Source organism: Pimephales promelas, chromosome 8 (genome assembly GCF_988280905.1).
Source record: "Pimephales promelas chromosome 8, fPimPro1.hap1.1, whole genome shotgun sequence".
NCBI lineage: Eukaryota > Metazoa > Chordata > Actinopteri > Cypriniformes > Leuciscidae > Pimephales > Pimephales promelas.
Genome location: NC_142776.1, coordinates 1,262,509 through 1,385,830, shown reverse-complemented (window position 1 = coordinate 1,385,830; position 123,322 = coordinate 1,262,509). Strand labels below are relative to the sequence as shown.

At 39.1% G+C, this 123,322-nt stretch overlaps 5 protein-coding genes and 1 long non-coding RNA gene across 8 annotated transcripts in view; 4 read left to right on the top strand and 2 right to left on the bottom strand.

The window, feature by feature from the left end:
• Positions 1-3,272: 3,272 nt before the first annotated feature.
• Positions 3,273-45,834, bottom strand: marf1 (meiosis regulator and mRNA stability factor 1). Of its 2 annotated transcripts, XM_039656628.2 has the most exons (25): positions 45,729-45,834; positions 45,263-45,346; positions 43,153-43,527; positions 40,651-40,786; positions 34,320-34,534; positions 33,078-33,195; positions 31,615-31,787; positions 26,901-26,998; positions 25,560-25,673; positions 25,297-25,471; positions 24,253-24,431; positions 22,013-22,093; positions 21,442-21,675; positions 19,847-19,966; positions 19,573-19,754; positions 18,918-19,138; positions 18,032-18,174; positions 15,618-15,751; positions 13,597-13,823; positions 10,854-11,081; positions 9,025-9,258; positions 7,171-7,395; positions 6,999-7,059; positions 6,113-6,190; positions 3,273-4,722 (listed from the first exon to the last, which is right to left on the bottom strand). In XM_039656628.2, the coding sequence occupies exons 3-25, from the start codon at positions 43,516-43,518 to the stop codon at positions 4,433-4,435; spliced, it is 4,032 nt and encodes a 1,343-aa protein (XP_039512562.2). In that variant the 5' UTR covers positions 43,519-43,527; positions 45,263-45,346; positions 45,729-45,834; the 3' UTR covers positions 3,273-4,432. The 2 variants fall into 2 exon arrangements, with proteins under 2 accessions (XP_039512562.2, XP_088989822.1); XM_089133696.1 differs by lacking the exons at positions 31,615-31,787; positions 33,078-33,195; positions 34,320-34,534; ... (2 more) ...; positions 45,263-45,346; positions 45,729-45,834 and adding an exon at positions 28,314-28,814.
• On the top strand, positions 19,896-24,262 carry LOC148977618 (uncharacterized). The gene is made up of 3 exons (XR_016169420.1): positions 19,896-20,035; positions 21,403-22,133; positions 24,111-24,262. It is a non-coding gene; the product is annotated as an uncharacterized LOC148977618 (long non-coding RNA).
• A 2,630-nt stretch (positions 45,835-48,464) lies between the features above and the next one.
• LOC120467880 (uncharacterized) lies at positions 48,465-51,292 on the bottom strand. Its single transcript, XM_039656437.2, has 3 exons — positions 51,138-51,292; positions 50,695-50,863; positions 48,465-49,451 (listed from the first exon to the last, which is right to left on the bottom strand). Exons 1-3 carry the CDS (start codon positions 51,183-51,185, stop codon positions 48,574-48,576), a joined length of 1,095 nt encoding a protein of 364 aa, XP_039512371.1. The 5' UTR covers positions 51,186-51,292; the 3' UTR covers positions 48,465-48,573.
• Positions 51,293-53,817: 2,525 nt separating this feature from the next.
• Positions 53,818-87,531, top strand: smarca4b (SWI/SNF related BAF chromatin remodeling complex subunit ATPase 4b). 2 transcript variants are annotated; one of them, XM_089133695.1, is made up of 34 exons: positions 53,818-53,961; positions 56,290-56,525; positions 56,609-56,711; positions 57,009-57,407; positions 58,469-58,567; positions 59,589-59,856; positions 60,071-60,197; positions 61,526-61,699; positions 62,150-62,323; positions 63,447-63,671; positions 64,483-64,613; positions 65,555-65,609; positions 65,690-65,808; positions 66,951-67,098; positions 67,868-68,031; positions 68,118-68,184; positions 69,457-69,567; positions 69,700-69,942; positions 71,573-71,686; positions 72,881-72,988; positions 73,071-73,157; positions 74,575-74,621; positions 74,704-74,870; positions 76,145-76,308; positions 77,213-77,440; positions 78,335-78,412; positions 78,512-78,730; positions 81,042-81,298; positions 81,522-81,627; positions 81,716-81,817; positions 81,930-82,056; positions 83,557-83,693; positions 83,809-86,025; positions 87,109-87,531. In XM_089133695.1, the coding sequence occupies exons 2-33, from the start codon at positions 56,304-56,306 to the stop codon at positions 83,845-83,847; spliced, it is 4,809 nt and encodes a 1,602-aa protein (XP_088989821.1). In that variant the 5' UTR covers positions 53,818-53,961; positions 56,290-56,303; the 3' UTR covers positions 83,848-86,025; positions 87,109-87,531. The 2 variants fall into 2 exon arrangements, with proteins under 2 accessions (XP_088989821.1, XP_088989820.1); XM_089133694.1 differs by having other exon boundaries at positions 77,213-77,482.
• A 5,492-nt stretch (positions 87,532-93,023) lies between these two features.
• On the top strand, positions 93,024-109,716 carry ldlrb (low density lipoprotein receptor b). The gene is made up of 18 exons (XM_039656502.2): positions 93,024-93,220; positions 95,328-95,450; positions 96,093-96,215; positions 97,149-97,526; positions 98,784-98,906; positions 99,468-99,590; positions 100,149-100,268; positions 100,347-100,475; positions 100,555-100,726; positions 102,873-103,091; positions 103,252-103,370; positions 103,951-104,090; positions 104,192-104,333; positions 105,145-105,297; positions 106,054-106,161; positions 107,570-107,644; positions 107,735-107,898; positions 109,535-109,716. Exons 1-18 carry the CDS (start codon positions 93,148-93,150, stop codon positions 109,571-109,573), a joined length of 2,523 nt encoding a protein of 840 aa, XP_039512436.2. The 5' UTR covers positions 93,024-93,147; the 3' UTR covers positions 109,574-109,716.
• Positions 109,717-114,000: 4,284 nt separating this feature from the next.
• ap1m2 (adaptor related protein complex 1 subunit mu 2) overlaps positions 114,001-123,322 on the top strand; it is a 9,750-nt gene continuing 428 nt past the window's right edge. The window contains exons 1-11 of the mRNA XM_039656565.2: positions 114,001-114,168; positions 114,577-114,733; positions 116,267-116,334; positions 116,417-116,547; positions 116,625-116,772; positions 118,382-118,508; positions 118,604-118,746; positions 120,242-120,313; positions 120,433-120,591; positions 121,316-121,441; positions 123,170-123,245. Of these exons, the coding sequence (XP_039512499.1) occupies positions 114,127-114,168; positions 114,577-114,733; positions 116,267-116,334; positions 116,417-116,547; positions 116,625-116,772; positions 118,382-118,508; positions 118,604-118,746; positions 120,242-120,313; positions 120,433-120,591; positions 121,316-121,441; positions 123,170-123,245 (1,249 nt within the window). The 5' untranslated portion in view covers positions 114,001-114,126. The remainder of the gene's footprint in view (positions 114,169-114,576; positions 114,734-116,266; positions 116,335-116,416; positions 116,548-116,624; positions 116,773-118,381; positions 118,509-118,603; positions 118,747-120,241; positions 120,314-120,432; positions 120,592-121,315; positions 121,442-123,169; positions 123,246-123,322) is intronic.

Genomic DNA, 123,322 nt, shown 5'->3' with positions numbered 1-123,322 from the left:
AATTAATTTGTATATATAAATACCCACACATGCATGTATATATTTAAGAAAAATGTGTTATTAATATATCAAATTTATATATAATATTAATTGTAAATAAATATATATAAAATATATACATGCACATATTTATTAAGTATATACATGCATGTGTGCGTATTTATATATACAAATTAATTATACACACTACACACACATATATTATGTAAACACAAACTTTTATTTTGGATGCGATTAATCGCGATTAATCGTTGCCCATCCCTATCGTGCAAAAGTTCCTTTATTTCAGTAATTCAACTTAAAAGGTGAAACTGATATATTATATAGACTCATTACATGCAAAGTGAGATATTTCAAACCTTTATTTGTTATAATTTTGATGATTATGTCTTACAGATATGAAAACCTTTTCACAATATTCTAATTTTGAATTTGTTGTTTTCATAAGCTGTAAACCATAATCATCACATTATAACAATAAAGGTTTGAAATATCTCACTTTGCATGTAATGAGTCTATATAATATATTAGTTTCACTTTTTAAGTTGAATTACTGAAATAAACAAACTTTTGCACTGTATTCACATTTTTCGAGCGTCAACCTGTATTAGATCCATGGCTTCGCTCTTAAAGTGACAGGAACCTAATATTCCTGGTGTCGTCTGTGTTTTAATGTTAAACAAATAAAATAAAATAAAAACTCATTGCCTTTGACTGAATAACTTTTGAAACTTTAAGTAATCAAATTTCAATTGAAATCCTTCAACTAAAAACTAACTAATTACTTGCCTTTAATAGAGACGATGTTAGTTAGGCTACTAGTTTTAGCTGTGGATGTGGTTTCTCTGTATCACCCCACAGCTAGAACCATATTATTTATATTTAGAACCGTCTTCATCGTTATAGTTATTGTTGTTGGTGTGAACAAACATTAAGAGTTACGAATAATCGGTCGCAAGCACAACAGAATCTCACCACAGTATCACACGGTTTTTATTTCTTCTTAGACATACGCCCCCCTGTAAATAAACAATCACTCAATGTCAGTTTCTCATGGACTAGTTCTCCACAAACAGTACTTCCCTAAAGGTTTGGGGGGATTTCTGTCGTTTTCTTGCACACAGAACCGGATCAACACACCACCTCGTCAGATGTGTGCACAAATGTTGAAATGTGGTGATATTTAAGCAGGTCAGATAATCTGAATTAAACAGAAACTGAATCTGAGTAAAGCAGGATATCAGTGGCACTTGTGAATATCCTGCAAATAAAGTTTCTTTCAGCAGTGTGTGTCGCTCCTTCATTCACAGCACAGACGCATCATCTACTAGTGTTTGATTTGCAGTTTTTTGTTTGTTTTTCACTCACTGGATGTCACGCATTTAATGCAAGCTTGTTTCCGCCACGGAATAGAAAATAAATAAGGTAATTCAGCAAAAAAAAATTTTTTTAAAAAATCAATAGATGTGTGTGAACAGTGTCGGAGAAGTTTTAAAAAAAAAGTGTTACAATATTGCAATACTACCTAAAAGCGTTACAAGTTACCTTTTAATGGAAAGTAATGCATTAGTTTACTTATTCTGCTTTGTTTTTAATGAGAATAGCGAAAAAAGTTGTACTTTAAGCAGATGTTAATGCCCTTTCAGACCAAAAGTGAAATGAAAAAACCTCAGGCTGAAGGAAATGCAAGCTCACTCTTGTACAGTAGAGGGCGCCACTCAAACTAACCCTTCAGCTGAACCAGCGCTTGACTAAAGATATTTTCGCCTAGTATGGTTCAACCATAGACAGTAAAAGAAATTGGACAGAGCGATCTAATTGAAACTCCATTGAGACGAATGAAGCCCGTTTTTGGCGATTTTTAGCACTTCCGTCCCTGACGCGCAGACTCAAACAGACGTGAGTGACCCGTCTGTCTTCTAGTGCTGTGGTATGAGAAATCTGAATCATTCCCTTCTGAAACATGCAGAGGCGGAGAGTGTGAATAGGAGCTGTCCATGAGCGAGGAGAAGGAGACAATTCTGCTAGGTATTCTGATTGATTATTTTGTCATTTTGCCTCCACGTTTCGCCGATTGCGCGCGAGCTTCTTCTCATGTCCATACGGTAATCTCTCTCTGCGACAGAGAGTCGCGTGGGTATGACGCAATCGTTAGCCTACTTTCACTAAAACTGCTTCTACGGGGCCATAACATAAGCTACAAGGTAATGGAGCTATTTATACATTGTCGTGTTTCTTTAGAAATAAATAAAGGACAAATGGGGTCTTCAAACGACTCAGATGTAAAGTTATCCGCTGTCAAAGTGACGCCAAAATGAATGGGAGTCAATGGGAATGCTAACGCAAGTGAAGTTCTGCTACAAGATGTCAGCTCCCGGTCGATGGATTACCCCCTTGGGTTCAACTGGATCATTGAAGGTCAGACATTGCTTAATACATTCAAGAAAAGTTCATTTACTCGCTACTTTAAAAAGTAATCCGATTACATAACTTGCTTTACCCTCCAACACAACAGATTCTTCATATAATGTTTGATCACCAATAAAACATTTAAGCATTTGTTCACTGAAAAAAAAATATTCATGCCCTAAAATATCTTGAATGTAACTCGACACCCTTGCCTCATTTAGTATGCACGGTTCTATGAATATGCAAATGAGCCCCACCTCCACTCACTCATCCACTGGTTGACGATCATACGTTGATCTGATTGGTTACAAGGTGGATTGTGAGCGTGTTTTTGAGACTGTCTTTGGTTCACTGCAGTTTTAAGGAGGAAATGCTCAGCAATGCTGTCCACTTATCAACTTACACATGTGTGTCTTAAAGCGTATTAAAAACACACACACATAACATTAAAAGCTGGATTTACACCACAGGGGGACTTTATATTGTGTGCTCGATTTTACTCATTAATTCATTCCCTCATTTCAGTTAAATCAAAACAAGAGAACAAATTATTTACTAAGACGAGGGGAACAAATTTGTGGGCATGATATAAAATGTATAGACACTTTAAAAATGACACAACGAAATAAATAAACTAACTTGCAACAAATAACTTGATCATAAGTGTTCTTTCGATTGTCTGTTGTACACTTTCAAAAAAAAAAATTCAAAACATGGAAACGGAATATAAAAAAGATGCTAATTCAAAATGTTAAAACATCGATGATCTACTAAAACACTTGTTTGAAGCAAAAGTTCATACGGTCGGACGGACGACTGAACGTGAGAAACGCGTCAGGAAGGCAGGAAACCTCGACAACAAATGATGCTTGTGATATTTATTATACATGGCAGAAAATATTTGGTCATTACATAAAAATAAAAAATAAACAAGTTTCTGGTGGAGACTAAAATCATACAAGACCTTCCATTTCACACGAACCGGACGATGATCAGCTGACGTCGCAAACCCGAGAGGATAAACACAAATACTAAAACTGCACTTGACGAACGGAGAGGCGCACACACACACACACAAACCAAATCTCCATCTATCCAACAACGACACGAGAGGCGAACGTTATGCAAACATGCATATTCTCTTCTGTACGTCTTCAGCTTCCAGAAACACTCCAGGACCCGAGAGAGACACCCTTAAAAGAAGACGTGCCGTCGAACATCAACACAGCGATGCGTTCGGCGGTCACGAGAACACTTGAGCGTTCGGTTCGTTGGTTTTATGTGACACAGATCAAACTCGCCGTGACCGAGGGCGTCCGATACAAACCATTGTAAGAGCCGGGCTCGAATCACCGAGAGCGAAGACGCAAACTCAAGGTTCACCAAAACAACCTTGGCATTTCCAGAGGAACATCGTCTGATTAGCACCATTATGCCAAAACACATAAAACAGGAAACTGCAGCTAACTGACTAAACAAGGGTTTATGCACGATGTGCATATAACTTACAAAGCAACTTCTGGACCAAAATAAACGACAAACTGCAGATATACACGATGACGAGAGTGCCCGCTGGAGCTCGTCCGGACGCCCGTGAATCTGAAACGAGGCGGATTAAACTAAACATTCCTTTAAGAATTTCAATTCAACAACATGAACTTAAGCGATTCGGCTTCTGTGAGTCATGTGACGAGGGCGATGCGTTTAAAAGAGAGGAACACGGCTAACCTTCGATTTCATTCAACGAAGCCCACGTGCTTCAAACAACACAAATAACGTCTCAAACTAAAGGCACAGATTCACCGTAATGAAGGTTTGGATGAAAGCGTCATGATTTCACAGTTCCGATCGGCGCGTTTCAGGCTCACACGAGACGTTTGTAGTAACGAAAGCTGGTTTTGAGTTCATAACAGTTTGGAAAACAGAAATTCCCCACACAGAACGACTGTTTCCTCTCACGTGATGCTTCTGTACAGGGAAGGACACGGAGATGCTAACGATGACACCGTGATGTCGTTTGCCGTTAGCCTGACGTGAAGGAGAAGTTAGCCGCTAGTTTGACCTTGTTTCGTGTCGTCCGTCGACCGGGGCTGTCCGTAATGCAAGCGTTCGCTCGGCTCGACTCGTTCTCTGGCGCGGCGAGGAGGCCGTTGGCCGGTCGAGGCTGCCGATCGTGAACCGGATCGAAGCGCATCAGATCTCCGGGATGAACCGGGTCGGGTCGCAGCTGAGGAGACGGCAGGCACGACGGGACCGGGCCACACAGGAGATCCACGGGAGATCCCGAACCCAGACACAGCAGCTCCAGCTCACCTGACAAACAGAATCATCAACGAACGCGGATTAGCGAAGCGTGCGCGTGTTCGTGACGTTTTATTAACCATTAGTATTTGAGTTTCAGCACCGGCTATTAGATACATATTAAACATTTAACCACATGTTATAATATGTATAACATAATTAAAACAAACTTAGACAAAAAATAATTCTTTAAAATGTACTTGTGCTAAAAATAGCAATCCCTGGATCCATAAATCAATCCTTAAAGGGATAGTTCACTTTGAAATTAATTTTTGATATGTTTTATCTTACCTCAAGGGCATCCAAGATGTAGGTGTCTTTGTTTCCACAGTATTTTCAATTTTGACATTTTTCAGTCAAACCGTTGTTGTCTATCAGTCATACACTGGAGGCTAAGGGGGTCCACCAAAGAGAAGTCCAAATTAAACATGATTTAATGACTCGTACATGTAAGTACACATTGATGGCCTATGACACGAAACGAAAACCAACAGTATTTATATCGTTCTGACCTCGTGTAATCACAGTGATCTGAATCAGTTGTTCAATGTCCAACTGAACCGAACTGAATCAGTTCAATGTTACACCGGAAGTGATCGCTTGCGTGTGACGTCACTCAATATTTACACGGAGATTTCGGAAGTTTTACCTTTTACTAAACATATTTAGATATCCCGAAATCGTCTTCCATTGCGGTTTCCCGTATATCTAAATATGTTTAGTGAAAGGTAAAACTTACGAAATCTCTGTAAACAAAGAGTGACGTCGGCGCGCAAGCGATCACTTCCAGACCGAAGCGCCCGTGCCGTCAGATCATTTTGTCATGGCTGTGATTACACGAGGTAAAACGATATAAATCCTGTTGGTTTTCTCACACAAACCGCTCGTTTCGTGTCTTAGGCCATCAGTGTGTACTTACATTTATGAGTCATTAAATCATGTTTAATTTGGACTTCTCTGTGCTGCTCTTTGGTGGACCCCCTTAGCCTCCAGTGTATGACTGATAGACAACAACGGTTTGACTGAAAAATGTCAAAATTGAAAATACTGTGGAAACAAAGACACCTACATCTTGGATGCCCTTGAGGTAAGATAAAACATATCAAAAATTAATTTCAAAGTCAACTATCCCTTTAAAACTGTCCTGATAAAAAAAACGCAGTCTCATAATATTAAAGAACTGGCAAACCCAAAGAATGCGTTTCTCATTTGTTAACAAAGAAGTTTTTAATTACTTCAATGAGGTCATCATTTCTGCATTAAAATATTAAATTAAACCCTTTTTGGCTGTGATTTTGTACATGTTCTGAAATGCATAACTCAGAGTTTCCTCTGATAAACACATCACAGTGAGTTGTAATATGGAGTGTATTGTGAAAAGCGCTGTATAAATAAAAGTTACCGTTGGCGGGGCTGTCGGTGGACCGGCTCTCTTCATCGGGACGAGGACCGTCTAAAGTGGCCGCTGGACTGCCTCGAGCTACAGACACACACACACACACACACACACATTCAGCTCGACTTAACACACACCCTCACAAACAGCTCGGGCTGTCGCGAGACCCTCATGCCACGATTCGACACATCACGATACTCCAAGAAATATGGTAAAAGGTTAACAAATGTTTTACTGTTGATTAAAATGCTAAATTCCATTTCACAAGATGTAAACAACACTGGTCCAGAAGCACTTCCTGTTTCAGTTTGTAACCGTTTTCTTTATTTCACATGTAAAGAAAAATCTTAAAGACGTTTGTTTAACTTTTTGACTCAGTTTTAAATGTTCTGTTGGTTGTATTTTATTTTTATCCCAGCTTATATGTAGTGTTATAAACTGAAACAGGAAGTGCTTCTGGGCCAGTGTTGTTTACATCTCGTGAAATGGTCTATATCTGTTGCTCTGTTTGTTTGAATGGATGTTATTTCGTTATATCCATCTGGCATGAGTACAAACACCGTTTTTGTTGGTTAATCACAATGGCTGAAAACTAAACAACAGTGCTCACATGTATAGTCTATTACTAATACTTTCTGATTCTGATACTTGCTGTTTTTATTTTTTATTTATTTATTTTTTCTCCCTTGTTTCTGTATTTTATTTTATTTTCAAAAGGACAGGTGTTGAAAATTAGCATGTATGCTATGATCACTAAAAACAAATGCATATGGCTCGTCCAATGTAATTGTATGTCCATGTCAAATAAAGATATAAATAAATAAAATAAATTATCTGGGTTACACTGAATCACGTGTTCATTAATGTGCAGGGAAATAAAGCGTTCTGATACCTCTCATATCGTTCTTCAGGACTATGATCTTTTTGTGACCGTGACCTTTGATCCAGACAACCTGTTGAAAACACAGATGAGAGAGAATGGGTTCATTGAGGTGTGTATGTGAGCATGCTGAATCGAAGCAGAGATAGGTGTGTGTGTGTGTGTGTGTGTGTGTGTGTGAGACCTGAGGTATGGCAGCCAGCAGCTCGTCCAGCGTCTTGTATCCGTACGCCAGCGGCTGAAACTCTCGGCCGGTGTATTTGCTGAAGGCGCCGCAGAACTCCGACAGGAAGATCTGGTTATAATGATAGGTGTGCAGAAGCGCACGGACACTGCGGGCGAACTGGTAGAGTCTCGTCAAACTCACACGCTCCTCAGCGTCTCCGTCATCCTCATCATCCTCAGAGAGCTGGAGACAAACAAGACACACCAGACTTCACACCACAAGACACACGATACCATTCATTTCAATGGAGAGCGGCCGATTTCCAGACACGCAACAAAGCTGAGATACGTTTAAAGGAGAACAATGAACCTTTGGTCTAATAAAACATCGGTACATAGTCGACCGTTCTCTGAGATTTGTTTTCATGATAATCGATTGTAAAGAGTTTTATCTCTAAAAACTGTTTAGCGTATAATGCTAGTAATGACTAAGTAAAAAGAAATCGCTAGTTTATACCACTAACACAGAAACATAATGAGGCTCCATACATGCAAAACGAAGCATTGAGAACTTTGTAAGAGTACATATCGTTAAATAAGACACTTCACTTCGTGAATACAGACAGGAGCCATCTTAGAAAACAGTCATGATAAGTCAAACCACGAACGCCGTGCTGAGTGATCTGAACTGTATGAACGGCGTTCGGGGATCGACTTATCAAGACTATTTTCTACTGTGAACTGTCTTCATAAAATATGTTCTTATTAACCCTCAGGTGCTCTTCGTTTCTGAGTCACACTTGTTATCTTCCCGGACACCTAAAAATTTAATTTCCTCCATCCTAGTAAAACCAATGCAATTTATTTTTGTTCTATAATATTTATTCTTTGTAATTTAGTACTTTGAGGCAATTTGATTGAATTTATTAATATTTATGCAATATTTATGGTCTATTTTTGGCATGTAAAAAAAATATATATATATATATATTATTTTTCAAAAAATTATTAATGCAGTATTTTAGTTTAATATAGAGTCTACGCCCTCAGAAAAAAAAAAAAATTTTTTGAATAAAATTAGCACCATCTGGTTACAGTATGGAGAAAAAGCATAGAGTCATGGTGTAACCACTAGATGGCGTGTACAGCTCTCTATGGAGAGGCATGTGAATTCCCCAGATGTTTATGAACACATTTTTTTTTTTTTGGTGGATTTGAATATATAGTTGAAACGATGTCAAAAACGTTTTTTTATAAAAAATAAAAAAAAGTAAAAAATAAATAAACAAATAAAAATTTGTGAATTTTTGTGTTTTTGTCCATTTCCCATTCATTTCCTATGGGGGTCATTTTTGACCAAAGACCACAAGTGTGACTTAGCATGCTCAGATCATGACCTCAATTTTTTTGTGTATTCACATCCCTAATGCCATAAAAGTCACCAAGTTTCATAACATTCAGATGAAGCTGTGATTTAAAAAATTTCAAAACAGAACATTTTTTGGTCAGAAATGACCAAAGAGCACCTGAGGGTTAAACGGTCTGTACTCTTACAAAGTTCTCAATGCTTCGTTTTGCATGTATGGATCCTCATTATGTTTCTGTGTGAGTGTGGCGCTATTTTGAGCCTTGTTAGTGGTATAAACCAGCGATTTCTTTTTACTTAGTAAATGCCCCCAGTACTAGCATTATACGCTAAACAGTTTTTAGAGATAAAACTCTTTACATACATGTGGATTTACGCCACAGGGGGACTTTAAAGAAGTTTAAGGTCTAAGTTTAAGTTTAACGTCTCTTCTGCTGCACATTAAAAGTATCGTACACACATTGGCTAGGCTAAAGCTCGTCGCTAAAGCTCTTGTGGCGCTCGCACCTGCAGCAGGTACGGCAGACTCTTGAGCAGCTCGGTGAGCGAGATGAAGCCATACTCGCAGGGGTTGAGCGGCGTGGAGTAAGCGAACTCATACTGCTGCCTCAGCTCCTCCACTCCGAGATGATCACGATCCTCAGGAAGTGACATCATCAGCGCCAGCAGCTGAGACGTCAAGGCACGCAGGGACTTCCTGTTAATGAGCTGCACCTCCTTCCCTTCGGGAGCATCGACCACCTGGAGGAGAGAAAGACGGAGAAATCTGAGGTGTACACTTACAGACTGGCGAAAGACAGAAGCAAACGATCGCGCAAATTCATAAAAACATCTGCTGAATACTTAGGCCGTGTGTCCGCCAAAGCGTTTTTCCACGCGCCTGGCGTATGTTTTCAATTGTTTTCAATGGGAGCGCCACGTTTTTTAAACGCCATGAGCGTCCCGAGGCGCTGAGCGTTTTTTTTTTCATGCTGAAGCGCCGAGCGGTCGGCGTTTTTACTGGTCGCTGGGAGTTGAAAAATGTTCAACTTTGGATAAAATGCAGAAAACCCAGAGTTAAACAGTTGGGTTTTACCGTTTTCTAATCCATTCAGCTGATTTTCTGATATTTAGAAGAATATCAGTAACTTATAACTAAATATAAGTTTAGAATTTCTTCTAAATATCAGAAAATCAGCTGAATGGATTCGAAAACGGTAAAACTAAACTGTTTAACTCTGGGGGAGTGGTAAAATGAGCCTATTTCCTAAAAAAAGTGGAGTATCCCATTAACCCTTGTGCATCAATTAAAAAAAGTTACACATATGTAAAAAGAGGACAAAAATGTCCATGCCAAAAAACGGTCATAAAAATGTGACGCTTTGGAGAACAGACTTAAGTTTGCTATCATTTTAAAGAAGATTATTGCTGAAGTAAAAAAATAATAATAATAATAATAAGTAAATCAAAAAAAAAGTTATATAGGTATAAGTTTATGAAAATTATTCATAAAAAATATTTTATATAAAATATATATATTTTAAATCAGGTTGAACTAAAAACTGCAATAAAATCAAAGCCATGAATCTAAATAGGTTGTGTTCCAAATTTGAGGAGGATATCTCAAAAAATGAGCTTTGGGTAACAGTTTGTTTGGGTGTAGTAACATATTTTCCCCATTGGGTGGCAGCAAAACCCCACTGGAGCTCACAGTGATTGAGTTTGAATTTGCAGTTTTTCTCTCTCAGTATTACAAACACACACATGCACACACACGCATATTTTTTTTATAACACACATACTAACCACACTCTGACATCCATACCAACACACCCACACAAATATTGTTGCATAATTTATCCAGTTGGCTCTATAATATGCCGAAGCAGAAAACAGGAATAAAGCGATATTTGTTTTATAGGCCAAACTTTAAAAAAAAAGGCACCATCTGATAAAAAAAATAGTAAAAAATAAAATGTTGAAGCCTTGCCATCAGAATGAAAGCCTCTGAACAAAGATTGCATAATTTTATAGTTAACTGAACCGGGGATTAAAAATGGCAGTTTCAATGGGGACATTTTTGTCCAAAAGGCGCTGAGAGGGAGGATTTTTTGTACCTAATGCAAACAAATATTTTTTTAAGAAAATGACAGTGAAATAGTAAAATTCCAATAAAAATACACACCTGTGGCAATTTTTTTGCAGTTAGCTTCAACACAGGCAAAGTGATCAAAAAAACAAAACTGAAAAGGACAAAAATGTCCATAAGGATGCACAAGGGTTAAAGTTCACACGATACCCAACCCTCCTGCTAAACACAGAACTTTGCCTTGAGTTTAGAGACCTTGCCCGTGTACCTTCACTACATGGCAGAGCTTGCCGAGCAGGACGGGCAGCGTGTCGGAGTCGTAGTCCTGCAGGCGGAGGCTGTAGCCGAACGTCTTGTTGTATTCGCACAGCAGCTGATTGACAGGAAGTCCTGAGTCTCTCTGAGCTCGAAGCAGCTTCACCAGCTGAGCCGCTAGTGCTTTCACACACTCCACCTCCGTCAGCGCTAGCAGACGCTCCTCTCCGCACTCCAACACCTGAGAGAGAGAGAGAGATAAAGACTCCCGCCGACTGCTCCATCACTAAGACTGTACAATAAAACCGCACGCGATTTGCCAGTCTGCGATTATTTTATGCGCAGTTTGTCAGTGCAGCGGCTGATTGGTAGTGAGTGAACACAAGAGGGCGCTCACACACCACACCAGGGTTTATACAGCAACAGGGTATATACAGTAATCCTTAAGTTAAATTTATCAGTAATTGTTTTATATATAATTAATTATTATATATATTTTATTAGTTTTAAATTTATCACTTTTTAAAACCCCCGCGGACACCCTGAGCAGTCCATAAGTTAAATTTACTACTTTTTAATACCTTTTTTTACTACCTTCAGAATTTTTTTTAAACCATCACGACACTGAATTGCAAGTGTTAATCAGCGACCTTTCTATTATTTACACAGATTTTGACATTTTATAATTTATAACATACAAAAATTTATAGATTTAGAGCACGCATTCCATTTTTATGTTTAGAGGATTGCATATGGTCAGTGTTTATTAAAAAACATCCAATAATGCAGAATATGCAATGATAAATATTTAATTGATGAGTTGTTAATATACACTGCTCAAAAAAATAAAGGGAACACTAAAATAACACATCATAGATCTGAATGAATGAAATAATCTTATTAAATACTTTTTTCTTGTTTTACTTTAAGTGTTGTTTAAGTGTTCCCTTTATTTTTTTGAGCAATATATAACAATACAAAATATATGGGTATGGATTTACCCTTAAATTCAGCATATTTACACAAAATGTTAACTGCAAATCCACCTTTCGCTGACTGGAGTCCAGTTGTTTCTATGATATGCAGCGATCCATTTGCTCCTCTTTCTATCGCAGTCGGTAAAAATATACCTCAGATTTTTTGTCAAATCTAGAGCTCTATCAATCGCAAAGCTGTTTCCCACTTTACATATTTAAACGGACTAACGCGAACACAGGATTGTTCACAGGAGTTTCAATCAGAATAGGACACCTGATAGTCTGAAAAAAACAATAGCTAATTTAAAAAAAATAATACCTCTCAGACTACATTTAACACTTTTAATGGCCTTAAATTTGACCATTTTGATTAAAACCCCGCGGACACCCTGCACACATCCATATAAACACTAGAGGGCATCACACACCCCAAACATGACCCGCAGAAGACAACACACATCATTCCAGGAAACCTCTATCACTGTCTCTGAATAAACAGAAGATTGAAACGCCTTGATTAAACATGACTGATAAACGTGTCAGAAGCACATCATCTCCCAGAAGGATGAGCTCGACTGTCCTGATGAAGTGAGTTTGGAGTAAAAGCATGTTATCTAATGTTGTCTTTTGTTGGACAAGAGGTTCATAAATGCTCCTCATGTTTGCCTTTTCAAATCCCCTTTATCTCACAGTGCTTTCAGATGGAGCAGCGTTTATGGAGCCGTACAATGACAAACTACGCATTTGAACTGGGTAAAAAAATCTCGATATTAATCGATTCTAATTTTTACGAACCGATATCGATTCTTAAATCTCAAGAATCGATTAGTCATCCTGTTTCATTTGAATGAATGGGACATTGTATCGCGGATCCGCGCGCATCCAAAAAAAAAAAAAAAAAAAATCGCAATAATCTTTGTCCTTTGTTACTATTGATATGAAACAAAGTCTCGATTTTCAAATTACGTCCATTTTCTTTAGAAATTCAAAAACATAAATAGCGTTTTGTCGCTGTGGCGTGAGATCGCTCTGGAGAAGCAGCAGCGCTGATCTCTCGTCCGGCTTAATAATACCAGTCACAGCGCCAAATAAACATGAATGAGCATCTGAAAGTGTGTTAAAGATAGAGTACAACTTATCCAAATCCGGATCATGTCACATTGATTCGCTCAATCAGCGTTTCAACCGTGGAAAGACGTCAGTTAAACAGCTCGTAATCAATGTATCGTCATATTTACCTCAGAAAACCCACATAAACTCGTTAGTCAGCTAGAAAAAATAACTCTAAATATATACACCATATTACATATGCATTATAATCTTAATGTTCTTCAATATTTAATGCATATTTGAATAAATCTGGCAAGTTTTTATGACAGCCACCATTTAAATGTTTATATTTCATATAATCTTCTTATTATAAAAATAAATAAAAGTGTCATTTAAGTGTTTGTATAGCTACAAAACAGTTCATTATTACCTTCATATTAGGCTAATGAAGCCCAACTAGACTCCCATAGTTTACAGCATTAGTTCAGAGATTTGATTTCCTTGAGAAAAATGGCCATTTATTGTAACTGATATCCAAAATAATCGATATTGAGTCGAAATCGAATCGAATTGTAAGCTTGTGAATTGAAATCGAATTCTGAAATCTGCGCCAATACCCAGCCCTACTACGCATACAAATTAAATAAATAAACCGCAGCCTTTGCGATTTCATAATCGTGGTAAGCCAAACGTAAAATGCGATTAATCGTGCAGCCCTATATCGAGCACCTTCACGTCTGCGTTTGTACTGACCAGAAGAATGTCAGGAATGGCCTCGAACAGCTCCATGAGTTTGGTGAAGCCGTAGTAGGAGAGTTTGCACTGGCGTCCGAAGTGGTGGTGATACGTGGGGATGAACTTGCTGAAGGGCATCCGGAAGTGAGGCTGGTGTCTCAGAAGGTCCACAACCTCCTTCCCAAACTGCCGTGTGCGTTCCACCTCCTCGGGCGTGCGTTCTGAGGGACCAGACGACAGCACTGTTACACGAACCGTCATGATGCAATTACAATGACATTGTGATTAAAGTTTCCCTTATGTAAACAATACGTTGAGTAATTGATGCGATTGAGCTCGTAATTAGTATTTATTTTGAATCCAACACTGAGTGAGTTAACTCGCAGTTCCTCCACTGGCCACTAGAGGCGCTGCAGAAGAGACTCACTCCCATAGACCCGCATGTTAAAATGGCCAACTTTACAGCAGGATAAAACATGTTTCCAGTCTGGTGCGAAAAGTGGTTTGTCTATATCGCTAATTTTGCCCTTCATGACGGGGTGTGACTGTGACGGGGTGAATATTTCTATAACTCATCCGTTTAAATTATATTAAGCCTTCAAGTTCTGCATAATTAAGTGACAGGTGGATTGCCACTGATGCTAACACTAGCAGACAAACGGCTAGCAGTGACGTCACCTCAGCTAATCCGCCTCTTTGCCCATTTTCGTTTATCCGGGAGTGGCGCGCTGCCAAGATGGCGACGGCCGGCTCCGCCCACTTTGGGCTTCAAAAACGCTCTTCAGAAACATTACTGAAGTCACGGACACTACGCCTATTTTTTTTGGGCGTAGTCGCAATGTTTGTAATTGACAATTTCACTGAACATAGTCCCAAACCTAACACTTAATTTTCTTAAAGTTTCGTGGTTGAGCAGAAATAAACCATGCTAATTAGAAATCGATGTTTTAATCAATTAAAATATTATCGACAATCAATCGATTAATCGTTAGCCTCCCTACTTGATTTCACCCTGAGGTGAAAATTAAGCTTTTAATGATATGTCTTATGTTATGTCTTTTAATAAGTCTATGTGGTGTTTTATGCTCGTGTTAGTGAGTGGAGGCGGGGCTCATTTGCATATTTATAGAACCGTGTATACTAAATGACAGCGTTTATTGTGTTTCGTCTGACACTCTGACACAATTATTTATCTCTCCAGAAACTTACTTTTATTACCGATTATTTGCACCAATTTCCCAGGAAGTGATTTTGTTCTCTTGAACACATGGTATGGAAACGGTGCTTTATTCGCAAACGTTTTATGCGATATTCCACTTTTGTGCCTAAAGGGGTGGTATAATGCCCTTTTCACAAGATGTAAAATAAGCCTCTGATGTCCCAAACGTGTGTGTGTGAAGTTTTAACTCGAAATACCCCACAGATATTTTTATAAAGCATGTTTAAGTTGTCACTTTTTGAGAGTGAGCAAAAACGCACTGTCTTTGTCTGTCCCTTTAAATGCAAATGAGCTGCTGCCGCTCCGGGATAGGGGGCGGAGCTCTTGTCGTTTTACCTCACACACGCACTAAAAATTCCCAAAACTTTTAGCCTTTTATGTTCAGACCAAAGTCAGAAAGATGGAGAATGGTTAGTTGATGAATTTATGTAGCTTTTGTGTAGTTATCTTCTAGTCACTGATTAGCATATTCTGTCTTGATAATCTATAAATCGTTTCCCGGGGGCGGGGTTTATGTAAATTTTAGGGTTCATGATGTCACTAATCCGTTGTCCCTACCAGCCTTTTGTTGTAGTCCTTAAAAAGCAATTTCTTTAAAAGTAAATTTCTCCCTTTGCTTTGAACATTGTAAATTTGCAGATGCTGTTGATGCTCAAAAAGCAACACTAACTAGAGTTAGAAAAGTGAAATCATATTCAACCACCCCTTTAAGTTAAATTCACAACTGGAATATTGGAAACACAACACCGTAATCTTGCATCTGTGTCAGGGGTTCATGCATTCGAGGCAGTTTCACCTCTTTTGGGAACAGAGATGAGCGTGTCGCAGTCCTGCTGAGTGACAGTGATGGTCGTGTCTGGAATCTCAGCTAACAGGTCCATCAGATCACACATCCCATAATCCATCACCTGCCAGTTCCTGGAGAAACACCTGACACACACACAGAGATCAGGAGGAAGAGGTTACACCTAATGCTTAAAGGAATAGTTCACCCAAAAATTACTTACTCACCTTCAAGTCATCCTAGATGTATATGACATGCTTCTTTCAGACGAATATAATCAGAGTTATATTAAAAAATATAATATATATAAATAAAAGTCTGTCTGTAGAGACTGTGTTTGGCCATAAGCTAGAATTTTACTTTACAACATGTTAAATATAGATTTTTTCATACAAAAACTCGTCGCTTCAGAAGCTCTCTATTAACCACCAGAGTCATGTGGAGCACTTTTATGATTGACAGATGCACTTTTATGATGGACGGGTGCACTTTTATGATGGACGGATGCACTTTTATGATGGACAGATGCACTTTTATGATGGACGGATGCACTTTTATGATGGACGGATGCACTTTTATGATGGACGGATGCACTTTTATGATGGACGGATGCACTTATATGATGGATAGATGCACTTTTATGATGGACAGATGCACTTTTATGATGGACGGATGCACTTTTATGATGGACGGATGCACTTTTATGATGGACGGATGCACTTTTATGATGGACGGATGCACTTTTATGATGGACGGATGCACTTTTATGATGGACGGATGCACTTTTATGATGGACGGATCCACTTTTATGATGGACGGATGCACTTTTATGATGGACGGATGCACTTTTATCATGGACGGATGCACTTTTATGATGGACGGATGCACTTTTATGATGGATGGATGCACTTTTATCATGGACGGATGCACTTTTATGATGGACGGATGCACTTTTATGATGGACGGATGCACTTTTATCATGGACGGATGCACTTTTATCATGGACGGATGCACTTTTATGATGGACGGACGCACTTTTATGATGGACGGACGCACTTTTATGATGGACGGATGCACTTTTATGATGGACGGATGCACTTTTATGATGGACGGATGCACTTTTATGATGGACGGATGCACTTTTATGATGGACGGATGCACTTTTATGATGGACGGATGCACTTATGATGGACAGATGCACTTTTATGATGGACGGATGCACTTTTATGATGGACGGATGCACTTTTATGATGGACGGGTGCACTTTTATGATGGATAGATGCACTTTTATGATGGATAGATGCACTTTTATGATGGACAGATGCACTTTTATGATGGACAGATGCACTTTTATGATGGACGGATGCACTTTTATGATGGACGGATGCACTTTTATGATGGACGGATGCACTTTTATGATGGACGGATGCACTTTTATGATGGACGGATGCACTTTTATGATGGACGGATGCACTTTTATGATGGACGGATGCACTTTTATGATGGACGGATGCACTTATATGATGGACAGATGCACTTTTATGATGGACAGATGCACTTTTATGATGGACGGATGCACTTTTATGATGGACGGATGCACTTTTATGATGGACGGATGCACTTTTATGATGGACGGATGCACTTTTATGATGGACGGATCCACTTTTATGATGGACGGATGCACTTTTATGATGGATGGATGCACTTTTATCATGGACGGATGCACTTTTATGATGGACGGATGCACTTTTATGATGGATGGATGCACTTTTATCATGGACGGATGCACTTTTATGATGGACGGATGCACTTTTATGATGGACGGATGCACTTTTATCATGGACGGATGCACTTTTATCATGGACGGATGCACTTTTATGATGGACGGACGCACTTTTATGATGGACGGATGCACTTTTATGATGGACGGATGCACTTTTATGATGGACGGATGCACTTTTATGATGGACGGATGCACTTTTATGATGGACGGATGCACTTTTATGATGGATGGATGCACTTATGATGGACAGATGCACTTTTATGATGGACGGATGCACTTTTATGATGGACGGATGCACTTTTATGATGGACGGGTGCACTTTTATGATGGATAGATGCACTTTTATGATGGATAGATGCACTTTTATGATGGAAAGATGCAGTTTTATGATGGATAGATGTACTTTTATGATGAATAGGTGCACTTTATGATGGACGGATGCACTTATGGACTTCAAAACAGAAATGGCCAATGACTGCCATTATAAAGCTTGGAAGAGCCAGGACATTTAATATAACTCCGATTGTATTCGTCTGAAAGAAGAGTGTCATACACACCTAGGATGATTTGAAGTGGAGTAAATTATGGGCTAATTTTCATTTCATGGTGAACTATCCCTTTAAGAAGCAAAGAGAGATCTCACCAGTGATAGGCCTGAGCGAAGTCCCCGATCACCACCTGTTTACTGGCCTGAAACTTCAGCAGCTTCAGCAGGTCTTGAGTGAAGCGCTTGATCTGCGCGCGATGAGTCAACGTCAACAAACGCTTGGAGCCTAAACCCAGAATCTACACACACACACAAAAGCATTAAAGTCAGCATGAAATCAATATGCACAATTCTATTTTAAAGGTGCAGTCTGTAAGATTGACAGCTAGTGGTCGAAATAGGTACTGCAGTTTAAATTCAAAATATCTGAGATCGTGTTTTAATATGCTCTCGTTCAAAGATATTTATAAGGCCGACTGCAATACACTGTTTCCTCTGCCAACTGGAATCCCAAAAATACCATCGGTGGCAAAATACTATTGGGTGAATTGGCAGTGGGCGGAGTCACAGACTAAAACAAAAACAGACATTCCAACACGGACACATTTCAGTGAGATAAAATAACTGGCAGTAGAAGTGTTTTTCAGGTGAACTTAGAATGTTTCCTAAATATCTACCAACATATAATGGTATTTTTATGCTTTAGTAAGAGTGAAAAAGTTACATACAGCACCTTTAAATGGAATTTATTATAAATGATTCATTCATGCACATTGTTTCTAAATTTATCTTGCGGCTCATTCTCTTCTCCGATGACGAGGGCGGGGCTATAACCCGTCACTCACATGAGATCAGCCAATGGCAAACCACAACCATCCAATCAATTCCTCACAGACACAATCAAGCCCCGTCCACATTTGTTCTTGTTCCAGAAGCGATTCACTCGACACAATAGAGAAGAAAAGACTAGCGCAACTTCCATTTCATGACGACTTTAAATTCACAATTTGACATTGCTACACGTGAGCTTGTGTTCACAGACCTGCAGCACGTGAGGAACGGCCTCCAGCAGCTCCAGCAGTTTGGAGTACCCGTAGTCCGACACGCGGCACTGCTTGGCGAAATGGTGGTGATACGCTGGAATGAACTTGGTGACGGGCATCAAACAGGACGGCTGGTTCTTCATGAGATCCACCATCTCTCGGCTGAACTGGATCAGCTGTGGATTCCCAACCGGACTCTTACTGCGCTGCAGCCACGGATCTGAGCACACACACACACACACACACAGGCTTTTCCCCTTATGCACTTCATTAACTTCAGATGAGTATGTGACTAATGCTACGGCAAGACAATTAACCCTCTGGGGTTGTTCGTTTCAGAGTCACACTCGGGGTGTTCGGGTCCAAATGGACCCAAAGGCCAGGATTCATATAAACAAAACAAAAAAAAGATTTATTTTTTTTTACTCGTTTTTTATAATATTTGTTCTTTTCTTTTTTGGTGTTTTGAGAAAATTTCAAAAATAATAAAAAAAAATGTATAATTAGTATAAATGCAATAATTATGACAAAATTTTTTTTATGCAATAGTGCAGTGTTTATTGTAAATTATTTATTGGTGCACATCATTATTTTAATATTATAAAGTGAATTTTGCATAATTGGTACCCTTTCAATTCACACACACACACTCACCTGCATTGTGCGGTGGGGGTTTGTTGTGAATCCACTTGATGACTTTGAAGCCGTTCTGTGCCGTTACTATGGTGACTCCTGGGATGCAGGTGATGAGATGCTCCAGCGGGACGCTTCCCTCCAGCCCGCCCTCCTCCACAACGCTCAACGCACCGAACTCTGCAGCGTAGCATTCTGGGAAACTGTGTGCAGACAGGAAACAGTCACACATGCAAAAGACACCAGACCAGACCAACGAGATAACAGCAGGAGTGTGTGTGTGTGTGTGTGTCACCTGAGAAGAGGCACAGTGCCCTCGTGACTCTGCAGTAACCCGTGGACGTGAGCCGCCAGGACCTTCAGGGACACCAGAACAAACGGGATCATGTACGAATCCGGATCGAAGTCAGATTCACTGAAACCAGAGGAGAAACGGTCCGGTTCGTCACTGCTAAACCCGGATGAAGACGCGAGCACACACGAGGTTCGTACACACACTTTAAGCACTACTTTTTGGTTTAAGGAATTCAATCAGAGATCTCACTAAAGTAATCAAACAATATCTTTATTACCTTCAAATTCTGAAGAAAGTGAACAGATAAAAATAAACCAATAAAAACAAAATGGTACAAATAAAGCGCAGCAGATGCAATGACTGTGGATACTTTATCGATATTTAGAAAAAATTGCAAAAATTTTGTGCCGATCTGTATTGGTAAATTACTGCAAAATGACGGCGTTTCCATTATCCGATGTTATGCGACTAAAACAGCATTCATTCCTCTCGCGATAAGTCATTTCAAACATCACGGACGCTGGTAGGTTTATATATCTCAGAGCCATCGCACTACACATTATTACTATTAATGGAAGGAGACGTGTATGAGTGTGTGTGTGTGTTATCCAAGCATTAATGGCAAGAAAAGTTCCTCATTTCTGCTCGAGCTCGTGACTCAGAAGCTCTCGCCTTCTGTTTAAACACACCGCGTCTAAGTCAGGTGACTGTAAATGCGCAAAAACTATTTCCATCGCAGTTTTGCACAATATTTCTTTTCGAATTGCCTGAAAAAGTGTTGCAATAAAAAGGAGTTTTTGCGAAATTGACATGTTTCCGTTGTGCGCATTTTCAGTTTTGCGCAAATTAATGGGGATATGGAAACACGGCTACAGATAAACTAACTGACTTTTTTCTCAATATATGATTGACCTGACAAATGAAATCTGTATACTTGGATAGTTGAGCAATATCACACTCATAGTCATGAGAAATGCCTCTATATGTGTATCAGACGGGTTGCAGCGTCATTTTGCGATTGTTTTGTCAATAAAATTAAGCACGAAAATCACTTAAATGATTGTACATTTTCATAAATATGGCTGTTCAAAGGTTTTTCAGGACTTAAATTTCAGTCAAACTCATATCTAGGGATGGGCAACGATTAATCGCATCCAAAATAAAAGTTTGTGTTTACATAATATATGTGTGTGTAGTGTGTATAATTAATTTGTATATATAAATACACACACATGCATGCGTATATTTGCATGTATATACATTTACACATAATTAATATTATATATAAATATAAATATTTGATATATTAATAACACATTTTTCTTAAATATACACATGCATGTGTGGGTATTTATATATATAAATTAATTATACACACTACACACACATATATTATGTAAAAACAAACTTTTATTTTGGATGCGATTAATCATTGCCCATCCCTACGTGAAAACACTAATAATAATTAGGTTGGCATTAGCAAGCAATCTTTATTTAAACTATCTTTATTTTTGTTTTTAATTTTGACTTAAACCTATCAATGTTTGCCTCTGTAGGAGCCCTGCACACGTGTGTGTGTGTGTGTGTGTGTTCACCTGAAGTCCTGCTGAGCGCAGTGGCGTCTGCACACGGGCTCGTGGTACTCCAGCTCCTCGAACAGGACCGGGCTGGCCGTGTTGGAGCTGTCGTGAGAGTGTGCGGATCCGAGCGGACTCTGCCGGGCCTGAGTGCTGGACAGCAAACACACCAGCCGCCCGCCGCCCTGCTCGCGCACACACACCAGCTCCGGCAAGCGGTACAAGTCACTCACCACCAGCTTATGACCAAACCTGCAGTCACACACACACAGGCAAGTTAACAAACATTCATTACTCGCTGTTTCTGCCTTAAATTATTACATTTTTGGCTAAATGTTATATGTACTTTTCTGAAATGCATAACCAAAGCCGGGACACACTCAACGATCAGCTTAAACTGAACACACTCACAGACTGTGAACACGACCTGAACGCAATGAGCCGTAAGCATCAAATTACATTCATAATCGTTAGGGTTTTTCCTCTGAATAGTAATGAGGACTCGTGCATTTTCTGTAAAGCTGCTTTGAAACGATGTGTATCGTGTGAAGTGCAATATAAATAAATGTGAATTGAATAGGTCACTCACTTCCTCTCGTAGGTCTCGGTGAACTTGTAGAGATGCAGGCAGTTTGCTGGAGCGTCCTGGAGGATACTGATGATCTCAGAGCTGAGAAACAAACACAACACCGAGGTTAGACAGATATACGGTACATTGTGATATGAACATGCATGAAATTCAGGCGCGGAGTTTGCGGGGGGGGGCAGGGGGAGCGTTGCCCCCCGGTGGCTGAAACGGGTAATCGCATTCTCTTAAAAAAGCTGTAAGAAACTACCAACCCCAATCTCTTTAAGTTATCGCTCACTCGGTCGATTGTGTCATCTAACTCTGAGAGAAGCTTTTCTGCGATAAATGGGCGTCAATTTGAAATGTGCTGGGGACAGAGACGTACTCGAAAGGGCATTTTCACAAGTGCTGGGTACGCATTCATTCTTTTTCTCTCTTTCGAGTAGGTCATGTTTTGAAAGACGATGTTCTGTAGCTCCTGATGTACATAAATAAAAATGAGCACAATGTCCGAGTATAGCGAGTATATTAAGTATATACGCCCTTTATTGCATAAATAAAAATGAGCACAATGTCAGAGTATAGCACTTTTTTCATGTGTATAGTGAGTATATAAAGCATATACTCCCTTTTTCGTGTATACATGGTCCAGATCCAGGACTCGGGAGGTTCGAGGTTCTAATCTGCACTCGTAAAGTTTTTTTTTTTTCCCCTCATCAAAACCAATAGGTAGCCTAATCCCGTGTCTTAAAATTTTTTCAATGATTCATGAAGTATAAATGCGAAATTTAACTAGTTTTTTAATCATTATCATTGCCAGAATGTGTTTTGAAAAAAGGAAAGAAAACTTTAAGGTTGAAGATAATATTTTAACAGTGCAAAAGTGGTCCACATTTCATGATCCTATAAGGAAGATGCGACGCGAAGTGGCTGTTAATGCGAAGTTCTAGCTGTTTACAATGACATAAAGGCAATAAAATATCAGTGTATTGTTTTACTGTTTTTTCTTGGGATAAAAATAAATATGTGTTTATTTAGCATGTTTTTTTTTTTTTGCCCCCCCTGGCTCGAATGTCAAACTCCGCCTATGATGAAATTGCACTTAAAAAAGTGATTTAAAAAAAAAAAATTATAATTTATTAACCAGATAAAATGTCCAACACTGCATCAAAGAGACTGAATGAAAATGCACACTCACTCTCTGACAGGAGACAACGTAACAACAGACTAGAGCCAGACCGATTTATCGGCCGATATTAGGCATTTTTCAAACTATCGGTATCGGCAGTTATAATGGCCCATAAATGAATATTTCAAAAATAAAATAAAAACGGATGAAACATGCTTCAACCATGTCATGAGTGTTGTATAGTTTGTCCACCAGAGGGCGCTCTACACCGTCCCTGTTGGCAACACTCGTGTAGAACAAAGGTAGCTTATAAGGCAATGTACTAATAAGTGCCATTTGAAATTTTCTTCTAGAATGATCATTTTTATCAAGCTGGTATATTTAAATTCAGTAATTTCACTTAAATGACAATTCATAGGTAATCTTCATCCCCATTTAAGTAAAAGTAATTAACTAAAATATACAAGCTTGATAAAAATGATCATTCTAGAAGAAAATTTCAAATGGCACTTAGAGGCTTTTGCATCTGAACTCTTCAATTATTATTTTATTTCTCAGAACTTCCTCTGTTGTGACAATAAAAGAAATGCATTATCATATTATGTTAGTTAAAACTCATAAATAACTACAAATAACTAATGTTAGGGAAATCTGTGCATGTTTCTGGAAAAAAAAAAAAAAAAATCTGCCGATATATGGAAATATCGGATTTTAAAACCAACAAATATTTGTATCGGTATCGGCCTTCAAAATCCTTCATCGGTCGGGCTCTACAACAGAAATGCATCTGCTACCCCAGTAAACAAAGCAGACGGCACTACTTCCTGTTTCTGAACATTAAATGTTTCACACCGTTCAGATGTGTGTATTTGCTTCAACACAGCAACAAATATTTGTTTACATATTCTTGACTAAAACGTGCCCTAGATATTGACTGAAAATGTTCTGACTCTTTAATTGTCTGTGTACTTTATATTCTTTTTGTTTTAGAGCTCTACTAGAACAGGTTTTCCCGCTTGAATATTGATATACTGCTAGGGGGACAAGACTTTAAATCCAATGCAGTGAGAACACCATGATAAAAGCTTCTGGGATTGTTGTGATATGAGAGTTTGACCCGTCACATGCGCACCTGAGGGAGGCGAGAGATTTGTTACTGGCTCCAGTGACGAGCGACACATGAATCCTCTTGCTGCCGATCTTATAGCGGTGCAGAAGAGAGACGGCGCCGATGGCCTGCTGGAGGGAGCTCATGTGGACCCGCGCCTTCAGCTGATAGTCCGTGTGAGGACTCAGATCAACGCTCTTCACCTACACACACACACACACACACACAGGTTTGATGTACGTGAAGAAATTCCGTAGCTGTATTGGTTTTTATTTTTGGTTTTATTTTTTATTAATAATTGATTAAATAAATAATAAAAATACTTGGGTTTTATTTTTTACTGTACAAACTGTATATTCTATTCCCCTACTCTAACCCGACCCCTGAACCTAACAAACACACACACACACAACCCCTTAACCTTCCCATCACACACACAACCCCTTAACCAAATCAAAAATGTAATCATTTAGTATAAAGGTTGAATTTGATAGGTAGATTTATTTTAGATATTTATAATAAGCATCTTAGAATGATGTTTAGGAGTTTTTGTAATGGGCACTACAATACATTCTCTATAAGATAGGAGATACTTTTATGATTATTACTATTCTTAATTTATTTATATACATCTATATTTTTTAATTTCACATGTGTTTTGTTGATATGTATATTGTGTGTCTGTTTTTGTTTTAGGATTGTATTTGTCTGTGTTAGGGGAAAACGGATGGAAATTAGCATTGTGCTAAATCCGGCGTAATTACGTTCGCCTATGCTTGTACGTTCATTAATATGAATTTTCCCATCTAAATAAATAAAATAAAATAAACCTAAACCACACACTACCCCTACCAATCACACACACCCTAAACCTACCCTTAAACCAACCCATCTCACACTCACACACACACACACTAACCCTACCCATCACAGAAAACTATGCATTTTTAAATCAATAAAACACTTTGTTTTTAAAGGCATTTGAAATATGAGGATTCATATGTCCTCATAAATCAAATATAAACACACACACACTCTCGTTTTGAATGTGTGTGAGATGCGACTCACTCTGCCGTGTTTAGCAAAAGCGTCTCGCAGGATTTGCTGGAGGTCCTTGCGTGACATTCTGTAGTCGAGGTTCGTGACCTGAACGTCCGCTCCGTCAGAGAAGGGCTCTGATTGGCCGTCGGGGGACGGTGCGCTCAGCGGAGACGAGCGGTTGGACAGGCAGGGGGACACACTCCTAAAAAGACCAGAGACCAACACACACACATGTGACGAGAACGCAAGAGTGTTTTATGAAGCCTTTGATAATCTTGCAGTTCGCTTACCGTGACGACCACGAACTCTGAGAGAGCATCATGGGACTGAAGCTCCGCTGTAAACTCAGTTTGCTGAATGCTGAGGGAGTGCTGACCTGAAACGGCTGCCCGGGAGAATCTCGCCTTCACACACACACACACACACAAATATCATATCACTCAAAACTCATAAGAACAAAACACAATTGAACATAATCTGATATTTGAACGCACCCTCCATTGTAGACTTCTCAGATTTAACCCTCTGATGCTCTTCCTTTATGAGTCATGTCCTGGGCCTTCCCGGTCAGAAGTGACCGGAGGCCTAAAAATTAAACTTCTTCCATCCCAGTAAAACCTATGCAATTTATTTTTGCTCTATAATATTTATTCTTTTTAATTTAGTATTTTGAGACCATTTGATTGAATTTATTCATATTTATGCAATATTTATGGTCTATTTTTTCAATGGAAATATATATATATATTTTTCAATATATATATATATATATATATATATATATATATTATTTTAAAAAATATATATTAATGCAGTATTTTAGTTTAATATAGAGTCTAGGCCTTCAGAAAAAAAATATTTTTTGAAGAAAATTAGCACCATCTGGTTACAGTATAGAGAAAAAGCGTAGTGTCATGGTGTAACCACTAGATGGCATGTACAGCTCTCTATGGAGAAGCATGTGAATTCCCCAGATGTTTATGAACACATTTTTTTTTTTTTGAATTTTGAATATATTATTGAAACAATCTCAAAAACTTTCTTATTAAAAAAAAAAAAAAAAAAAAAAAAAATTGTGAATTTTTGTGTTTGTCAATTTCCCATTCATATCCTATGGGGGTCATTTTTAACCAAAGACCAAAATCGTGACTAACTTTTTTTTACGACCACATAGCATGCTCGGATCATGAACTCAATTTTTTTTGTGTGTTCACATACCTAATGCCAAAAATGTCACCAAGTTTCGTAACATTCGTAACATTTCGTAACATTATGTGTGTGTGTGTGTGGGTGGGTGTAAATTTTTTGCACTCTTGATGTAGAGTGTCACCCCTTTACTGCGGGGTGGGATTTATTACCCCTTTAATAACCTTCTGATGAAGCTGTGATTTTTAATAATTCAAAACAGAAAATTATTCGGAGGGTTAATTGAGAATAGATTTAATTTGTTTCAACAATAAACGAAAGTCTTATGGGTTTGGAATGAGAATTTTCATTTTTGGTGAACTATCCCTTTAAAAACATCAATGATTTGTCTAAATCAAACCCTGCAAATATAAAGCTTTCCCAATCACATGATGAACACTAGTGAAGTGTGTGTGTGTGTGTGTGTGTGTGTGTGTGGGGGGTACCTCCGGCTGCGCTGCTGCTCTGCAGGTTTTCCGGCTGCCGGCAGGAGTGTGTGACTCTGAGGCGAGGCGCTCACAGGTCGGGCTGCTCCGCACACAATCTGCAGCAAACACACACACACACACACAGCACTAACTTCACAACATGCGAACACACAGCCGATTCCCAATGAGGCGGAAGACAGGAAAGTGACGGGGAGGACAGACGAGGACAGAGGAAGATGGAGTCTCACGTAAAGCATCCCGGCGTCACAGAGCAGCGGCACACGAGCAGCACAAGCAGGTCAAGCGCAGCACAGGCACAATGAGAATGAGGGGAAGCGTGCGATTGGAGGATGATGAGGAGGAGGCGGGAACACAGCCGACCTGGGGCCGGGGCTTCGTCACAGAGCTGCACGAGGAGGCGTGGCCAGCTTTCCTCAGGGGGCGTGGCTGTGAGTGTATGCAAATGTGTGTGAGTGTACGCGAGAGTGCGCGGAAAGTATTTGCGTAGATGAGAGATTGTGTTTGTGAACGGTTGAGAAAGTGTGTGGCAGTGTGTGTGTGTGTGTGTGTGAATATGAGAGCACGTGTGTTGGTGTGTGCGCTAGGGCTGGGTAATAAATATCGATTTCTCGATATTAATCGATTCTCATTTTTACGAACCGATATCGATTCTTAAATCTCAAGAATCGATTAGTCATCCTGTTTCATTTGAATGAATGGGACATTGTATCGCGGCTGCGCGCATCCAAAAAAAAAAAAAAAAAATGCTTGTAATCAATGTCATCGTCATATTTACCTCAGAAAACCCACATAAACTCGTTAGTCAGCTAGAAAAAATAACTCTAAATATATACACCATATTACATATGCATTATAATCTTAATGTTCTGCAATATTTAATGCATATTTGAATAAATCTGGCAAGTTTTTATGACAGCCACCATTTAAATGTTTATATTTCATATAATCTTCTTATTATAAAAATAAATAAAAGTGTAATTTAAGTGTTTGTATAGCTACAGTTCATTATTACCTTCATATTAGGCTAATGAAGCCCAACTAGACTCCTATAGTTTACAGCATTAGTTACGAAAAAATTTGCCATTTATTGTAACTGATATCCAAAATAATCGATATCGAATCGAAATCGAATTAAATTGTGAAATTTGTGTCAATACCCAGCCCTAGTGTGCACGTTTGTCTGAGAGAGTGTGCATGAGCGCATGTGTATGAGAGAATGTGTGTGTGCGAGAGTATTTGTGTCAGTGAGAGTGTGTGTGTGTGTGAACGAGTGAGAGGGAGTGTGAGTGTGTATGATGATGGGAGGAGCAAGCAGGTCAAGCGGAGGAACAGGCACAATGAGAACGAGAGGAAGCGTGCGATTGGAGGATGATGAGGAGGAGGCGGGGCAGAGGCGGGAACACAGCTGACCTGGGGGCGGGGCTTCGTCACAGGGCTGCACGAGGAGGCGTGGCCTGCTTTCCTGGGGCTATAGGGGCGCTCGGGGGCGTGGCTTCTCGACCGTGACGCCCGGCGACGGGGCGAGCGTTGCTTCTCCACGGGGAGGAAGAGTCGGCGCTCCTCTTCCTCCTCCGGGCCGTCGGGAGAGAACGACACCACGATGCGCTGGCCCAGGACGTCTTCGTTCTCCATGCGCTTGCGCGCGCGTTCGGCCGCACTGGCACTAGCGAACCGGAGCACGGCGCAGCCGCCGGACACTCCCAACACCTTCCCTCCACAGTTATTGGAGAGGCGCTGGAGCCGGTTGGCCACAGCTTTGGTGTCGCGGTGTGTGGGAAGGTGGTGCACAAACAGAAGGTTGAAACTGGGCTGAGGAGCAGAGACACAAACAGCACTCTGGGAGATCTGAGAGGAGGAGGGAGTTGCCGCTGGGAAGTTTAAATAACGGGATCTCATTATGAATCTGAGTCACATGATTACAACTGCAGCATCGGCCTTCACACAGAAACACCAGCTGTTTTCTGGCAAATCAGAGCTCAAAATGCAGAACCGAATGCAGTCAGGAACAGTGCTGGGGAAAGTAATGCATTACACTATCGCAATAATCTTTGTCCTTTGTTACTATTGATATGAAGCAAAGTCTCAATTTTCAAATTCCGTCCATTTTCTTTAGAAATTCAAAAACATAAATAGTGTTTTGTCGCTGTGGCGTGAGATCGCTCTGGAGAAGCAGCAGCGCTGATCTCTCTTCCGGTTTAATAATACCAGTCACAGCGCCAAATAAACATGAATGAGCATCTGAAAGTGTGTTAAAGATAGAGGACAACTTATCCAAATCTGTATCGTCACATTGATTCGCTCAATCAGCGTTTCAACCGTGGAAAGACGTCAGTTAAACAGCTTGTAATCAATGTCATCGTCATATTTACCTCAGAAAACCCACATAAACTCGTTAGTCAGCTAGAAAAAATAACTCTAAATATATACACCATATTACATATGCATTATAATCTTAATGTTCTGCAATATTTAATGCATATTTGAATAAATCTGGCAAGTTTTTATGACAGCCACCATTTAAATGTTTATATTTCATATAATCTTCTTATTATAAAAATAAATAAAAGTGTAATTTAAGTGTTTGTATAGCTACAGTTCATTATTACCTTCATATTAGGCTAATGAAGCCCAACTAGACTCCTATAGTTTACAGCATTAGTTACGAGAAAATTTGCCATTTATTGTAACTGATATCCAAAATAATCGATATCGAATCGAAATCGAATTAAATTGTGAAATTTGTGTCAATACCCAGCCCTAGTGTGCACGTTTGTCTGAGAGAGTGTGCATGAGCGCATGTGTATGAGAGAATGTGTGTGTGCGAGAGTATTTGTGTCAGTGAGAGTGTGTGTGTGTGTGAACGAGTGAGAGGGAGTGTGAGTGTGTATGATGATGGGAGGAGCAAGCAGGTCAAGCGGAGGAACAGGCACAATGAGAACGAGAGGAAGCGTGCGATTGGAGGATGATGAGGAGGAGGCGGGGCAGAGGCGGGAACACAGCTGACCTGGGGGCGGGGCTTCGTCACAGGGCTGCACGAGGAGGCGTGGCCTGCTTTCCTGGGGCTATAGGGGCGCTCGGGGGCGTGGCTTCTCGACCGTGACGCCCGGCGACGGGGCGAGCGTTGCTTCTCCACGGGGAGGAAGAGTCGGCGCTCCTCTTCCTCCTCCGGGCCGTCGGGAGAGAACGACACCACGATGCGCTGGCCCAGGACGTCTTCGTTCTCCATGCGCTTGCGCGCGCGTTCGGCCGCACTGGCACTAGCGAACCGGAGCACGGCGCAGCCGCCGGACACTCCCAACACCTTCCCTCCACAGTTATTGGAGAGGCGCTGGAGCCGGTTGGCCACAGCTTTGGTGTCGCGGTGTGTGGGAAGGTGGTGCACAAACAGAAGGTTGAAACTGGGCTGAGGAGCAGAGACACAAACAGCACTCTGGGAGATCTGAGAGGAGGAGGGAGTTGCCGCTGGGAAGTTTAAATAACGGGATCTCATTATGAATCTGAGTCACATGATTACAACTGCAGCATCGGCCTTCACACAGAAACACCAGCTGTTTTCTGGCAAATCAGAGCTCAAAATGCAGAACCGAATGCAGTCAGGAACAGTGCTGGGGAAAGTAATGCATTACACTATTGCATTTTAAAAAAAGTAATATTGCATTACTTAAGTTATGAAAAGTAATGTTACATTGCTTTTGCATTACTTTCTCACCTCGGCTGAGCTTGCTTGTTTTCTTTTATTTTACAACAAGCAAAAAAAAATACATTTTGGGCAAATGTTAAGGCCCTTTCACACCAAAAGTGAAATGAATAAGCCTCAGGCTGAGGAAAACACAGATTTCCTCATATTTGCTGTTATTCAGGATTCAAGTTCAACACTCATTTCTAAATCTAATGTGAAGTAACTTTTGTTTAGTAGTATGGTTGAATTAGATCATTTAGGGTCAGCAACAGACATTGGTTAATAAAGTGAGATTAAATACATAAAGTTAATTATAAAAGTTTTGCGTAAAATTCTGAGATTGCATTTTACTAGAGCCCGACCGATAAAGGATTTTGAAGGCCGATACCGATACAAATATTTTGGGGTTTTAAAATCCGATATATCGGCCGATATTTTATTTATTTTAAACTGGACATGATAGTCACAAATTTTGTCATGCTTATTTGAGTTAAGAGAACTGATGGTGATGATCTTTTAATTGTTATTCGAGCAATGTATGTATCGTGACCAACTCAACGAGTGTTGCCAACAGGGACGGTGTAGAGCGCCCTCTGGTGGACAAACTATACAACTACAACACTCGTGACATGGTTCAAGCGTGTTTCATCCGTTTTTATTTTATTTTTGAAATATTCATTTATCGGCCATTATAACTGCCGTTTGGAAAATGTCTAATATCGGCCGATAATATCGGTCTGGCCCTACATTTTACTGTTTTTATTCATTTTGAAGAATACTGAATATTTTCGTGGCAGTGAGATAAGCAAATGCATTTAGTCTAAACTAAAATAACACTTTATTTCTCTGAAACATGGGGACAGGCTGTCAGTCAATAAATGTGAAACACTAACTAGCGCTATTATTTGAAAAAGTAAATTGACGAATGCATTACTTTACTAGTTACTTGAAAAAGTAATCTGATTACATAACTCGAGTTACTTGGAATGAGTTTCCCCAACACTGGCCAGGAACAGAGGGAGTGAGGCTGACCTGTGCTTTGACGATCATGCCGGGCGGGAGGTCCGAGACGAACTCCTCGAAGGCGACGCGCAGGTGTGCGTGTTGCAGGAGCGCGGGCGAGGCCTGGCTCTTGTGCACCAGGATCACCTGGAAACCGTGTCGGTGCCTGAGGTCACTCAGCTCACTGGCGAAGTTCACATCCGCTGCGGGAACGACACACAGAAACTCAGTTTCGCTTTCGCATGTGAAGTGTGTGATGGGATTGTGCACGAAAGATCAGTCTCAATTCAAACACCCATTTACTTCACGGTGTTAGATTAAAGTGTCCTCTCATTGAGAGAACGAACGTGTTATCTGGATGTTTTGAGACGACTCTCATGTTTATAGTTAGAGCCAGACCAAATCCAACCTTGAAGCTATGTGTGTGTGTGTGTGTGAGAGAGAGTGTTAGTCTTGTTGGTTACAGGTTAAGGAACAATGGTATTATTAGAAATGATTAGACTAGAAAAGCAGATCTGCAACCTGGAAGGTCCCGACGTGCCTAATTTAAGGGTCAGCCGCATAATCAATGGAGATATGCTTCAGTCTATCTGTCCATGAGTGTTTATCTACTTCTTAACCAATCAGAATCATTCAACCTGAAGTATTGAAGTAGATTAGACCATGGAGAAAGGTAAAAAAATTTCAAAAAATTATAATTCTGACCCTAAATTATATTTATAATTCTAAAATCTTCAAAATATTATAATTCTGACTCGTCTTAAATTGATTGCATTTCTAACTCCTCGGGCCGGTTGCATAAACTAGTCTTAGACATAGATAGACTAGTCTTAAAAGTTAAGTTTCTTCAAGACTGGTGCTAACTTTTTGAAGTCAGGTTGATCTGTATAATGTGAATCAGAAAAGAAAGACTGATCTCCTCTTGACTAATTTCTAGCGCTCAAATTAATTCTTAACGTACATTTTTAAAGGGATACTCCACTTTTTTTGGAAATAGGCTTTACAGTAGTAATAGTTTTACAGTTTTCGAATGCATTCAGTCAAATTTTTTTGATATTTAGAAGAATATCACGAAGAATAAATAATGAGAAGAATAAACGGATAGTTTCTGGTCTCATTGACTTCCATAGTATATTTTTTTTCTACTATGAAAGTCAATGAGACCAGAAACTGTCTGGTTACTGATATTCTTCTAAATATTAGAAAAAATAAAAAAATAATAATCGACTGAATGGCTTGGAAAATGGTAAAACCCAACTGTTTAACTCTGGGGGAGTGGTAAAATGAGCCTATTTCCAATAAAAGTGGAGTATCCCTTTAACATAGTGGCTAAGTTTATGCAACCGGGCCCTAATTAATCGTATATGGTCGTTGGGTCTTTAACTGTAGTTCTATTACATCAGCACTTTTATGTACAGGGATAAATCTGATTTGTCATAATTCAATACTCTTAAATATTTAAATAACAGAGCTGTGTGTTTGTGGACACCTACATGAAACCACGATGACCGTAGCGGGAGCAGCGTGTGTGTCCGCGAATCTCCTGAGACTTTGACGCAGTTTATCGTCGGCTGCATTTTTGGCTGTAGCGTTAATGTGGGCCACCGTCACCTGAGCAGGACCAGATCGAGCCAATCAACACATGCATATGAAACAATCATGAATACAAGTGCTCTTCTGCTGGTCTAGGGATAGATTCACTCATAAGAAAAACAATCCAAGGCACTCGAGTAATTTGATTTTAGAAAATATAAAAAGTCTTTTTCATGGCTTAAAGGGTTAATTCATCCCAAAACAATAATTCTGTCAGAAATTACTCTCCCTCGTGTTGTTCAACCCCGTAAGACTTCGGAGCACAAATTACGATATTTTTGATTAGATCTAAGAATGCACCGATATGAACATTTTGTCCGATACCGATAACTCTTTATATTTGAAAGCCGATAACCGATATATCGGCCGATAAATCTAAATCCAATGTTTATATAATTTTTGAAAGCCTGATTGCAAAAACAAAAGTCTCACAATTAAAAATCCGTCCCCTAACACAATTATAATGTTCTCATTATAATTTCATGTACAGCACATTTTGCACTTAACTATATTTTCCTTTTTGATTCCAATCATATTTCAAGCAATTAAGATCATCTTAAGTGTCTCAGGTGTCAAGTGTTGAAGGAAATAATTCATTATTTATCAGCTTTTATATATCAGCCAAATTTCATTATCGGGCCGACAACGATAACATAAAAATGAGCAAATATCGGCCGATACCGATATGGTGGCCGATATATCGTACACCCCTAATTAAATCTGAGAGTTGGATCACTCCTCCATAGGAATTATTACTGAATTATTTCAGTATTTCAACTTAAAAGGTAAATCTAATATATATATAGACTCATTACATGCAAAGTGAGATATTTCAAGCCTTTATTTGTTATAATTTGATGATAATGTCTTACAGCTATAAAAAACTTTTTAATTTTCTTATTTATTCAGTGTTTTCATAATCATTACAATTATAAGAAATAAAAGCTTGAAATATCTCACTTTGCATGTAATGAGTCTATATAATATATTAGTTTCAGCCTTTAAAGTTGAATTACTGAAATAAATGAACTTTTGCACTTGCTTTAGTCGTGTTATGGGTGAGATATTTTCCTTGGATTGTTTTTTCTCATCACGAATGAAACGCCGTCATGCTGTGGTTGATGTGTGATGCTCGTGCGCACCTGGCAGTTGTTGAGCTCCTGGATGACGGCTTTGTTCTCTTTGTTGATGTCACACACGCAGATGAACTCGGCCTCGCGGTGTCCCTGAAAGAAGCGATCTCGAAGTCTGTGCACCAGCGTCGCAGCCGAGCGTCCGCTGGGAACCGCGCAGTTCTCGATGTCCCAGAACACCCCGATGGGGGGCAGCGTTTCCAGCGCGCCGCTCTCTGAAGGACCTGCAGACACACAGTCAGTGAGCAGGGCAGGGTCTCGATTCAGACGCTCCAATTCGATTCGATTCTAAATTGCAAAACACAATTAGATGGGAGAAATTCCTACACAGCTTACCTTTAACCCCTTAACGGTCACTTGCCCGTATACGGGCAACCTAACTTTACTTCACTATATTACTATTAAATCCTAATCTAGTCATGACAAACTATATATCATTGGAAAGGTCTAAGACTCCTAAATAGATATTTTAGGTCTGTTTTTTTCTTACAGATTATGAATGAACAGTAATATATGAATTTATGACAAGAGTGCGCCTTAAAAAAAAAATCAACGTCATTACAGGAGTTTCTGACCTTTGTCACAAAAAGTCGACACACACACTTTTAATAATTGAAACTTTGGTTTTTAGTGCTAAAAGTTCATTATAAAACATAATTAGTATTTTTCAATAAAAAAAGATAAAATTATATTTTAAAAAGGTAAGAAGTCTATATAATATAATTTTTTATTATTATAATATCACATATTTTTGTAGTTATCATAAATTAGGCATCATTTGAAAGCTTACGAACTCAGAATTCATCCTGTGAAAACCGTTTTGAAATTGGAAGTTGCGTTACCATAGAAACAGTATTTTTTTATTAGCCCCCTCCCCTTTTGGGCACCATCTTTCATAATTTATTATGAAAACCTTTTCTAAACTTGACAAAGCACATATTGTCAGAAAGGTCTGAGTCTCAAGGTAGTCTCAATTTAGTGACAGAAGTGATATTTGGATAGAAATTTATTAATTTGTTATGACAAAATCCATACAATTAAATTCAATGGAATTACACCCGGTGGCTATTTTTGGTACTACGCCTAAACAAAATCTCATGGGAACTTCAACTTTTGTGATATCAACTTCAAATTTGGAACACAACTTGGTTACATATATAGCTTTCATTTTATAGTAAAACATATTTTGTAAAATATTTATTTCATATTAATTAATATATTTGATTTACTGTAAATTATAACTTCCATAACTTTTTCATACTTTAATTTTTTTAAGTGCTTTCACTTTAGTAATAATCTGCTGATTGTTTTCTTTAAAACAAGACCAAACTTAGGTCTATATTCCAAAGCATTCTTGAATTACAACCATTTAAGTTTGTATAGTGCATTTTAATGTCAATTATCGAAAAGGGGGGGGGGGTGACAGGTAAAGGGTTAACGAGTAACTAAACCCTAAACCAACTTTTTTTAGTAAATGATCTGTAAGAATGGATCTTACCAGTCATTGATTCGAGTAACTTTTTTTGACACGTGTATAAAGTGTTTTATTTCTACAATATATGGTGTAAAACGTCCTAGTGCTGCCCTCTTCAGGTTGAACGGTGGCTACTGCAGTTGAATTTTCCTATTGGATGTTAGCAGTTAGCTCTGACCAGGGGTTTAATTACCCTTTAAGGACTAACTTGAAGGTTCTTTCACAAACAGCCTTCAAATGGAGGAGGTCAAAGGGCATGTTTCCTGGTATATATAATGAGCTCTCCCCCCAATGTCTGCTCATGCGGAAAGACAAACTGTCGCATCAACAAATTATAACATTTTAAAAGATTTCTTAAAAAAATTTTAATTTTATTTGGTTTTTGGATTTGTTTTTATCATCGCGTAAAAAACTACTTCAGCTCTATGAAAATGTAAGGCGTTTTTTAAATGTATACATGTAATTTAAAAAAATATATATATTCATTTAGATAAAACTAGGTTTAATTTGTATGAGAATATATTTTGGTAACATATGTTATTATTCATTGAGTTATATACGCCATTATCATTTAATTTAAAAATAGAGATGTTAATTTTATGGAATCGGCTTGTGTTTTGAGTGCAAAACAGCTTAGAAATTATATTAAATGATTTATTTTAAAAATGTAAAAATGCAGTTTTCTGTAATGGTCATGTTTTAAATGTACGAGATAGAATATGCTGTTAAAGTAGAAAAATCATTATGGCTATATTAATAAAATTATACTCTAGGGTCACTGTTAAACAAAATCATTACAGTATTCAGTTAAATAGAAGATACAAATGTATTAAAACTTTAAAAGGTTTAATATTTGCATGTTTAAAACACCGTAGCATAAATTAATTATAGAGAAAATACTCACTGTTTTGCATTTTTGATGAGGTGAGCAGAGAAGAGAGTCTGCAAAAGTTTTTGGTCCAAAAATGATGCTTGATCAAAGCCAAGGTGCATTTATACGCTCTGTTCGACTGTATGAAAACAGTGCTGTGTGTCCGCTAGTGTACATGTCTTATAACTCTGGCACACACAACGCTGTATTTCATTGATATAAATGTCAAAACTGTCAAACTTAGCACTCCTCTACCTGAGATACGATGCTTTTAATTAAAACACATTTAAAATATTAGCGCTAGGGTGAAAGTGGCACTCATTTAGCCTGACTGGTCTGTGTCTCACACACAGATCAGTGAGTTAGAGGCCAAACACCGGTGTGAAAAAAAGCCCTTAAGGAAAAAACAGACCAAACGCAGAGACCGTAAAGACTTAAAGACTGTAAGATGATTTTTATTTTATCTAAACATTGCAAATTGCTGTTGCATTGTTTCTTCATCTCTCTAAAAATGTAAGTTAGTGTGTAAAATGATTTTATTTTTGTGAACCGTTCATAACCTGTATGTTTTCTTTATGTCGCTAAAAATGTCAGATATTATTTATTTTTTTGTTTTAAAATAACTGGTTTAGTCATTTTTTTGTAAGATATTGACTTTAAAGAACTGAATGGTTTTCAACTTTAGTTAAATTAGTAAGATGTTTATTTTAAGTATCTCATTTATATATGGAATTTTTTTTCCACGTTACATAAATTAGGAAGATATTTATTTTATATTATATATATAATTTTAAATTAACAATTTTTTTCAACTTTAGCGTGAGAAACTTCCACAGTGCCCGAGCCGGCCCAATCATGCGCTCAATAATGCGGAGGGAGGATCCTATGAGACACTTCCTATAACCCTTCTTGGCACCATCTTCAAACAATCATCAAAACCATCTGTCAAAACTACATGACACATGACTAGGAAAGCCAATAGGTCAAATCTTAAAGGGATTCTCCACTTTTTTTGGATAAAGTTATTCATTAACCAGAATATCAATAACCAGACAGTTTACTGATATTCTTCTAAATATCATAAAATCGACTAAATACATTCGAAAACGGTAAAACTCAACCGCTTAACTCTGGGGGAGTTGAAAAATGAGCCTATTTCCAAAAAAAAAAAAAAGTGGAGAATCCCTTTAATGTCAAAACTATTAAATATAACCGCGAGACTCAATAGGTCAAACTAACAGTCAAAAACACATGATCAAGGGATGACAAGGTCAAAGGTTAATCCCTAACCCCTATACCGGAAGGTAAACCTGTCAATCAAATAGGCCATCAATCATTTTGACAGAAGCCGAATGATTTCACTATTATTAGCGACACTTCAGAGGTTTAAAATACTTAACTTTGAAGATATGAATTACTTTTCAATTCATTTGTAGGAAAAAAGCAGCTTGAAAAGTAGCTTTTTTTCTTGTTTTCCAGTATAATTGTCTAAATATTTTTAAATCAAGATACATTTACTAGATATACACAATTACAAAACTGCTCTCATCATTTGTAAGTCGCTTTGGATTAAAGAAACTGCTGTTTTTGTTTTGTGAAACTGATCCAAATGAAGTGAGTTTGTGCTAAAAATGAACAAAATTCTGCCAATGGGGTCAGAGTCACATTAGGGCTGTGCAAAAATTAATAGCGATTAATCGCATCCAAAATAAAAGTCTGTGTTTACATAATATATTTGTGTGTGCTGTATATAATTAATTTGTATATATAAATACCTATGCATGCATGTATGTATATATTTAAGAATTATTTGCGCTTAAATTCTGTATATATATAAATATATACACATAATCTATATTATATAAATATTTTATATATGAATAACACATTTTCTTAAATATATACATGCATGTGTGTGTATTTATATATACAAAATAATTATATACAGCACACACACATATATTATGTAAACACAGACTTTTATTTTTGATGCGATTAATCGCAATTAATTTTTGCACAGCCCTAATTCACACACAATTCAAAGGGAAGTTTTAATTACTCTTTGAAAAGATATTTGTTCTGTTTTAAGAATAAACTCTCATTTTAAAATTAAAATAAAAAATATCTGTATTGGAAAACAGGACAAAAACTTTTTTTTGCATTGCATGCATTTAATGCCATAACTTTATGAAGTCTTTCTGCTCTGTGTGATGGATTTCTTTATTCATAACTACCATTTATATTTCTTACAAGATTAGTTTTTTATGCTTTTGAAAACTAAATGTCCCCAACACTTTGGCCAAAGTCAGTGGTTTTCTGATTCACGTCTAGATATACCAAAAGGGGAAGTGAAACTAGACAGTCGTCTATGAATCAAGAATGTCACGTCACATTTGCCATTCTCCTATTCTTTAAGAACTCTTGTATTGTTTTTGCTGGTGCGCTTCTCTCTGAAACTGAGATCCTCCAGTCGTGATTAAAGCATATTCATTTTAATATAATATGCCTAAATATGCCTTAGCAATTTCTAAGGCATCGTCTGGAGTCTGTTTGATTCAGGCTGGACACTACAGATGTTACTTCTATTGTTCAAGTGCTTTAATTGAGGAGGTTAGTGTTCAAAAAAGTTGAGATGTCGACCGACTCGAAGCCAGATGTCGACTGTAGACGTGGTGCTAATATAAATATTAAGTGTTTTGACTGGAGGTAAACTTCAGTCAGGTACGGTGATGAATTTCTACCACATCTAATTTAAGACCGCTTTATTTTGCGTAAAATAAAAGACCTAGAAGGCAGAAATCCTAATGTAAGCATTATCATATATGTATAAAGGATTGCTGGGTAAAATTGATGCAAATCAGTCAATCAGCTATTTTACGAGGCTTCCAAAAATATTTAGTTTATACAGAGTTACGTGGCAACTATTTAACCCTTGTGCATCCTTTGCATCAGTTGTTTTTTTGATCACTTTGCCTGTGTTAAAGCTAACGGCAAAAAACTTGCCACAGGATTGTATTTTTATTGGAATTTTACTATTTCACCGTTATTTTCTTAAAAAAATATTTTTTTTGCATTAGGTACAAAAAATCCTCCCTCTCAGCGCCTTTTGGACAAAAATGTCCCCATTGAAACTCCCCGGTTCAGTTAACTATAAAATTATGCAATCTTTGTTAAGAGGCTTTCATTCTGATGGCAAGGCTTCAAAATTTTATTTTTTACAATTTTTTATCAGATGGTGCCTTTTTTTTTTAAAGTTTGGCCTATAAAACAAATATGGCTTTATTCCTGTTTTCTGCTTCGGCATATTATAGAGTCAACTGGATAAATTATGCAACAATATTTGTGTGGGTGTGTTGGTATGGATGTAAGACCGTGGTTAGTATGTGTGTTATAAAAAAAAATATGTGTGTGTATGCGCATGTGTGTGTTTGTAATACTGAGAGAGAAAAACTGCAAATTCAAATCCAATCACTGTGAGCTCCAGTGGGGTTTTGCTGCCACCCAATGGGGAAAATATGTTACTACACCCAAACAAACTGTTACCCAAAGCTCATTTTTTGAGAAATCATCCTCAAATTTGGAACACAACCTATTTAGATTTATGGCTTTAATTTTATTGCAGTTTTGAGTTCAACCTGATTTATAAAATATATATTTAATGTAAAATATTTTTTATAAATAATTTTCAAAAACTTATACCTATATAACTTTTTTTTGTATTTACTTATTATTATTTTTTTACTTCAGCAATAATCTTCTTTAAAATGATACCAAACTTAAGTCTGTGCTCCGACGCATCACATTTTTATGACAGTTTTTTGACGTGGACATTTTTGTCCTCTTTTTACAACTTTTTTTAATTGATGCACAAGGGTTAATGGTGCAATGCAAAAGCATTTAGTAAGCTGTGGTCCTTTTCATCAAAACTAAGTTACACAATCGGCTATTACTATCAGCAGCGAGTAAAACAATGTGCATTTGGTGTGTGTACAGACCATATTTCTGTGGGGTTTTGCCGAGGTGGACACCCAGAAGACCGTCGGAGGAAACTCCCGTCACGCCGCAGCCGTTGCACACCGGGACGGGCGGAGGAATGTTCGGCCAGACCTTCTCCGAGTCGACACGCAAACTCTACAAAGCAGAAGAGATCCAGGTCAGATTACAGCACAGAATCCACACGTTCCTGCCTCGCCTTCTCTCTGGAAGAAAAGGATGTGCTCGGATCAACAGGGGCTGAGTTTACATGCAAACAAATCGGATTGACGGCTCAACCAGACTGAAAAGCCTTCATGTGAACGCCTTAATCGATCCGAATGGAAGGGGAGGTTTATTCTTATTTTAATCCGATCGAGAGCCGAAGAGAAACCGAAACTGAAAGGACTCCACATGTGCGTTGACGTAGAAATAACATAATGACGAGTGAGCTGTTGAGTAAAGTGTTGTATAAAAATTGGTATAAAGAGTGTCCCGTTTCTCAGCGTGTGTGTGAAGGGGAGCAGGACAACGTCCACCAGTGTCGATTCAGACTCATCCACAGACGACCGGCTCTGGGTATTTTTACTGTGATCAATATAAGCGGTTCATACGCTCACTGGGTCTCATTCAGGAAACATTCGTAAATATACGAGTAAATGAGAGTGATTTGCGTGTAAAGAAACTTTCCCGAAAACTCATCTCCTGATTCACAAATACTTTGTCAGATGTGATAGAAAAATCTGTGTGTAAATGAATTCCAATTAGGGCTGTGAAACGATTAATCGCATCCAAAATAAAAGTTTGTTTACATCATAAATGTGTGTGTAGTGTATATAATTATTTTGTATATATATTTACACACATATGCATGTTTATATTTAAGAAAAATGTGATTTACATATCAAATATTTATATATAATATTAATTTTGTATTTTATATATATATTAATTTTATATATATATACATGCAAAGATTTCTTAAATATATACATGCATATGTGTGTATTTATACAAAATAATTATACACTACACACACATGATGTAAACACAAAATTTTATTTTGGATGCGATTAATCGCGATTAATCATTTCACAGCCCTAATTCCAATCAGTTGTAAATGGGACGCGCGTGCACGCTCACTCTCAATTAGCATAAATCCTGCCCATTAAATCCGACTGACAACTATATATGGGCATCATATGACACCAAACGAAGGATTTCAACATGTTTTCTCAAAAGCAAATGAAAAATTTCTCAGATGCAGGAATTGAGGTTTTATTATCAGTTCATTCAAAACACCACATTCAGGTATCGGGTCCTAAAAATGAAGCTTGGAAGCACATTACAGACGCAGTTAACGGAGTTTCATCTGTTAATCAAACAGTAGAAGTAAAAAGAAAAAAACGCATGTAATTACTACATATAATATTTTTTCAAAATGTGGTGTAAATATGTACCCGATTAAGGTGAATTAAAATGCAGCCTTAGTTAATGAGCAAAACGTTCGGATGTTAAACTCACTATTTCCGCGTAATTTCCAAACTAACATTTTGAAATGACAAACATTTTAATGAATCAGAAAATTTAAAACAACCACTTTACACAAGTTAGTTCTGCTCGTGTTTCATTAATGAGACCCAATGTCTCCAAATCATAGGGCTGTCAAACAATTAATCGCGATTAATCGCATCCAAAATAAAAGTTTGTGTTTATATAATATATGTGGGTGCACTGTGTATAATTATTTTGTTTATAAATATAAAAACACACACATGCATGTATATTTAAGAAAAAATATTATTTATATGTATAAATAATATTAATTATATATAAATCTATATACATGAAAATATTTCTTAAATATACACAAGCATGTGTGTGGATTTATTTTATAAAATTATTTATATATACAATAATTATACACAGTGCACCCACATATGAAGAGTTCAGATGCAAAAGCCTCTAAGTGCGATTTGAAATTTTCTTCTTGAATGATGATTTTTATCAAACTTGTATATTTAAGTTCAGTAATTTCACTTAAATAACAATTAATATGTAATTATCATTGCCATTTAAGTGACATCACTGAACTTAAATATACAAGCTTGATAAAAATGATCATTAAAGAAGAAAATTTCAAATGGCACTTAGAGGCTTTTGCATCTGAACTCTTCATATATTATATAAACACAAACTTTTGTTTTGGATGCGATTAATCGTTTGACAGTCCTACCAAATCATGACCAGAAATGGATTAAATATATTTAGTCTGCTGTTTAAAACAAATAAAGAACCGATGTATATATAGTTATGTGCAAACAGCGGGAAACTCTGTATATTCCACCAGTGTGCGCATGTCAAAACATATATCCTGATTTAAAGCTGGCGACATAAACCCGATCAGGTTTAGCGTTCATGTAAACACTACATTCAGATTCATCAATCGGGACGAGTTCAGTCCGACTGAAACAGAAGTTGTGCATGTAAACGCAGCCAGTGAGCGAGCGATCGGATCCACCAACCTTTCTCCAGCAGTCCTGCACACAGTGAGCGCCCGTCACACACCGCGACGCGTGCCGGAGTGAGTTAGAGCAGGGGTGAGGGGGTGAGGACGGGTCACCGTGTGGGAAACGACACTGACAGAGTTTACACAGAGAGGAGCCGTTGTGTGTCGGCCTCAGACCGGCGCAGTGTGACGCTGGAGGAGAGTGTGTGAGTGTGTGTGAGAGATACAAAGGAAAGCCTCCACCGGTGACGCCACTCGAGCTCTTCTTCAGACGAACGCTCGCTTCACAGCAGGAACACACGCTTACGCTGAGACACGAGTGTGTGTGTGGGGGCGGCGGAGGCACGTCCTTCAGCTCCAGGACCGGCTTACGGACCTCCATGGGATCGCTCTGGAGAAACACAGATGGATAGCTTAATTGAACTCCATGTCAGCATCTAAGGCTATTTTCATGGCAAAAATACAGGTGAAACTCAATTACAATATCGTGCGAAAGTTAATTTATTTAATTCAACTTAAAAGGTGAAACTAATATTATATAGTGAAAGATTACAAACCGTATTCACTTTATAGCCCTTAATAATCCTGTAATTGTGGACAAATGTGGGGACAGAGGACTCCTAATTTTTATTTATTATCTTCGATAAAGTTTTGTCTATCCATTTATGGTGTTTCTTTTTATATTGAGGGTATTTTTGAATTTATTTACTTCAAAAAGTACCATATATTTCCATCTAAATTATGCTTATTTTTATGTTTTATTTTTTTAACTACATTAAAATATCATTCCAATAAGTTCCTAGAGCTAAAACCTAAAGATGAAGTGACTTTGCTGGCTTATTTGAGAATGCTCTAAATTACAGTTTTTCCCATTCATTTCTATGAGTGCAAGATTAAGGAGGATTTTTTTCACCCACTTAACATTAATGTGAAAATTGTGTGTGTTCAGGAGGCAAACTTAGGAGAAGTAGCCAAGTCTTGTACCGCTCAGATCAAGGGAAGTATTTTTTTTAAATAAATCAAAACTATTTTACCCACATTTGTCCAGAATACGGTTTTAGGGTTAAGAATATGTTTAATTTACCGAGAAAGTCATTTCTGTACATTGAATTTAGCATTCAAGGTGAGGAGGGGGATGAAAGATTGCTGAAACTCTTAATGGCTCTTTTCTGTCTGTCCTTGTCTCTCTATTGCAAGTTAAATGAGTGAGATTACGGAGACTCCCACCCTTTGTCTCAATGATAATGTAAGGTTTGAGCAATCTAGTCAGGCTGAATGGATTAGCATCTCAAGGCTCGAATAACTGCTATGCCGATAAACTCATGTAACCAGCTGAATCCTTAACATTTGCTTTGTTTCAAGAGTCCACTCCTCTATCTAACTACTCCCCCTTGTAAAGTATATAAAAAAGTCTGTATTTTAGTTTATGATTTGAGATGACTGCAGCGACGCAATAAATAACTTCTGCGTGAAAGGGTTACGCATCACGTTTGAGCTTTAAAAGAACCAATGAGGTTCATTCTCGTGTTACGCATCACGTTTGAGCTTCCGCGAGTGGTTTGTTCTCGCACATCACGCAGTATCTTCGCTGATCAGTTTAAATATGAATAAAAGCCAAAATTTAATCTATTCATCATATAAAGCGATCGAGTGTCTTCAGAAAGTTTGGACTTGACTGACCACTTCATATGAATTAGTTCTCCGAAATCTTTGTCAAAGTGGTAGTTGCGTAGCGGTCAATGGAGGGGCAGAAATCGCTCAGATTCCCTCAAAAATTGTATTTATTTTATGTATTTTATTTTTGTTTTGTGATGCGATGTATTTATGAGAGTTGTAAATGCTTTCTTTTGTTGTGAAGCACTTTGTGATCTTCATCTGAGAAAAGTGCTATACAAATAAATTTTACTTACTTACTCAAAAAGATCATCATTTGTGTTCTGAAGATGAACGAAAGCCTTACAGGTTTGGAAACACTAATTAATGCATGAATTTTCATTTTGGGTGAACTATCCCTTTAAGGCTTTACACAATGCTATTGTAAACTGCAATCTACCGGTATTAGTGAAGAGGTCTGATGAGCGTTTAAAAACATCAACATCTCGTATAAACCCTCATAAACATCTCACCTGTGAGTGCAAGCAGTCGGTGAGTTTGCAGAAGCTTCACAACAGCTGAACATCCCACCTGTCTGACATCATCATCACCACCACCTGCAGAAGAAACAGCACACCTGAGCCCTGACCTCTGATCAGTGCTGAACTACAGCAGCTTAACAAGGCTAACTGACTGGAAAACATCACTAAAAGCCTTTTAAATGAACGAACACGAACGCAAACGGCCGTTAATCCGTCAAATTAAAGCTAACGACGGTCACGTGAGAATCATATTCTCACTAAGGCTGCTAGTTTTCACGAGTTTCTGTGTTTTAGTGTTTGTTTTGTTTACACATGAACCGTGTTTCGCCCCTAGACTGTTCCGTCCCTGTCAAGCCCCATTCATAGTTTCGTGGAAACATTAGAAAGCACATATCTGACTAAGAAAACTAACTGTTTCGTTTATTTAATATGAGATTTCGAATCAATAACAGCTCACCGTCTCGCGCTGACCGCAGTGCCGCCAGCCGTCTCCCTGGTTACCAGACTTCCGGATCAGTGCCGTACAGCCAACCCAGATGTCGTAAAATGAGCATCGCTTCCACAAGAAAGCGGAAACGGTCTGCAGTGTTTACTTCTAGACATTAAATCGTTTAAATTAAATAATAGTAATTTACTCAGACAGATATGAAAAAAAAACATTAAACAACCCTTAATCACTCTATTCATCTGAAGTTTTATAATTTATTTAATCAGTCTATTGTGGAAATGTGAAATGTTACACAAGACCAATAAACGAATCTTGATGTGTGCTGGCATTAGTACAGGTGAAATGTTTATTAATGACACACATTATGAAGAAAACATTCATGCACATGAAGAAGCGAAACAGTTATTATAATTCACCCTTAACACTGTTCTTAAAAGCCTTTCTGATCGCATTTCAAACTGAATACACACCGACTACAAATGGTTAAATACACACAAATATAGAGAAAGTAAAAATTAGATGACAATTTGAAACAATAATAAATGTAAAGAGCTAATTTATAAAAACTTAAAAGCTAAATCTAATGTGATTTATTATGACAAAGCTCAGTTTGCTATACAATTCCCCTGGTGCTCAACATCAATTTAGTATGAGCGCATATCTATAGTTTGTAACTTATTTAAGATATTTGTGACAATAAAATGTTATAGTTATCAATAACTGTGTTTTGTGGTTAACAGCGGCTGGTAAAACTCTGCCACCATTGAAAGACTGAGACACGAACCATACGGTCACATTAAAATTAGAGGATTCAGAAGCATCGTCTCACGTTGACGGACGGCTACTGCACTGTGACAATAAAACAGTTCTCATGTTTATATATAAAATAAAAGAAAATTGAGGGGATTCATTAAATACAGGGAATGCAAGCATACACAATAATAATATCCTCCTGTACAATATACAGTTCTAATGAGTCACTTGACTATATATCTGGCAACAACACACAGACAGACAGTGTGAACAACCTGATCACATGATCAGTCTGAAGGATCGAGGAAATCTGGGGCGTTTGTAGGCGTTCATAACGGCAATCACCAACTGATGCACGTGTTTATCACAATGCTAGAGTTCAGGGTATGCTGGTTTCTAATGGGGAAATGGAAGAGAAGTCAGTGAGAATCAATTCTCTACGGTATCACAGGTGCACTAGAGTAACATACACAAACACTACCAGACAAAAGCTTTGGATCTGTACGATTTTTTATGTTTTTAAAAGAAGTATTTTCTGCTCGCCAAGGCGATTGTTAAAAATCCTCACTGTTCTCTATTTTAAAATGTAATTTATTCCTGAATTTATCATCATTACTCCAGTCTTCAGTGTCACATGATCCTTCAGAAATCACTCTAATATGATTTTTTATTTTTTTTCAGGATTCTATGATGAATAGAAAGTTAAAAGAACCGGATTTATTTGAAATAGAATATTTTGTAACATCATAAATGTATTTCCTGTCACTTTTGATCAATTTAATTCACCCTTGATGAAAAAAAGTATTGATTTATTTTATTCCTTTCCAACCAAAAAATAAAAATAAAACCCCAAACTTTTGAACGGTAGTGTTTAATGTTACAAAAGCTTTCCATTTCAGATCAATTCTGCTCTTCTGAACTTTCTATTCATCAAATAAACCTGAAATAAAAAAGTAAATAATTGTTTTCAACATTGATAATCAGAAATGTATCAAATCACAATATTAGAGCGATTTCTGAAGGATCATGTGACACTGAAGACAAAAAAAAAAAATTCAGCTTTGATCACAGGAATAAATGACACTTTACTGTATATTCACAGCTGATTCACATCATTGTATTTTTAATCAAATAGAGCCTTGGTGAGCAAAAGAGACTTCTCTTAAAAACATTAAAGGATTAGTTCACTTTTGAAAAAACTTTTGCTGATAATTTACTCGCCCCCATGTCATCCAAGATGTCCATGTCTTTCTTTCCTCAGTTGAAAAGAAATTAAGGTTTTTGATGAAAACATTCCAGGATTTTTCTCCATATAATGGACTTCAATGGGGTCCAAAAGACAGTTTCAGATGCAGCTTCAAATGTCTTTAAACGACACCAGACGATGAATAAGGGTCTTATCATGCGAAACGATCGCTTATTTCAAAACTTATTCCAAAAATGTAACTTTTCTAAGGACAAATGCTAGCCTTGCTCTATTCTGTGAGGCGCGTTTGTTACGTCACGTAATGCGTAATTACGTTCAAAAGGTCACGGCCGACGTAGCCGTAAGTACGGAGTCAGCGTTTACAAGTTGAACGCATAGGTTGAACGTGCAAACTAACTCAAACGCCGTTTACAAAAAAAGGAAATAAAAGGAAAAACAACGATGTCGGACGATTTTGATTCTGTACTTCCGGCTACGTCGCCCGTGACCTTTTGAACGTAATTACGTATTACGTGACGTTACAAACGCGCCTCACAGAATAGAGCAAGGCTAGCATTTGTCCTTAGAAAAGTTACATTTTTGGAACAAGTTTTGAAATAACCGTTCGTTTCGCATGATAAGACCCTTATTCATCGTCTGGTGTCGTTTAAAGACATTTGAAGCTGCATCTGAAACTGTCTTTTGGACCCCATTGAAGTCCATTATATGGAGAAAAATCCTGGAATGTTTTCATCAAAAACCTTAATTTCTTTTCGACTGAAGAAAGAAAGACATGGACATCTTGGATGACACGGGGGTGAGTAAATTATCAGCAAAAGTTTTTTCAAAAGTGAACTAATCCTTTAAGAACGGTACCGATGCCAAATCTCCCGCCCGGCAGTCTCGCCCTCGGCTTCACGCTTGCTCCCCGTTGTGAATCCTCTGGTGCCGCTTCAGTTCTCCGGAGCGGAAGAAGTTCTTCCCGCACTGTGTGCAGTGGAACGGCCTCTCGCCCGTGTGGATGCTCTGGTGGCCCTTCAGACGCTCCAGCCTGGAGAAGCTCTTGTCGCACTGGTTACACTGGTACGGCTTCTCGCCGGTGTGGATCCTGCGGTGCTCCTTCAGATGTCCCGACTCGGAGAAGCTCTTCCCGCACTGGAAGCACTGGTACGGCCTCTCGCCCGTGTGTGTTCTGTGATGGCGTTTCAGATCCCCGGATCTAAAGAAGCTCTTCTCGCACAGGGTGCACCGGTGCGGCCTCTCCCCGGTGTGAATGCGCTGGTGTCCGCGCAAGTGTCCCGAATCCGAGAAGGTTTTCCCGCACTGGAGGCATTTATACGGGCGCTCGCCACTGTGGATCCGCAGGTGGCGTTTGAGATCTCCGGATCTGTAGAAGCGCTTGGCGCACTGGGAACACTGGTACGGCCTCTCGCCCGTATGCATCCTTTCGTGTTGCTTGAGATGCCCGGAGTCGGAGAAGTTCTTCCCGCACTGAAGACAGTGATACGGACGCTCTCCCGTGTGGATTCTCTCGTGTCGTTTCAGGTCCCCGGATGTGGGGAAGTTCTTCCCGCACTGGAAGCACGGGAACGGGCGCTCTCCGCTGTGTATTCTCTGGTGTCTCTTGATGTCGTTGATTCGGAAGTATTTCCCGCAGTCCTGGCAGTGGTACGGCCGGTCCGCCGAGGGACGGTTGTTGGATTTGGGGGAATCGGGAAGAGACAGGCTTTTAGGATCGGAGTCGCCGCAACAAGCCGTGAGACACTCTCCGGTCTGTTGCTGCAGATGCTGAGCTGGTCAGGACAGAACAACACCATTATACTCAGGGTTAAGCCTTCCTTCAATAAATGTTAGTTAGTTAAAACTAATGTTAAGTAATGAACCTTATTGTAAAGTGTTACATCATCAGGTGTGGGTGTTTCGCAGAGTTTTTTTAGTCAATTAAAGGGATAGTTCAGGCATTTACTCTTATCTTTGAAAGACAAATACCCAAATGAAATCTGAGAGATTTCGGTCCCTCCATTGAAAGTCTAGTGTTCACGCGAAGAAATCATAAAATAAATGCATATGAATCTAACCATTTAATTCAAGAAAAGACAACCTCATTATATGACGAACAGATTTAATTAAGGCTTTTATTCACATTGATCAGCCAACAAAAAATCTCAACCATGCCATGTGACCCGTGAGAACAAACCTCATTGGTTGAGCTTCCACTTGCCAAAATTGAACGCCGTAAACATTGTTGGCTCAAGTTTATATGTGAATAAAAGCCCAAATTAAATCTGTGCATCAAAGCGATCGGGTCTCTTCAGAAGACTTGCTTAGACCAATCCGTTCAAAATTCAAATTGATTTATTAACCATCTCTTTATGAATGTTTTGGGTGAATTCAATGGAGGAACAGAAATCTCTCAGACTTCATTAAACATATCTACGTTTGTGTTTTGAAGACAAATGGGAATCTAATAGGTTTAGAACGACACGAGTGAGTAAATGACAGAATTTTTATTTTTGGGTGAACCAATATTTTAATAGTAAGTAGCTGAATAAATGCATCAGAGAAAACATAGGCTATGAGCAATGTGATATAAGATACTGTATATAGTCTGTCAGTAAATGCTGACAGAATACTATACTTTATAATAATATACTTGTTTTATTAATTAACATAAAATTGAAAAGGTGCTCATGTTTGTGAATAAAATGTCCCAACTCTGGTTTAATGTGATAAGTTGCAACAAAAACAACTTTTGAGATTGAAAATGACTCATTACCACAACTATTACTCATTATTCCCCAGACAGCATCATAGTGTCGGCCCCAAATATGGATACCACTTGTACCAGATGTGGGCCGACACCATGTTGCTTTCTGGGTCATTACATTCTGGAAAAGTTCAAATAGTACGTTACACACATCTTTAGCTGTGCTAATATTAATATGGTAATGCTGAAATCAAGGAAAGTGTGAGCGGTGTCAGGAAAAATAACACATTCACAATGCAAATATGAAATGCGTGCGTGACGTCACTCACCGAAATGAAAGAAATCTTCCACACTCTCGTCTTCCTCTTTGACTTTGACTCCCACGGGCCGCCCGTAGTGCTCAAACGGGCCTGAGGGCAGAAATTTAGCGCTAGAGGAGAGAGACTGGGGCAGTTTAGTGTTTGTCGACAGAGCCTGGGGCAGTTTGTTCCCGAAGTCCTAAAACAGAGTGAATAACATCACACACACCGCGAGCCCCGTCAACTGGTACTGTCAGAGGACAATATGCTACACAATAAACATGTCTGAGAGCAACTGAATATGAATATACCTCGAGATCGAGACACGCTCTTCACATCAGATTAAATTCATTCTGTAAACGCAGCGGCGCGTGAGAGCGCTCGACACAAAAAAACACATCGAATAGCCTTTAAACCGGCTTTAATCCACGTTAATCGAGCAGCCTGTACTATTACAACAACTGAACACTCACCAGATCCATCCTACTCGTCCATTTGTGCAAATTATCAACGAAATTCATCGGTGAGCAGAAACACTAGCAGAAATCTGATATTCACCGGAACTCGCTCCTGATGATCATAAACATCGAACAGCAGCGCCTCCTACAGCAGCGGAGGACAATCACGCACGCACGCACACCCTTTCTTTTACTGTCAAGTCAAGTCAAATATATTAGCGCTTCTCACAATACAGATTGTATCAAAGCTGATTCACAGTATAAATCAAACAACTTAACTTACTGTCTATAAAACACACACACTCACAAATACGCAGCGGTTTGGGTGAGCAGATGGAGGAAATGTCTCTGATGTCATTGTGAGTTGAAAACATACAGAGAAATATACACCCAGGGTTTGAAAATTAACTTTTTCACTCACTGGCCAATTTGGCTACTACATTTTTAAGTCACAGGCCACAAAAAAATTAAAAAAAAATAAAAAAAATAACTACGTTGCATATATATATATATATATATATATATATATATATATATATATATATATATATATATATATATATATATATATATATATATATATATATATATATGAAATACATTTTGGATTTCATACAATTTCTTATTCAAACTAAATACTGTTATCCAGCATCTCCTCCTTATTCCACTTTCATCCTCATCCTTTTCTCCAAATATGTCATTTAGGTGGACAGATCAATAATACAGTATACTGTAAAAATGAATATGCTTTATCTAATCAATAAAATTGTGGCAACCAATATTATTTATTAAATTGAACAAATAAGAATTGAGTAATAGTTAATCAAATTAACATTCTAATTAATTCTAATTTGTACAATTTAATTAATAATATTGCTTGTAATATGTTGCCACAATTTTATTGATTAGATAAAGCATATTATTTTTTTCAGTGAAAGAACATCTTGGAAAATAACAATGTCTTCCCAGATAGCACAAGTCTATTTGATGTGATGTTTACATTTAGAAGATGTATTTTTAAGAGTGTTTGCTCATCTGCAAGACGTCTATGACGTTTCCTGTCAGATGTTAAATAGACGTCAGTTTAACATCTTAAAGACATCTTCTAAACGTCTATTTGACATCTGGCAGGAAACGTCCTATAGACGTCTTGCAGATGAGCAAACACTCGTCTTAATTAAAAATACATCTTCCAGATGTAAAAATCACATCAAATAGGCTTGTTGTGATATCTGGGGAGGAATTGATTGGATTGTGGTTTGCTATTGGTGGATCTCATGATGTGAGTGACAGGTTATAGCCCCGCCCTCGTCATAGGAGAAGAGAAGAGATGCTGCAAGAGGAAGTTACTCTGATTTCTAGATTATGAGACATAAAAAAGATAGTTATAATAAACACTGCAATATTCAATAAACAAGGAATTCATAGTGACCTTTTTAGAGCATAAAGTTACAGACATTCTGAACTATAGGCTATCGGCTAGTTAAAGATTTTCGTAAACATACAAATTTTCAGTATATTTCTCTTAAATGCAAGCCTGAAGTAATGTTACATCTGTCCCGGCATGAAAAATAGGAATATATAGTTATATAGGCTATCTAGGCCTATAGTTTTTTGACATTTAATTTGTTGGTGGACATGTAAAGGCATCTTATGAGGAAAAAAGTTGAAAACATGGTTCAGTGGAGGTTAAACAGAACTCCAGGGTTCTTTACTCAATTCTAAAAAAAACGCTTTATGCCAAAAAAAGTTCTTAAAATGTATTAAATGATTGGATATTACTTCATGTTTAACACGTTTTTTTCCTAGTAATTAAATATGTTTAACTTAAGAGCTGTTTAATTCATAAAATGTAATTAACAAAAATAATTAATTAAAACTTTCTAACAAATATACTGTTGCGTAAGTTTAGTTTCGGTTCAGATGAGGTGGAGGTGTCACTTTTTAAAGCATATTGTACAACATTTTATACTGCTCATCTAGTTTACAGAAGCTGCAAGTAGCATATAATGATGCTATGAGAATCTTATTAAGGAGACCTAGATGGCATAGTGCAAGTGAAATGTTTGTCAGTGTAATCACTTTTAAAGCACTGTTACGTAATTTTATATATAGATTTATCTGCCGAATTAATGACTCTAAAAATGAAATTATTGTGAGTTTAAATGTGAGGGTTAGTACTACATGGTATCAGTCAAAGCTGTGGAGACACTGGTACTGGTCTATTCTGTGAGTCAATGTCACAAAATTGTATGGTTGTTGTAATGGATTGTATGGGTTGTGTTTTTTTTTTTTGGTTGTTTGTTTGTTTTTCTCTTTCTTTCTTTTAAAAATGGACTTTGAGTCTGTAATAAAGTTTTGATTGATTGATAAAACTATCCCATGATCTATTATATGAAGCGCCTTTTCTTTTAGATGTGAGGTCAGAATTTTTACAAAACAAAAATGCTGGGTTGTTTCCAACCCATGTTTGGGCCAAATCCGTTGGATTTCATTTAATCAAACCAACGGTTAAAAATGTAAACCAACGGTTCCATATTTGACATGGATTTAAACAATCCAAAATGATTTAATTTTTTTTGAGTGAACAGCAAAACAAAACAGACAAATACAACTTATATAATATAAAATATATTTTATATAATTTAAAAATGTATTCTCGCTCCCTCTCTCTCGCGCTCTCTCTCTCTCCCGAGCGTTGATGCTCTGTGTCCGCAGCGGCGCTCCGTACATGAACATCAACCGAATGAACTGAACGGATGTCGCGGATCGGTTAATTAAACACACCGTGGGCTCCGTCATCAGCTCGAACGCGTCCGCCTCGTTTATTATACTACGGGTAAGTCTGATTAAACTGGCAAGGAATTCTGATCGTGCTGATCTCAGTCGTGTGAACGCGACAGCTTCAGCCTGTCTGGCCACTTGACGTCATTATTTCTATCGCAGTGTTTCAATATGACTCAGTATTTCATACGAGTTTCATGATCTTAGCGGGTGATCGGTGGATGTGCAGATGTGCAGCGGAGAATCATCCAGGAGCTCGAGCTGGACGACATTTTATTTCCCTGTCAGATCCTCAAGCTTGGCTTATTTTCCTATAATGAAGCGTTGTCTGATGTTTCCAGAGGCAGGAATGAGTTCATCCTGCAGAATCATCTGCTCATGTCTAATCATCTGACACCAATAAATCCTTATCATTATTAGTATCATCATAGAATACCTGTGCAATACACTGCATTTAGAAAGAAATGTGGTTTCTAGGCCTGGAAAAGTCATATGGGAATATCCATAATGATTTTTTTCCCCTAGTGTAAAATAATTCCCAATCAACTTTAATATTGGATATAAATTATTCTTTGTGTGGAAAATCTGTATAAAATTATGGAAATTCAATGGTTGAAAGTGCAGAAACTGGTATTATAGTGTGATTTTTCTTAGGTGTGCACGATATAGCGGCCACTGTACTGATATATGTTCATTTTTGATGTTATTGATATCGGCCTGATAAGAAAATTTGGCTGATAAATAATGGATTATTTAATTTTCTTTCAGCTGTGACACTTCAGTTTCACCACGATGTTTTTCAATTGCTTGAAATATGATTGAAATCACTTCAAAAAGGAAAATACAGTTCAGTGCAACATGTACAGCACAAGTCTGTCATATCGACTACATAAAATTACAATGAGAACATTATAATTGTGTTTAGGACATGGCTAGTCTGGTTTTAGTTGCTTTTCCAACAGGGTTACTGTCTGTAATTCACTTAGATTTAGAATGTCTTTAGATCATGTTTTGAAGCATCATGGATACCAGAAGGACAAAATCAGATTCTGGAAGCCATATTACTAAGAAAATGTCTCTTAAAGTCCCCCTGTCAATCATTTAATCCCTTAAAACTCATCTTTGATGTTTTTTAAGTGAAAACTAATTTTCTTCATGTCTTAAAATATATCTTTAATGCAACTTTTGCCTCATTTAGAATATGCGGCCCCGTCTCCACTCCCTCACTCACTCAGAGATCCACTGGTTGACGATCATACATTACAAGGTCGTTTGACGTCAGAAACACCAGCGATTTCAAAGCGTGTTTTTGAGACTGTCTTTGGTTCACTGCAGTTTTAAGGAGGAAATACTCAGCAATGCTGTCCACTTATGAACTTACACATGGTGTGTGTTAAAGCGTATTAAAAACACCACATAGACACATAAACAACATTTAAGAGCTGGATTTTCATCACAGGGGGACTTTAAAGGGACAGTTCACCCAAAAAAAATAAATTCTGCCATTATTTATTCGTACCACCCAGAATAACCTAGCAACACCCTACCAACCACCGAGAATACCATAGGAACCACCCAGAACACCCTAGCAACCAACCAGAATAACCTAGCAACGCCATAGCAACCACCGATAATACCATAGCAACAACCCAGAACACCCTAGCAACCACCCAGAATAACCTAGCAACGCCCTAGAAACCACAGAGAATACCATAGCAACCACCCAGAACACCCTAGCAACCACCCAGAATAACCTAGCAACCACTGAGAATACCATAGCAACCACCCAGAACACCCTACCAACCACCCAGAATAACCTAGCAATGCCCTAGCAACCACCCAGAACACCCTAGCAACACCCTAGCAACCACCCAGAATAACCTAGCAACCACTGAGAATACCATAGCAACCACCCAGAACACCCTACCAACCACCCAGAATAACCTAGCAATGCCCTAGCAACCACCCAGAACACCCTAGCAACACCCTAGCAACCACCCAGAATAACCTAGCAATGCCCTAGCAACCACAGAGAATGCCAAAGCAACCACCCAAAACACCCTAGCAATACCATAGCAATCACCCAGAATACCCTAGCAACCACCAAAACCAGTGTTCCTCAAACTCGGTCGTGGGTTGGAGCTAAACTCAGGACAGTGGCCCTCCAGGAGTTTGAGGAACCCTGACCTAAACACATTATAAGCCAGATCTCAGCACCAGAACATCGTACAGACATCGTCTTGTATGTAATCATGTGCCACACGCTAGCAACCGACTGGCGAGTTTTGCCACTGCAAGCACCGCTTCACATTTTCTGGAACTGTAGTTTTGTGGAAATTAATTCTAGTGAAATCACATTTGACGAATGTTTTGGTTTTGTCAGGGTGAGTCTGAGGCATGTCCACCCCAGAGCCCCCGTTGGGTGGGACTCCCTGTGCGGGGCCTTCGCCGGGCCCGGGCCCGTCTCCCGGAGCCGTTCTGGGTTCAGGACTGTCCCCTGGATCATCCTCACACAACATGATGGGCCCCAGTCCCGGACCGGCCCCTTCCACGGGACACTCCTTTCCTCAGCAAACATCTGCGGGATACAGCCAGGAGACTTTGCATCAGATGCACAAGGTGGAAAGCTCAATAAGTCCAAATGTTTGACCGTGGTAGATCCGGTCCGAGGGTTAACGGTAATGTTTGTGTTTGTCCCGAAGCCGGTGGAGGAGAGCCTTTCAGAAGACGCTCGCTTCAGTCAGATGAAGGTGGTACCGATGAGGATGACCCGTCCTGGGAGCCCGATGGACCAGCACTCGCAAGGTCCCGCACTCATATTCATATTATAAACATACAATTAAATATAAAGTTGTTTTACTACTTTTTATTTCTCATTTTAATTTAGTTTAACTTGGTTAAAGTAACTAAAACTTAATAAAAATATCTAAAAACTAGTGCTGGGCATTGATTAAAAGAATCCAAAAAGAAAGTGTGTGTGTACTGTTTATAATGTGTAAATAAATACACACACGTAAGAAATATTTGCATGTATATATATTATATTTAAACATACAAACATACAACAGTGTTTTGATCGATCTGTTCCGTCTCGTCCCTCAGGATACCCGTCTCCGCTGGGCGCTTCAGAACACGTGTCCAGTCCCATGTCCACCAGCGGGCCTCCATCAGGTCCTCTCCTGTCCACCGGCTCGAGCTCGGCTTCGCTGGAGGGTGTGGACGGCCAGAACCGCCCGGGAACCCAAAGCGCCGCGTCAGTGTCCGGCACCGGCGTCTCCAGCTCCTCGGCCCCCCCGACACCCTTCAACCAGAGCCAGCTCCACCAGCTGCGCGCGCAGATCATGGCCTATAAGATGCTGGCGCGCGGGCAGCCTCTCCCAGAACACCTGCAGATGGCAGTGCAGGGCAAGCGGCCCATGCCAGGCATGCCACCGGGACCGTCCCTGACCAGCTTAACACCGGGGGGAGGAGGAGGGAGCGCCGGCTTCAGCAGAGGACATGGTGAGATTTGACATGGTTACAGTCATAGATATCTATATAAAGGCTAGATGTGTCGTCAGCGCTGCTGGCCAATGGAGGTCGACGTCTGCACCTGGCGGCCATCTTGCCACAGGCAGCTCGCTCACTCGTAACATTACATGTACTATTTAAATGACCAGAACTTGCTCAATTTTCTACCGATTTTCAAACGGTTTGTTTTGTTATAAACGTCAGGGATGTAGTTATGACACTGCATACTTATGAATAAATAATCATCCAGATAATTATAGCCACGTTAATAACGTTTGTAAGAAACCAAACCGTTTGTAAATCCGTCAGGATTTCAACGAGATAAGGGTGTTTGTGCTGACCACTCATCTTGCATCAACTTGTCTGTGACAAGATGGCCGCCGGTGATGACGATGGAAACTCCGCCGTAACACATCTAGCCTTTATATACATATCTATGGTTACAGTACCAGACATGCATCTTTTCTTTCTTTTTTTTTAGATTAAAAGTTTACAATTTTTATTTGGTGGTATCTGCTCATACTTGCTGGTACGGGTCCTCGGGTCTCGGGTGCTCTGTGCAGACGTCTAGTTTGCAGTTTCTGTACAGTGTGATGATGTCACATTCCTTAGGCCCCGCCCATGACTCGGACAGACTCCGCCCTTTTAGCATAGACCCGCCCTCAGTGAGCAGTCTGCCATGTTTATCTCCTCACCAGAGCATTTCCGAGGCACGAAAGGCTCCGCCCTCTTCTGAAAAGGGGGCGGGGCAGCAGCTCATTTGCATTTAAAGATCCATGCACAAAAACAGCATGTTTTTCCTTTTTTCTTCCACTCACAAATGGGCATTTACAACATGATCTGTGGGTATTTTGAGCTGAAACTTTCCTTGTAGGGAACCTGAGACTTACATCTTATATAGGTCACCTTTAAATTTAAAACTGTCTGTGTGTGTGCCACCTCGTTTCTGTATTTTTCTCAGTTCTCCTCTGAATGGTGGAGTGGTTCTTGAGAGCATTAAGCCGTCTGTGGTGACTTTAGTAAAGGGTTAGTTTGTGCCGGTTGCTCTGCAGGGATGGTGGGACCCAACATGCCTCCTCCTGGACCTTCAGGAATCCCGGCTGGTGTTCAGGGCCAGAACCACAACGGACCCCCCAAACCCTGGGCTGAAGGTGAGGGCGCATCCGTGAGCTTCAGCCTGTGGAGAGGAATAGGGCTGGGCACATTTTTTTTTCTTCAATTAATCGTTTTTTTAAAATGTGGTTGATTCAGAATTGATTCTCAAAGGCCACGAATTGATTTCTTTCCTCCATATTTGTTTATCTATCACCCAAAGCCAGTATTCGTTTTCCTCCACTGTTCATCGGCTTGAGCCTCCATGTTACAGCTAATGCTAAAGTCTGTTTTATCTTAAACATAAATTAATCTGATCCTGTTTGATCAAGGCATGCCTCTGTTCTGACTTGTCCAATTTTCAGCATACATTTTTCATCTTGCATCAGATCCTGTTTATTCATTGTATGCATTTAAAATATAGAGTTGGGTTCTGTTTTAATGTACCCAAAATAGAGTTTAATATGCAGGTTTAATTTCTTTAAATGTCTTAATTTATTTTATTAATTAACCACTTGTAAACTTATGTGTACTGTTCTTTAAAAAAAAAAATATATATATATATATATATATATATATTAAGTCGAATCGCAAATCTAAATCAAATTGAGAATCGAAATATTGAAAGCTTGCAAATCAAAATCGAATCGAATTGGAACATCTGGATCGATACCCTTAAATATATTTCTTTTCTCAGTATTCTTGGCTTGTTTCCAGTCCAAATATCATACATTTCTTTAATCAAGAAGCATTTACTAGATGAGTAAAATGCCGTTAGATATTTTGTTTAGGTTTCTGGGGGAAAAAATCTAAATCAAATTAGTTTTTGAATTAGTCAGTTTGAATTAACATTATTTTTCTTACCCCATTGTCACATAATTTAGCTTGTTTTAAGCAACAAAAAAAAAAAATCACTTATTTTGATCCCCCCCAGAAAACAAAACATAATATCTTTCTGCATTTCACTACTTTCACTAATCCATCTTGATTTAAGAATTTTTAGATATTTTGACTCGAGACAAGAGCACTGAGAAAGAAAAGCATTTAATGCAGTGTCGTGATGCATGTCTTGTGCGACAGGTCCGATGGTGAACGCAGCAACTCCTTCGAATGCTCCTCAGAAGCTGATGGCTCCTCAGCCCACGGGACGCCCTTCACCGGCTCCACCGTCGGTGCCACCGGCCGCCTCGCCAGTCATGCCACCGCAAACCCAATCGCCAGGTCACCTGACACACCCGTCCCAGCCCAACACCATGGTGCCGCTGCACCAGAAGCAGAACCGCATCACACCCGTCCAGAAGCCTTGCGGCCTGGACCCGGTTGAGATACTGCAGGAGAGAGAGTACAGGTGAGACTCAGCGTGAGCAACACTAACACCCTTCACACTGCAGAGCGCTTTGCTAGCAGCGCCAAGGTCATGGGTTTGATTCCCAAGAAAAAGTTGCTGTAGAGCTGCTTTGAAACAATCTGTATTGTAAAAAGCGCTGTGTAAATAAACTTGACTCGACTCTTTTGTACCAAGGACAGCTCTTCAGACGCTTTGTGTTGTTGTGTGTCTGCAGGCTTGAAGCTCGTATCACTCACCGTATTCAGGAGCTGGAGAATCTCCCGGGGTCTTTAGCTGGAGATCTGCGGACCAAAGCTACTATTGAGCTCAAAGCTCTCAGACTGCTCAACTTCCAGAGACAGGTGACCTCACAAACGCTCACTCGGAACCTCACAAACACTCACTCGGAGCCTCAAAGACACTCACTTGGGAACCTCACAAACACTCACTCAGAAGATCACGAACACACACTCAGAACCTCACAAACACTCTCTCGAAAACCTCACGAACACTCACTCCGTACACTCACTTGGAACCTCACCAACACTCACTCGGAACTTCAGAACCTCACTCGAAACCTCACGAACACTCACTCGGAACCTCGGAACCTCACAAAGACTCACTCGGAACCTTATGAACACTCACTTGGAACTTCAGAACCTCATTCGGATCCTCACAAACACTCACTCGGAACCTCACGAACAGTCATTCGGAACCTCACGAACACTCACTCCGAACACTCACTCAGAACCTCACGAACACTCACTCCGAACTTCAGAACCTCACTCGGAACCTCATGAACACTCACTCGGAACCTCAGAACCTCACTCGGAAACTCACGAACACTCACTCTGAACTTCAGAACCTCACTCGAAACCTCACGAACACTCACTCTGAACTTCAGAACCTCACTCGAAACCTCACGAACACTCACTCGGAACCTCAGAACCTCACTCGGAACCTCACAAACACTCACTCGGAACCTCACAAACACTCACTCGGAACCTCACGAACGTTCACTCGGAACCTCACGAACACTCACTCGGAACCTCACGAACGTTCACTCGGAACCTCGTGAACACTCACTCGGAACCTCATGAACACTCACTCGGAACCTTAGAACCTCACTCGGAACCTCACGAACACTCACTCGGAACCTCAGAACCTCACTCGGAACCTCAGAACCTCACTCGGAACCTCACGAACACTCACTCGGAACCTCACAAACACTCACTCGGAACCTCACGAACACTCACTCGGAACCTCAGAACCTCACTCGGAACCTCAGAACCTCACTCGGAACCTCACGAACACTCACTCGGAACCTCACAAACACTCACTCGGAACCTCACGATCGCTCACTCGGAACCTCATGAACACTCACTCGGAACCTCAGAACCTCACTCGGAACCTCAGAACCTCACTCGGAACCTCACGAACACTCACTCGGAACCTCACGAACACTCACTCGGAACCTCACGAACACTCACTCGGAACCTCACGAACACTCACTCGGAACCTCACGAACACTCACTCGGAACCTCAGAACCTCACTCGGAACCTCACAAACACTCACTTGGAACCTCACGAACACACTCATTCTGAACGTGTAAAGTGTGAGTACCAGCATCTCTGGGTCACCTCTGCGTATAATGTTGTCGCGTGTGTGTGTGTGTGTTTGCCTCCACAGTTGCGTCAGGAGGTGGTGGTTTGCATGAGACGTGACACGGCTTTAGAAACATCACTGGACTCCAAGGCCTATAAACGCAGCAAGAGACAGTCGTTACGCGAGGCGCGGATCACAGAGAAACTCGAGAAACAGCAGAAGATCGAACAGGAACGCAAACGCAGACAGAAACACCAGGCAAGCGTCTTCACCTCGTTCACACTGACTCGTTGTTTCCTCCAAACGTCTGAGACCACACTGGATCTCTGGGATTGAACATCTGATTCAAACATGCAAATAAACTGAACGTTTTAGGATATAAAGGAAAAGTTATGATGTAAAACAAATCACAAATATTTCAAATTGAGCTCTAATTCTATGTGACTAGATAGACAGATAAATGGATGGATTGACAGACAGACAGATGGATGGATGGATGGATGGATGGATGGATGGATGGATAGATAGATAGATAAATAGATAGATAGATAGATAGATAGATGATAAATATGCAATAATTAAAAACAATATGCAATAAAGAAATAAAAAATACTGTGCAATTTAGATAAGTAAGAATGTCGTTCTGAGAGACGCTCTCAGATTCTTCAGTCATTGTAGTAATTCCCATGATTCTTTGCTCTGGTGCAGGAGTATCTCAACAGTATCCTGCAACACGCCAAGGACTTCAAGGAATATCATCGTTCCATCACAGCGAAGATCCAGAAACTGACCAAAGCCGTGGCCACGTATCACGCTAACACTGAGCGCGAGCAGAAGAAGGAGAACGAGCGCATCGAGAAAGAGCGAATGAGACGCTTGATGGTGCGTCACACACGCACTCACTCACACGCGCACACAAACACACACACAAACACTGTGGCCGTGTTTAGCATGAGAATGCAACTATTTAATAGGGCTGGGTAATAAATATTGATTTCTCGATATTAATCGATTCTCATTTTTACGAACCGATATCGATTCTTAAATCTCAAGAATCGATTAGTCATCCTGTTTCATTTGAATGAATGGATCATTGTATCGCGGCTGCACGCATCCAAAAAATCGCAATAATCTTTGTCCTTTGTTACTATTGATATGAAACAAAGTCTCAATTTTCAAATTACGTCCATTTTCTTTAGGAATTCAGAAACATAAATAGTGTTTTGTCGCTGTGGCGTGAGATCGCTCTGGAGAAGCAGCAGCGCTGATCTCTCTTCCGGTTTAATAATACCAGTTACAGCGCCAAATAAACATGAATGAGCATCTGAAAGTGTGTTAAAGATAGAGGACAACTTATCCAAATCCAGATCATGTCACATTGATTCACTCAATCAGCGTTTCAACCGTGGAAAGACGTCAGTTAAACAGCTTGTAATCAATGTCATCGTCATATTTACCTCAGAAAACCCACATAAACTCGTTAGTCAGCTAGAAAAAATAACTCTAAATATATACACCATATTACATATGCATTATAATCTTAATGTTCTTCAATATTTAATGCATATTTGAATAAATCTGGCAAGTTTTTATGACAGCCACCATTTAAATGTTTATGTTTCATATAATCTTCTTATTATAAAACTAAATAAAAGTGTCATTTAAGTGTTTGTATAGCTACAAAACAGTTCATTATTACCTTCATATTAGGCTAATGAAGCCCAACTAGACTCCCATAGTTTACAGCATTAGTTAAGAGATTTGATTTCCTTGAGAAAAATGGCCATTTATTGTAACTGATATCCAAAATAAAAAAAAATCGAATCGAATTGCAAGCTTGTGAATCGAAATCGAATCGAATTGTGAAATTTGTCTCAATACCCAGCCCTACTATTTAACTCTTTAACAGTGTAAATAAGTCAGAAAGCATAATATAGCATTAGACATCCGCTTTAACTAATGTTCTGAAACGAAAGTTTGCTTAAGAGCCACGGTTGTCCCGCAGGCTGAGGATGAGGAGGGTTACAGGAAGCTCATCGACCAGAAGAAGGACAAGCGTCTGGCGTACCTCCTCCAGCAGACGGACGAGTACGTGGCCAATCTGACGGAGCTGGTGCGCGCCCATAAAGCGGTGCAGGCCCTGAAGGAGAAGAAGAAGAAGAAAAAGAAGAAGAAGAAGAAGCTGGAGAACGCAGAGGGAGCGTCCGGGGCTCTGGGACCAGATGGAGAGGTGCGTTATTATGATCACAAGAGATTATTAAATTGTTTGATCGTTTATTGGACTACATATGTTACATGGACTTACCATAGTAATAACAGTAAATTATGCATAATTACATGCAACTAACCCTAAACCAAATTCGAATCCTTCCCTAGTAAGTACATGTGGTTAATTACTATTTAGTACTTAATTAGATATAATTGCACTGTAACAATGACACCTTAACATAAAGTGTAACCATTTCTTCTGTGGAACAACAGGTTTGTTGAGGTGGTGTGGTTACACTTTCTATGAAGACCGTGCTTAAAATGAATTTATCTAATTTATAAGTAAGTATTAATATTTTATAAATAACGGGTGTGACAATACCCTTTGTCACAATTCGATGCATATCATGAAACTGAACTCACGATATGATATTATTGTGATACTCAAAGACATATGATAAAGGTTGACAACAAATTTACTGCTAAATTTGGTATTATTGTGTGTTTAAGTGAATATTCTTGGACCACAATAACAATATTCATTATTCTGAAGCTGAAAACTGAATTTTTTTAGACGAATATGCTTTACTCTGTCACTGACTAGATATATTTACAATACTGTAGGACACTTTTACTGGTAACCAGATATTTGGCATTATCAGGACCCACAAAAATCCCTCACTGCATTATTATTAATTATATTCAACATTACATATAATGTTGCCATTATATAAAATTACGGATTTTGAGAACCGTTCCACCCCTACGACTTTTCTCTGAACCTCAGAAGGGATTATGGGTGGTTTTAATGCTGCTGATGGTGATGTTTACAGCCCCTGGATGAGACGAGTCAGATGAGTGATCTTCCAGTGAAGGTGATCCACGTGGACAGTGGGAAGATTCTGACGGGAGTGGACGCTCCTAAAGCTGGACAGCTGGACACGTGGCTGGAGATGAACCCTGGGTAAGATCACGTCACAGCACACACACTGATTTTTAATTAGATTTTTAATGAGTTTTTTAAAAGAAGTCTCTTCTGCTCACCAAGGCTGCATTTATTTGATTAAAAAACTAAAAACAACAAAAAAAAACAGTAATATTGTGAAATATTATGACAATTTAAAATAACATTTTTCAGTTTTAATATACTTTAAAATGTAATTTATTTCTTTGATCAAAGCTGAATTTCAGCATCATCACTCCAGTCTTCAGTGTCACATGATCCTTCAGAAATCACTCTAATATGAGGATCTATTGCTCAAAAAACATTCATTATTATCATCAATGTTTAAAATGTTTTTTTCAAGATTCTTTGATGAATAGAAAGTTCAAAGGAACAGCACTTTAACGTTTGATCAATTTAATTCATCCTTGGTGAATAACAGTATTGATTTATTTTATTTATTTCAATTTTTTTTTTTTTTACTGACCTTAATCTTTTTTAACGGTAGTGTTTAATGTTACAAAAGCTTTCCATTTCAGATAAATGCTATTCTTTTGAGCTTTCTATCCATCAAAGAATCCTGTTCTGTTTTAGAAACTGTTTTCAACATTGATAATAATAATGAATGTTCTTTGAGCATCAAATCCAAAAAGGATCATGTGACACTGAAGACTGGAGTAATGATGCTGAAAATTCAACTTTGATCACAGGAATAAATTACACTTCACTATATATTCACATAGAACACGGCTGATTTACATTGTAATAATATTTCACAATATTACTGTTTTTACTGTATTTTTAACCAAATAAATGCAGCTTCTTTTAAAAAACATTAAAAATCTCACCGATCCCAAACTTTTGACTGGTAGTGAACATCTGACTGACGTGATGAATCAACTAACGGACTCCCTATCTCTCTCTCTCTCTCTCTCTCTCTCTCTCTCTCTCTCTCTCTTCAGATACGAGGTTGCGCCGCGCTCGGACAGCGAGGATTCTGGGTCGGAGGAGGACGAGGTGCCTTCAGCTGCTTTCTGACGGTACAAGTTTGATTAAACTGACAGCGCGAGATGTGTTAAATATGTTCTCCCTGTCAGGAAGAGGAAGAGGAACCTCCTCAGCTTCTGTCCTCTCAGACTCCCGGAGAGGAGAAGAAGAAGATCCCCGACCCCGACAGCGAGGACGTGTCCGAGGTCGACGTGCGTCACATCATAGAGTACGACAAACACTCACTTCTCACGCAGTAACTGTTAGGATATATCCACCGCCATATCGGTATCGGGCGATAAACGTTTTTTACATTATCATTATCATTATGATAAATGATCTGATGAATTGCAGTTTTAAAATAAAAGCAGTTTTTCACTGTATTTATTTAACTTTGTTTTTTAAATCAGGCTCGGAAAAATGTATATCAAGATTTAGTTTAATCTGCTAATATATCGGTTATCGGCTTCCAAATATAAAGAATTATCGGTTGATCGGTATCAGCTGATAAATGTTAATATTTAATGTAATCGATATATTAAAGCAGATAAATTAGCTGACTATTCATCGCCATTATATCGGTTTTTGGCTTCCAAAATATAAAGAATTATCGGTTATCGGTATCAACGGATAAATAATGTTATCGTTATCGGCCCAATGAGAAAATTAGGTTGAAATATTAAAGCTGATAAATTCATTTTATTGTTTTGCCTTTTGTTTTTGTAATCAGACTCAGAAAAAATTTATATCAAGATTTAGATTTATCGGCCAATATATCGGTTATCGGCCTCCAAATATAAAGAGTTATTTGTATCTGCCGATAATTTTAATGTTATCGTTATCGGTTCAGATGTGAAAATTAGGGTGATATTTTAAAGCTGTGGATTATTTCATCCTGTTCCTCCTGTTTTGATTGGTTGCTTTCTGTAACAGCAAATTATGCGCACTTTAGAAGAGTTTACGCACAATATCGGATTTCACCGTGAAAAAGAGAGAGGATGAAAAATTAATTTTAAAAGTTGTATCGTCTTTAACTGATATAAAGTAGGCTTCTTTTAGTAATTGACTTAATTGATGTTTTTTTGCAGTTTCTTAGTTTTATCCACTTGAGGTTTTTAAAATGAAAGAGGTTGTCCACTGTATTTGTTTGCCTTTTGTTTTTGTAATCAGGCTCAGAAAAATTCACATCAAAATTTTGATTTATCGGGCAATGGGTATTGGTTATCGGCTCCCAAATATAAAGAAATATCGGTTATCGGTATTGGCCAAAATATAAGTGCATGACTGGTTACAGTGATCCTCAGTGTTTACAGGCCATTTATAAGATCTCAATGCTGCAATCTCAACGTATGTGTGTGTGTGTGTTTGCAGACATGCTAAACAGGACGTGGATGATGAGTACGGTAGCGCAGCGTTCGCGCGCGGGTTGCAGTCGTATTACGCCGTGGCTCACGCTGTTACCGAGCGAGTGGACAAACAGTCGTCTCTGCTGATCAACGGTCAACTCAAGCAATACCAGGTCATTCAACATCAACACTTTCAGTATTAGTGGTCACCTGATGTGGATGTTTTAGTTAGAGCCAAACCGATATTATCGGCCGATATCAGGCATTTTCCAAAATATCGGTATCAGTTATAAAGGCCGATAAATGAATATTTAAAAAATAAAATAAAAACGGACGAAACGCGCTTCAATCATCTCTCCTTGGCCTGTTATATTGAAAATGTATGTATTACAATTTGCAGTTTGACGTTATCTATTCCTAAATTATGGCTCATCATAGACTAAAGCTAGCTAATGCCACTATCATCAGTGCTAACGTTAACATTAATGAGCTTGGAAACCACAATGAACTTTTTCTGCCTAAATAAAGTACTGATTACTGTATTTATAACTAGCATATCTCTAGTTACAGTCCCTGCATTGTAAAATGTAAGTTATACTTGCGAGGAGTGAACATTTAGACATAGAGAAAAAGTATCAAACGTATCTTGTGCAGAAAAGTTAGCTTTTCTTTTACACTTGTGAAATCCAACAATATTTAATAAAAAAAAAAATATCGGCCGATATATCGGATTTTAAAACCCAAAAATATTTGTATCGGTATCAGCCTTCAAAATCCTTTATCGGTCAGGCCGATATCACACACACACAATACACATTCACACATAAACACATACAACATTTACGCACACTCTCAACACTGACACTAATTCACACGCATATACACAGTCACACACACAAGATTGTTGTAACATTGCTGCTTTGACTGTGTGTGTGTGTGCAGATCAAGGGTTTGGAGTGGCTGGTGTCTCTGTATAACAATAATCTGAACGGGATCCTGGCGGATGAGATGGGTTTGGGCAAAACCATCCAAACCATCGCGCTCATCACATACCTGATGGAGAACAAGCGCCTGAACGGACCCTACCTCATCATCGTGCCGCTCTCGTCAGTCGCTCTTCACTTCTCACACACATGTCTCGCAGCACACACACACACTGTCTGTTTTCATCAACACTGTGTTTCTCTGGCAGAACTCTGTCCAACTGGGTCTACGAGTTTGATAAATGGGCGCCGTCTGTCGTCAAAGTCTCGTACAAGGTAAGCGACTCTTTCCAGGAACGTGTGTGATGATGACAGATGTCCAGTACTACGTTCTCTACTTGGCTGCGTTTCACTTCTGCTCCAGCTCGTCAAGTCACATTCATTTAAATAGCGCATGGTTAAAGGAGTAGTTCACTTTTGAAAAAACTTTTGCTGATAATTTACTCACCCCCATGTCATCCAAGATGTCCATGTCTTTCTTTCTTCAGTCGAAAAGAAATTAAGGTTTTTGATGAAAACATTCCAGGATTTTTCTCCATATAATGGACTTCAATGGGAACCAAACGGTTCAAGGTCCAAAAGATAGTGTTAATAACAGTTTCAGATGCAGCTTCATGTCGCTTCATTTCAGATGTCGCCCGTGACCTTTTGAACGTAATTACGTATTACGTGACGTTACAAACGCGCCTCACAGAATAGAGCAAGGCTAGCATTTGTCCTTAGAAAAGTTACATTTTTGGAATAAGTTTTGAAATAACCGCTCGTTTCGCATGATAAGACCCTTATTCATCGTCTGGTGTCGTTTAAAGACATTTGAAGCTGCATCTGAAACTGTTATTAACTGTCTTTTGGACCTTGAACCGTTTGGTCCCCATTGAAGTCCATTATATGGAGAAAAATCCTGGAATGTTTTCATCAAAAACCTTAATTTCTTTTCGACTGAAGAAAGAAAGACATGGACATCTTGGATGACATGGGGGCGAGTAAATTATCAGCAAAAGTTTTTTCAAAAGTGAACTACTCCTTTAAATAGAGTTTCAAAGTGGTTTCACACAGTAATAAAAGTAAAATAATGATCGATGATGCAAACTTCATCAAATATGAGACAAATTAAATTTGTGAAGACAATAGAGTCACTATACTAGTCAGTTTCATGATTGCTTCAAAGTCAAGTTGCACTAGTGTTTTCTCTATTGTGTTTCTAAAATTGTGTATCCGAGTGAAACAAGAACAAATGTGGGCGGGGCTTGATTGTGTCTGTGGGGAATTGATTGGATGGTTGTGGTTTGCTATTGGCTGATCTCATGTGAGTGACAGGTTATAGCCCCGCCCTCGTCATCAAAGACGAGACGCTGCATTCTGATTCGAGATTATGAGGAAAAAATAACAATGTGCACACCGATAAATCAATTATAATAAACACTGCAATATTCCATAAAAAATACGAATAATACTTTTTGATTACATGGTGACTACGCGGCTCCTCCGATGTCATTTCCTCCTTGAGTGGCTCGTTGATGGGCTTGTGATCATGTGATGTGTGTTCAGGGATCTCCCGCTGCTAGAAGAGCCTTCGTACCACAGCTACGCAGCGGCAAGTTCAACGTCCTGCTCACTACTTACGAATACATCATCAAAGACAAGCAGGTGCTGGCCAAGGTAAAGTCCGCGGGGTGTGTGTGTGTGTGTGTGTCCAGACGATGTGTGTTCTCAAGACACAGCGTCTCCATTGACTGTGTGTTGTGTGAAAATGCTAAGCTATCCTGTCGTCGATTTCGTTCCCCCATACAGATTCGCTGGAAGTACATGATCGTGGACGAAGGTCACCGCATGAAGAACCACCACTGTAAGCTGACGCAGGTGTTGAACACACACTATCTGGCGCCGCGGCGTGTGTTGCTGACGGGGACGCCGCTTCAGAACAAGCTCCCCGAGCTCTGGGCGCTGCTCAACTTCCTGCTGCCCACCATCTTCAAGAGCTGCAGCACGTTTGAGCAGTGGTTCAACGCTCCCTTCGCCATGACCGGAGAGAAGGTCTGTTCAGACTACCCTCACCCTTCCCTCGGGTCATTTTGACCCGGAATTTTATTTTATTTTTTTAATTGGGTGTTCATTTGGAGGGGTCCGAGACCTCATGACTTTTTGTGGCACTTAAACATATTTTTGAATGAATTTTGTGGTTGAAATTTAAAAAAGTGAAAAATCTTTCACTCGCGGGTCAATTTGACCCCTTTAGGAATGAATGGAATGCGATAAATGCTTCAGTACACATAGAAAAACCTAAAATGCTAAAACTTACTTAAAAACATATTTTATAATGTCTACATGTGTAGCTGAAGTGAAATCACTTTAGGACCGAGCGGATCAGCTCATTTGCTCCATATAGAGCTGTAACGCCATCTAGTGGCAAGAGTCATGATAGATCATGTTATACTATTATTTTTCCACAAGAGGTCGGCAAAGACACCCAGTGTAAGATATTTTGAGCTGAATTAAAAGGTTTATTAAAAGGAATGTGCTTAAATAACTATTTACTAATTATTTAGTGATTAAATGTAGTAATTTAAAGGTAAATAAAAAAAAGAAAATCTCCCAATTTTTTTTTTAAATATTATTAAAATGAAATAAATTTAGCTTTCTGGACTTAAAAAAAAAGAAAAGAAATTAAGTATAATTTTAGGGTTTCGGTCATTTTGACCCACGAGGGAAGGATTTGTTCCAGGACGCGAGGGTCGCTAATTGTGTTTTGGAGTTTCCTAAAATAGTTTTAAACGCACACCCAAAAAAGCTCTAAGACACTTTAGTTTCCTCATAATCTTTTCTCTCAGTGTCTGAAACGCTTTGATCGAAGATTAATTCTCTCTAAGCCCCGCCTCTCTGAGAGCTGCTCTGCTCTGATTGGTCTGCTGTGATTGGTCCACCGCTTACAGCTAGTGCCGGAAATCAAGTTTTCATTATCATATCTAAGTTTTAACCTTTCTATTCCAGCATGAGTCAAAGTTGTGAACTGAATTTAAAGGCTCTGTTTCCTGCTGGCATTAAGATCAGATCACGAGCACCTGGTGTTTTAATCCGTCTCTTTCGTCCACTGTCACACACTTCTGTCCTGATTTCTTCAAGCGAGGGTCTATGGGCGGGAAAATGTGTGTTTTTCAGATCTTTCGATCTAATGGACGAATAAGCTAACGCAATTTACATATGAACACGACCAGAGACGACGGAAAAACACACAGAGCATCAGCTTTAGTTTCTGCTCCGACACACACAAGACCCGGCGGACGCTGCTGGGAATGATCTGAGAACATTGAGCTCGGTCCGTGTTTCATCTTCTAACCAAACTTGGGTCTCGATCGGACAGTTTAAATCCCGTCTGGTTAGCGCTCTTCCCATAATGTTAGCATTAGATCAGTAGTCGTTCTTTAGAGGATGTTCAAACACATTCGTCACATGACATGAGCGTTTACACTACGAAAGCAATCCAGTCGAATGCGGTTTCGACTCCCTCTGGAAGTGGTGAAAGTGGACGAGCTCGAAGCGTTTAGACCCCGTTTAACCAAAACGCTAAAAACAGATCCTGAATGTAGCGCAATGTTGTCATAAAGGAAAATAATATTTGTTTTATTGAACTTGAAGAGTAGTAGCCCTGTTGGCTGATGTGTCTCAGGTGGACCTGAACGAGGAGGAGACGATCCTGATCATCCGGCGCCTGCATAAAGTGCTCCGGCCGTTCCTGTTGCGAAGACTGAAGAAAGAAGTCGAGGCGCAGCTGCCGGAGAAGGTGAGAGTGCCGTGCCATGCAGACTTCAGGCAGTGTGTGTGTGTGATGTGTGTGTGTGTGTTTGAAGATGTTTGCATCTGCATAATTTTATGAAAGAAAAAATTAAATAATCATAATTTGCATAAAAGAAATGCTGGATGGAAACTAGGCTTTCGTAATGTATATGTGTGTGTACTGTGTATAATTATTTTATTATTATATATATATATATATATGAAGAGTTCAGATGCAAAAGCCTCTAAGTGCCATTTGAAATTTTCTTCTTTAATGATGATTTTTATCAAACTTGTATATTTAAGTTCAGTAATTTCACTTAAATAACAATGATAATTACCTATTAATTGTTATTTAAGTGAAATTACTGAACTTAAATATACAAGTTTGATAAAAATCATCATTAAAGAAGAAAATTTCAAATGGCATTTAGAGGCTTTTGCATCTGAACTCTTCATATATATATGCACACACATGCATGGATATATTTAAGAAATATTTGAATGTATATACTTTATATATAATTTATATTATATCATATAAGATAACATATTTAGATTTATATTATACATAAATCTTAATGCTTTACATAAATAACATTTTTCTTAAATATATACATGCATGTGTGTGTTTATATTTATATTTATATATACAAAAAATATACACAGTACACACACATAAATTATGTAAACACAAACTTTTATTTTGGATGCGATTAATCTTTTCACAGCTCAAATGGAAACGCATAAATTGTGTATAGAAAACATATGGAAACATTTACTGAATAAATCCCTCGATATGAAACAATAAACTCATGTGACTGTGATTGGATAACTGGAGTAACCAATGGACCAATGGCGTCTCTAATGTTGGTTTGGTGTTTCTGAAAGTGTGTGTGATCAGAATGATTGGGTTTAAATCCCTTCAGAAGCGTCTCCGAACACGACAGCGTTTACTGTGTTTCGTCTGACTCTCGACACACACTCGTTTATGATGGAGGGAGAAAGAGAAAGATTGCAGAAACTTTGTTTTATTTCTGATAATTTGCACTAATTTTCCAGGAAGTGATGATTTTGTTCTCTTGAACACGCGGGATGGTAACGCTGCTTTATTCGCACATGTTTTATGCGATATTCCAACTGTGCGCATAAGTTACATTCCCAGCTTTGGATGGAAACTGTGGTGATCTGTGGTGTGCAGGTGGAGTACGTGATCAAGTGTGACATGTCGGCTCTTCAGAGGGTTTTGTACCGACACATGCAGGCCAAAGGAGTTCTGCTCACCGACGGCTCCGAGAAGGACAAGAAGGTGAGGAAGAGCGGTGTGTGTTTGTCTTCAGTGCTGGAAATCACCTGCAGTCGTGTGTTGTTGAACATTGTGTGTGTTTCAGGGTAAAGGCGGCACTAAGACTCTGATGAACACCATCATGCAGCTGAGGAAGATCTGTAATCATCCCTACATGTTCCAGCAAATTGAGGTACGTTAAAGGGGACACTGACTTTTCTATTCCCGGCCCTTAATCTGCACGTTCACACACACACACACAACAGAGCCCAGTCCTAACACACTGGAGAAGATCCAGCTGAGCCTGAAACTGTTCTGTGGTCAGCACAGACGACACTGAACACTATTGACCAGCGCTGTCTTATAACAGGGTTTCCGTGGGGTCTTAAAAAGTCTGAAATTCTGAACTTTAAATTTTAAAACCGCTGTTTTTCTCTTCTCCGTGAATAAATCTTGTAGCAGAGCTAACGTTACAGCAAGCGTTTCTCTGTGGAGGAAATCCTTTGGCTACTAAAATGTCTTTGTCGTTATGGAGAGCGCAGTGCACGGTTGCATAGCAACGACAGACGCAACAGGAAAATCGGCCCAAATTTTACCATTAATAATAAAAGATAAGAGGGTGTGAATGTCAGTAATTTATCAGTTTTTGACTCAATCTTTTTATCAAAGATTCGTTAAAGGCTGAAATACGTGAGGTTTATCTGTTTATAAAACAACTATTTTTGTGAAGACTTTATTTTAACTAGACTTTAACACTCCTTTAAAATCTGGCCATCATTTTTAATGGTATTTTAATGTTTCTGTAAACAAGAAGTGCATATTCATGCTAATTTTATTTGCTGGGTTTAGACATACATTTGGCAAATTGATTTCATAGTAATCATGAAATGAAATATTCATGCCATTTCATCTCTGGGTATGATCAACTAAAATCAACTATAATTGTGTTTTTACAGTATAGAATGCAAAGTACAAATTTCACCTACACACACACATATTATATAAAATCATTTTTTCCGAATATTTTCTTATTTAAATTTTTGGTAATGCGTTGTGTAGGTCTTAAATTTCAAAAATGTCTTAAAAGGTCTTAAATTTGACTCACTGAAACCTGCAAAAACCCTGTATAAACACTGTCTCAGGAACTGTGGACACTTGTGGAAGAGTTCAACGTGATGATGAACTCCACAACAACTACACAAATGTCTCCGCTAACATTCAGAAACGTGTAAAAGTGCAGCTCTCCCTGAGTCCCTCAGTAAGGCGGAGCTAAAGCTGCTGTTACTCCTGATCCTGGATCAGTCAGATCCGCCTGTGTTGTTATTACCAGAGTCTCTGAAGCTCATGTGAAGGCTCCGCCCTCTTCTGAGTGGCTCATTTGCATTTAAAGGGACACCCAAAAAGTGTCCATTTTAACATGCTGTAATAAATGATAAATGACATCAAATGATATTTCGAGCTGAAATGTCCTTCTGGGACACCATATATTTATATTACATCTTGTGAAAAGGGCTCAATATGTCGCCTTTGATGCGTTCATCTCAGTGTATTGATCATCCGGTTCGTGAGGCTTTTCCTGCAGTGCTGAATGTAGGACTTCTGTTTTGCAGGAGTCGTTTTCGGAGCATCTGGGCTTCTCTGGCGGGATAGTTCAAGGGTGAGCGCAAACACAGTGTGACACGTTAGATGTCGGCTGGACTGAGCCTTTCAATGACCTTTATTTAACGTCTGACCTGCAGGGCTGACCTGTACCGGGCCTCAGGGAAGTTTGAGGTGCTGGATCGTATTTTGCCCAAGTTACGGGCGTCCAATCACAAAGTGCTTCTCTTCTGCCAGATGACGTCACTGATGACCATAATGGAGGATTATTTTGCGTACCGTAGCTTTAAATATCTTCGTCTGGATGGTGAGTCTGTGCTTCTCGTTTTCTTCGGTTTGTGGTGTTTGCAAAGTGGATTATTACATGATTATTATTATTAATGCTCAATGCTGATCTGGACGAACCCAACCGTACCTCATTTTTGACCTGCTGAAGGGCCGTTTGGACACCAGGAGATCACATGATTTCCGTGATGCGGAAAACGTGGATGGAATTGTGGAATCCGGTCATAAAAAATGTGTACATTTACATTTAAATATGTACATTTAATAACATCTGTAAATTTTAACTTGCCAAAAGCATTTTAAACATGAAGATATGATCCTTTTGTTTTCTGCGAATGCCGTTTCACTATAGGAGGACATGAACTTGAGATCTCCAGAGATTTCATTTAAGAAAAACCTTCATCATTTCACACACAGAAACGGCAACCCGCCAAAATAAAAGTTTGGTTTAGCTTGAAAAAATTATGACAGAAGTATATGTCTGCTGTAATGCTGTATATGCATCTCTAATAATAATTAGAAGATTATAAAACCTTATTTTTTAACACAATATTTCTGCCATAAAATAAAACATTCCATAGAAAACATGGAATTTGGGAAAAAAAATTAAGTATTAAGTGTTTAATAAATTATATTGATTTCAATTATTTAGACAAGCTTTTTGATTACTAAAATGTAATTTAACCATTAAAATGGAGTCCAAAAAAAAGAAAACTTATTTTCTTAATAAATGGACCTAGTAGCATTAAATGTGGAATCATGGGAAATGGTCAAGCACGTTTTCTTCATAACTGCCCAAAACACAAGCCGACTCGGCCCACGTGTTGTGGTTATGTCACATATTCAGCCTTTTGGGGTCAGGGTGGGACAATTAATGTCCAGAGTATTCGGTTTTAACATATTTTCCTCTTAAAGATGGTTCTGGTGCTCTGCATTGCTCCATCTAATGACCTTCTCCCTTCGGTCACAGAAGGACAGACAGGAAGTACTGGAGGAAATGGGATGATCGTTACAAACAAAAAACAATAATTAGTGGACTTTTAGAACTGTACCACAATTTCTACTCGTATCACATGGTTGCTGACTCCTGTAGCAGTTATCGGTAATGGTTGTGTTCTTGTTTTTAAACTTCTTTCTTTTTTCTATTCTTCTTTTCCTCCTAGATGTGTACAAAAAAAAGGAAAAACTGTTTAAAAAATAACAGTTAACTTTTTTTTTTTACGTTTTTAGAACTGACTGAGACAGAAATGTGATTTGCGTCCTCAGAGTATGTGTGTGTGTGTGTGTGTGTTCTAGGCACGACCAAAGCAGAGGATCGTGGGATGCTGCTGAAGACCTTCAACGATCCGGCCTCTCAGTACTTCATATTCCTGTTGAGCACCAGAGCCGGAGGACTGGGACTCAATCTACAGAGCGCCGACACCGTCATCATATTCGACAGCGACTGGAACCCGCATCAGGTACAGCACATGCACACAGGATCATCATCATCATCATCTTCATCATTATACAGAACTCATGTTTGCTCCAGGGTTCGTACCACAAGACAAGGATGACACGTTTATTCACAAAGATGGCTTGAGGCAGACGTGTGTGTGTGTACATGTGAACCCTGTTTGTTTTATATTATATAATAGGGCTGGGTATTGACACAAATTTCACAATTCGATTCGATTTCGATTCACAAGCTTGCAATTCGCTTCGATATTGATTATTTTGGATATCAGTTACAATAAATGGCCATTTTTCTCAAGGAAATCAAATCTCTAACAGATGCTGTAAACTATGGGAGTCTAGTTGGGCTTCATTAGCCTAATATGAAGGTAATAATGAACTGTTTTGTAGCTCTACAAACACTTAAATTACACTTATTTATTTTTATAATAAGAAGATTATATGAAATATAAACATTTAAATGGTGGCTGTCATAAAAACTTGCCAGATTTATTCAAATATGCATTAAATATTGAAGAACATTAGGATTATAATGCATATGTAATATGGTGTATATATTTAGAGTTATTTTTTCCAGCTGACTAACGAGTTGATGTGGGTTTTCTGAGGTAAATATGACGATACATTGATTACAAGCTGTTTAAATGACGTCTTTCCACGGTTGAAACGCTGATTGAGCGAATCAATGTGACATGATCTGGATTTGGATAAGTTGTACTCTATCTTTAACACACTTTTAGATGCTCATTCATGTTTATTTCGTTAATAAATATATTGTATAACATTGATCATATTTACCTCTCCTTTTGCACTCCTTATTTAATTCTATGTTGTTATATGTCATGGCACTGGGAAAGGAGTTGCTTTTAATCTCACATGTGTATAGTGACAAATACGAGGTGTGTGCAGGACCTCCAGGCGCAGGACCGAGCCCATCGCATCGGACAGCAGAACGAGGTGCGCGTCCTGCGTCTCTGTACCGTCAACAGCGTGGAAGAAAAGATCCTAGCGGCCGCTAAGTACAAGCTGAATGTCGACCAGAAGGTGATCCAGGCCGGCATGTTCGACCAGAAGTCGTCGAGTCATGAGCGCCGAGCGTTCCTGCAGGCCATTCTGGAGCACGAGGAGCAGGACGAGGTCAGGAGTATCACTCCTTCTGCGTATAGTAGGCGACAAACAGTATGTGAGCCGAGTAGTATATCCAGATTCATAGTTTAGCGAAATGTATCCAGATAACCTAATGCATATGATGGACACTTTACTGTCCCATGAGGCCATGGGGTTTTGATAATGCTAGTGATGCCAACATGGCCAATTTAATCTTACTAAATACTACATTGAATATTCTTGTAACAGTTTCACATTAATTGTAGTACCTTTATAGTATGTGATTTCGGACGCATCATTAATTAATGATTCATTAAACCATTACATTCAGAGGCCTGTTGTGTGCATATATACATTAACATATTTTTATAATGTTAAAGTGCCCCTATTATGCTATTTTAATGCTTTAAAACACTTTAGTTTCCACATAATCTGCACTGCAGCGTCAGCTCTTTCTAAGCTCCGCCTCTCTGAGAGCTGCTCTGCTCTGATTGGTCAGAAAGCAAACACTCATTATCATATCTGAATCTCAGCTCTTGATCACAGTGATACGAACACTAACGATGGCGTGTGTTTTACCGTATCAATCTCGAACAGCGTCTCTTCCAGTCTCAGATTCACTACAGTGATTGAGGGCGGGGCTAAGAGATGCTGTTCAGCCAATCAAGAGCATTATGCAAATGAACCTCAATTTATCTCCACTTTGATCTTTGAATGTTTTGCAGAGCTTTTAGGTTTATGACACACTACATAGCGCATAATAAGGGCACTTGAATGTAAATCTACAGGATTCAGTGAGAGAATGTTGTTTGTATGCAGATTAATATGAATTTAAAGCATCTAAACCTTATTTTCAGGACGTGTTCATGAATCTTTTCTGTACTTTCTTTAATTTCTGAAGCTCTGTTCCCGTGTCTCTGTCAGGAAGAAGATGAAGTGCCGGACGACGAGACCGTAAATCAGATGATCGCTCGCAGCGAAGACGAGTTCGACCAGTTCATGGTCTCGTTTCATTTCCTCTCTCTTACATTTACGATGTCACTCGCCCGATCGCCGAGTCCCGAGCGAGTCCGAATGACCTCGCGTTGTGTTTGTGTGCAGCGTATGGATCTGGACCGCCGGCGCGAGGAGGCTCGTAACCCCAAGCGGAAGCCCCGTCTCATGGAGGAGGACGAGCTGCCCACGTGGATCATGAAAGATGACGCCGAGGTGGAAAGGCTGACCTGTGAGGAAGAGGAGGAGAAGATGTTCGGCCGCGGCTCCCGCCAGAGGAAAGAGGTCGACTACAGCGACTCGCTCACCGAGAAACAGTGGCTGAAGGTCAGAGAGAGAGAGATACACTAGCGCTGGGCAACCATCAATCACATCCAAAATAAAAGTTTGTGTTTATACCGTGGTCTGGGTGAATACTCGATTCTGATTGGCTGCAGGGTGTCCATTAAAAGGAGTTCTGGTGAAACTGACTGTTCACCGTTCGACATTAATAAATCAATGCGCTGGCGACATCATCTGTGAGTAACCATAGCAACAGGCCGTCATAGTATCTAGTTAGCCGGTATACTACGCCTACCTGTGTGTTTTAATTATAGGTTATAGAAACGAAAGTGTAACGCCCATGGCTAGACGAGCCAAAAAACGTTAACTTTCTGGCTCGTGAGTTAGCTAAACTGAGCTGAGCGGACGATAAATATCAGTCAGGCGTAACCTTCACAAGTTAAAAACTTAAGATTTTGATTGTAAAACTAATAAAAAAAATGAAGTAATGTTTTAATGTGTTTTGTGTTTGCAAGTGTGTTGTAAACAAAATGTGTTTTGGCAAGTGACCGAGTTCGAGGTGCCCATTAATACCTGACAATGGACGCCTCGCCGGGCATTAACCCTTACATATATATATGTGTGTGTGTACTAGGGATGTGCGGTATACCGGTACTGCAAAAATATTGGTATATAATAAATTTCAAACGGTTCAATATCATAATTTTGTTAAATTCGGTATTTGATGCGCTGCTGTTCCGCAGTTCTCCACTAGGTGGCAGTACATTTTGATACGTTTTTGTAATACATTTTTTTTGCACATATAGTAGTGGAGAGTTTCAAGCACTGTTTAATAAAATTGTTTGACTTTTTTTTTCGACTGTGGTATCGATTTAGTATCGATATCGAGGTATTAGATTCTGGTATCGTACCGAAGCCAAAATTGTGGTATCGAGCCATCCCTATTGTGTACTGTGTATAATTATTTTGTATATATAAATGCACACACATGCATGCATATATTTAAGAAAAATGTGTTATTTATATATTAAATAAATTATGTATAAATATGCATGTGTGTATTTATGTATACAAAATAATTATACGCAGTGCACACACAACACAAACTTTTATTTTGGATGTGATCAATCGTTGTGTTTACACTGGCACAAATATCCGATCTTTTCCTCACTTCTGACACAGATCGGAGTTTGTTGCACACGTGTAAACACAAAAATCTGCACAAGATCTGATTTTTTCACATCCGATCTGAGCCACTTCCAAATGTGAATTTAAATCAGATTCATATCCGATATCTGGACTAGAGCCAGACCGATATATCTGCAGACCGATATTAGGCATTTTCCAAACTATCGGTATCGGCAGTTATAATGGCCGATAATTAATATTTCAAAAATAAAATAAAAACGGACGAAACACGCTTGAACCATGTTACGAGTGTTGGAGTTGTATAGTTTGTCCACCAGAGGGCGCTCTACACCGTTCCTGTTGGCAACACTCGTTGAGTTGGTCACGATACATGCATTGATTGAATAACAATTAAAAGATCATCCTCATCAGTTCTCTAAACTCAAATAAGCATAGACAAAATTTGTGGCCGGTGGAAGTTTCCTTGGCCAGTTACATTGAAAACGTACGTTTTAAAATTTGCAGTATGACGTAATCCATTGCTAAATTATGGCTCATCATAGACTAGCTAACCATAAAGCTAGCTAACGCCACTATCATCAGTCTGCTCTGTTGTGACAATAAAAGAAACTTTTAGAAAGTTTCTTTTTAAAATGCATTATCATATTATTTTAGTTAAAACTCATAAATAACTACAAATAACTAACGTTAGGGAAATCTGTTAATGTTTTGTTGCGCCTTTCTGAAATAAAAAATAAATATCGGCCGATATATATCGGCATATCGAATTTTAAAACCAAAAAATATTTGTATCGATATCGGCCTTCAAAATCCTTTATCGGTCGGGCTCTAATCTGGACATCCGACCCACGTCTAAACACACACATCCGATTCCCAATTGAGAACTCCGGTCAATTTTAACATTGATGATATCGCACATAGATGATCGTTCGTGCGCGTGAACTCGACAATCGACTACTGTGGGCTTCGACCAGAAAACAGGAAGTAAATACAGGAATGTGAGCTGAACATAATTGTATTAATATCTTTCACATCTACTGCAGTCAGATTGACATGGCTGTGCACTCGTAATGACAAATCCTGTGTAAAGTGAGTGTACACACTCGGATGTGATCGGATCTGTGCATGTGGAGTTGCGGCCTAAAACACACGCTTCATTTCGTCTCTCCTTCAGTCGGACGGTTCTAATCGCAGCCTCTTTTCTCAGGCTATTGAGGACGGGACTCTGGACGAGATCGAGGAGGAGGTGCGGCACAAGAAGACGACCCGGAAGAGGAGGCGGGACCGGGATCCGGACGTGATTCCCTCCACCTCGGGGGCGAGAGGAGCGAGGGAACGAGACGACGACAGCAAACGACAGAAGAAACGAGGGCGTCCGCCATCAGAGAAGCTCTCGCCCAACCCTCCCTCTCTCACCAAGAAGATGAAGAAGATCGTGGACGCGGTGATCAAATACAAGGAGAAGTGAGTGTGGGACCGAGGACGAGAGAGAGAGAGAGAGAGAGGCTTAACCACATCATGTGAATAGAGCTTGACCGCACAACTTACTACATATGACTGAAGTCACTCACACACACTCACATGCACACAATAATGGATTTGGACTGAGAGTGTGAGCAAGTCTTCGGAGACATCAGGTGTGTGTATTATCCCTCTCTGAGCGTGTGTGTGTGTGTGTGTGTTGCAGTAACGGGCGTCAGTTGAGCGAGGTGTTCATCCAGCTGCCGTCACGGAAGGAGCTTCCCGAGTATTACGAGCTGATCCGCAAACCTGTGGACTTCAGGAAGATCAAGGTCAGTGTGTCCATGCCTGCGGTTTCAGCTTTATCCAGGTGCCGTTTCGGTTACACAAGTGTGTGTGTGTGTGTGTGTGTGTGTGCAGGAGCGCATCCGGAGTCACCGATACCGAAGCCTCAGTGATCTGGAGAGAGACGTGATGCTGCTGTGTCAGAACGCTCAAACCTTCAACCTCGAGGGATCACTGGTTAGAGACACACACACACACACACACACACACTCATAGAAACTCTTTTGTGAAAACACACATACACAAATATATAAATGTATTCACTCTTGTGTGTGTGTGTGTGTGTCAGATCTATGAGGACTCTATCGTGCTGCAGTCGGTCTTCACCAGCCTGTGTCAGAAGATCGAGAGAGAGGAAGAGAGTGATGGAGAGGACAGTGAGGAAGATGAAGAGGATGAAGGCTCGGATTCAGAGAGTCAGTCGAACTCAGTTTATAATAATATTAATAATAATAATAATAATAATAATAATAATCTACCAGCGAACATCCCCAGACCCTCGGCTAATGTTCTGTCAAGGTTCTCTCGAAGTTACGAACAAACGTTCTTCCAGGAACATCTGCTCTTTAACCCTCAGGTGCTCTTCGGGCATTTCTGACCAAAACATTTTCTGTTTTGAATTTCTAAAAATCACAGCTTCATCGGAATGTTACGAAACTTGGTGACATTTATGGCATTATGTAGGAAATGAATGGGAAATTGACAAAAACACAAAAACTATGAGAATTTTTGTGTGTAAAATCTACAAATCGGCCACAATTCTAAAAAAAAGTACACCACATACAAACACATACACATTTTATACACATACACACCAATAAATTTTGATTACAAAAAGTATGTTTTGAATTTTTTAAAATCACAGCTTCATCGGAATGTTACGAAACTTGGTGACTTTTATGGCATTATGTATGTGAACACACAAAAAAAATGAGATCATGATCTGAGCATGCTAAAAAAAATAGTCACACTCGTGGTCTTTGGTCAAAAATGACCCCCATAGGAAATGAATGGGAAATTCAAAAAAAAAAAAAATGGAAAAAAAATTGTGAATTTTTGTTTTTTGTCAATTTTTTTTATAAGAAATAGTTTTTGAGATTGTTTCAACTATATATTCAAATCCACCAACAACAAAAATGTATGTTCATAAACAGCTGGGGAATTCACATGCCTCTCCATAGAGAGCTGTACATGCCATCTAGTGGTTACACCATGACACTACGCTTTTTCTCTATACTGTAACCAGATGGAGCTAATTTTCTTCAAAAAATATTTTTTTTCTGAAGGCCTAGACTCTATATTAAACTAAAATACTGCATTAATATTTTTTTGAAAAAAATAATATATATATAGAAAAATATATATATTTTTCCATGGCAAAAATACACCATAAATATTGCATAAATATTAATAAATTCAATTAAATTGTCTCAAAATACTAAATTAAAAAGAATAAATATTATAGAGCAAAAATAAATTGCATTGGTTTTACTGGGATGGAGAAAGTTTCATTTTTAGGTGTCCGGTCACTTTTGACCGGGAAGACAACAAGTGTGACTCCGAAACGAAGAGCACCTGAGGGTTAATAATGTTCTCTGAACTTTAGCACAAAACATTATTTATACATAATTTATTGAACGCTTTTTTCAAAGAACGTTCCCATAATGTTCGAAGAATGATACGAGAGAATGTTATAACCGAGAGAAAATCTGTTTGAACATTCAGAAATAATATTCTCATAACTTAATATTAACATTAGCAGAACGTGTGTGTGTGTGTGTGTGTGTGTGTTCAGTGCATGTGATGTAAACTTCATCATCAACAGAAACACAAACGCATACATGTAAGTGTGAACTAAATAACTGGAGAGAGGGACACTACTGACCGTGTGTGTGTGTGTGTGTGTGTGTGTGTAGCTCGGTCGGTGAAGGTGAAGATTAAACTGAGCCGTAAGGACAGAAGTGCAGAGCGAGGAAGAGGACGCAGGAGAACCGCCAGAACCCGCGCTAAACCTGTCGTTAGTGATGATGACACTGATGAGGAGCAGGAGGAGGTGACACACACACACACAATCACACACACTAACCTGAGCCCTAAACCTATCATCACACAAAACTTTTCACACAAAACTGCATTTTCACATGGTGTGTGTGTGTGTGTGTGTTCAGGATCGCTCCAACAGCGTCAGTGAGGAAGAGCAGGGATGAAGATCCACAGTAAAGAAACGATCCCATCGTCCAGTAGAAGAACATCCTCATCCTCCTCAGCTCACAGAGCAGGCGTACGTCCACACACACACACACACACACTCCTCGTGCATCTGAGCAGACAGAAGCTCTGTGTGTGTGTGTGTGTGTGTGTCTCCCGGTGGCGCTTCAGACCTGATCGAGATGTTTCTGTGACACTGAATATTAGACATCGCCGTTTTAGAAGAGCAACGTTTGTGATGGTCTGTCAGTCATTTAGTCGAGTCATGTGACGTGCATGTGCAGTGTACTAGTGTAGAAACAGTTATTATATGCTGATATGATCATTATTTAAGCTGTGTGTGTGTGTGTGTTCAGTCACTGACCCCGTTTATGCACTTTGGAGGTTTCTCGCACACACACTCTGAAACCTTACGTGAGCGCGGAGTGTTTAGGGAACGTGTGTTTGCATCCACTGCGCTGCTCTTCGTGAGTGTGTTTGACCGCTTCTGATATTAAACACCAAACTCCCTACAGAGCCGGCTAAAGATGATCTGTGGCTCCTTTTCAAATACATTACATTATAGATTATAAATACAACTTAAAGACTCTTTAATCAGAGGTCAGAAATGTGACCGTTGCTGTCCGCTGCGTTTATATTGTGTTATACTGTATTATGTTTATTTTAGAGCCCGACCGATAAAGGATTTTGAAGTCCGATACCAATATTTATTGGTTTTAAAATCCGATATATCGGCCGATAATTTTTTTTAAAATTATTATTTCAGAAACGCGCAACAAATTGTAAAACATACATTTTCAATATAACAGGCCGAGGAGTGACGATACGTCTCATTGCGATAACTGTCACGCGCTATTAAAGAAATACTTCAGTCACATCGTCTAAAGTTAAAAGGACTTCATTGTAACAACATAACGTAACTATTATAGTCATGATAGTCACAAATTTTGTTTGAGTTTAGAGAACTGATGCGGATGTTCTTTTAATTGTTATTCGAGCAATGTATGTATCATGACCAACTCAACGAGTGTTGCCAACAGGAACGAGTGTAGAGCGCCCTCTGGTGGACAAACTACACAACTCCAACACTCATGACATGGTTCAAGCGTGTTTCATCCGTTTTTATTTTATTTTTGAAATATTCATTTATCGGCCATTATAACTGCCGATACCGATAGTTTGGAAAATGCCTAATATCGGCCGATAATATCGGTCTGGCTCTAGTTTATTTTAACTATGTATTGTTTAATTTTATGTAAAGGCCCACTAGGGACTAAGATTGAGAATTAGCCTCGGCTAAAATGTTGTAGTGTGGAACGTGAGCTTATGTAAATTTAAATTGAGTTAAATAATAAAGAAAATATGAACACAACGCGCTAAATTACACATCAAGCATTTCTCCCGTAGAAAACCATAATAAAGAAATGTGAAACTGCCTGGGCTGCGTGTGTGTTTTATCAATAAGCTATATACTGAATGGCGTCTTTTAATATTACTGTCTAATATTAAGCCACACTTTAGCGCATTACATTCATATTCTGTGCTCGTCTTTTTAATCGCGCGTGTGTATATATGGATTATCGGTTCGTTTACATGACAACGCTGTACTAAAAAAGGGAAAGTGTGTGTTCTGCCAGGCCAGGAGGGGGCGCTGCCGCTTTAGGAAGAAACTCTACGCGTCCATAGTCTGAACATGATGTCACCGTTTTCACAAATTTGCATCTTTATAGTTTACACAGAGACAATAACAGCATCGTTTTCTAGAACTTGCACTTTGAAGCGCCGTGGACATGAACTCAGTTTGTTGTGTTTATATCACTGTATTAGTGCATTAAGCCACGTGAAGTGAAGAACAGCGAAACATGCGACGGATGCGTATCGCACTCTTACGGCCCGTACACACTGAGTCCGAAATCTTTGTATGCGTTTTTCCGTATTGGTGATTCGGTGGCTCTGAATTGTCAAAAACACGGATGCGAAAAACGCATAAAATCGAACCCGGTCCGATTTGTTTTATGACGGACGAAAGTTTCGGAGGCGGTGTGCAAGCGTGATTGGGCGTATTTATTTTTTAACGTGCGAAAATTTCAGACGCGAACTCCGGGCCTTGAAGGTGCTATATGTGTTTTTAGCGGCCTCTATTGGTGATGTTTCAGATTGCAACCAATTTTTTAAAGGTGCCATCTGTAAAAATTGAGGTTAAAATATCCCAAAAATGAGCTACACGCATCAAAAGATTGAGAAGAAATAAGGTTGATGATGTCATTAAAAAACTGACACGTTATAGTGCTGCCGAGATATTAACCTGAATTAGCATGCTAAATTACTAGCCCCGGCCCGGCAGGTGTCGTAATACCAGTTTCGACCATGGGAGGCGGTATGCGGGCGGGCAACGTTAGCACCAGCCAAACTGCAGTACACGAGTGAGTCGCGCTCGCGCCAGCTTGTGTTTACTTGAACCTGACGTCAGTCGTGTGGAAAATACAGCCCACTACTACATTTCAGTTCAGGGAAGAGTTAAAAAACAATAATTGGTCGATATTATGCATGAGGAATACATTTTGGTAAGTTGTAGCATACTTTATCTTTTAACAGTGTTCGTGTTCTTTTACCATTAGCTAGTAGAGATGATCGGTTCACGTGTGCTAGGGATCTGTCGTGTAAAGCGCCAATACTGTATTTATTGTTTGAATTGCATAATAAAATGAACAGAATCTGAGAGCTGAGATCGGTCTCCGTGTCCTTTTCTGTGCATGACAAAATTGATGTGTGGCGTGAGAGTGTGTGAAAAGTGTTGTGAGAGTTGGCAGCTCTGAAAGACGCTAGCGTGGTCCACATCAGGGAATGCTGTCTGTCAAATTAATTCAAACTAATGATAAAAAATGTAATATGAACAAATCGAATATCATAAAACTAGAAATAATAGCCTGGGCTTTAATTTTCCCATATCGTCGAAATGCACCGACTTGTCTATGAGACGGCCCTTATAATTTAGTATTGAGATGTTGTTCATTTAGTCTCTAATCTCTGAAAATCTCCAAATGCTCCACGTGAAACTGCGGTCTTCCAACCTTTTACTATCGTGTCAATTGATTTGATTAATATGCACGAGGGAGACAGAGCAACACAGCACTCGCCCATATTGTTTGAAGACATGAGAGAGCGCGTGGCCGTGGAGGTATTTCTGGAGGTATACTGCCCCCATCTGGTATGGAACATGTTGTATGATTTGATTTTAAATCCCAGAGGGCACCTTTAAGTGCGTGTTACAACTCCGTGTTACAACCCCTTCACACACACACGCAATGAAAAAAACATTTATGTTAGTTACGTATTGCACCTTTAAGGAGCCGTTCACACAGAATGCGTTTTTGCGTTGTACGAGACAGGACGCAGGTCTTCTTTACACACTTTTTTTGGGAGACCTCGAGCAGCCGTCAAACACGTCCGTCTAGAGCGTTTACGTGGAGAAACAGCGAAGAGTAGCGCAGTGGAGAAACGTGTGTGTGTTCATGTGAAAGACGATCTTTAACTCTGTATCTGCTGATTTGCTGCGTGACTGTAGGTGTTTCTAGCAGCTCTGTAATGGCATGTGCTCTTACTGTAGTGAATGTGTGTGTGTGTGTGTTTGTGCACATAGATTCTCATTCACTACATGATACCCAATAAATATTAAAACCTTATGTGTGTGTGTGTGTGTGTGTTTCTGTCCTGCAGTTTTCTCTATGAAGGGCCACAACAACAGAATGAAAATGGAAAATAAAATAAATTAGTTTTAAATAAATTAATAAGAAAGTGATTGAAATAAAAAAAAATTAATCGGTAAAATTACATTAAAATAGGAAATGAATAATATAAATAAAAATAAGATTAAAATTAAATAAATAATAGCCTACTTTTAATAGAAAAAAGATATATCATTTAGATTTGTAATATATATATTATATATATACATACATATAAATTAGATTAGTTTTAAATAAATTAATAAAGTGATTGAAATAAAAAAATACAAAATAATCGGTAAAATTACATTAAAATAGGAAATGATTAATGTAAATAAAAATAAGATTAAAATTAAATAAATAATAGCCTACATTTAATAGAAAAAATATATATAAATATATATATATACAAAAGTTTGGGATCTGTGTGATTTTTAATGTTTTTTACAAGAAGTCTCCTCATCAATGCTGTATTTGTAACATAAAAAAAAACCTGTAATGTGAAATATTATTGCAATTTAAAATTACTGTTTTTTATTTTAATATATTTAAAAGATCATGTATTTCTGTGATCAAATCAATCATTACTCCAGTCTTCAGTGTCACATGATCCTTCAGAAATCACTAATATGATGATCTGATGATCAAGAAACATTTATGATTATTATCAGTGTTGAAAACAGTTGTGTAAAAAAAAAAGAAATTCAGGATAAATGAAATTGATGAACAGAAAGTTCAAACGAACTGCAGAAAGCTTTTGTAACATTAAACAATACCGTTCAAATGTTTGGGGTCAGTAAAAAAATAGTATTGATTTTTTTGGGGGGAATAAATAAAATAAATCAATACTTTTATTCAGCAAGAATGCATTAAATTGATCAAACTTTACAGTAAAGACGTTTATAATGTTCTAAAGGATTCTGTTTCAGATAAATGAAATTGAACTTTCTATTCATCAAAGAATCCTGAAATAGAAATGTAAATAACGGTTTTCAACACTGACAATAATCATAAATGTTTAAAGACTGGGGTAATTGGAATAAATTACACTTAACTATATATTCACATTGAAAACAGCTGATTCAAATGGTCATATTTAACAATGTTACTGTTTTTATTTTGTATTTTTAATCAAGTAAATGCAGCCTTGATGAGCGGAAGACTCGTGTGTGTGATACTGCACGATGGCCACTAGGTGGTGGTGGTGTTCGTGAAGAACTTCAGTTGTGCCTGTAGTTTCATCAGGTTTAGCGCTGCAGATTTCGATGAAATAATAGTTTTAAAAGGTGAAATTGAAATGAGTGTATATAGTTTGCGAATATTCTGCAGAGCATTAAAGTCGCGAGCGGCAGCAGATTGAAAAGAAGCCAGACCAAACCTTTGTGTGTGAGACAGGCGGCTGCAGCAGGAGACCCACGTAAGGAGGTGAGCGGCCGAGAAGGGTCTTATCAATGAAAGTGAACCAGTGAAGGGAGGGTAAGTTGACTGATGAATATAAAGTGCAGTGGTGTGTGTTTTGAAAGGAGCATTTATGGCTGGTAAAGAGTGTCAAATGTGTTGATAGAGTGGACGAGAGCTGGTAAGTCCCGCCCATCCGTAAAACTCCAAGTGAACCTCTAGTTGAAAAAGCGTCAATGCAAGTGAATGAGAGAAAATAATTATTTTCTGATCCCGTTTGAATTGTGCCATGAATGTGACATATGTTGTCTGTGAATTTTTTTATATAATTTCTCATGTAACGCGTTTGACTGTATGTATGATTCTTTGGCTAGCAGTTGTGGAATAGACATAACGAGAAAGACTACACGTCGCATATGTGACGTCACCGCATAACACATTATCCCTCCACAAATCAGGGTTTTCGCCACGGTCAACTAGTTTGTCCTCCTCTCCCTGAAAGAAGGCGGTGAAGTGCACCAAAGACACAGGCATGTTCAGCGGGATCCGTGTGCTGGTGGGGGTGATGTATATCAAACACGTCGAAAGAGAGTTGTAGTCCACAAAGTGCTCTCACACAAAGTCTAACCGTATGAAAATTCTACCCGCTAAATTGTAGCATTCTTTACACGAAACATTATATAAAAAAATCACAGACAACATATGTTCACATTCATTGCAAAATTCAAACGGGATTAGAAAATAATTATTTTCTCTCATTCACTTGCATTGACGATTTTTCAACCTAGAGGTCCAGCGAGGCTAGCTGAAGGGGCGGGACTTACCAGCTCATAGGTAGACTGGTCATTTGAATAGTAAGTTTGGCAGAAGTGGTGAAGGAAGAGCGGTTTCTGTAAAGGAAACCAAGCTAGGCCTTCGCCTTAGATTGAAGCAGCTTTGATATGTGCAAGGAAAAACAAAGTGAAGTTTCCAACCAGATGCCCAAGTATTTACAGTGACTTGATCTAGAATAGCCCCCTAACAAGTGTTGATTTTAAGGGCTGGAGGAGGCAGGGTAAAACTACATGGTTTTTGTTTTGAAGGTATTAAAGGGATAGTACACTTTGAAATTAATTTTATGTATGTTTTATCTTACCTCAAGGGCATCCAAGAGGTAGGTGTCTTTGTTTCCGCAGTAGTTTCAATTTTTATATTTTTAGGTCAAACCGTTCTTGTCTGTCAGACATATAATGGAGGTCTATGGTCACCACCTCAAAGAGCATGCACAGAGAAGTCCAAATTAAACATGATTTAATGACTCGTACATGTAAGTACACATTGATGGCCTAAGACACGAAACGAGCGGTTTGTGTGAGAAAACCAACAGTATTTATATCGTTTTTACCTCTTGTAACCACAGTCCACAGCCACGTCTAAGTGATCTGAGGGTGTGGGCGCTGCGGTCACTGTGGTTACACGAGGTAAAAACGATATAAGTGAATCATCAGCATATGAGTGAAGGACTGAATTACTGTCTGAGGAATGTTATTAATATAAATTGAGAAAAGTGTAGTAGGGCCAAGGACAGAGCCTTGGGGGACACCCCTAGTGACCGGTTTTCAAATCTTACACGTTGAACCCGGTGAGAAAGATAATTTGAGAACCAAACCAGTGGGTGATCAGTGACACCAGTGCTGCTAACCTGTGGATGAGTGTGTTAATGGTCCACGGAGTCAAAGGCTTTTGCAAGGTCAATAAATATAGCAGCGCAGTGTTGTTTGCTATCTAACGCGGATGTAAGTCATTGAGCACTTTAGTGGTAGCTGTAACACAACCATACCCTGATCAGAAGCCAATGTGTTAACTAACATGAACTAACAATGAGCTTTTTTTAATCTTTATTAATGTTAGTTAATAAAAATACAGTCATTCGTTGTTAGTTTGTTAGTTCACAGTGCATTAACTAATGTTAACAAGATTTTAATAATGGATTAGTAAATGTTGAAAATAACATTAACAAATATTAATAAGTGCAGCTCATTAGTTCATGCTAATGATTGTAGTCAACCTTATTGTAAAGTGTGACCTGAATATTGATGTACTGTCTCTTTAAGGGAGACGACGACGGCGGATGAACGAATCGTGACACTGAGACTGAAAGAGCATCTGATATAAAGTTCTTCAGGATCTCCTGCTAAGACGATCACACTCTTCACACACCGCATGTGTGTGTGTGTGTGTGTGAGACAGCCGATGTCATCCGGTCTGCAGAGTCCCGCGGGTCAAAGGTCGAGTCTCGAGATGTCATAAAACTGATATTTCAACATTCCTCTCATTTCTCACTCGTTCACCTGTCTGTCTGACATTCCCTCTCTACTTTACACACACATATACATCTCATTCTTCATCATTTACATCAGCACTTAGATTGACTGAATTGTACTTCTAGTCACATGTTTTGAGATTTCTAATATTTTTAAAAGAAGTCTCGTTTAAAAAAAACAGTAATATTGTGAAATATTATTAGAATTTACAGTAAAGTGTAATTTATTCTTGAATGTTCAGCATCATTACTTCAGTGTCACACAATCCTTCAGAAATCACTCTAATATGATGATCTGATGATCAACAAACATTTATGATTATTATCAGTGTTGAACACAGTTTTTATTTCAGGATTATTTGATGGATAGAAAGTTCAAAAGAACTGCATTTATCTGAAATATAATCTTTTATTACATTAAACACTACCGTTCAAAAGTTGCAGGTCAGTATGAATTTTTATTTTATTTTTGGGGGGAATTTAAAAAATAAATCAATACTTATATTCATCAAGGTCAAGTGCAAATTAAATTGATCAAAAGTGACAGTAAAGACTTTTATAATGTTACAAAAAAATCTATTTCAGATAAATGCTGTTATTTTGAACTTTCTATTAATCAAATAATCCTGAAATAAAAATGTAAATAATTGTTTTCAACATTGATAATAATGAGAGAGAGAAATCATCATACACTCTAAAAAATGCTGGGTTGTTCTAACCCAAATTTGGGTAAAATATGGAAAACCCCCAAATGTTGGGTTAAAAATGTCATTTAAACATTAATTGCTGAGTTTATCCATATTTGACCCAAAGATGGGTTAAAACAACCCAGGATTTTTTAGAGTGTATTTGAGTGATTTCTGAAGGATCATGTGACAGCATGTGGAGTAATGATGCTGAAAATTCAGGAATAAATCACACTTTACTATATATTCACATAGAAAACAGTTTAAATTGTCATAATATTTTAAAATATTACTGTTTTTGTTGTTCTTTTTAATGAAACAAATGCATTCTTGGATAGCTGAATACACTTCTTTTAAAAAACATTAAAAACCTTCCAAACTCAACTGGTAGCTAGTGCATATTTTTAACTTTCAAATCATCAAATTCAATCGTAAGCTGGTTTGTTTTCCTGGCTTTAAATATGTAAAATAAGCCGATGTGAGATTGAGTCCAGCGAGAAACCTTATCTCACCGACGCTCGGAAACATCATTTCCCTGCAGATACAAACACAATGCAAATCTCCCAGTGAGATGCTTCACTTTTATATTCTAGGATTTCATGCTTTCTGTATTTGCAGTTCAATATGATTCAGCTTGAAGATAACAATCCGTGTATGGAGCCGGATGATGCTTTGTGGAGTGGTTTCACAGTAAGGGCCCCGTTGAGTAGTTTTGGCCCCTGAAGGACTAATCATGGGTTTCAGGTGACACACACTCTCCTGGATTTAGCATGTGTGCAGTATATCATCCAATCGTGTTAGAAACCTGATTTTGTCATGCGTGTGTATTTTCATCTAACACACAACATTCTTCACACACAGATACTTCTGTCTCATTCTTTCCCTTATCTCAGTGGAAGCGCCCCATGTGTAAACTCACTGCCATAATGATAAGAGAGAATGAACAACAGTGAGTGTGTGTTGTGTTCCGCGAGGCCCCGCCCACTGCGATGACGTGCCTCATTTCGAATATCACACCACTGTTAAGCCGCGCCCCCCGCGGGCTTCATTGAAATGAATGGTTTTTCCCCGTGAGGAGGATTTGCCCTGTCACCGTTGGCGAGAGTACGGTACCGGTCCACCTCAGCTTCAGAAGTTACTCACGGAGATCTGTTACTACTGAAGTGATCTGAACAGCTTGATCAGGGGATGGAGATTCGGATCAGCGCTCGGCTCGGTTTCATCTGCTCGGTTCTTCTGATTCACTGTGTCCACGGAACCCGTAAGTGTCAGGTTATGAATAATATGATGAAGTAGATCTGCTTCTGTGACAGTGACCGTTGCTGTGTGTGTGTGATGATGACGAGTGCCCATTTCAAACAATTCTTCCATCCTTTCTTTCTTTCTTTCTTTCTTTCTTTCTTTCTTTCTTTCTTTCTTTCTTTCTTTCTTTCTTTCTTTCTTTTTTTCCGATGTTATGATCAAACTGTTTTCTGTGAGTTTGATTAAACAGTTTGGGTTGTTTTTTTTAGCATAGGTTTATTTTATGCAGCGGGTATTTTTATATTACATCCGGTTTCGGTGTTTTATTCATTTATTAACTGCCTCACTCAGTCTCGATTCAGTCATACCGAACAAGCGGTACAGGAATAAACGCGTCTCCTGATTGGCCGCGGATGAGGAACGTGCGCGCTGTTGTCGTTGATTGGTTGGACGTGCTGATCAGGTACTTTAAAATTCGGTTTCTGATTGGTCGCTTTCGACGGGATGACAGTCAGTCACACTAGAATCACTGATAAGAGACTGTACATCAACACACTCCGCTGATCTCATGTAATAAAGAGTCTGTTTATGAGTTTATGCCTCACTTTTCATGTTTTATGAGGTGTTTAAGTTTGTGAAGTTTGATGGGAGGGACGGGGTATGGAAAAGTCTAGAGAAAGTGCAGAGCAACGATTAATCGCGATTAATCACATCCAAAATAAAAGTTTGTTTACATCGGCTAATATACGTGTGTACTGTGTATAATTATTTTGTATACATAAATACACACATATTTATGATATATTTGCATTTATATACTGTATATTTATACATAATTTATATTAAAAATATGTATATAAATAATATTTTCTTTTCTTGAATATATACATGCATGTGTGTGTATTTATATATGCAAAATAATTATACACACTACACACTCATAGATTATGTAAACACAAACTTTTATTTTGTATGCGGTTAATCGTTGCCCAGCGTATAACAATATTTTCTTAATATTTAAATGATAATTTTCTTTTATAAATTATAAAAGATAGGTGCCTTTTCAATTTTAGGATGGGGTCCGTCACACCAGGATGGTCATATTTTTTCATCAATCTAAGATTATAAACCCCTTCTGTGGGTCAATCAGGTCGATCACTGTTGTGGAAATGCTCGTCTCAGGAGAAGTTTCACAGCAAGTGGTTTATCCAGTTCTTGACAGGTTCTCGGACGATGTCACACACACCCAATCACATCACATCAGTCACTGGCAGTAAAACACACGCACACTGAGATTCAATGACAGATTTATTTTCATGTGTTTGTATTAAGGATTCAAAGGATTCAGTGATTCTGATCCCACTGCGATAATGTTTTGCATCTGCTTCTTATTCAATGAGTGTGTTTGGAGTTTCACTCACTGTTGAGAAATATTGGGAAACACTGAGAGGGCGTGTGTGTGTGTGAGACACTTCTGCCTCACTTACTGGAATAGATATGAGAGAGAGAGATGGGGTGATCTGGTCTGGATTTGTGTTTGGGAGTGAATCTCTCTCTTGCACACACACACACACACACATGGTGGCCTCCTGACGTACTGTGTATTTTAGGAATTTTGAGGAAAACCAGTTGAGTTACTTTATTTCTTTGAATTGGTTAACATGGTTTATATCAAGGCCAGAAATGGTTTAACTGTCATCGTAACGCATAAACACCAGAGCTCCAGCTGAGCAGAGTCATCCCTCTCTTCTCCAAACATCATTCTGGATCTTTTCCGTCAAGCTCCGCCCCCTCATTTCTACTGCATCTTGATTATGCAAATGTTTCCATAGAGACTAGAGTGTGCAACTGGTGGTGTGATTATTGACTCCGCCTCTGTCCATTGTCTTAAAGAGACACTACACACTCGTCGTCATCACTCACACATTGAATATTTATGAGTGTGTAACCATCAGCTCTCTCTCTCTTCTCTCTCTCTATTGATATGCGTTAACATGTAAATTACATGTGTGTTTCTATCAGATGTTTACAGAAGTCATGATGTCCAAGGATAAGGACACATAGCTAGATTATGATCTTAAACACGTGAAGCTTGAGTGACGAGTGTGTGTGTGTGTGTGTGTCAGGTGCAGCAGGCTGCAGTCAGGAGCAGTTCAGGTGTGCAAATGGGAAATGCATCACCAGCCGATGGGTTTGTGACGATGCAGACGATTGTGGAGACGGAAGTGATGAGCTTCTTACGTCCTGCCGTGAGTCACACACTTCTCCATCACCATTACAGCTCTTTAACAAACATTAGTCATCAAAGTACCCTTTTATGCTATTTTAATATCACCTGCAAAAGGTTTACATACAATTTAATTTCCTCATAATCAGCTCTTTTCTCTCAGTGTCTGAAACGCTTCAGTCTCTCTAAGCCCCGCCTCTCTGAGAGCTGCTCTCCTCTGATTGGTCGGAAAGCAAACGCTCATTATCATATCTGAATCTCAGCTCTTGATCACAGTGATACGGACAGTAACGATGGCGTGTGTTTTACCGTATCAATCTCAAACAGCGCCTCTTTCAGTCTCAGATTCACTACAGTGATTGAAGGCGGGGCTAAGAGACGCTGATCAGCCAATCAAGAGCATTATGCAAATGAGTCACAAACCTACACAGGTTCAGCAGGACGTGAGACTGTAATAACTGACGACTCGCTTCTGTTCAGAATCGACAAAAACTCAATTTATCTGCACTTTGATTTTGAAACTTTGCAGAGCTTTTACACTCACACACATATTTATTTATAACACAATACATAAAAGGTCACATCCTAAAAGGCATAATAGAGTTTACTGAGTGTACATGTAACAATCACCTGATTAAAGTTCAGAAATCTCTGTGTTCCACAGGAGAGAAGTCGTGTACGCCGGGCCAGTTCAGCTGCGGCGGGCGTCTGAATCAGTGTGTGCCCACCAGATGGCACTGTGACGGGAAGACTGACTGCGAGAACGGCGCAGACGAGCAGGGCTGCGGTAAACACCACTGAAGAACTCACTTTTACGAAAGATGTCTATATCTTGAATAGGGTTGGGTATCGTTCGAATTTGAATGATTCCGATTCCGATTCCTTGTTTCGATTCCGGTTCCTAACGATTCTCGATTCCGATTCTTTTAAGAGGCAGGGTCAAAAAAGTTTAGCTAACCTTGCTAACCAATGGTATTTCTGAAGGAAATAATCCTTTCTGAAGGAAATACTCCTTTTGTCACAAATTTTGCATTTTGCCGAGATTTCGTTATTTTTAGAAAAGTGAAGCCACACTTTGGACCGCCGACGTAAGGTACTCATGTTCGACTCGCGCGGTTATGTTAACACTTCCGGAAGACGCTTCTTCTTTGGTGTTGTTCAGCGGTTTCTTCTTCCGCTCGGCGAATATCGAAACTAGGAATCGAAATTTTTACTTTTGAACGATTCCGGGAAAAATGAAAAGTTAGTCCCGGTTCCAATCGATACTCGATTCTCGATACCCAACCCTAATCTTGAATAAGTCACGGCTGAAGGGCGTCGTTAGGTCATGACTTATTCACGATACAGTGCTAGCCTAGCCTCTCGTACCTGATTGCTTTTATAAAATATTTACCACACAATTCAAACATTTTTATTCAAACACAAAAATTATGCATCAATGCAACTTTTATAAAGTTAAATCACTAAAAGCCTTCCTTCCGCTGGATAAAATAGTCCCTGACCGTGAACAGCAGCAGAAGTTACACACATTATTTCGACGTTAGATGGCGACAAAGAGAAGACTTTTATATTGAAAGAACTCAAACTTGTGATCAGGGAGTTTTATCGTTAACAAAACACAGCTATTGACCAATCAGAATCAAGGGCTGGAACTAACCCTTTTAAAGAGCTCACGTTTGCTAGATGACGAATGACGTTCTGTTGTTTATTGCTGTTTTAGCGCTGAAGAACTGCACGGATGAGGAGTTTCGCTGTCGGAGCGGTCAGTGTGTGTCGCAGGCGTTCGTCTGCGATGAGGATTCGGACTGTGACGACGGCAGCGATGAGGACTCGTGTCCCGTCCCCACCTGCAGCCCCGGCTCCTTCCAGTGCAATAACTCCGTGTGTGTGCCTCGGCTCTGGGCCTGCGACGGGGACGCCGACTGCGCCGACGGGTCCGACGAGTGGCCCCAGAACTGCCCGTCTGGAGCGGCTCAGAAACCGCAGCCGGCCTGCAGGGGTCACGAGTTCCTTTGTGGCAGCGGAGAGTGTGTTCACGGCAGCTGGAGGTGCGACGGCGGCTTCGACTGCAGCGACCGCTCGGACGAGGACAACTGCAGTGAGTTCAGTGTGTCTGAGTGTGTGTCTGGTTAATGCGCGCGCGTCTTTCCGCTCATGTTAAAGGGTTCAAACCAAAATATAAGCCAGTGAAATTGGCAAAAAAATATTTATATTAATTGAGTCAGTTTTTTGACAGACATTTTTTGGCATTTAAAGGGTAAAAATGCAGATGTTGGTATAAAAGAGTGAAAAAAAATGTGTGTATATATATATATATATATATATCGTGTTGTTGGTAAAAAAAAAAAAGTCACATATATTGAAAAATTTTTTTATTTAAATCAATATTTAATAATTGTATGATGGTTTTGTCCTCTAAGGACCTCTGTGTAACTTTTTTAACCCTCATCCTTCGCTTGCGGTTTCAAAATGACCCGATGCCCTAAAATGATACTTCTTTTTTTTTTTTGTCCAGAAAGCTTATTTGATTTTATTTTGATTATATTTTTAATGCCATTTTTTAATATACCGTATATATATATATATATATATATATATATATACACACACACACACACACAGGTGACAATCGAAAAATTATAATATGGTGCAAAAGTTCCTTTATTACAGTAATTCAACTTTAAAGGTGAAACTAATCCATTATATAGACTCATTACATGCAAAGTGAGATATTTCAAACCTTTATTTGTTATAATTTTGATGATTATGTCTTACAGCTTATGAAACCCTTTTCACAATATTCTAATTTTGAAAATTTTTAATTTGGGGTTTCATAAGCTGTAAGACCGTAATTACAATTATGACATAAAATGGCTTCAAATATCTCACTTATATATATATATATATATATATATATTTCCTTTAAATTACTAGATTCAATCCATAAATAGTAAATAAACAGGAATTTAGTAATTTAAGCACATTCCTCACATTCTTTCAACTTAAATTCAAAATAACTCACCTTTTAATTTTAATTAACTCACTCACATAACTCACCTTTTAATTCAGCTCTAAACATCTTACATTGGGTCTGCAGCTTTACAGTAAAAGCCATATTACAATTCAGAGTGATCTGTTATCAGAGGAAATGTCTAAGTTATGTATTTCAGAAATGTACAAAATCACAGTTAGCTAAAATGTATTAATTTAAACAATGTAATAATTTAAGGAATATTTTTATTTTTTTTAATGTTTGTTAAAAAAATGATTATGACAATTAGAAAAACTGTAGCATTTTAAAGGTTTAGTATTCCTCTGACCGGTGTGTGTGTGTGTGTGTGTGTGTGTGTTGCAGCTTCGCCCACGTGCCGCCCAGATGAGTTCCCCTGTAGCGACGGCGTCTGCATCCCAGGACAGCGTTATTGTGATGGGAACCCTGACTGCCGGGACCAGAGCGATGAGATGGACTGCGTCACCGGTGAGAATCACACACACACACACACACACATCAAGTGTGTGAATGCAGCACTGGGGTAAATCTTGAATGCTTTAGTGCCTCAGACTGAAGTTTGGTCTCTTTTTAAAAACGACACTTGGCAGATTATTCCTGAAGTTTAAAAAAATGAAATAAAAAAAAGTCACAGAATTTTACGTTTATATGTGCAAAAATACTATTTTCAATTTTTATATGAAATGTATATTTTGAAAACATTTACCCTAAAACTGCAAGAATATCAAAGCCATAAATCTAAACAAGTTGTGTTCAGAATTTGCGGTTGATTTCTCAGTAAACGAGCGTTCAGTGTGTGTGTATATGTGTGTGTGTGTGTGGCTGCAGTACCGAACGCTTCCACTAGAGGAAACTCTCCATTCATTTACAATGCGTCGTTTCTGACCGCGAGCAGCACAGGACTGTTTAACCCGTCCATGTTTTCTTCTTTACACAGCAAGTGCTAAAACCTTTACCAGGTTACGTACAATTCTGATTTAAAAAAAAGGTCAAAGTGTGTTAAGCTGTTCGCTGTGTGTCTGTCTGTAGTGAACAGGTGCGAGGAGCCGAGCCGGTTTAAGTGTCGCAGTGGCGAGTGTATCAGCGCAGACCAAGTGTGTGACGGGAAGAAGAACTGCATGGACTGGTCAGATGAGCCTCTCAAAGACTGCAGTGAGTTTCTCCTCAGTGTTCCTGTAGTGTGTGTGTGTGTGATCTGCACCAACAACAAACTGTGTGAAATTAACATCTTTATTTTCAACAATCGCTGTGATCAGATCATACACACAGGATCCAGAATCACACACGTGTTTTTGTCATCCACATGTTTTATTAACTCTTACACAGAGGTCCTTAGAAGACAAAAAATGTCATACAATTATATTTATTTTTTTTTTACCTCTTTCGCTGATTTATTTTTTTGTTATTACCAACATCAGGATTTTAACCCTTTAAATGCCTAATAAAAATATATTGGGTTTTTTTTTCCAACTATTTAAGTTTTTTTTTTTTTTTTTACCAACATCAGGATTTTAACCCTTTAAATGCCTAAAAATGTTTGTCAAAAACGTATTATATATTAATATTATTTTCCACTTCCACTTTCGACACATTGTTTTTTTATGAAAATATCCATATTTTTGGAAGACAGCCTTTGTGTTTTTCCTCCTGCATCTCCAGTGATTGGTTGGTCACAGATGATCATGTGACCTGTGTGTTTCCTCTGTGCAGACACTAACGAGTGCCTCTTGAACAACGGCGGCTGTTCTCACACGTGCAACGACCTGAAGATCGGATACGAATGCTTGTGTCCGACAGGATTTCACCTGATCAACCGCACGCACTGTGAAGGTGAGCGACCGTCCCGATGAACCCAGTGCATGATGGTCCGTGAGTGTGTGTTTGGTCTCATGATGTGTTTGTGTGTAGACGTGGATGAGTGTTTGGACGCAGACAGATGCTCTCAGATCTGTGTAAACCTGCCGGGCAGTTTCAAGTGCGACTGTAATGAAGGATTTGAGCTGGATCACATGACCAAAGACTGCAAAGCTCTTACAGGTAAACCAATGAGTGTAATGATCAGAGAGAACTGTGAGTGTATGCGAATCCAGCCCTGATGTAAACGTGTTGGTTTCAGGATCGGGAGCGTTCCTGCTCTTCAGCACGCGTCACGAGGTGAGGAAGCTGGCGCTGGGCAGCAGGGAATACACGTCCCTGATCCGCCAGCAGAAGAACGTGGTGGCGCTAGACGTGGACATCGGCAACGACAGGATCTTCTGGTCCGACGTGAGCCAGAGAAAGATCTACAGGTGAGGGAGGGTGGTGGTTTCGATGCCCAAAGAAAGCAGGAGCTCATAATATGATCAAATGCGTTCAATAGATCGAAATCAGCACTTCCTGGTGCAAAATATCTGTAATTAAAATGGAAGTTGCTGCAATCAGGGAAGAAACTGTGGCTCTTTCTCCCTCCATCGTAAACGAGTGTGTCGAGCATCATCGTGAACGAGTGTGTGTCGAGCGTCACCATAAACGAGTGTGTTGAGCGTCATCGTAAACAAGTGTGTGTTGAGCGTTATCGTAAACGAGTGTGTGTCGAGCGTCACCATAAACGAGTGTGTTGAGCGTCATCGTAAACGAGTGTGTGTCGAGCGTCACTGTAAAACAGTGTGTCGAGCGTCACCATAAACTAGTGTGTTGAGCGTCATCGTAAACGAATGTGTGTCGAGCGTCACCGTAAAAGAGTGTGTGTCGAGCGTCATCGTGAACGAGTGTGTCGAGTGTTATCGTAAACGAGTGTGTGTTGAGCGTTATCGTAAACGAGTGTGTGTCGAGCGTTATCGTAAACGAGTGTGTGTCGAGCGTTATCGTAAACGAGTGTGTGTTGAGCGTTATCGTAAACGAGTGTGTGTCGAGCGCCACCGTAAACGAGTGTGTGTCGAGCGTCACCGTGAAAGAGTGTGTGTCGAGCGTCACCGTAAACGAGTGTGTCGAGCGTCACCGTGAACGAGTGTGTGTTGAGCGTCACCGTAAACGAGTGTGTGTTGAGCGTTATCGTAAACGAGTGTGTGTCGAGCGCCACCGTAAACGAGTGTGTGTCGAGCGTCACCGTGAAAGAGTGTGTGTCGAGCGTCACCGTAAACGAGTGTGTGTCGAGCGTCACCGTAAACGAGTGTGTGTTGAGCGTTATCGTAAACGAGTGTGTGTTGAGCGTCATCATAAACGAATGTGTGTCGAGCGTCACCGTAAAAGAGTGTGTGTCGAGCGTCACCGTAAAAGAGTGTGTCGAGCGTCACCATAAACTAGTGTGTTGAGCGTCATCGTAAACGAATGTGTGTCGAGCGTCACCGTAAACGAGTGTGTATCGTGCGTCACCATAAACTAGTGTGTCGAGCGTCATCGTAAACGAGTGTGTGTCGAGCGTCACCGTAAACGAGTGTGTGTCGAGCGTCACCGTAAACGAGTGTGTGTGTCGAGTGTCACCGTAAACGAGTGTGTGTGTCGAGTGTCACCGTAAACGAGTGTGTGTGTCGAGTGTCACCGTAAACGAGTGTGTGTGTCGAGCGTCATCGTAAACGAGTGTGTGTCGAGCGTCACCATAAACTAGTGTGTTGAGCGTCATCGTGAACGAGTGTGTCGAGTGTCATCGTAAACGAATGTGTGTCGAGCGTCACCGTAAACGAGTGTGTGTCGAGCGTCACCGTAAACGAGTGTGTGTCGAGCGTCATCGTAAACGAGTGTGTGTCGTGCGTCACCGTAAACGAGTGTGTGTGTCGAGCGTCATCGTAAACGAGTGTGTGTCGAGCGTCATCGTAAACGAGTGTGTCGAGCGTCACCGTAAACGAGTGTGTGTCGAGCGTCACCGTAAAAGAGTGTGTCGAGCGTTATCGTAAACGAGAGTGTGTCGAGCGTCACCGTAAACGAGTGTGTCGAGCGTCATCGTAAACGAGTGTGTGTTGAGCGTCACCGTAAACGAGTGTGTGTCGAGCGTTATCGTAAACGAGTGTGTGTCGAGCGTCACCGTAAACGAGTGTGTCGAGCGTCATCGTGAACGAGTGTGTGTCGAGCGTTATCGTAAAAGAGTGTGTGTCGAGCGTCATCGTGAACGAGTGTGTGTCGAGCGTTATCGTAAAAGAGTGTGTGTCGAGCGTCATCGTGAACGAGTGTGTGTCGAGCGTCACCGTAAACGAGTGTGTGTCGAGCATCATCGTGAACGAGTGTGTGTCGAGCGTTATCGTAAACGAGTGTGTGTTGAGCGTTATCGTAAAAGAGTGTGTCGAGCGTCACCGTAAACGAGTGTGTGTCGAGCAGAATATTTTATTCATGATTTTTTTAACGTGTAGTTTTTTTACGATATCCTAAAATTTGCAAAAATACAAATTCAAGAATAAAAATAAAATAATTAATGCATGTTTATGGCATTCCTCATAACCACGAGTTTGTGTTTGTGTCTCCCAGCGCCACGATTGCTGACCCCGCCCACCAAACCACAGTGATTGACAGCCAGATCTCCAAGCCCGAGGGTCTGGCTGTGGACTGGATCCACGGGAACATCTATTGGACAGATGGTGAGCTGCAAACCATCTCTGTGGCGACGGTGGACGGCGGGAAACGCAAGACGCTAGTCAGCGACGGCCTGCAGCGACCTCGCGCGATCGTCGTGGATCCTCAGCACAAGTGAGTGCGCTAACTGGGATTTTGTATATGTACACTTCTTAAAATCCATAGACCGATCACTCTAAATTGTAATGTGGACGCATGCATTTTCTGTAAAGCTGAAACGATGTGTATTGTGAAAAGCGCTATACAAATAAATGTGAATTGAATTGAATTGTAGTTTCATGTTCTGGACGGACTGGGGCGAGTCGGCCCGGATTGAGAAGAGCGGACTGAACGGTGCCGATCGGACGCCTCTCGTCACAGACAACATCGTCTGGCCGAACGGCATCACACTCGGTGAGTCTGACGCGCAGATGATGCCTGTGAACCATAGACTGTATAAAAATATGGGCATAGTGTGCGTGACGTCACCTGTAGTGTTTCTGAAGAGCATTTTTGAAGCTCAAAGTGGGCGGAGCCAGCCATCGCCATCTTGGCGTCACTCCCGGATAAACGAAAATGGGCAAAGAGGCGGATTAGCTGAGGTGACGCTACCGCTAGCAGACAAACGGCTAGCAGTGACATCAGTGGCAATCCACCTGTCACTCAAGTGGCCACACCCTTAATTATGCAGAACTTGAAGGCTTAATATAATTTAAACGGATGAGTTATAGAAATATTCACCCCCGTCACAGTCGTCATGAAGGGCAACATTAGCAATATACTGTAGAACAAAACCATGTTTTGCACCAGACTGTAAACATGTTTTATTCTGCTGTAAATTTGGGCATTTTAACATGCGGGTCTATGGGAGTGAGTGTCTTCTGCAGCGCCTCTAGTGGCCAGTGGAGGAACTGCAGGTTAAATCACTTCCGTGTCAGATTCTAGAGAGTAATCGCTTGGTGTGTGAACACATGTGATGTGTGTTTGTGTTCAGATGTGTTGAATCAGCGTCTGTACTGGGTCGACTCAAAGCTACACACACTGTCCAGCATCGGCGTGAACGGAGACGGGCGGCACACGCTGATCTTCAGCCCACAGAAGCTGCCGCATCCGCTGGCGCTGGCCGTGTTTGAGGTGCGTGGCGCTGGCCGATGATGCGTCTCCACGTTCCTTACTTTATGTTTGTTGCAGTGGTCAGGTTCTCACGAGCCGCTGTGTCTCTGTCTGTCCAACAGGAGAAAGTCTTCTGGACCGACGTGTCCAACAGCGGCATCTGGAGCGCGAACCGCATGACGGGCCGTGACATCACTCCTGTGGCCGAACATCTGCAGTCTCCTGAAGACATCGTGCTCCATCACAGTCTGAAACAGCCTACAGGTGAACACACACACACACACACATCATGTGTCTTTGATGAGGTTCAGGGCTTGACATTATCAAACGCGAGTGTATTTCAGCTGTGGCGTGTAACGCTATCTCTCCTATACTTTTGCGTTTTGATTAACGCCACTTTTTTGTTGGGTTGAATTTTATGTATAATTCATCTTTTAATTGTAGTCTTTTAAAAAGGCACTTAAAATAATAAACTTTTATTTTTTTAAAAAATAAAAAAAAAATTTAAAAAAGTTATTTTTATTTTATTGTTTTTTTTTTTTTCACTGAAATATTTGAAACATACTCATTTTCCGCTGAACCGACACGACACCAGCTGCTCTTTCTCTCTCTTATCTCTCCGACAGCGAGCGACACACAAACCCGCCTCCACACACTCACACACACTCGCTGCGGATGAATATTGTTGTTACAGGGCTCGAATTTCGCCATGGGAATGTGCGTTTTGCTAATTATTTAACTAATTTCTGCAGATTTTTTGCTCACACCCAAAGAGCAGCACATAAATCGAGCTCTTTTTGCAGCTTATTGCGCTTAAACAGTCAAATATACACACAATAATGTCAAAATGCCTGTCTTTGCGAGTATTCACGCTAACACAGTCAGTCATGTTTTAAGTGTTGAGACAGAAAACGCACGAATGGATCCGTGCGTCAGGGATTAAAGTGACCTCAGCCTAAAAAACCTGCTGCCAAATTATAAAATTAAAAATATATGGCCCAGTGACGTCATTATCTGTGTATTTTCAAGTAAAAGCACTTCAGTCTTGCTCATGAGGAAGTGATGTCATTTGCAGGAAGAAACTGGTGCGGGGAAGCAGCTCTGGTCAACGGCGGCTGTGAGTTTCTGTGTCTGCCGGCGCCGCAGATTAACGCACGTTCACCCAAATACACGTGTGCGTGTCCTGATCACATGACCCTGGGCGAGGACATGAGGACGTGTGTGTCCGGTACGTTTCAGCCTCTCCGTTTCACTGCAATGCTTTTCTTACGTCGTATTTTTGTCTTGTTTCCAGTCCAAATATCTAATAATTCCTAAATCAAGATGAGTGAAATCATATTATGAATTAATCAAAATTAAGTGAGCTGATGCTTAAAACAAGCAAAATTATCTGCCAGTCGGGCTAAGAAAAATAATCTCATTCAAACAGAAACAAGATTATCTTTCTGACCCCATTGGCTGATCATTTAGCTTGTTTTAAGCAAAAACTCACTCAATTTTAATTTATTATTTCCCCAGAGAACAAGACATAATGTCTCATGTCATTTTACTCATCTAGTAAATGCGTCTTGATTTAAGAAATATTAGATATTTGGACTGGAAACAAGACAAAAATACTAAGTAGGATAAGCCCTTTTTTGAGTCCTTGAAATCCTTGAAAGTTTGTGAATCTGAAAAAAAACAAATGGAAACATGCACAGATACGGGTCCCTGAAAGTGCTTGTATTTATTTTGTACAAGTTTTCTGGAAAAGATTCAGGTCCGCTAATGTGTTATTTTAAAAAAATGCTTTTTTTGCATTGTTATGTTTGATGCATGAAAACAATGAATCTGACAAGCTAACCCAATGTAACCTTGCTCTCTCTTGAGATGTGTCCCCACATTAAGTTCTCGAATTTGAGGTATTGGTCCTTGAAAGGTGCTTGAATGGTTAAGTTAACCAAGATGTGGGAAGACGCTTTCATTATAATGTTTCTCTGTGTAGGTCTGAACGCCACAGCGCCACCTCAGGTGACGTCGAGAACTGCAAGCAGAACATCTGTGCCGTCTCAACATCAGCGCGGAGACACCACACAGACGGGCTCTCGCAGAGGTCGGTTCCTGCCTGTTCATTCACTCATATTCCAGTGTTAACTTCGAAAACGAGACGATAACTAAAAAAAACAGTTTTATATGACAAAACTATGACAAAAATCTATTGACATTTTCGTCAACGAACAAAAACTAGACGAAAGTGTTCGGTAGGGACGATTTGGGAAGTGATCCAGTCAGAACTGATGTCCTGCGTTTGTGGTCGATCATGCGCACGTTTGAGTTGTAACGTTGTGACATGAGTTAGCATTAGCTTGATGCGCGTCTCATAAAACGTTTGAAAGTGTGAACGCCTGGGAGAAAGAGAAGGGCAGAGATATGGATCTGAATAAGAGTGCGCTCTATTCGGTGCGCTCTTCTGTGCACACACACACACACACACTCGAAGCGCTAGTACTGAATTGAGCTCTGTTTTGTGTCTGTATGGACTAGAGCCGGACCGATATATCGGCCGATATTAGGCATTTTCCAAACTATCGGTATCGGCAGTTATAATGGCCGATAAATTAATATTTCAAAAATAAAATAAAAACGTACGAAACACGCTTGAACCATGTCACGAGTGTTGGAGTTGTATAGTTTGTCCACCAGAGGGCACTTGAATCACTCGTTGAGTTGGTCACGATACATACATTGCTTGAATAACAATTAAAAGAACATCCCCATCAGTTCTCTTAACTCAAATAAGCATGACAAAATTTGTGACTATCATGTCCAGTTTTTAAAAAAAATAAATAAATAAATAAAATATCGGCCGATATATCGGAATATCGGATTTTAAAACCCAAAAATATTTGTATCGGTATCGGCCTTCAAAATCCTTTATCGGTCGGGCTCTAGTATGGATAATAAATACACACAACGTTATGTCTAAATGTAAACGCAGTCGGTTATGTCTTTACAGAACGTAAACCGTTGTGAGATGAATATCGGATTTGCGTCACTTAAAGTGACAGTGCGTAATAAATCGAATGCCGTCTGTGCCCTTGATATTACTCAAACAACAAAAGAAAAAGAGAAAAGCATCCACTGCTCTTTAATAGCTTTTAATAAAGATGAATTATATTTAATTTGTACAAATAAATATGTCCGCTTGAAAGAATAAAGAACGATGTCGTTATAAAGACAACCGTGTTCTTACTTCTGCTTTGGGAGAAGTGGTTTTATTTAATTTTAAGATAGCTAAATCTGTGTGTGTATCGCATGTTTAACCTTTAAAATCATTCATATTAACTATTCTCCAGGAGTATATAATGGGTTTGGACATTTCAGAGAAATTCTAAATTAATTAATTGAACTAAACCCATTCGATTTTAGTCGACTAAAACTAAAACAATTCAGATGACCAAAAAATAAATGGCATTTTAGTCCAAAAATCTGTCAATATTAACACACTCGCCTCTTTACAGGAGCGGATGCAGAACACGAGCCGGTCTCCAGCCCTTCCCAGCATCCCTCAGTCCTGTTCATCGCCTTTCCAGTCGGTCAGTAAACCCACAGTCGTGAAACACACTTTACTCGCTGAGCGATCGGCAGTGTGATGAACCGTGTGTGTGTGTGTGTGTGTCCCGCAGTGGCCGTGTGTCTGCTGGCGTTCGCCGCTGTGATGGTTTGGAGACACTGGCGTGTGAAGAACACCAACACCATCCACTTCTCCAACCCGGTGTATCAGAAGACCACCGACGACACGGTCCACATCTTCAGGAGCCCCAGCCTGGACGGGTACTCGTATCCATCGGTACGACACTGTCGGATTTCAGATGTTTGACTTGCTCTCATATGTTTATGAAAATAAAAAAATTAAACACACGGGATTCGTCCTGATGAGGCTGGAACATGAAACGAGACGCGATACAAAGTTACAGATTAACTGGAGTAGAACAGAAATAAGAGGAAGATTGATCGATTAATTGAACGTGTGTTTGAAGATCCGTTACCTGATTCATCAAAAATGACCGGCATTTTAAATTGCTTGTAAATGTCTCATTATGGCATAATATTATCATCAAATATTGGATTCAATCTGTGATACAACTCATAAACGAGTGTGTGTCGAGCGTCAGACGAAACAGTAAACCTTGTCGTGTTCGGGAACACACTCGTGTGTGTGAGACGCTTCTGGAGGGATTTAAACCCAATCATTCTGATCACACACACTTTCAGAAACACCAAGCCAACATTAGAGATGCTGCGACGCCATTGGTCCACTGGTTACTCCAGTTATCCAATCACAGCCTGAGGGAAAGTCACATGAGTTTATTGAGGGATTTATTCAGTTAATGTGTTTCCATTGTAGTTTATGCACACGTGTTATTATCATTTAAAAAATTGAGCACATGCGGGGGTTTTTTATGCAATACCCCAAAATTTGCATACAAATATGTGAATGGGAACACGGCTAATGAGGCCTACGATTAATCAAATTAAATTAAAACACGAAATACAAAATAATTTAAAATTATTATAATTATAATTTCCCAAAAGCATTGTTAGCCAACTATGGTCGCACGTTCCGTTGTTACCAATAGAGTTCAATGGAAATTGCGACCAACTTGCGATCATAGTTGGCTAACGATGCTTTCGGGAAACGCACCCCGGATCAGGGTTAGATGTCGATAATGTCACTGTGAGATTGAGCCTTAAAGGAGTAGTTCACTTTTAGAAAAACTTTTGCTGATAATTTACTCGCCCCCATGTCATCCAAGATGTCCATGTCTTTCTTTCTTCAGTCGAAAAGAAATTAAGTTTTTTGATGAAAACATTCCAGGATTTTTCTCCATATAATGGACTTCAATGGGAACCAAACGGAGAGTTTCAGTGCAAACTGTTCAAAGGGCTTTAAACGACACCAGACGATGAATAAGGGTCTTATCAAGCGAAACGATCGCTCATTTAAAAAATAAATAACAAAGTTTAAGTTTTATAAGCTCAAATGCTCGCCTTGCTCTGTTCTGTGATGCGCGTTCGTGACTCTCCTGTTCGAACTCGTTCATCAAAATGAACAAATCTTTTTTTGAGCCATTTGGTTCAATAAAACTTAAACTTTGTTATTTATTTATTAAATGAGCGATCGTTTCGCTTGATAAGGCCCTTATTCATCGTCTGGAATCGTTTAAAGCTCTTTGAACAGTTTGCACTGAAACTCTCATTTGGACCTTGAACCGTTTGGACCCCATTGAAGTCCATTATATGGAGAAAAATCAAAAACCTTCAAATTTCTTTTCGACTGAAGAAAGAAAGACGTAGACATCTTGGATGACATGGGGGCGAGTAAATTATCAGTAAAAGTTTTTTTAAAAGTGAACTATTAATGACGTCATACGGGAGTGTGTTTGCTGGATTCTGTGTTTGATGTGTGTGTGTTTGTGTCTCAGTGTCAGATGATCAGCATGGATGAAGACGCCGCCGCCTGACGCTCCTCCAGAAACACTGTAAACGCTGCTCTGAAACTGAAGGACTCGTCCTGATGTGCCTCGTGACTCCAGGATCAAGCCTTTTTAAGTTTAACATCATGAGGAATGAAGAATCACACACACACACACACACACTCGTATCTAATGAATGTTCATCACTCTTCCGCCCGATGTCAGGAGAGTGTCTGAAACTCGTGGCTTTGCACACTCCAAACACGCGCTTTTAAGATCCAGTTATGAAGGTATTACCACTTTTTTTAATATTTACTGTAAACGATCCTTGTAAATATGGATGATTCGTAAATGTGGAGGGACGGGGGTCTCTCTTCTTGCACTATACATGTTCTCTGTCACGTAGGGTTTATTTATTTCTCTCACACAGACACACTTGAACAATCTCTCGTCTCAGTTTTATAACTGCACAGCAGCGCTGCTTTAGTTATAAGAGCGATTCATTTGATTGGTTCGCTTCTGTAGGGCCTTAAACCAGCGAACGTGCCTGATGTACAGCATGATGTGTCCTATCGTTTGAACGCACAGAATTTCCCATGATGCCTTTGAACTGGTCCTCAGGGTCTGTGATTCAGGTGACCTCTGACCTCATCCGTCCGTCAGAGGGAATCATGTTATCTGTAAAGTTGGAGCGTTGTTATCGTATGAATGAAGAATCTCAAATATCTGCAGTAAATGTAAATACTCGCCTTGATCACGCAGACTTTGTACGAAGAAAACTATTATTTATTACATTTATTAAAATGTGAAGTTTTTTTGTTTGCTGTTCTCTTTTAAATACGTTGTTTATCAGATTGAAATGTCGTCCAAAAAATCTTCCTGCACTACAAAAGAAACGAACCTGTGCGTCATGTGACGCCATTCAGGGACTTTTATAGTTTATGAAGGACATTTGAAGGAGATTTGTGAGGTTTTCGCTCGCTCTTGAAGCGATTCTGTTACGGTTGATGGGTCATTTGTGATCTGTTTTACTTTTGTCAAGGTTTCATGGACCGGGTTTGAGTTTTAATTCTGTATCTCAGGACTGATGATCCCGTGATTCTGAATGTATTACAGGTTTAAAGAAACAAATTACACCCAAAGAAACAACTCAACTGTTGTTGGCATTGTTAAATAAATGTATGTTTTGAGACCAGAAATCTGCTGTTCTGTTGTTATTCCCTTTGGCTTTTTATTTCAGTATAAATAAACGTTATCTGTTCTTTAATAACTTTCTTAAAACTTTAGCACATATCATTCATGGAGCGTTTTTAATCCATTGAAATGTTTTAATTGGATGTTCATCAGCATTTTTTTTTCAGTTTGTGTGTCGGTCAAAAATTACTCCTATTTTTTCAATGAAATGATTCTACTATGTTTTAGTTTGATAATACATTTTTTGTTTTATTTATTTCGTATTTTTAGGGGATTTTATGGTACTAAATTATTTTTATGCAGTAATCAAGCTTTAGAGCAACAGACTGAAGTTTGGTCTCTTTTTAAAGACGACACTTAGCAGATTATTGCTGAAGTGAAAAAAGTATTTTTAAAAAAGTGGATTTTAAAACAGCTACACAATTTTACATTTATTTTTATGAAAAATGCACAAAAAAATACCATTTTCAGTTTTTATATTAAAATATTTTCCTTTCCAAAACTCGTTTTACTCTAAAACTGAAAAAATCAAAGCGTGAGTGTGTACGTGTGTTTGGCTGCAGTACCGAACGCTTCCACTAGAAGAAACTCGTTTTCTCGCTCGTTTTTCACCGCGAAACTTTTCAAATCACATGATTTTTTTTTTTATGTTCACACAGCGAACCACCGATGAAGTACAACAACAAAAAAATCAGTCAAAATGCCTGAAAAGAACCTACTTGTTTCAGAACATTCAGAGAAAAATAAAAAGTAACATTCCCATAATGTTTGACAAATGGAATGTTCCTTTAACGTTCGCGTAACCAAGAAACAATCTCCTTTAATTGTTCAGAGTTAATATGTGTTTGTTTGTTAGTCATTTATCGGCAGGTTCAGTCAGTCCTACTGGAGTTCAGTGTGTATAAAGACCACAACCCACAGCCTTGACCTTTAACCTCCTCCTCCGTGTTCATTCATTATTAAGCGCTCATATGTGGCTTTTGTTCTGTCCAGTCATTCGCATTCACTCACCTTTGCATATTTCATGAGCTGGTCAATAGACCTTATTCAGAGCAGCGCCATGACAGGTATGAAAGTGAGGCTGTGAGGGATAGACCGTGTTTCCAATGGCATCCGCTGTAAAAAGCTGAAAAATTTTCCACAGCTTACATTGTCGGGAGTTTTTTGTCAACTGAAATTTCTTGGAAAGATATTTTTTCCAGTGTTTTATAAGCAGAACAATCCGAAAACACATTAAATAACAGTACAGCCCATTGAAGAGATGCAGATCTATCCCTCACAGCCTCGCTTTCATTCTCATTAAAAATCAAAGATGGCGCTGCCGTGAATAAGGCGTATATCACGTGACTGAGCTTCCTTCCTCGCATTCTACAGTGGTTTATCATCGGTTCCGTTTCAGATGCTTTTACATGATGTTTAGTGGAACGTCGTGTTCATTGCAGGATTTGTTCACTAATGTCTGGCATGTTGCTCGACCGGACAAGACAAAAACCAAGACGACCTTTATGTTCGTTATGTACAAATGTGTATCTTTATCAATAGAATGATATATGTGTGACCGTCATTTGGCATTAGGTGTGGCATTCACTTATAGCCTATAGAAGAACCATGTTTATTTACGATTTTTCTAAAGTTTTATTTAAAGAACCATAAAAGCCTTTCATTTTTGTATGGTTTTACTCTGCTAACAAAAAAATGTTCTGAGAACATTTTGCTAATATTCCCATTAAGTGATGAAAACGTTATTTCTAAATGTGAGCATTCAAAACGTCTCTGCAAACATTAGGGAACATTTCAGATGTATAAATAATGTTTTTCTGCAATATTTTTTATATTAAAGACCAGATGACTTTAAGTTTAAACAAATGTTTTATTTATGTTAGTGGCAGTTCATAACTCTGAGAGAACCTTGCCTGAATGTTAGAAGATAGCTGGATTATCCCGAAATTCAGCATTTCTCCTTTATAATAAATTGCTTGTGTTGTTGTTAATTTGCAGTATGATGCACTCTTGCACACTCTTCATCTGTCCAGCCCATGGTGCTTTTAATGTCTGCCAAATGACTAATCAATTGTAGACTGTCCACATAAATGTATATTTTCCATCAACAGTTCTGCTGAGGAACTCTCTGAGTGCAGGTGAATAATGGCGCCGCGTCCAATCAGCAGCTCGGAACGTTAGAATACTCTCATTCTCAAGATCTCATTGGTCAGTGTCATCATGGTGGGCGGAGTTCACATCACACCACAATGGGGATGCAGCATGAGGGCGCGTCTTGAGTGTGTGTGTGTGTGTGTGTGTGTGTGTGTGTGTGTGTGTGTCATGATATTGATAAACTGAGAATTAAATGCAGATTTTAAGTCAACAGATCTTTTATTAATGTTCTGTGATTTCCGTTTGACGTATAGTCTCGTGATTCATGTAACGTTATAGAGTTAAGGGTGAATCAATTAACAATGCCTAATAATTTTGTATATTCTTGTTTCATATATTTTTTTTAACAATGTGCACCAGTGTTGTTTAATATATATGCTCTTCTTGTACAGTTTTGCATGAGTCTTGTTTTTAAAAAGAAAACACATAGGCTATAAAACTGGACAAGTTAATTAAATCTAATTAAAACCAGAGCAGTGTCCTGGTGTAATAAATAGCACCGCGATCAATACTTTCACTGGGTCATTGTGTGTGTATGTGATGATGATGATGATGATGAATGTTTGCAGTTGCTGTTGGACACACCAGACAATGAATGAGGACATTTCATGTGCTTGTTACTGAACCCCACGAGATCAGATTTCCTTCCCGAAGGCATTGAAGTCTAACAGGAACAATTTACTTACACTTTACACCGTTCCCGGCATGCAGTCGTATAAAATACTCATTTTTTCCTCAGGTTATCCTAGCATTATGTTAATTTTTCATACAGCATGACAATCAGAATGATATTGTCATGGATTAACAGGGCTGGCGTTTTGCTGGCACTGAATATATAAGTATACAATAATAATAATAATACATTTTATTTGTAATGCACCCTTCTCTGACTCAAAGCACTACAGCATGTACAGACCAAAATAAGGAGAAAAAATACAAATATATAAAATACCGTAATAAGTTATAAATTAAAAGCTTGACTAAAAAGATGTGTCTTAAGAAGTTCTCTCTAGTCAGGTGTGTGTGTGTGTGTGTGTGTGGTTGGATGTTGCCCTCTCCCGGGCCGGGGCTCTTCTGCAGTCACGTGATCTCTGTCAATGTTTTACCTGGCGCTCGGTGACGTCATCACGCATCGTGCAGGAAAAGGAACTGGTTCGTAACTCTCCGCTAAACTCGGGAATGTGACTAAACCAACTTTAAACTGGTTTAACCGTGTTCAACACTGATCCAGGTGATTGTATCAGCTTTAGAGCATGTCTGCGTCAGCTGTGTTCGTGCTGGATCTCAAGGGGAAGGTAACTAAAGACTCATAATGAGCGACTTTATAGGTGATCACATTTACAGATGAAAATTCACTTGATTTAAATAATTAAGTGTTAAACACCTCCTCGTGTCGCTGTTTATAATAATCTGAGCATATAAAGATGTCTACTTCAAACGATTATTACAATATCAGTCTTTAATGGAGACATAGTGCTCAATTATTTAAAGTCATATGATAGTATTTGACCTCTTTTGAGGTGTTACAGTGTATGACATGAGCAGATGTCATTTCCTTCCCAAACAGGAAGGAGTGTTATTAGACATGAAAGAGTCTTGTTGTTGAGGAACAGATGATGTCACTTAAGATATAGGAAGATCATAAATGATTGATTGAAATCTTTGATACATATGTCGCGTTTCCCAATGTGTCTTCCCGTCAGGTGCTGATATGCCGCAACTACAAAGGCGATGTGGACATGTCGGAGATCGACCACTTCTTCAACCTGCTAATGCAACAGGAAGAGGAGGGGCTTGTTTGTCCTGTGATGACACATGGCAGCGTCCACTTCCTCTGGATCAAGCACAGCAATCTGTACTGTATCCTTTTACATCACAAACCTCCGAATCTGATTGCGAAAGATAAAGTTATTTCAAATAACCAGTGCATACTTGTACACTATTCTATGCCGATTTGTAGTATAAATAGTGCATGTGTTCACACTGAAAATGTGCACTTTAAAAACCCGGATGATGCACTTAATTAACCGAAAAAACGAAGTGTGGAATGATGGACACTTCATGCCCTCGACTGTCGCAGCTTTAATTACGCAGCGTAGGGGGAGGGCCATCAGAGTCCAACGTTCAATGATAAAAAAAATATTACATATGCACTATGTACTTATGCATTACATAGTGCACAGCACAAGTACATAGTGCATAAGTGTATATTGTATAAGTGCATAAGTATATAGTGTAGGCTACAAGAACGTATCGCATAAGAACGTAGTGCATAAATGCATAGCGTATAATAAGTACATACTATATAAAATGTAGTGCATAAGAACGTAGTGCATACGGACATAGTGCGCAAGTGTTCAAGTGCATAGTGTATAAGTACATAGTGCATTAGTGCATAGTGGATAAGTACGTAGTGCATAAGTGCATTCTGTATAAAACGTAGTGCATATGAACATAGTGCATAAGTGCATAGTGGATAAGAACATAGTGCATAGTGGATAAGTACGTAGTGCATAAGTGCATTCTGTATAAAACGTAGTGCATATGAACATAGTGCATAAGTGCATAGTGCATATGAACATAGTGCATAAGTGCATAGTGGATAAGAACATAGTGCATAAGTACATAGTGTGTTAGTGCATAGTGAAAAAGTACATAGTGCATACTGTATAAAACGTAGTGTATAAGTACATAGTGTGTTAGTGCATAGTGGATAAGTACGTAGTGCATGATAAGAACATAGTGCATAAGTACATAGTGCATTAGTGCATACTTTATAAAACGTAGTGCATATAAACACAGTGCATAAATACATAGTGCGTTAGTGCATAAGTGGATAAGTACATAATGCGTTAGTACATAGTGAACAAGTATATAGTGCATAAGTGCATACTGTATAAAACGTGGTGTATAAGTACATAGTGTGTTAGTGCATAAGTGCATAGTGGTTAAGTACATAGTGCATAAGTACATACTGTATAACACGTGCATATGAACATAGTGCTTAAGTACATAGTGGATAAGTACATAGTGCATACTGTATAAGTACATAGTGTGTTAGTGCATAGTGGATAAGTACGTAGTGCATGATAAGAACATAGTGCATAAGTGCATAGTGGATAAGTACATACTGTATAAAACGTAGTGCATAACTTAGTGCACAAGTATTCAAGTGTTCAAGTGCATAAGTACAATAGTGTGTTAGTGCATTAGTGGATAATTACATAGTACATAAGTGCATACTGTGTAAAATGCAGTGCATAAGTACATAGTGCACAAGTGTTCAATTGCATAATGTTTAAGTGCATAAGTATATAGTGTAGTGTTGTGTTTTGTTGATGTTGAATGTTCAATGGTGCATCACTTTCCAACTTAACCTGCCAATAACATCAGTGGTGGCCACGACCAACAAGAACTCTAATGCGTCTCTGGTGTACACCTTCCTGTACAAGCTGGTGGAGGTGAGTCGGCCGAGACGCCGTTCGCCAACCACACGGGTCATTCTCCAGATCTGAACTGAAACGCTTCTCTCGGTCTGTTCAGGTGTTCACGGAGTATTTCAAGGAGCTGGAGGAAGAGAGCATTCAGGATAACTTCGTCGTGGTGTACGAGCTGCTCGACGAGCTCATGGACTTTGGCTTCCCGCAGACGACGGACAGCAAGATTCTTCAGGAGTAAGACACGTTTGCTTCATTCGCTCGCGGAGAAGCTCATTTCCTGTGACCTCATGTGTGTCGGTGCTCTTCCTCAGGTACATCACTCAGCAGGGTAACAAACTCGAGGTGAGCAAGACCAAAGTGCCCACTACGGTCACCAACGCCGTCTCCTGGAGGTCAGAGGGGCTGAAATACAAGAAGAACGAAGTTTTCATCGACGTGATCGAGTCCATTAATGTGCTGGTGAGTCATATCATGTTTGATATTTATTGTCTATGATAATATCGTGATTGTTGATCTGACATTATCCAGTATGTCCCTCACTCCCTCACAGAAACACACGTAGAGAGTAAAAATCAGATTTGTGAGTTTAAATCGCGCATTTCTGACTTTATAACATGCAATTGTGAGATAAAAAGTCACAATTATCTTTTAAAATGTTTTATTCTTTGGTGGAAACAAGCTTCCATAGGTAACAGCCCTATTGTGTCTTATTTTTCTAATTGAATGAATTGACTAAATGTAAGAATTTGACACAAAAGATGATACATACATTTAAATAGGTTTAAAAATAGCTTTAGAAACGTACAAATGCAAAAAAAAACTTTTTGAACCTTATTGAAAAAGATGATTTTTAGCGTTTTGAGTCTAAGAAAAGCACGTTAGAAATAAAAATGAATTATTATTATTTCTATCACTGCTGTGAACTGACCACCAGGGCTGGGGATTGACACAAATTTCACAATTCGATTCGATTTCGATTCACAAGCTTGCAATTCGATTCGATTTTGATTTCGATTCGATTCAATATTGTTTGTTTTGGATATCAGTTACAATAAATGGCAAATTTTCTCAAGGAAATCAAATCTCTAACAGATGCTGTTAACTATGGGAGTCTAGTTGGGCTTCATTAGCCTAATATGAAGGTAATAATCAACTGTTTTGTAGCTATACAATCACTTAAATTACACTTTTATTTATTTTTATAATAAGAAGATTATATGAAATATAAACATTTAAATGGTGGCTGTCATAAAAACTTGCCAGATTTATTCAAATATGCATTAAATATTGAAGAACATTAAGATTATAATGCATATGTAATATGGTGTATATATTTAGAGTTATTTTTTCTAGCTGACTAACGAGTTTATGTGGGTTTTCTGAGGTAAATATGACGATACATTGATTACAAGCTGTTTAACTGACGTCTTTCCACGGTTGAAACGCTGATTGAGTGAATCAATGTGACATGATCCGGATTTGGATAAGTTGTACTCTATCTTTAACACACTTTCAGATGCTCATTCATGTTTATTTGGCACTGTGACTGGTATTATTAAGCTGGAAGAGAGATCAGCGCTGCTGCTTCTCCAGAGCGATCTCACGCCACAGCGACAAAACGCTATTTATGTTTTTGAATTTCTAAAGAAAATGGACGTAATTTTAAATTTGAGACTTTGTTTCATGTCAATAGTAACAAAGGACAAAAATTATTGTGAGTTTTTTAAATGCGCGCAGCCGCGAAACAATGTCCCATTCATTCAAATGAAACAGGATGACTAATCGATTCTTGAGATTTAAGAATCGATATCGGTTCGTAAAAATGAGAATCGATTAAAATCAAGAAATCGATATTTATTACCCAGCCCTACTGACCACCACACAATATAAAGAATATTAAAAACTCTGTCCACAGCGGTCCAAACGCGCAAAGCTACCAACACAATAAACACACTCCGCAAATTAAATATCGTCTAATTTTCGTTATATAAAATATCGAGAAGTAACTTTTCGTCAATATCACACACCGCTACTCTCCTGTAGTGTGTAACGATGTGTGTGTGTGCAGGTGAATGCTAACGGCAGTGTGATGAGCAGCGATATCGTGGGCTGCATCAAGCTGAAGACGATGCTCTCGGGGATGCCCGAGCTCAGGTTGGGTCTGAACGATCGTGTGCTGTTCGCCCTCACCGGCCGTAAGATCACACTTTATTCACTAATTCAGTGAGGGTTGCGCAAGATGTGGTCAGTCCTGGGAATAAAGTGTTGTGTGTTGTGTGTGTATGCACAGGAGACAAAGGGAAGACTGTCACCATGGAGGATGTGAAGTTTCATCAGTGTGTCCGTCTGTCGCGTTTCGAGGGCGACCGAACAATCTCCTTCATCCCACCTGACGGAGAGTCCGAGCTCATGTCGTACCGGATCAACACACACGTACGGCTCCCGCACCAGACTACATGGTTCACTCAGTAATTAAAAAAAGAACAAATAAAAAATTAGCAATCGCAACTGAACAAAGATACGAGATAAGATTTTCAGGCACAGAAACTGTAATCAAATGTAAAATAACACTGCACTTTATAAAGAGAATATACATGACAAATATAGTTACAAAAGTTATTCAGTCAAGAACGAGTGATTTGTCTCCTGTTGTTTGATTAGAGACGGTGGCTGCGGACACTTTAAGATTTACCCAATATAGTTACACATGAAATATTGAAATGCTCACTAAGGAATCGCTAAGTTTTTAAAAAGTGTCCGACTCTGACCTCAAGTGATTTTCAATTCTCAACCCTATTTGTAATGGACAAGCGTATTGACCAACACAGAGAGAATCTCCTCTACACACAACAGCAAACATGAGTAAAAGCATAGCGACAGAAAACCATTCTGTATTATTTCATTTTTATATTGTGCAGCATTTTGGGACATTTCCGCTGCTTTCAACCTCTTAGATTGTGTTTTTTGATCTCTGTCGCCCACACACCTGGTTTATCTTCCTCTATGGTCACGCCGGTGACCTATTTCTGCTGTTTTTCCATAAAGTGACTGAAAGAGTTTGACAGAATAGCAGTTTGTGAGGTTATGATGAACAACTAGTTGTTGACTGGTTGTGCTTATATGACCAAACTTGTTCTCAAACGCACTGGTAATTTGAGGTAAAGAGTTTATTAAATGCGGTTGTTAGATTTGGTCTTAGAAGTTGTCCAAAAAAATGAAAGTCCTCCTATTTTGTTTTTTTGTATATTCCCTTTCATGTAGTGTGTAATAAAGTTGTTTGTTAATGTAAAAGCTCTGCGAAGTTTCAAAGATCAAAGTGCAGATAATGGAGTCTCCTAAAAGAAAGAATTGATTGCGAAATGAGTCGTCAGTAATTACAGTCTCACTTCCTGCTAAAACTATGTCGATTTTGTAACTAATTTGCATAATTCCAGCCTCTGGTCTTGATTGGCTGAACAGCGTCTCTTAGCCCCGCCCTCAATCACTGTAGTGAATCTGAGACTGGAAGAGTTCGGTTGGCGTCGAGAAGACGCTGTTTGAGATTGATACGGTAAAACACACGCCATCATTACTGTTCGTATCACTGTGATCAAGAGCTGAGATTCAGATATGATAATGAGCGTTTGTTTTCTGACCAATCACAGCAGAGCAGCTCTCAGCGAGGCGGAGTTTAGAGACTCAATCTTCGATCGAAGCGTTTCAGACACTGAGAGAAAAGAGCTGAAAAGGCAGTGCAGATTATGAGCATGTAAACATTTTGAACATTTGAGACCTTCAAATTAAATGTAAAAACCTTTAAAATAGCAGAATATGGTCACTTTAAACAATCCAACGTCTGGAGATCATCTATTACACCATTTTGATCATCATAGTTGATCACATGCACTGTTATGTCTCTGTATTAACAATATCATTCCTTCACCTGCAGGTAAAGCCGCTCATCTGGATCGAGTCGGTTATTGAGAAGTTCTCTCACAGTCGAGTGGAGATCATGGTGAAGGTTTGTCAGCAAAACTTTCTTCATAGCAACTTTTCAAGACTAAATTTAAAGGTTTAGAGGCACATTTACAGCATTATTCTGCAAATGTACACTGACTTTCCTCTCTCTCTGTATTCCAGGCTAAAGGACAGTTTAAAAAGCAGTCTGTAGCCAATAATGTTGAGATCCGCGTGCCTGTGCCGAGTGATGCCGACTCCCCCAAGTTTAAAACCAGCACAGGTCATGCTAAATACGTTCCTGAAAAGAACTGGGTGGTGTGGAGCATTAAATCCTTCCCAGTAAGAAACCAATTACTGACGCTTCGCTCTTCGATCATAAGATGTTGTGGTAGCGCTTTATTTTACAGTCCTGTTCCATGTGCACATACAGTGTATTTCTTAAAGCAATTACAACTGTGTTATAACCCCGAACTACCCCTAAATCTAACCTTAACCCATGTAGTTGCCTTGCGTTACCAGCACTTTCTGGGTTTAACTACTACTGTAAGTACACGTACTGTAAAATAAAGTGTAACCAATATTGTTTTATGAAGAATTTTGTTCAAGATTAGAGCCCGACCGATAAAGGATTTTGAAAGCCGATACTGATACAAATATTTTTGGGTTTTAAAATCCGATATTCCGATATATCGGCCGATATTTTATTTATTTATTTATTTTTTTAAACTGGAGATGATTAGTCACAAATTTTTTCATGCTTATTTGAGTTTAGAGAACTGATGGGGATGATCTTTTAATTGTTATTCAAGCAATGTATGTATCGTGACCAACTCAACGAGTGTTGCCAACAGCAACGGTGTAGAGTGCCCTCTCATGACATGGTTCAAGCGTGTTTCGTCCATTTTTATTTTATTTTTTAAATATTAATTTATCGGCCATTATAACTGCCGATACCGATAGTTTGGAAAATGCCTAATATCGGTCTGCAGATATATCGGTCTCTATTCAAGATCTTTGTTGAATCTGTAAAACTGATCTTCTGTCTCTGTGTGTCCATTGGCAGGGTGGGAAGGAGTTTCTCATGCGTGCCCACTTCGGCCTGCCAAGTGTGGAAAAGGACGAGAAAGAGGGAAAACCTCCGATTACAGTCAAGTTTGAGATCCCATATTTCACGGTGTCAGGCATACAGGTGTGTGTGTCAGTGTGTGTGTGTGCTTGACTTTGCATGGGCAAATGCGTGTTGGCACTTGTGCCAAATGTTACATCCCACTTCTCCTGGAAGTTCTGGGAGTCTCCCATGGTTCCTTGACGCCCGGAAATTAAGCGTGCGAGACAGAAGCCCTGTTTCCACCTGGTATTAAGATGCGTTTACTTTTCGATGATCTGATCACGAATGTCAGCCGAGTAACATTACCGTTTTTCACCTGAAATTAATTATAATGCGTTTTAAATGCGTCTCCTGTGACCACTTGTGTTCGGATTTCCTATTATTTCATCACACTTTACATCACTTCCAGCACACTAATAAAATAAATATATATAACATAACATAATATTCTGTTTTAATGCAATGGTCTTCAATTGGGTGTGGTGGTGTCTCCCGGAAATGAATTTTTGCAGGATGGGATATCTGCATGTGTTCTTTAAACACAGTCTGTTTAAGATCTATTGCAAGACTTTATGATCAGTTATGGAACTTGTGTCTCAGCAAATGAAAAATTGTTTTTTATTTGAAAGGTACGGTCCACGAAGATCATTGAGGAGAGCTCTTCATTCTCATTGGTTGCTGGCCCAGTTACCATAGCGATACTGTAGCAACGCCTATCAGCACTCCTCCCTTTTGTCCAATTATTGCAGCCGTGTTGGCAGTCTGTTTAAGATCTAATGTAAGACGTTATGATCAGTTACGGATAGGGGTGCAATAAGTTCAGACTGCTCATTTGCATACTGACATGGTCGACAGCTGTTAATGCACAATCAGCATTTTAGATCGACTAACTGTAATCCTGTGTAAAATTCACATTTGAACTGAATGCGTAATAAATCTGCCGGTTTCACAGCAAAACGCAAAGCTGTGACGTTCACTGACACGCTTCACTCGGTAGTGCTGAAATTGGCAGTACATATACTTTTTCAAGCCGCTAAAATAAAAGCTTGATGATTTTAGTTTTGGAAATGTTGAAAATTTATTTTAAAAAATTTTAATGTAAATATTAGCGTTGTATTTTTTTTAAGTGAACTATAAAATAATTGTATTTTTTATTTAATACAAATTTTTTTATTTCAAAATATAATTAACTAAATAAGGTGCAATAATTGTATTATTATTATTTTTAATAATTATATTTATTGGGTTACACTTAAACCGACTCTCATGTGCTCTCATGAAAACCAGACTGAAAAACTTGTGTGCACCCCTGGGTTATGGAACTCATGTCTCAGCAAATTAAAATTTGGATTTTATTTGAAAGGTACAGTATCTAAGAGCTCTAGATTCTCATTGGTCGCTGGGGCAGTTACCATAGCGATACTGTAGCAACGCTTATCAGCACTCCTCCCTTTTGTCCAATTATGGCAGCCATATTGATGTGTATGGCCTGTGATTGGTGGAAGTGTTCCTGTCGTCATGCACCTCTATTGCCGATCAAGCGAGCAATGTAAAGGCGCAACCACTAATATAATATAATATAATATAATATAATATAATATAATATAATATAATATAATATAATATAATATAATATAATATAATATAATATAATATTTATATAACAGTCTGTTGTAATGTAATGTTTTTGCAGGATGGGATATCTGCATGAGTTCTTTCAACACAGTCTGTTTAAGATCTAATGTAAGATTTATGATCTGTTGTGGAACTTGTTTCTCAGCAAATAAAAAGTTGTATTTTATTTGAAAGGTAAGATACATGAAGATCATTGAGAAGAGTGGCTATCAGGCGCTGCCGTGGGTCCGCTACATCACACAGAGCGGAGGTGAGCAAGAGTTTTGCACACATTTTTTACAAAGCAGGGTTTTTTATGATTTATTTTTCGTAGGCTTTCTTATTCAC

Excerpts from the sequence above, each read along its gene's own strand:
- smarca4b (XM_089133694.1), top strand. The coding sequence starts at position 56,304 with ATGTCCACCCCAGAGCCCCCGTTGGGTGGGACTCCCTGTGCGGGGCCT. Across the intron at positions 60,198-61,525 it reads TGCTCAACTTCCAGAGACAG|TTGCGTCAGGAGGTGGTGGT; the intron begins GTGACCTCACAA and ends TTGCCTCCACAG. Across the intron at positions 72,989-73,070 it reads GCTCCGAGAAGGACAAGAAG|GGTAAAGGCGGCACTAAGAC; the intron begins GTGAGGAAGAGC and ends TGTGTGTTTCAG.
- ldlrb (XM_039656502.2), top strand. The coding sequence starts at position 93,148 with ATGGAGATTCGGATCAGCGCTCGGCTCGGTTTCATCTGCTCGGTTCTT. Across the intron at positions 96,216-97,148 it reads CGCAGACGAGCAGGGCTGCG|CGCTGAAGAACTGCACGGAT; the intron begins GTAAACACCACT and ends TTGCTGTTTTAG. Across the intron at positions 103,371-103,950 it reads GCCGAACGGCATCACACTCG|ATGTGTTGAATCAGCGTCTG; the intron begins GTGAGTCTGACG and ends GTTTGTGTTCAG.
- marf1 (XM_039656628.2), bottom strand. The coding sequence starts at position 43,518 with ATGGAGGTCCGTAAGCCGGTCCTGGAGCTGAAGGACGTGCCTCCGCCG. Across the intron at positions 34,535-40,650 it reads CAAAACCCCACAGAAATATG|GTCCTTCAGAGAGCGGCGCG; the intron begins GTCTGTACACAC and ends GTGTGTCTGCAG. Across the intron at positions 4,723-6,112 it reads CACCGACAGCCCCGCCAACG|GTGAGCTGGAGCTGCTGTGT; the intron begins GTAACTTTTATT and ends TCTGTTTGTCAG.
- LOC120467880 (XM_039656437.2), bottom strand. The coding sequence starts at position 51,185 with ATGAATTTCGTTGATAATTTGCACAAATGGACGAGTAGGATGGATCTG. Across the intron at positions 50,864-51,137 it reads GGACGAGTAGGATGGATCTG|GACTTCGGGAACAAACTGCC; the intron begins GTGAGTGTTCAG and ends ACTCTGTTTTAG. Across the intron at positions 49,452-50,694 it reads GGAAGATTTCTTTCATTTCG|CTCAGCATCTGCAGCAACAG; the intron begins GTGAGTGACGTC and ends TGTCCTGACCAG.